We start from the raw sequence: 144,179 nt of genomic DNA on the forward strand, positions 1-144,179 counted from the left end.
CGCGCCGGCACTAAGTGGCAGGCGCCGCTTAGGCTCGATTCACACGGTGGGCAACGTCACGTCAACGTCAACGCGGGTCACGTGACTTCAAAATATTCGTCCAATGCTTTCAAATGGCGAGGTTCACACGGTGGGCAACGCCACGTCAACGTCAGTTTGCCTGCCGGCCGGTATACTTCGAAAGAATAGTTTGACGTTGACGGTGGGGGTCACGTGGTTTGCGAACTGCTTACGATTGGCTGTTACTTCTCTGTCTGTTCTGCGGCTGCTCGCATGGCACGAGTTTGATTGTACTAGCAGTGTTCTCCACATCGAAAATATCTACTGAGTTTTTAATTATAAAATGTTTTTATATAAACATGAACGACGAGAAGTTAATCGAACTTGTTCGCCAAAAGGTGGAGTTGTATGACATGAGCTACAAACACGCTTAGCAGAGGTTAGAGCCTTCCTGCTTTCCAGTTTCACAATTATTTGCGAGTCGTGAAAGTTTATTTCGCCCATGTTTATATGTAATTCTTATCATTGCGAAGCAAATATGAGTATTCTACGCCACGTAGTCATTTTATCTAGTAGTTTACTTATGTATAGTATTTATTTACATAGTTTCTGGTACTGAGTCTCACTCAACATTTCGTATGGATACCGCTTATTTAAGTACAACTGCAGTAAAAAGTCTGATGTTCCACATTCATATACAGTGTGCACTTGGTTCTCTGCAGTGCCAAAGTTTATGCAGGACGACCTGTAGCAGATTTAGATCTACATAACAAGGGGCCATAAATTGTGAATGTTTAGCCTATAGATCAATTTGTTGATAGTGTGCAGTATTACAATAAATATTCTGTTCTATAAAATACGTAAAGGTACAGAAGAGGAACTCTCAAAGGAATTGGTAAAGCTGAAGCATCAGACTCACCTCAAACAAACCATTAGTTTTTCTCGTGGAGAAATTGCACGGCGCATGTTTGTATCTGCTTTCTTGATGCTGCTGCTTATCAAAGACAGCAAGTTAAAAAATTGCTGTCTCGACATTCGTAAATATTTATAAAATGACGTCTCCTCTTCTTCCAGCTCTCTATACAATGTGTGATATTCGCCTTCACATATTCTCTTCAAAATCATTTTCTTCACCCACGTTCGTTTTCATTGCCTTGCCAATTACCGCTCTCTTTCCTCATCATCTAAAGCAGCTAAGCACGTTCATCAAGACTAAATATAATGTCCGCCATCCTCTCTCGTGAACACTTTTGCGAGTTTCCAATAACGCGCCAAAACGTGGTTGAAGTTTTGCCGTCGCTTGACGTTTCGTCCAGTGTGAATGCAAGTGGATTTTTGAAGGTGTGTGACGTCACTGACGTTGACGTGACGTTGCCCACCGTGTGAATCGAGCCTAACTCTGCCGCGGTAGCCGACCGTTGCGTTTGCATGGCTGTGGGCGCCACGGCAAAAAGCGACACGGACGGCGGGCGGAAGGCAACTGAGACTGTGCTCCATCACTACAGTCGGACGCCTGAGCACGGCGAGGGGCATACGAGGCTAGAACAATGGATCAGCAGGTATAATTACCACCAGCATGCAGCAAGCACATCGTTCTATCAGCACCACCTGACGATCGTGGAACTGCTGTTGGCCGAAATATCGTGGACCTTTGACGATTGGATCCGATAGCACACCCGAGAACCTCGGAAGCAAGAAGAAGTTGCTGTCACAATTTCCAGGCTCAAAACTGGAAAGGGATCTGGTCTGGATGGCGTCTACCCTGAGGTCGAGCAGATGTTAGGTGCACTAATAGCGCCATATTTGGCAGCATTACTGAACGCGGTAGGATCCCTGCTAGAACATTAGTGATTAAAAATGGAAAGAATAAAGATTTGGCATCACCGTAAAGCTAAAGATCCATTTGATTATTAAACGACTCGTCCAAAGTTCAGGCGCGTCCGCATTGCGACTGGTTGCAGGCGCACAGGGAGTTTTTGAGTCTACAACAGCCATAGCGCACAACCTGGCTGCTGCCACGGCATACTATCTGAGCGTGAGGAGAAGGAAACTAAGCGCTGCCTTCAAATGGGAATCCAGTAGCATTGCTTACGACTTGGTTTTATGTTTCACATTTTTCCACAACATAGATCACAAACAAAACAAATTTTCACTATTATTTAATTACTTTTGGCGTGCTGAAGACATAACATATTTTCTATGTGACACAAACTGTCAGCATGTATACAGTCGGGGACGATTTCACAGGTTTTCGCACTATAGTTGCCACATAATCGTGAATTACTTAGCTTCACAATCGAGAAAGTTCTTTCACAAGTACATACGTTTATCGAAAAATCTAGTACTTTGGCAACCTCATTAATGAGACGTAGAAACTCTACCTGAAGAAAACAATTTAGAAGTCCTGAAAAATTTAAACGCAAAAGGATATGTCTTTCAAATCGGGATTATATTGCAGATAAATCAGTTTCATCTGCACATCATAGGGCAAACGGTATCGGAAACAGATGTAAGATTGGTATTGTCCTCAAAACGTTTGTAACACTATTCTTGTAATTCTTTTAACCTTGTGGCGGATAGCGTCCACTACAGTGGTCAGCTGTTAATGGTCGCTTCTTTGGCATTTTCAGTCAGTTCTGAGGCTGAAAATGCACACAGTTCACTACAGTGGGCACTCCCTACTTTTGTTGTGCCATGCATGCATTTTCAGCCTCATGACTGATTGAAAACGCCAGAGAATTGACCATTAAAAGTTGTCCACTACAGTGAAATTCATGCACCACAGGGTAGGCCGCTATGAATTCTTCAAACCTCGCGTTTTCTTTAGCGTAAGTGACCTTAGGGAAATTGATTGTTTCTGTCAGAATTTATCCCTTCTACAATACGATTTTCTTTTCAAATACATCCCAATAAGATCAGAAATAAATCGTTTCACACCTTCAAGTATCTTACAATGGGCAGTGCGCTTAAAATCGTGGTCTGCAATCCATTCCGGACGTTCTAATTTTCACTCCTGTACTCCTATTTCCTCCATAAATGCCAAAATGGCAGGTTTTGTATTGAATAATGTTTCCAGGCACGTCCCTTGGCTTAATCAAGGTACTTTGCAATAATGTATAAAGTCTCGACACTCTTCATTTAATTCCATCGAAAAATGTTGCAACTGACAATGGAATAATGCGTCCCACTTCATAAATTTTTCTATTCGTACCACCAAATTCTTCACGTGCTCCATGGCTGCAAATTTAGCACCAAGTGCTTCTTTATGTACAGAGCAATGAATCCTGTCTGTCGATCGTTCTAATTATTTGCTCTTTCGTTGGCAACTAAATCTTTAAATTCTTTCTGTATGGTATTATAACCTTGTTTCATAGCAAATTTGCAGTACCAGCCGATTATGCGACTGCATTAAAAATACTGAGAATTCTCATACCTGTCTTGTCACTATCATCTAGTTTTAAGGGCCTGTGACGATAGATCGTTTGACTTCCTCATTTCGTGCAAACTGAACATGTTAACGTCCCTTACACCACGAACAAATAGCGAGGTGTAAACAACAGACACCATGATTCTTCCGAACTGCAGAGAGTTGTGCTGATCAGAGATGCCATACTGCAATAATAAATCAAATGTCGAGCTGTACCGGGTACTTCCAAGAAGGACCGAGAAAAGCCGAGACAGGCCAAGCTCCAACCCACACGCGGCCCGCTCATGCTCTTATCCAGTTCGGCAAGCCATGGCCGGCCCTGGTAAAGACTTCTGTCAATGTGGATTCAGAAAAGGGAAGTCTATACACGATGCCGGTAACAGTTTCTTCGGATTGTAGAAAATGCGTTGGGATCTCACAACTGGTATGCAGATATGGAATAGAGGAACTCAGGAGGGCCATTCTCACTAGATCCCAACAGTCACAAGCGTCAGAAAATGGGCTCATTTCCAGCAAGGAAAGTATCTAAAACGGACAGTGCGACGATGTCTGGAGAGTGGACGTTCCCAGATTGCATTTTTTGTTGTCATATGGCACAGCACCCGGCGTGATGATATCGGATGCTACTGAGTATACAACACAGTCACCTCTGGTTCGCATAGTTGATGATTTGGGCAGGAACCATTATATTTCTGACGTGTGAAGCCCGGTGTGTATGCCCTATCTTCAAAGTCTCCGTGACATTCCAAAGTACTGCAAGGCCGAATGTCGCACATGCTTCTCAGCCGTAATTTAATACAGGGGGTGTTGCCCTGGCCAGCACGCTCACCAAATCTCCCATCCACTGAAAACTTGCGGTAGTGGCTACAGAGAGACAAGCACGCCATCAATCGCCAGCCACTATGACTGATGAATTCAGAAATAGAGTTGAACCAGCTTGCAATGCCGTACCTATAAATGTCATTCAAACTCAATTCGACTAGCTGTCCAGCCGCGTTAGAGCCATTATTGCAGTAAGAATGGCTCTGAGCACTATGGGACTTAACATCTGCGGACATCAGTCCCCTCGAACTTAGAATTACTTAAACCTAACTAACCTAAGGACATCACACAAATCCATGCCCGAGGCAGGATTCGAACCTGCGACCGCAGCAGGCGCGCGGTTCCGGACTGAACGCCTAGAACCGCTAGACCACCGCGGCCGGCTTGCAGTAAGAGGCGGCAGCTCAGTATACAACATACATTTTGCAACAAATTTAAAGGATAACTCTTTCGAAACCACGTAATTATCTCCCATTCTAACGCATAATTCGAATTTTCGCTCAAAGATGCCTACAACCTTCCTCTGTAATGATGGGAACGGATGGCACTCTGCAACGTCACCCTTGGCTCGGCAATGCTTCAAAGAACAATGATTTGACATATGCGAAAAAAAGGCCGCAGCTCAGAAGTTCATGTGAACTGCAAGGTGGTTTATTGATGTTACATTGGCACCAAATTTTACCACAATTCTGCTCAACGCCACAGTGGACGAGTCACACGGTAGGAAAGTCGTCACACCCCCACACCCCCCTCTTACCCACAAGATTGCTCTAGCGCCTGAGGATTTGGTAACTCCTTTGATAGCCTTAGGTGGAGTTCGCCTATCTTCAGGTGCTAGAGCAACAGCAAGGCGGATGTCGACATTTCTGACAGGTACATTTTTAACATGTTGCACTAAGGTGAATGAGTGTCATCGAGGGTGTTGCCCAACTGGGTGGTTTTAGAGTGACACTTTACTATTTTACCCACGCATGTGTCAATGTTGAACCTTCCTGGGATCACGCCACAGGAGAGCGTGAAAAAGGAGGGATGAAAAAGCATAGAAACATGTTATTGCTTAATTACCTTCAGATTTTGTCGAATTGTTTCAAACGGTCCCTAGTTGTTCCACCATGTATGGCACAGCAAAAGTTGCTCTCATGCTACACTCCGAATGGCCACATTTGCATTCAGTGAGGTTGCAGCCCCGCACTGTCCATAAAGAAGGGTTGAAATGTCTAGTTGGTGGCAGCAGTCGTCAGATTTGTCAAGAATGTCGTCCTGTTGCTCATCGCACTGTGAACTGTCGTTCTCAAGCACTAACTGTGTGCGAATAAACGCGCCAAGGGAAGATGTGGTTAAACTGACGCTGCTTTATGCCAACTCCCGAGTCCTCTTGGTATCCACTCTGAGTGGCGGTGTGTCTGAAATGTTTTCCTCGGACACCCATAAGAAAACCGTATGGGTTTCAAGGTTGGGTCTAACCGCCATAAAAAAAGGGGGGAGGAGGGGGTTAAATGTTGGTAACAGAGCCTCTGACGACCTTCACGTCGTGTGACACATCCACGGTGGTGTTGAGCAGAATTATGGTGAAATTTCGTGCCAATCCTTTTTTACTAATTTTTTTTTATGTGTCGACGCCTTATTCTTGGAAGCGTCTCCCAGCAAAGCCTTCTAGTCCAGGTGGTGTTGCACCGAACCTGATGGTGAAGTCGCAGAACGCCACGCTTTTGCACCGTTACAGAGGAAGGTTTTAGGTACCTTTGAGCCAAATTTCAAACTTACGCGTCGCAGTGGGAGACAGTTACGATGTTTTGAACAAGTGATTCTTTAATTTCGTTGAGCAGTGTAATTTTCACATCCTGTACACCCCCAAATCAGCTACAAATTTACGTTTGTTTGCGTGACCATCTTCCACAGCAGCTGTTAACATCTGTTGCTACAGGTTATCCATCTTGAGCTGCCTGCAACCTAATTAAAAAGAATTACACAAGACGCGTTTCACTTTCATTTACAAAGCATCTTCCGTGGTTATTCTGTAAATTTGATACAAACGTTTCTACATTTTTTTATTGTTTTAGGTTAAAAACAGCATTTTCTTTATAAAGTTGGTCTGCAAGCTACGTACGGTGTTTCTGTACATAATCTGCTTCTTCCCCTTTTGCTAGCAGTGGTTGTTGTCAACAGGCTTCATTTCACATCTGCACTTGGCAGATTTTGGCATTCTGCGGTATTTCCTGCGCTGCACTATTTACAATTGACTTTCTTAACTGTTTTTCATTCTGCATTGCCACAGTGTTTATGCCTATTGTTTTCTTTTCGTTCACGTTGTGAGTGTTGCCAACGAATGAAACGATATTGTTTGTGTGTGTGTGTGTGTGTGTGTGTGAGAGAGAGAGAGAGAGAGAGAGAGAGAGACAGACAGACAGACAGAGAGAGAGAGAGAGTTAGTGAAATCTTGTATGTCGGTAGGGACGTGAGAGGAGTGGGTTTTTTTTGCGAGCAGGGGGGGAAGGGGCGGTCGGGGAGGGAACAAGCGAAGACAAGGATGGGGCTGAACAGTGATTATAGGACAGAATCAGGGAGGAAATGGTGGTGAAAATTGGATCCTTTGGTTATATGTGTACTTTTAATGTTATAGCAAGTGGTCAATCAGTTTAAAGAGTGTGTGGTTTGCCAAATTGTTCTGATCATTTATGAGTTGTTTCTTTTCTGTTATGGATTTTTGGCTGTGGTAGTTTTATTGTAAGGTGAGGAGGTGTTTTTTGTTGTTGTTTATCCTTATGATTTCCGTGTCTGTGTCTCTGGTTATAATTTTATGTTGGTGTTAGTTTAAGCGTTCTGCAAAAGTTGAATGATTTGTCCTTTACTTCCATGCTCTTACATGTTCTTTGCATCTGGAGTCAAATGTCCTGCTGGTATGACCTATGTATCTTCGATCACATGTATTGCATTTCAGCTGGTATATTCCTGATTTCTGATCTAGATAAGTTTTTCCTATTGTTTTTGGGGAGTACTTCTGAATTAAGTTGTTGGTTTGCCGTGTTATTTTTATGCCTTGTTTTTTCAAAATATTGCATATTCTGTCTGTGCATTTTTGGTTGTATGTCACTGTGTACCATATTTTACTTTCTGTTTCTTTCACACTTTGTGTTGTTTCTATTCTTGTACAGTATTTTGTGTATTTGTTTGTGTATGATTTTGTCCTTGTTTTGGTGACAGTTGGGTGTTTGTACTTTTCTGTTTCTTGATTTTCTTGTTCAGCTTCGTTACTAAGTTCCCTTTGTATCCATTGTTTGTGGTTATTTATATTAAAGTATTTATTTCTTCTTTGTAAATGTCTGTCTCTAATGGTACTGTGTTTAGTCCGTGGGGCATTTATCTAAGTGATGCCTGCTTTTGAGAATTGGGGTAATGTGATATCTCATGTATAATTGTGTCTGTTTTTGTCGGTTTTCGGTATACGGAAAATGTGTGTTGGTTGTTTTGAATCTTTATGGTGATGTCCAAGGAATTTAACTGTCTATTTTGTTCTTTCTCTATTGTGAAATGTATCTTATCATGAACAGAATTTATGTATGTGTGTAACTGGTCAATTTTATTGTTTGGTTCATTGACCAGTTACACACAGACCTACATACAAGACAATTTCACTAACTCTCTCTCGCTCTCTCTCTCTCTCTCTCTCTCTCTCTCTCTCTCTCTCTCTCTCTCTCTCTCTCACACACACACACACACACACACACACACACACACACACACACACACATGAAGTCTATGGGAGGTGTAACAAAATAACTGTATTTAATACTTTGCAAACGGGTGGTACAGATTTCATACCACAATTCCCAATGTCTCAATTTACGGAATTCATTGTCTTGTGAAAATGTACACTTTAGCGATTCGGTAATGTTTTGACTGTCTAACAACCAAAGCATGCAATAACGATCCCATATTTTAACGCAAATTGTAGCGAAAATCACAAGGTATCTTACTATGGAAATAAATTTCTAACTCTGAGCGAACTGCGCTAAAACCTACTAACAAAAACATGTGATGAGTGCATTAAATGGTATCAGATAAGTTGAGCGTCAGCTAAATGTGTCCTTCAATGAGGCTGAGAACGTGGGAATACTTCAGTCACATGCAGTAATAGGTAAATTAGCTCACTTGTCTGGCGTCGGAAGCGAGTTTTCTGACTTTCTAAAAAACAAACAACACAACTTTATTATTCATAATAAACCGCCTCGATCTGATAATCGGAAAAACTGCACCACAGTACCGCTCGAAGCGTCTCCCTTGGCACCCAACTCGTACCTCTCACAAGCCCTTATTACCATATTATTCCAGCTCCCGCAAATACACTATGCAGAACAGAGGAATAAAGTGCAGACATACAGAGCAGCGCCAAAACCGAGAAGCAACTCGCAACCAGTAGAAACTAATTTAACTTTCTACGAACTTCGTGGAACACGTGAAGGCATCCATAGCTGCCACAACCGGTTCTGTCCCAATTCATGTGGTAAGCGCCAGTATATTCTGCCAAGTTAATAGCAAACAGACCCGGAATCTTTGATATTTTTATGCATTTTAATCCGCTGGACAGGCTCAAAAATCTGCCAGTCGAATGCGAAATACGCAAAGGCAAACATTGTGTCATTTATGCGATAACTGTATCCAAATAAGTACATGATTGCTGCCATGTGTAGAACTTGGGTGAAGTAAAAGCAATCATAAGTTCCGAGAATATCATGATGGATCGATCTGACGTCAGAGATAGGATGGCATTATAAGTCCAAGATGAGACGCTTAAAACGAAGGGTTCCAGGTAAGGTTGTGGGGGTTGGAAAAGACCTCCAGTGCTTCAATAACGGTGACACAAAGTTGGTACTAAAGCAAAAAGAACAGCATAAATTAAAATGAAGTCAATGACTTGTTGGCAAACTAAATGTGGACTAAGCCAAAACGAGCCTACGGAGAGCAATGCAAGAAGAGCTGAATGAATTCGAAGGCAAAATTTGGTCTACTGATCTGACAGGAAATCATAAGAAGTTCTGGCCATACATAAAGCCTGTAAATAGATAAGACTCGTCTATACGGTCTCTCAGTGGCTGTACTACCGCCGTAACGGATACTGACGCAGAAAGTGCGGAATACTGTATTCTTTCTTCCAAAATTATTTTAGTAAGAAGGGTCCTACTTCGGTTTCAGTCGATGAGCGATTATCGAGAAGATGGATATTGACATAAGTTATGCCGTAACTGAAAATAAATTAAAATCGCACAACAAATGGAAAACACCGACCTTATGCGATACGGGTACTCTTGTATATAAGTGGCATTCAAATGAATCGTGGTGACTAGTGCAAAGTAACGGTAACGATTTTATGAACTCAAAAATATTGTTATACAAGGTACACGTACTCAAAAATAGTCACCAAACTGTTGGCACATTTATCCCATTGCGACACTAGCCGGTCGATTCTTTCCTTGAAGAAGCTAGTAGGCTGCTGTAGGATCCAGGCCTGGACGCAGTCACACACTTCGTCGTACGTTGCGAATCGATGTCCGCAAATAGCTTGTTTTTTATCCCATTGCGACACTAGCCGGTCGATTCTTTCCTTGAAGAAGCTAGTAGGCTGCTGTAGGATCCAGGCCTGGACGCAGTCACACACTTCGTCGTACGTTGCGAATCGATGTCCGCAAATAGCTTGTTTTGGAGGAACAAACACGCAAAAGTCACATGGTGAAAGGTCGGGACTGTACGGTGGTTGTTCCAGCGTTTCCCAGCCAAACTACTGTAATGTCATGTTCATCACATTGCCCGTGTGTGGGCGGGCATTATCATGCAGGAGGATAACGCCATTGGACAACATGCCTCGGCGTTTCGACTTGATGGCTCGTCTAAGGTTCTGTAAAGTGGCTTGATAGCGCTGGGCACTGATGGTGGTTCCCCGTTCCAGGAATTCGACAAGCAGTGGGCTCTTGTCAAAAAAGAAGGACATCATGACCTTACCAGAACTCGTGTGCACGGCCTTTGATTTCTTTGAAGGTGATGAAGTTACATGTTTCCACTGCTTGCTCACACGCTTGCTTTCCGGTTCAAAATGGTGACACCATGTTTCGTCACCTGTGACAATACGCGACAGAATGCCATATTCCTCCTCATAATAAGGTTACAGATGACTCAAAGACAGCGCCATTCGAGTATTGCGCTATTCGGCGGTCAGTTGGGGAACCCACTGCACACAGATTTTTCGAAAGTTCAAGTGTTGATGCATTATGGTATGGGCGGTGCCCACGCTATTAAGCCGGTAACCGATGGATCTCGTCCACGGTAATTCTGCGGTTGTCCAAGACTAAAGCATTCACTTCCACAACCATTTCCGGTGTAATGACACGCTGAGCCTGTCCAGGACGAGCATCGTCTTCCTGTGACTCGCGCCCCTCAAGGAATCGTTTGCGCCATTCCACTACACTTGAACGACTCAGACCGTACTCGCCGTACACAGCCTTCATCCGTCGATACATTTCACGGCCTCCAACTCTCTCTGCCGCCAAAAATCGAATCACTCCTCGTTGTTCCTGCTTACTCGCCTGCGTGTTCGGTAGGGACGATAACTTGTGTGACCACCTTCTCTTCGGCGTGAAACCATACTGGCGCTATGCAACCTCAAACGGTGCGCACGCGTCAGTCGCTCTACCAATAGATGGCGCCACCCCACCCGTAGTTATGTGGTGCCACCATACGTGTAAGGCAAAGGTAGACGCACTGAGCAGGTTTCATTTGAGTGAACCTCATAGATTATGCGAAAAGACTTGCTCTTCTTCTAGCAGAAATTTATTGCAGATCAGTGGAGTAATGAAAGCTTCCAAGCGATTGCTATAAGGTGCAAGTAACTGCTGTTTTCGACAAGGCTCGCCAGAGAGATGTGCTAACTATAAGGGTGTTCGAAAATTCCCATTTCAAACTTCTAAGACCTGTACAGGGGAGAGAGTACTTAATATTTTAATAGGAACCCATGGAAATAATCCTCCAGTACCGTTCTACACAACGTCCGACTTCATAGCATACCCTTTTCGTCATCATTTCACAACGGCTTCGAGAACGGGTACCTTCACCGTCAACAGATGTGGCTGTGGTGTAACAAGAAGACGCATCACACCCAAGCTGGAAGAGGCCGTTGAAGAGAACCAGTCAACGAGCTCATGAGCAATTTCGTTGGCCATTAATGAGTGGAACTATAAAATATGTGATGTACTGGGTCACGCCTAACCAATTACTTGTAAAACTGGTCACGTTACCAACATGTTTTCAAATGGCTATAGGCTGGAAACGGTAAGTTACCGGACATGGTGTAGGGAAGCAGCCTCCTCACGCCATATAATTCCATTGTGTGCCAGCCTAGTCCGCTGTAACTAGCTATGACGTCACGAATGTTGCGCAATACCTTAAAAATAAAGCAAATAATCTAAAAAGTTGATAGCATGTCAGGAATAGTGCTAAAATGATAATGTGTTAAGTTTCAGTTTAGTAACTTCAACTGTTTTCGAAATTTGTACGTTTTACGTAAAAATCATCGGCGCAACAGGAAGGAGCTAGAAACTTCAAAATTTATATTCGGATTCCTTTTTCATTCTAATTTAATGGAAACAGAATGCTGGATCTCACAAAGTAATATTTTGGTTTAAATTCATGATTTTCTGTTTTTTTATCCTTAAAGTTCGGAAGCAAGATACATTAAGTAAGTAATTAGATAAAACTAGGATGTTTAGATTTACGTAGAATGGAGATACGCTATAATAACAAAGATGTGAGAAGTTTCAAAAAGGTAGCTATAAAACTATAGCTGTAGCGTCTCTCCAAAGAGCAAGTTCAGAGTTCATCTATTGAGTGCAGTACAACTAAAATGATTCTCTCGCCAAAAGTATTTAACCTAGCCACATTAGAATTTTATTGTTGTTACTTGCCTGTGTACCGAGCGAGGTGGCGCAGTGGTTAGACACTGGATTCGCATTCGGGAGGCGATGGTTCAATCCCGCGTCCGGCCATCCTGATTTAGGTTTTCCGTGATTTCCCTAAATCATTCCAGGCAAATGCCGGGATGGTTCCTTTCAAAGGGCACGGCCGACTTCCTTCCCCGTCCTTCCATAATCCGATGAGACCGATGACCTCGCTGTCTGGTCTCCTTCCCCAAACAACCCAACCCCAACCCAAGTTACCTGTGTGCCGATTGCACAATGAAATCGAGAGCTTCATTAGCATTCAGCGAATGAAGCAATTAATTATTTAGTAACCTGTAGTGGTGTTCTGCTAGCCCCAGCAGCTAGGCAGTAAGGCAAATGTTGTCGGCTGCACCTTCAGCAGTCCGCACCGCTGCTATGATGATGATGATGATGTTTGGTTTGTGGGGCGCTCAACTGCGTGGTTATCAGCGCCCGTACAATTACCCAATCTTTGCTCAGTCCAATTTCGCCACTTTCCTGGATGATGATGAAATGAGGAGGACAACACATACACCCAGTCATCTCGAGGCAGGTGAAAATCCCTGACCCCGCCGGGAATCGAACCCGGGACCCCGTGCTCGGGAAGCGAGAACGCTACCGCGAGACCACGAGCGGCGGACACCGCTGCTATATAAATAAGAGTGTGCGAGCTAGAGTAAGGCCCCAGTTCTCTTCTAGATTAATATCAGCGCGCTCTTCGTGTCGGAAGCCGCGTCGCGTTTGTGCAGTTGCCAGGAACAGCCTTGGCTGCCGAATTACGTAACTCGATATGCACTTAACAATGAGGTCGCATTGGGGTAAAGAGTCAATAGCGGAACGACTCCAGTGATTTATTCTCATTTTTCGTAGGTCGTATTTTCACGTGTCGCCGCAGGACAGACTTTCTACCATTACTAGCGTGGCGTTTGATGAGTATTAACATCAAATTTTGGCGAGCATTCACTTTGAACATTTACATCGATAACGATTATTGAACAGTTTCATTATCTAGGGATAATAGGATCCGTGCAATAAACTCTGAACAGCTCTGATAGTAGAATAGCTGATATGCGTAATCATTTGTCTGGAATTTTACGCTTTATCGTTTTCAGAATATAGTGAAAATTGTTATAGTAAACTGCATTTTATATGAATCCCAGACATCATCCTAAATCCTCAGAGTAATGAACTTCAATAATCAATAACTTTTTGTTTTCTCCATCAGAGAGGGCACAGTGAACTTTAATTGCAGGCATCACGTTTTGGCTAATCACTTTCTGGTTTCCAACATTGTAGTTAGAGGGCCTGCGTTGAGAACGGCAATACAAAAGAAACATATTTCCACCCTCCACCCCACAGTGGGTTCCCATTCAAAGTATTATCTACTCACTCCCCTCTACAAGTCCTAGAAGTTTGTAATGGAAATTACCAAACACCCTGTAATCTATATCGCTGACATCGATAAGCACTATATAAGTGGTACATGTTTTATGCTAGTGCGTTATGGCATTCTTGGAGACCGAAAATCTTCTTTGGAAAAATTAACATGGATTATCCTAACTGTGATGCAGTGAAAACCAGCTACCTCTATATGTCCTTGGGACCCAGAAGGCACCAAAATTCTTGACTTGACTCATATATTTTGCCTGGTGTCAAACTACAAGATAGGATTAATGACTTTTCAATGAATAGAATTCAACAAGTAATTTCTGAAAAAGGAAAATCGTCAAATGTGAAAGTAACTACAGGCGTACACCAAGGGATTTTTTTATTGAGCGGTTTGTATTCCCGATATATTTTTGAATGATATTATGTATAATGTAGAAAGCTTCGTTAAGTTGTTCACGAATGAATCTATTCTGTACAGGGAAAACACAAGCCAGTATTTTGCAGTAGAATGCAGGCTGAGCAGCAGAGGATTTACCCTCGGTACAAGAACTGACAATTGATTATCAACACAAATATGGTTTAAGCATTGCACCTGAATTCTTTATTAAACGATTTACAGTCAATTACTGAAAACTGTCTCATCAATAAAATCTATAGTTGTACGAATCAGGGGTGGATCGAAGTGGAACGACTGCATAACGAGGTGAGGCAGATTCCACTCTACATCTACATCTACATCTATACTCCGCGAGCCACTTTACGGTGTGTGGCGGAGGGTACTTATTGTACCACTATCTGATCCCCCCTTCCCTGTTCCATTCACGAATTGTGCGTGGGAAGAACGACTGCTTGTAAGTCTCCGTATTTGCTCTAATTTCTCGGATCTTTTCGTTGTGATCATTACGCGAGATATATGTGGGCGGTAGTAATATGTTGCCCATCTCTTCCCGGAATGTGCTCTCTCGTAATTTCGATAATAAACCTCTCCGTATTGCGTAACGCCTTTCTTGAAGTGTCCGCCACTGGAGCTTGTTCAGCATCTCCGTAACGCTCTCGCGCTGACTAAATGTCCCCATGACGAATCGCGCTGCTTTTCGCTGGATCATGTCTATCTCTTCTATTAATCCAACCTGGTAAGGGTCCCATACTGATGAGCAATACTCAAGAATCGGACGAACAAGCGTTTTGTAAGCTACTTCTTTCGTCGATGAGTCACATTTTCTTAGAATTCTTCCTATGAATCTCAACCTGGCGCCTGCTTTTCCCACTATTTGTTTTATGTGATCATTCCACTTCAGATCGCTCCGGATAGTAACTCCTAAGTATTTTACGGTCGTTACCGCTTCCAATGATTTACCACCTATGGCATAATCGTACTGGAATGGATTTCTGCCCCTATGTATGCGCATTATATTACATTTATCTACGTTTAGGGAAAGCTGCCAGCTGTCGCACCATGCATTAATCCTCTGCAGGTCTTCCTGGAGTACGTACGAGTCTTCTGATGTTGCTACTTTCTTGTAGACAACCGTGTCATCTGCAAATAGCCTCACGGAGCTACCGATGTTGTCAACTAAGTCATTTATGTATATTGTAAACAATAAAGGTCCTATCACGCTTCCTTGCGGTACTCCCGAAATTACCTCTACATCTGCAGATTTTGAACCGTTAAGAATGACATGTTGTGTTCTTTCTTCTAGGAAATCCTGAATCCAATCACAAACCTGGTCCGATATTCCGTAAGCTCGTATTTTTTTCACTAAACGTAAGTGCGGAACCGTATCAAATGCCTTCCTGAAGTCCAGGAATACGGCATCAATCTGCTCGCCAGTGTCTACGGCACTGTTAATTTCTTGGGCAAATAGGGCGAGCTGAGTTTCACATGATCTCTGTTTGCGGAATCCATGTTGGTTATGATGAAGGAGATTTGTATTATCTAAGAACGTCATAATACGAGAACACAAAACATGTTCCATTATTCTACAACAGATTGACGTAAGCGAAATAGGCCTACAATTATTCGCATCTGATTTATGACCCTTCTTGAAAATGGGAACGACCTGCGCTTTCTTCCAGTCGCTAGGTACTTTACGTTCTTCCAGCGATCTACGATAAATTGCTGATAGAAAGGGGGCAAGTTCTTTAGCATAATCACTGTAGAATCTTAAGGGTATCTCGTCTGGTCCGGATGCTTTTCCGCTACTAAGTGATAGCAGTTGTTTTTCAATTCCGATATCGTTTATTTCAATATTTTCCATTTTGGCGTCCGTGCGACGGCTGAAGTCAGGGACCGTGTTACGATTTTCCGCAGTGAAACAGTTTCGGAACACTGAATTCAGTATTTCTGCCTTTCTTCGGTCGTCCTCTGTTTCGGTGCCATCGTGGTCAACGAGTGACTGAATAGGGGATTTAGATCCGCTTACCGATTTTACATATGACCAAAACTTTTTAGGGTTCTTGTTTAGATTGTTTGCCAATGTTTTATGTTCGAATTCGTTGAATGCTTCTCTCATTGCTCTCTTTACGCTCTTTTTCGCTTCGTTCAGCTTTTCCTTATCAGCTATGATTCGACTACTCTTAAACCTATGATGAAGCTTTCTTTGTTTCCGTAGTACCTTTCGTACATGATTGTTATACCACGGTGGATCTTTCCCCTCGCTTTGGACCTAGGTCGGTACGAACTTATCTAAGGCGTACTGGACGATGTTTCTGAATTTTTTCCATTTTTGTTCCACATCCTCTTCCTCAGAAATGAACGTTTGATGGTGGTCACTCAGATATTCTGCGATTTGTGCCCTATCACTCTTGTTAAGCAAATATATTTTCCTTCCTTTCTTGGCATTTCTTGTCCCTGGCTCCAGTTCTGATTGTGTGACTATCCCATTCTATACCTGGTAGATTGAAGTCTCCCCCTATTACAATAGTATGATCACGAAACTTCTTCACGACGTTCTGCAGGTTCTCTCTGAGGCGCTCAACTACTACGGTTGCTGATGCAGGTGGTCTATAGAAGCATCCGACTATCATATCTGACCCACCTTTGATACTTAGCTTAACCCAGATTATTTCACATTCGCATTCGCTAATAACTTCACTGGATATTATTGAATTCTTTACTGCTATAAATACTCCTCCACCATTGGCGTTTATCCTATCCTTGCGGTATATATTCCATTCTGTGTCTAGGATTTCGTTACTGTTCACTTCCGGTTTTAACCAACTTTCCGTTCCTAATACTATATGCGCACTATTTTCTTCAATAAGAGATACTAATTCAGGAACCTTGCCCTGGATACTCCTGCAGTTTACCAATATTACGTTAACTTTTCCTGTTTTTGGTCTCTGAGGACGGACGTTCTTTATCAACGATGATAATGTCCTCTCTGGTAAGCCGTCAGGTATTTTATCGTTTCGCCCAAGGAGGGGTCCCTCTAACCTAAAAAACCCCCGTGTGCACGCCACACGTACTCTGCTACCCTAGTAGCTGCTTCCGGTGTGTAGTGCACGCCTGACCTGTCTAGGGGGGCCCTACAGTTCTCCACCCAATAACGGAGGTCGATGAATTTGCAACCATTATAGTCGCAGAGTCGTCTGAGCCTCTGGTTTAGACCCTCCACACGGCTCCAAACCAGAGGACCGCGATCGACTCTGGGCACTATGCTGCAGATATTAAGCTCAGCTTGCACTCCGCGTGCGATGCTGGTTGTCTTCACCAAATCAGCCAGCCGCCGGAAGGAACCAAGGATGGCCTCAGAGCCCAAGCGGCAGGCGTCATTCGTTCCGACATGTGCTACTATCTGCAGCCGGTCACACCCAGTGCGTTCAATAGCTGCCGGAAGGGCCTCCTCCACATTACGGACGAGACCCCCACGGCAAGCACACCGAGTGCACACTGGCATTCTTCCCCGACCTACCCGCTATTTTCCTGAGGGGCTCCATAACCCGCCTAACGTTGGAGCTCCCTATAACTAATAGGCCCGCCCTCTGTGACTGTCGGGACCTTGCCGGAGAATCGGCCACTGGCCCAACAGGCGAGGCATCCTGTGGTGGCTCGGAAACGATGTCATCACCACTAGGAAGCACCCCGTACCTGTTGGAAAGGGGTAAGGCAGCTGCCACGCGGCCAGATCCCACCTTCGCCTTTCGGCCAGGCACGCGCGAGCCCACCACTGTCCGCCATTCACCCTGGAGTGATGGCTGACCGGTAAGATGCTCACTGCCGGAAGACGCAGCGACATCAGGGGTTCCATGTGATTCCAAGGCCACCGAAGTAGGCATAGGTCTCACCACAGTTGCCCCAACGCCACTACGAGCCGACGCCTGCGCCTCGAGCTCGATGAGCCTAACAGTCAAAGCCTCCACCTGCCCCCGAAGAGTGGCCAATTCTCCTTGCGTCCGCTCACAACAACCACAGTCCCTACACATGACTATGTTTACCCTACCCTATACGGTGACAAATTCCCAAGATAATCTTCTGATGAGCTACTCTGATAATCAAGAAACACTCACTGAAATACGAGACGCGAAAACTACGCTAGGTTTTCCCAGAAAAACTATTTAAAAGCTAAGCGCAGCAAATAAGTACAAAAACGCTTTATACAAACAGTACTCGCTGCTGCTGGTGCTCTCGCTCTGGCTGTCACAAGACAACTGCTGATTCAAGTGACTAGTGGCTAACGGCCGCGAAACAAACAAAGACGGTTTTAGGGCGCTTTCTGTTCTAAACGATCAAGAAAACACTAAGAAATCTAACACGAAAACTACGTAAAGTTTTATCGAGAACTGTTAGTTACTATGCAGAGCAGATAAACACAAATAGAATCCCTTCCTTAGTGGAAGGTCGTAAACAAAATGCAAAATAAACGCTTTATACAAACAGTACTCGCTGCTGCTGGTGCTCTCGCTCTGGCTGTCACAAGACAAACAGTGGAAGAATTTCAAAAAAAATTAACTCATCCACAAAATATTTAGGTTACAAAAACCTCATTTGATCTATTCTCGAGCATTGCCAGTCTGTCTAGGACCTTCATTGGATTATTATTATTATTATTATTATTATTACTATTGTTTTCGGATGCAGGAGAGTAAAGTACAGTTACTTACAAATTCAAAACATATCTACAATATATACACAAGACTTATTATATGTAAAATTGACTTTGAAGTCAAGAAATCGGCTGTCTTGATTGCTCAAACATTTGCTGAAACCAGGTCCTCCAGCGTACAAGCTTCAGGCAATTTCGGACAGACCAAGAGGTGTTCAGCATCTCGAAGGTCTCCACATTCGCAGGTTGCGTCTCCAGTAATGTAGCCCCACCGCTTCAACTTTTGATTGCACCACATCACTCCAATTCGCAGTTTGTTCAAAGTCATCCACGTCTGGCAGGGTAAATGGAAACCAGCAGCTGGCTCTTCTTTAGGTTTTGGTTATTACTGCCAGCGAGCAGAAAGTGATGATGTAATTGCTTCAGTTGTTCGAGGAAAACATGGAATCATTTTCCTGTATGTTCTTCTCAACCTTTGCCGCCGGTCTTCATCTAATATCCGGAGGTGCTATGCCTATAAGATATAACTGTTAGAGCACATAGAGAAGATCCAAAGAAGCATGTTTATCCAAGGACTAGTTTGTTAAACGCAAGAGCGTCATGGACATTGTCATCCAACTCTGGTGCACCAAGAGAAAAGAATTTCATCTTGCATCACACATGTGATTATTTTTAAAATTCGAGAAGATAAGCTCGAAGAAGAGTCAAGCAACACATTAGTCCCTCCCACGCGTATCTCGCAAAATGTCGATGACAATATAATCAGAGTGATTCGACAGCATACGGAGGCTTGCAGATTCGGGTACCATTCGCACGTGGAAAAGGGACAAATAGTGGTATCCGAAGTACCCACCTCCACACACCGTAATATGGATTTCTGGGTATAGCTGTAGATGTAGATGTAGATTAAGCAAAAGCAAGTGCATTTTAAAGAAGTAATAGTTGTAAATTTATTCATCCGTAGATCACATTTGTAAGAATATTGGACATGTCGTAGTCTTACAGTTTGAGCAAAAAAACATGCATTATATATACAAAATTTTACATATTTACATACCTAGTTTGTCAAGGATGGGACAAGTAGTCAACAGGTCCTTGTGGTAGAACCCACCACAGCATTTTCCTAAAGTAATTTAGGGAAAAACCTCTATAAACGTAAATAAAAATGGCCTGACGGAGATCAGAACACCCACCCTTCCGAAACAAGGCCAGTGTAATTAAAATGGCCCACCTTCACTCGGATGCTCCCTAATGTCCTCATAGAATGCTTTTTTGTTTATTAATTTTTGTGAAGAAATAACTTAATAATGTAGAAAGCTAGTGCTACATTGTTGTTTCATTTCCCAACACCAGTCACTGCGCATGCTACTCACACACTATCAACTCACATCAGGACCATTAAGATGAAGTTTGGCTTCCAGTTTGTGTACCTCAGATTCCCATGTTCTTACCAATTAAAAGATGAGTGACTTGCTGAACTCATAAAGAGGCTAAATTGTGAGTTGCAGACTTTTACATAAGGTTTATGAGAAACGAATAAGAAAACTTTATAGTTTGTTAAATGTTGTGTGGAAAGGGAGCGATGCTTTATTATTTACTTTATTTAGTGGTACCAGAAATACCCTCCATAACACACCTTTCGGTGGCTTGCGGAGTACTGAAGTAGATTATTATACACGTGTAGGCCACTAGAGGATCGTAATAAGCGTCTTCTTGAGGTGAGATTTTCTCAGGCGCAACACTTCTCTCATCTTATCACTATGCATTATATTCCTTTCATCCAAACAAGTTGTTTCTATCTTGAGTTTCTTGATCTCTTGGCTTACTTTCCATGTGAATACTTTGTGCTTGAATGTTTTTCTGTCATCTCTAGTTGACTGTTATGCCACCTTTCTTCAGGTCTTTCCCAACTTCAGTGATCGACGTCACGTTCTTAACGCTTTCTGTGTACTCGAAGATCTGTTTTATTTTGTGTGATGTCTGGCATCCTATGATGTGTCCATAAAATTTCAATCGACATTTCTTCATGTGGTGTACTGTGTAAGATATCTGGTCGGTCTCTTGTCTACTCCTCAATCTATAGCCTTCTTCTGAATAATTGGGCCACAGGATTTTTCTGATGCTTTGGCTCTCTAATTTCTTGATATTTTCTAGTGCACATTTACAATTCACAACTAACGTTCCTCATGCGGACAAAGTTTCTGGTTTCACGGTAGTGTTGAAATGTCTCGCTTTTACACCGCTTGATATGAGTGATTTACTGCAGACGTTTTCAGTCCCCCAGAATGCTCTACTCATCTTTCCATTTCTCTGTTCGTGAGCTTCTTTCTGTTGTGGACTGGCAAGACAGCCAATCCGCTGGGAGGAAGCCGAAAGGCACGCGTTTAAGCTCACGCAGGCTGGCGTGAGGTCTGGAACAGGACACGGAATGAGACTAGTAAAAAACGTACTTAGCTTCTGGAATACTTAACTTTAATCCATAATTGGTGAACATCGCTCTTGACGGTACATGTTTTACAGCATCAATAGTAACTGATAATGGCGCCTTGCTAGGTCGTAGCAAATGACGTAGCTGAAGGCTATGCTAACTATCGTCTCGGCAAATGAGAGCGTAGTTTGTCAGTGAACCATCGCTAGCAAAGTCGGCTGTACAACTGGGGCGAGTGCTAGGAAGTGTCTCTAGACATGCCGTGTGGCGGCGCTCGGTCTGCAATCACTGATAGTGGCGACACGCGGGTCCGACGTATACTAACGGACCGCGGCCGATTTAAAGGCTACCACCTAGCAAGTGTGGTGTCTGGCGGTGACACCACACTTTCTCTGTTCCATTTGCCTGTATCATGTCCCCAAGATACTTCAATTTGTGATCTCTCTTGGCCTCACCATATTTTGCTGTAATCTTTTTGGTTTGGTATATAATGTTTGCTCGAAGGCTCTGCAGTTCGACCTTTTCAGCCTGCTTCTTCAGGATCTCTTTTTCTGTACTACAGTTTACGTGATATCTGTGAGCATTCCTATATCATCAGCGAATGTCAAACGGCCAATATATAGTACTTTGGTTTTCGTTTCCAGATTAATTGTTTTGTAAGGTCTCTGTATCTTCAGCTCTTTCTTTCATTCCATGACAATTCTGTCTGATCGTATACTGAATAACAGTGGTGAAATACCTTCGCCCTGTATTTCTCCTGTTCTAATATCGAAGGACTCTGATAACTCTCCCATGAATTTCATTTTAGTTTGGTGTTTGTCAGTGCCTGATAATGCTCACTGTCTTCTCGTCAAAGCCTCTCTCTTCGAGTTCTTGGATCAGTGACGGTCTATCTATACACCTTTTTGAAATCTGCAAAGGTGCACATGGTCTCTCTCTTTCTCATCGTTTGTTATCTTAGGACTACCTTTAAATTTTGTATCTGTTCAGTATAGGATCTTCGCGGTCTAAAGCTTGCATTATATTCTCCTGTCTTATTTTCCAATAGGAACTGTGTCTTATCTAGTGGGCACTGTGACATAATTTTGTATGTGTCGGGCGGTAACGACATTCCTCTGCAACTTCCGGTGTTTTGATATAACTTCAGTCTCCCATATATTTTGTACGGAACTTGTTATTCCCTGATGCTATTCGGACAACCTTCCTTTAGAAGTTCAGCTACGACGCTGTCTTGTCCTGCTGTTTCAAGATTTTTCAATTTAATGATTTGTCTCTTGATCTCCAGTTCATCTCGTGATTTTGACTAATCACTCCTCTCGATCTATTGGCTCCTTAAGAGTCTCTCAGCCGGTTTAAGACAATTCAGTAGCCCACTGAAGTACTTCGCCGCCATTGTCTGGCACCTCTCTTTGTTGTTCAGTGCTTTATTATTATTATTATTATTTACTTGGTGTAAGATTGCTCTGTTTTCTATACTCGAGTTCTTTGGCTTGGTATGCACTACACTTCTATTACAATTACTTTGTGTGAGTAGAGCTATAGGGGCCGGGCAGCAACAAATCGCTCCTCTTTCTCAGGCTCCACGTGCTCATTGTGTTGTCTGCTCCACCTGCTCAAGCCTTTCCAGGTAATTCGAACGATCCTGCAAAGTTGTTTTTTCTTGGGGGGGGGGGGGGGGGTAGTCGGGGCTGGCCGCAACAATGGTAGCTGGGTGGGGAGGGGAAGGAGCATCCAATATGCAGCGATTATACGTTACGCTACTATAAAAACATCTTGGTGTAACTAAGACAAAAGTATATCTGCTGCTGAAGTTGGCGTTCGGTCAAGTTTTAGTTCCTGCACAAAAATATTAAGAACAAAATGTCAGATCAACAGCAATCTTCATTATACGATCATAGCTAAACTACTTTCAGTGAAAAATGTGGTCACTGTACCTTTAGTGGATTTTAGGTCATATGTTATAAACACCAAATGCAGCCATCACACCGATATTGTTTTCAAGGATGGAAGGAGTATGGAGTAAATATAAATTACATACTCGCAGTATTTCACTGTGCGCCACGAAACTGTCCCTGTGCACCACACAGATTCATATGATCCTTATGCATTCTATCATATTAGTCGCATCTGCCGTCTAAGTCGCCATTACAGTTAGAGTGTTCTGTAACAAAATTAAATGAATGAAAATCGTTGTTTGAGACATTAGCATTAAATCAAATCACTGGTCTGTTAATGTTGTGAGTTCAAAGACACAGTCAACCTCTTTTTTAAAAAAAAATTACTGTTATTGTTCTTGTAGTAATGCAGTCATAAAATTAATAGCTGTTACTGTACTTAGTACAGTACTTTTATCAATGTAATAAGCTGTTTTGTTATTTTATCTCTCCATCCATGCGTAAATAACTGAGAATTTATACAAAACATTATTACTTAGTTTTAGTTGTTGATCGATGTGTCAGAATGCAATGAAGATTTCCCTCAGCTAAAGACATACAGAATTGTAATCATTGAATCGTTCTGCAGCTCTTGTTCATGCCAGAGGGCTATAAAAATTTATGCAAACCTTCAGTAATAGTTACCATTGGACTGTCATTGTTAAGGCACCTACAGTAACTACATGTTGTAGATGAACTGGCAGAGAATATGGCCATACCATCCTCAGACTGCCATCACGTCATTGCCATTTCTTCTCAATTACATTCATATGGACTCAACTCAAATCTTATGTGGCAAGGAAGAATAAAAAATGTGAAAGGATGACAAAGGATGCTACAAATCAAACTTCGTCGTCAGATTGGCATAACTTTGTAAGGCACACGAAGGAAGTAATAATGAAAGCACTGGAAAATGAATGTGTCGTGGAAAATAACGTAGAACAAATTCTTTTTTCACTAAATTCTATTAGCAGTTCTATTAACTACACAGAAGATAATGAAAGCTATTCAGGTAAAACTGGCGTGCAATCGTTAGTGGTATAATGTGTTTCCAAACATTCAGTTGTGTTCACCTCTTACGATTTTCAATTCGATGTAGAAACAACCGAAGTTACAAGACACACTTTTTCTTTAATTGATGATTAGGTTTCAAATCATGATAACCCAAAACTAATCATCAATGAAATTAAAGGCGAATCTCGTCACTTTGGCTGTTACTGTATCCAACTGCTTCACACAAGTTGCTGTCCTGCAATTAATCCAGTATACTGGAAATTCATCTTACAATTTTCTCCTCGTATTTAGATTATTTGTTACTTTGAGAATGTTTGTGGCTAAATATTCATCTTATATTCTTATTGTTAGTATTCGCCTATAACGCGTGATTACGGCGTCTTAGCGTTTCACTGTACCTAGTGAACAGAGGGCCCCACCACTAACATCCCCAGTGCCAAGAAAGACGTTGGCAACAGTCTGTCAGTAGTCGACTTGTTTCTTTTTTGCTGCGCGCGCAACTATCGATCGTATGAGCACTTGGCATGTTTTGTACGAACCGCCAACTCTGCTCTCCACCACTTCCATCTGTCAATCATAAAGTAATTTTTATCTGAGTATACCTTCCAGTTTTCTTTGCAGTAACGCGCCTTTTCTGGCTTCCGGGGCATTGTGTAGCGCCGAAAATGCTTGCAGTAACGAACGTGCAGAGCCAGTCTTTCTTCTGGATTGGTTAACGTAACATCTGTGAAGACAGATGTAGGGAACGAACACTTCAAGTGACAGTGGGAAGCAATTCTGTCGAGTGGTATACATATATTTGACATACAAATATTAAAGGGAAAGTGTGAATTCGACAGTACTTAATTTAGTGCAGAGTAAAATTTCTGGAATCGACGTCAACTTAAAGGATTGTTGTGAATACCTATTGTTACTATGGACACTGGCAAGCATAATAATTGATAGGCGAGGTTACTATACTTAAAATCATATTTGTATGAACTAATAGGAACAGACTGTGGGTTCTCTGGAAGATATGGACCTCGAGTCGTAAATTACATCAATATGAATGAGGAGGACATAGTTAGGCATGTTTTCTCGTTTTAAGTTTAATGAACTACTAACTGATATTTAGTCATGTCAGGAGTGAACTACATGCTCCTTGGAGCTATATTGTCCGCTGTGACCTTTTTATGTTGAAGAACAAATAGTCTGAAAACACCGTTGATTTTGTGGTAGTTTTCACCAAAATTTTGTACATGTGGCGAAGAGAATTACTGTTGTAAAGTAAGTGGCAACATAATGTTTTATTTATAGATGAATATACACGAAATAATCTTAGTTTTCAGACTGTCATGAAGCCATAGTAGTTGTGCTTCGTTTGTAGGAAACTGACAAAGAGAAAATGGTGATGTTGCCTATAATGTACTGCTGTAAGTTTCCAATAATGCACCGGTACACTTCGAGAAACTTGTCCGTATAGTGAGGTTGAAAAATGCGTTTAGCATTATTAATGCAACATGATGTTTATAAATGATGTGATGAATTTTCTAATTTGTTCTTTATCCGAAGTTATTTGTTAAATAATTATTTTGTATTAAATTCTGACAACAGAAAGGCGCTATGGAAAATGGAGCACAGATGAACAGTTCTTAGCTGTAACAGTAGATCTAAATGGGGCTCATGGATTAAATGAAAATACATACATATGGCACGTGCTTAAGCCAACAATTACGAGGCATCGTGAAAATAAAGACGAAAGTGAAAACTGGGATATAAATCTTTTTTCCTGCAGTGAAGTGTTCTCTAACGAAGTTGAAAACGAATTGGAAGAGTATATTCTTACATTTGAAAAGATGGTGTTCGCTTTAAGCATGTCAGACGTAAGAAAACTTGCATTCGACAGTGCAGAAGTAAACGGATTGCTCCATGATTTCAGCGCAGAAGAAAGAGTGGCAAACATAAAGTGGACCGAAGTCGTGTCAAACAAAAAGTGGACCGAAGGTGTCCATCCAAGATATATCGCAGAATCCGAGGAAATGAAGGAAGCTTGAAACAAAACTTTCACCGCTTAGCCAAGGAGCCTGTGAGCCGAGGAGCAATCATGCAAGAAAAAAAGTTAACCCAAGCAATGCGGAAGAAATCTAGAAGCACAACTCTATCTGCCAAAAAGAAGTGTTTTGTAGACTCTGTGGCGAAGCCAACATAGAAACTCATTGCTCGCATCTCGTGGTCGTGCGGTAGCGTTCTCGCTTGCCACGCCCGGGTTCCCGGGTTCGATTCCCGGCGGGGTCAGGGATTTTCTCTGCCTCGTGATGGCTGGATGTTGTGTGCTGTCCTTAGGTTAGTTCGGTTTAAGTAGTTCTAAGTTCTAGGGGACTGATGACCATAGATATTAAGTCCCATAGTGCTCAGAGCCATTTTTTAGAAACTCATTCTTAAAAAGAGGATGATATAGTGGGTTGTGCGAGAAAGATCGAGTGGAAGAAATGATCAGCTACATGAAATGGAAAATGTGGATTCATATAAAATGTGCAGGATGAGAAAAGGAGGGAAAAAGTTATATTGCAATACTCGCAAATAGTAGCGTAAGAACTGAAGTATGGAAACACTTCCTTAAATTTATGCAGCTACATTCTTTTAGCCTCAGGTACATAGTTTGTGAATGTGGTACAAATTATGCACCCACTGGTACAAATTAGGAAATCACTCCATAATTTGTACCACTTGCAGATGTTTAGAAAATTAAATGCAGTGTGTTTATTTTTCTCAGAATTTCCAGTCTTTAAATCAGACATCAGGAACAACATCCTGCTGTTGAGTACGATATTTTTTACATAATTTTCTAACTTAGTGTTTAGACCATAACAGATAAAAGCTCAAAAGTGGCACAATTTTGACAACTATTCCCTATCAAAATTATGCAAAATAATGTCTTGTTGAATTATTATCCCAGTGTTTAATAAAATCTAGATAGATCAGGACGTTGCTACAGATTGGAAAACGCAAGCTGTATTTCCATTGTTAAAAACAGATAACATTTGAGTTCAGCATCATAATCGACCCAGGTGATACTGAAAAGTCACGAGATCATCTCCCTGTCAGGCCATGGAATATTTCAGTCTGCCTTTACCTTAGCTTCCATCTCTCAATACTTTGAAGATTCTCCAGGAATGACACTTATTTCGGAATCCACGTTAATTTGTAGGTCCCTGTACCTCGGTAGGATTTCAGGGGTAGGTAAGGGACATGCAAGTCACTGAACTACCGTTCACTTGAAAGACTGCACCATAACGTTGAGTCGAGCGGAATTATTACTATTATTATTCACCACACAGGTAAATTTTCTTGCCTACCTGCATAGGGAAAGTGTTAGAGTGTTAGATAAAAGTAAGATTTGAATGGAAGCTAGATAACAATGGCTGTTTATAGAGCTAGTAGTTTAGATTTAGATATGTAAATGTTGTAATGATAATATCGCGGTCAAGAAGAACTCAGCTCCAGGGGAATTCGATGAAGATAGCAACCAGAATATTCAGGTGTACATCATCAGTCCAGAAATTTCCAAGACTGATTTTGTTTCTGGCATATAAGCGACGCCATCACAGTAACTGTGGTGGCATCTAACTAACAACTGTAAACAACAGGTCTGCGTTCGAACAGTAGTTGTGAACACAAGGAGATAAGGACCATTTCACACTTGTCCAGCAGCCATGTACACGGCCATGATATGAATAGCCATAAAGCATCTTTTGCATCTAAATGGCGTGAGACGTCTCAATGGCACTTGGCAGCCAGGGAGCAACCAGTCACAGTTGCCGTGCTGTACTCACGGTGACAGCTGGTGTAGTTGGGCTTAGTAAGCATTGGCACCTTCACATCTGTCAGGTACGGTATAGTTTCATCCTTTACTGTTATTTACTGTTATTCAACTTTCTTTTTGTTTTCGTAACTTCTTCCCACAGTACTGCACACGGGCCGCACGGGATTAGCCGAGCGGTCTCAGGCGCTGCAGTCATGGACTGTGCGGCTGGTCCCGGCGGAGGTTCGAGTCCTCCCTCGGGCATGGGCGTGTGTGCTGTCCTTAGGATAATTTAGGTAAAGTAGTGTGTATGCTTAGGGACTGATGACCTTAGCAGTTAAGTCCCATAAGATTTCACACACATTTGACTTTTTTTACTGAACACAGCTTGGGAAATATATATATATATATATATATATATATATATATATATATATATATATATATATATATATATATATATATATATATATATATATATATATATATATACATATATATATATTATTTTCTTTAGTGTAAGAATGGGCAGTTTTGTGAGCGATTATTTTCTTTAATGGAAGAATGGCCAGTTTTGTGGACCAAAACTCTAGAATATTACGAGAAGAAGAGTCAAACAAAAAATGTGTGGATGGACGTATCCAAGGAACTGAAGTGTGATTTCATGTATCGATACTACCCCACAGGCATCACAGAGTAGGCGACGGAGTTTCCGGTTTCCATTTGACACCAATAGCGGTCATGTGGGATCTGGTGGAGCCAATGGTGTGCACCCACTAAGCCACACCTCCAGCAGATAGGTACCATGAACACCCTCTGCCGCCGCAATATAGGACAGCTGGCAGCAGCCACTCAACTTACTTGCATTTGGAGCCTCATCACTATGACACCATTGTTTGTGCATAGTACAGTGAGCCTCATCCTAGTTGCTACTGTGTGAGCTGAATTCTGTTTCTTGCTGCATTTTTTGCAATGAGTCTTCTTATGCTTGGAGAAAGACAAATTAAGTAAATCTTCTGTTTGTTGTGTTATCTTGTTTGCTAATCATTTCTCCTCCTGTCCAGCTTTCCTATAATGACAGCTACTGGATCACTCAAGCCCACCTCTGCTTACAATTGTGTTGGAAGTCATACACAATAGAGCACATCATTTTAAAATGTGAACACTAAGGAAAAATTTAATACAGTAAGTTTGTAACGTTGTTGGTTTAACTTTCTATGAAAGTGGTGCTGCTGTCTATAAAAGCGGGTTAAAAGCTGTGAGCTGTCTGGGGAACTTAACCTTGCATTACTGCGCAACTGTCTCACCAGGTATCCAGTCTAGCTTACCAAATTCCCAACCAGACTAACATTAATTATAATCTTTTAATAGTCATACAACATCCAGTGATATATATATATATATATAAAAAGAGAATTTAAATAAAAAGAAATAAATCAGTTTATATTTGGAAATTTATTTTAACATTGATCATTGAAATTTCAGCATATTAAACTTGATTCCTAACTAAACTGGTGCCTTATTTGGGATTGTGAAAATGTGAGATTGTAATCTTATGGAACACATCAAATATGCAGCCAAGATTGGGAGACTGCATACAACACTGCATTCATAAAACAACACACAAAGAACGTTGAAACATATGCAAGAGAAAATTAACCACTACCAACCGATTCAATTTTCACCCAAAGAAGTTACGTTCGTAGCACAATCCTGTCCCTCATGTAATTACCACACACTGGTATACTAAATTCATATTAACTCTTTGTGAAATCTTCCCGAAAAGAATACCTGAGGGCTACTTTGATGATTACACCACATGCTTCACGTGGTCAACTTGGTTTACACAAAGAGTGTAACTCCACAATACTTTTGATAATTAAAATACATTAGATCGAAAAGCAATTTACAAAAGAAAAACCTCGAACTGTTTACTATCGTCTTACTATTAACCTGATGGGTCAAAAAACTGTATAAGCACGTGGTACTGGTCTCACAAAGTACACCCCATGTGGGTTGAACATAAAGAAAGTTTGCTATATTGAAAAATATTGTCAAGACGAGACATTATAATCTCACGTAAATTTGCATTTAAGATTGATGATCTTAGTTAGAGTTACTGATCAACACGTGGTTCCACTTTACTCACAAAGTAGTGACAAAGCAACTACCGGAAGATATTTTGAACTTCACACGCGAATTACACTGCGTTGCAATTTCTGATAACATTAGATATTTTAGAGCTAAACCTGAAATAAAGGTGATTAAATTTTCAGTTAGGCTGAACTTAAGAAATCCATTGTCCTACGGACTTAGCAGACATGCGCTTAGCCGGAGATCTTACCACTTCAGATGCTCGCCACGGACAGACTGACCTGGTCCCTTCCTGAGGGTGGCTCCCCACTACAAATGGAAGTGGCCAGAGGGGCAGCTTCCTATACCAACATGACAAAGGACAGACAGGACCATACTAAGGATAGAAACCTCTTTGCTTTTAGAAAGCGTAGCTACCTGTTCCAAAGTTGTTCCTACTGTTCTCTAGCAGACAGGCTTGTATGCTACCCTGAGGCATGCAACTAGAAATACATTTGCTCATTCATCCTCTCACACAGAAGGGAAGGGGGTTGACAGTACCTTATCATATACAGTATATAAAAGAAAGCGGATGTAGGTTTCGTATGAGACTGTGTGACATGAATTACATATAAACTGTGTTTTAAAGTGTAGTAGTGTGACAGATCGTTCTTGTTTATGTGTAAAAGTAACTCGTTCCACTACTCAGTCTCCTCCCAGATAGTCAGAAAGGCCACAGTAAATTTAGAAGAGGAATTTATGCCGTAAATGACAACATATTTAAGAAATTAACATGAAAGGAATCCAACAGAGACCTTTCAAGTTGTTTGAACATTTAAATATCTTTTATTGTACCATTTTCAAAAATGTGTTTACCCTAGATGGGGCAATAAGAAACTCTACAAATCATTCAAAAATTATATGCAAGAAAGCGCCAAATTTACAGACCCTCCTGAAGTCAAAAAGGAATCCATAGCTACTTTTCTCATAGTATTTGCTGAAATTCCTCCAGAAACCTGTCTAGCGGTCTGCACTTGGTCAAGTAAAATTATCAATATGTATCTTCAGTTTCATAGTCATCTCTGTCACACACAAAGCTATGTAAAACGACACAGGGTTTTTCATTGTCTACAGAAAAATTAGGATCCTATTTCAAAGGTGCCTTCGAGCTCTGTCAAGACAGTAGTTGGAAATTGTCTTGGTAACTGTCAACATATTCCCTGCATATGGTCAAAGGAAGTGTCCATGCTGCTCAAAAGCCTCATCTCACATGAAATGGGGAGGTATGTTGGAGGCTGCTGTACCAGGAAGGCACCCATCTTCAGGACTTTCTAGTTCTTTATTTGCTAGTGATTTCCACACCGAACTTGCATTGAGTATAAGTGAGTCACCGTCCTTCCCATAACTTCCAATACAGATATAAATGAACCAGTAATCTGCCATCATCATCAACGCTGTAGACAGATAGCCTCTGTTATTGAAATACACAGAATTCGATGGGTTCACAATCCGAATACCTATATCAGTAATTGCTCCTATGCAGTATGGAAAATTTGCATTCAGTGAGAAATTGTGGGCAATGGTTTCCCATTGTGATTTCGTAGACACAGGAATGCATTCGCAATGTAAGGACCAAACAATTTCACAGACACCTCTGATAATTTTGCTTATAGTACATACTCCCAGTCCGTAACTGTACTGAAGATCTGTAAATGTGCAACCACTAGCAAAAATCTGAAATGATAAAAACACAGTAATGTTAGAAATCACCAACAAACCAGTTTTTGTAACTGAATTATTTTATTTACTTGTCAAATAGGTTTCCGTATATTTATGGAACTTGTGAAGTATATGAACACTTCTTTGTTTCTGTCTCTTTCAGGCAAAAGTGTTAAGAAGAAGTTCGAAATTATTTTATAAAAGGTGAAGGAATTGTAAGTCTTCCTTTAAATCAGAGACTGTAAGACTGGCAACCAAACATGTATTTATTAACGACAATTATAATTTTTTAAGAAAGTTAGGGACAGATACCCTACAGAAGGTAGCATGTCGATCATTAATGAAGTGTGTGTTGACGCTAATTGTGACACTGACTCGAAAAGAGACATATATTTTCATGTTGGTCAGTACTCATGGCCTTAGTCTATCCAAAGCAAAAATTTCAAGTAAGAACGTTCTTTGTGTTGGTCACATTAGACATAGAGACAATAGAGAGGCACAGCAGGTACAAACACAAAGATCGCTGATGTCAGAATCAGCATTCTTGGAGTAGATGACATCAGTATCAGCTTTTTATCACAGAATCGCTGATGCCAGCATCTGGAACTCAAGAAATTACATTATTCCTGAAATGGCCTCCACCCTCCTCCATCCCCTTGTGACTAATTGTGTAATGCATGTTTCCTGTGCAAGCTGAGACTTCCACACTTCACATAGTTTTGACTTTTTAAGGTTTTTTTCACATTATTGGCATTTGGTATGTGCCCCTAGAGCTGTCTCAACACTGGAAATGGGATATTACACTTTATTGTGAGAAATCAGAGCAGATATTAGTTTAAGTTGTAGTATGGTATGATGTTACATAGGCTTAAGAATGGATTCATTCCACCATAAAACAAGTGTTACATCCACTGTATGCTGAAACAAGTAAACCAGACGTAAATGTAACACAGGATACACAGAAACAGTACGCTATAAAAATACTAATGGTAATTTTTATAGTTCAACTAGCTTAGTGCCCATTAGTATATCCAAACAGTTGGTACTGGGTAAATTTTTTAAGAAAATGAGTGAGTGAGTGAAACAAACAAATGAGCTCATTTGCTTGTTTCACTCACTCACTAATTTTCTTTAAAACTTTACCCAGAACCTAATGTTTGGATCTACTACTGTCAAAATTCATATCTTACTCACTTATTTACATTTAACAAAACGTATATTTTATTATAAAATTACACAGAAAATTAAGAGAAATGAAATATTTTTTCTTACCACCTTCACTTTTTATAAAAAATTATCTTTTGTTTGAGAAAGGTGAATATAAAAAAATAATATTTTTTACAAAAACGATGAAAGTAAGAAAAAATTTATAGTTTTCCAAAAATGGTGCACATAAGAAAATAAATAAAAATTATTCTTATATGTTCTATTCCTTATCCTAAATTTGTTTAATTCTTTCATCTTAAGCAGCTGTAAGATTTTTATAAACAACTGTTTGTAAATATTTTTTGAAACAAGGCTTGTTGACAGTTCTACCACATGCAGATGGAACTTCAATTTTTTGGTAATTATTTTTAAATTCTTTACAGACCAAACGATATCCATCCATTCGATATTTACATTTATAAAATTCATTAATATTCTCTACTCAGACAGTCACTACACTGCTTTAGCTATTTCACATTGTCCACATATAGATTACAAAATTTATTAGGGAAAAATAATATTTTTTAAAAATTTTATGGAGTAAAAAACAAATCATGAAATTTTTTATCATTATTTTTAAGATTCTTCATTCCTTTATATCTCAATTTAATATTTTCTTCTACAAAAAATTGAAGATTTCAGTTATTAATTATTTTTAAATATCTGTTACATAAAATAATTTTAAATTCATTGTTGTGTTCCAAACATATTTTTTCTCCATACCTGGTTGGTAAATATTCACAACTGGTAATATTATAGAAAACATTTGCTTCTAGGTCACTTGTCTTTATAAACAACTTAGTATCATTAACATTGTTGAGGTTTTTCATAAACGTTTCCATTTGAATAGGAAAAATTTTATTAGATTCTTTTTTACACTGTGTAATGTCCATATGGTAATGTATCTGTCTTATTTTCCAGAGCCTATCTTTTATTATCATGAGGACTAAATGATTTCTTGTTCACCTTAACTGTGAAGATTTGATATTTCTCACTTTGAATCAAATTCATTGTTCTATACTATTCTCTATTGTTAAACAAACAATCTTTATAATCTTCTAAGCTTATTCTATTTTTAATAACACATCTTAGAACTCCTTTATATTTTTTCTCTTCCTTGTCGCCAATTTCATAAACATACATCTTTGACCTCAAACCACAGAATTCTTCTATTATTTTTCCATTACATTCATCTTTCATTTTTCTTAAAACCTTCTTATCTAGTTGTGGTGTACCATAAATATTATCTGATGAATAGTCACTTGTATCAAGGTACTCAGTCATCGATTTCATGTATTCATAGAAATCTTCAAATTACGTATTGTGTATATAATTGTCTCTATCTTGAGACACAGCTGATTATTTTCTCCATATTTTGGTTTCATTATTCTACACTGAAAATCATACATCAGTTCATTTGATAAATCAAGTATACTCATACCAACGTAGATGGGTTTATTAAATGTGATTTTTGTCTTAATCATATGGATGACTTCCGAATTTTCATTAAATGTAGTTAAAGTTTGATTTAGATACTATTTATCACACTTACCTCCATCTGAAACAAACTTTATACCCACTCTGTTCCTTATATTATCTATCATTTTCCAAATACAAAATTATTCATCAATTGGTAAAACTCTTTTTCAAGATCATTCATCGATTTCATTCTATTTCTGTACTTAAGTCTTTATGTGTGTACATTTTCAATTAGCCAGGCTGCTTACTTTTAAGACTCTTTGTATTTTTGCTATTTTCGTTCCAAGAGACAGATACTGTTTAAGATATCTGTAGTGAACTACATAATCATGTTTCTAGGTCAAAGCAGTCATTAGTTTACTTTCTTTAGTTCCTGTTACAACTTCATTTCCAGAAGTGAATGGTAAATATTTATGCAAATCATGCAGTTCTATTGGATATTCTACGTTTCCATCAAATATATATCCATGTGTAGATTTATCTGACATTTCACTCATTTTTGTATAGTAAAAAAGATCTGGATTACCCCATTCAAATCCACCATATGGTAAATATTGACTAATAGCATAACGATAGAAATTGTTTGCATCTAAATATGCTAGATGATTTGATTTCTCTTTACATCATAATCTTTCATATACTTACTATTTGTTGTTACATATCTTTTGCAGCATTGTGGTATTCCTTCTCTTATTCCTTTTTCAACCACTAAAATCATATCATAATCATGTAATAAATCAAGTGGTTGTTTAGTCATTTTTAACATTGCATCCCATGATAAACCAGGTGCTGTAAAATATCAAGATGGATCTAAATCATAAGCATTTATACAAGTTTTTCTAAAATCAATCAATAACAAAACATCAGTCTTAAGATGTAGATCATTATATGCACTACGAATTTTGGTATTAAATTTTCTCAAATAATCTTTGCATCTCTGTAATCTTCATCAGTTATTTGATAGTCATTCCATTCACAGTAAGATTCATCCTTTGCTGTTAATTGAGTCTCTTTAAATTTCTTCCAAGAATCCATGTGATAATATGGATAAACAGCTTTTCTTATCAGTAGGTGTTTTTCATTTGATCTCTCTCACAATTTGATGAAAGTTTATCAGGTGAAGAAGCGATAAATTTAAATATATCAATATACCTCATCTTAATATTTTCTACCTTCTTACCAAAAGTGATGTATCTATCTTCATTATTAGGTGCTAGGGAACTATATCTTTTATCATAACCAAGTTCTTTAACAAACAGATATGAATCATATCCTGAGAGATAATGTGAATAAATTGGTGCAGTTCTTAGATGTGTCAGTTTAAGATTACAATTACTACATAATAGACTCATAAATTTTCCTGTGGAATGATTATATGACAAACCTTTTTATTTTTCAGTAATGACAGTTACAAAGTGTATAAATTTTTCGATCTTGCTTGTCCTTCAGGAGTTAACGGTTTCAGCTCTTCAGTTCCAGCATAAATTCTTCCATTATCTTCTACTTCTTGTTTTTGACAATCTGTAAACTTTTCATGACTGTTTCTACTTTTAATGGTTTGTTAAATCAAGAGTATCATGTATGATATTCTTATTTTTCTTTATTATTGAAATGGAGTATAGAGTACACAAATCAAAAATAAATTTCACTGTTTCATGTTTATTAATTTAATTAGAAAGAATTCTAGATAAATTTTTTATATAACAACAGTGTGACCTTTTTCCTTCCTTCAAATAAAGAAGATTAACATGTTTCTCCTTCTTACATTTCATAACTTTTATTGGATGCACGTGATAGTTTTCATCAAACGAATAAACATTAATACATACATTACTTTTACTCTCAATTTTTGGAATGTTATCAGCCACTACTGGAAATTCAAACTTTTCAAGTTTCTCATCAAGATCATTTCCCAACATTTTTCTATTTACTCACTCTTTCTGCATTTTTATCTACAGCTTATAACAGAGATTTTTATCTACCACAGAGGACATTTTTGATCATTATTTTTTACATGAATATATGCTTCTTTTATTTTATCTGGTAATTCAATGTAAGATAATACTCTCAGTGGAACATACCTCTCAATTCCTGATAGTAAACTATTTAATAAATGGTGAGGTTCAGTTGAGTTTATATTATTTACAATGTTTATAGTTGGTACATGCAGCATATGCTTTATCAACTAGACAATCATTAACATTTTCCATCTGCATCCTTTGGATTATGCTTACTATACATTTCATTTTTTTGGAATCATCTTTCATTTGAAATTAAATTAACAGGGTTTAAATATCCACTTATAATTCATTGTGATTTACATATCATCTGACATTCATTAAATAGTAAAAATGTTGTGCCAGAATAAGTGTTTACCACACAATGTAATGAAAATTTTTTATGTAATACCATACGAGTTATTGATTTAGTGTATTCAGGGACAATTATAATACCTATAAATTTGACATATACATCATATCATCAACAAATAAAATAATGTCACTATTACCTCTTTGATACAGTCCACATATTATTTGTAGATCTTGTGTGAAGAATGTGAACCAATTAGTATTAATTGTGGATTTGTATAATTAACTATTCACACCCACTCCTTATAAGAAATATATAATTCCATTCACAAGTAATAAATGATGAAATATATTAATTTCACATAATGCTTTGACTACCTCACTCGTTTTAAATGGTGGTAAAACTGGTGTATATTTTGGTATAACTGGTGGTGTTGTTACTTTTTACCATCTAATCTTTGATCATTATCGACATCATCTTGAAATAATTCTTAAAGTGAACCATTATAGTATGGAAATATAATTGATTCATAAACTTCTGAATGATCTAAACCCAATGAGTGATCAATTTCATAACCTAAAACTACAAATAAATTTGTCTGATTTTCTGGTGATTTTTGTCACACTCTAAGTACCACAACTGATCACCATCCATATTTATTTCTTCTGAACCATTATTCATGCTTGTAGTAAATGCATGACCTTACACATTTCGTTTTCCATCTAGATCCTTTGGATAATGCTTGCTATAATTTCATTTTTTATGTAATCATCTTTTATTTGAAATTAATTTATCATGTTTATATTTACCAATATGAAATATAAGTCAGTATATTTCTACATAAATGAAATGCTTTTTCTATTGTTTCTAATATTTTATTAGTGACTCATTTATGGAACCATTTTATATTCTTTTTATTTCATTCATGCATACTAGTTCTATAACTACCAATGATCTTATATGCTGTATCTAGCCTTAGCCACAATTTTAAACTTTCTTCACTTAACTCACCAGCTGCTCCAGGAATGTATATGTATTGAAATAACATTAAAGCTTCTGTGAATACTGCTCCCCTCACTCGAGTAAGTTTTGTATGACAGTGATATTTAGGTATCCATATCATTAAAAAATTTAGAGATTTAATATTTCCAGGAGACACTGACATTACAGACAACAATAGTAGAAAGACTTTCATTTACATATGCTTGAAATATTATAATGTTATTCTAAAGCCAAATAACAATTATATTTATTAATGAACCTGCAGCTGCATCTAGTCTACATATAATTATTGTTAATCAAAATGAAAAATCTAATAAAATAATTTTATAATAAAAGGGGCCCATCATAGATCATGTCAACAAAAAGCTTATATATAATAATAAGCTAGTGTAAATGATTCCATCTAAAGATAACAATTTGTGGTTCAAAGAGAAAGACTTTGCTGAAATATAAGGATACAAAAATTCCAAAAATGTGATTAGAGATCATTTTAGGGAAAAACATCGTAAAATATACGAAAATTTAAAGGGAAATGAATCGTTAACCTTGTCAAATTAATAGTCTTACACTGTATTTACTAATGAATAAGGTTTATATCCATTAATCATCGTATCCAAAATTCATTTTGCAGGAAATTGTCAACACTCAGTTAATGAAGAAATTGTACCATCAGTTCGAAAACATGCAGAATATAAAATGAATGATCAAATAGCACACTCCAAGAAGTTAAATAAAATTAAAGAAAATCACATAGAACATTTAATCGAAACAAATGACAATGATTTAGATATAATACAAGAAAGAAACAGAGAAATAATTACTCTATTACATCAAGATGTACCTCAAACAATTAATGAAGATTTAAGACCAACTTACTTTCTTCTAAAATTGTCTGATAATGAATTTCAATATAATTACATTGTCATTAGAACACAATGAAAAATTTTATGAAGACAATTAAACAGATTCAAAGTCAGACATCCTAATCGTGAAGACATCTCAAGACTTAACTATAATCGTAATTCAATAAATTTATATCAATGAGTGAAAGAAACTTAAAAAAAACTGATTTTTGATATAATTATTTTAATATTTTGGATGACTGTACATAAGGACAATTGAATCACCAAACTTGAGATTATAATATTTCTACACAACAGACAAATAACTTTCTGCTTTAACCATTCATCGACACATTCCTTATGATAATATGATTAAAATTTGTTTTAATGTATTGATGATTTTCAGTAGTTAAGAATAAGAAACATTCAATAAATTCGGAGGAATCTATTTCTTCATAAGTTTAATACATCTTCTATGAAAGATTCTGATCAATTTTGACAATTTAAAACATATTCCCAATTAATATAATTTTTAAATTCACTTCTAAAAAATCTTCAGATAATTACATTCTATCGTAATTTGTCTTGAAATTCTCTCACAATATCTTCAGATAAAGTCTGAAAGATCGATATATTCTCCCAGTTTTATTTATTTTGAAATTCTCTCAGACAATTTTTGCTCTCCTAATATTTCACACCAATCTAATTTATCTTGAAATTCTGTCACAAAATATTTAGATAATTTTTGATCATAAGATACATTATTTCAACTACTTTATTCTGATATTCTCTTATAAATGTTTCAAATAAAATTTTCTCCCTTGAAATAAAAGCCCAATCTAAATTGTCTTGAAATTCCCTTACGACATTGTTAGTTAAGTTTCGATACGATAAAGCACTGCAGTCTGGTTTTTCTTGAAATTCTCTCAGAACATTTTGGGATAGTATTTTACATCTTGATAAAATAATCCCAATCAATTTTATTTTCTACTTCTCCACTAAAATCTTCAGACAAATTTCGTTTTAGTACTAATATAAATTCCTGATCTAATTTGTCTTGAAATTCTCTCATGAAGTCTACAGATTATGCATAATGTCCTGATATATATTCCCATCCTTATTCCCTATATGGATAATTGTTTAGAATACAATCAACAATTTTATTTTTATTTCTTTCAAACATTGTCAAATACAATTCACGTAATCATTTAAATTGTAAGTTTTCAAATTTAAATTTAATCACTTCTGTAAGTTTTCCCTTTCCTAATTTAGAATAACCTTTAATAGCTAGGTATTTTGCTTTTGTTATTAATTCTTTTTTAGTACAATTCGTCACTTCATTATTTTCATTATTGTAGTTGTTCATTTCTTCGTTTATATTGTATTGGTTATTGATAATATCAATAATTTATTGTTTTCTCATTTCAGAATAGTTTGCTTTTATCATATTTAGACTCAAAATTTATTAGAAATAATTTTTATTAGGTATGTATAAATATTAAAGTTTTGAAAACCCAGTTGATTGTATGAAAAAATAAAATTTGAAGACATTTTTAGACACTCTAATTTTTACTTTCTAACTTAAAAATAAAAACAAACAATATTAATGACGTCAAATAAAATCCATTTATTCATGATGTCAATTATCACTTATAGATAATTGTCTTTTGTTTGAACAGAAGAATGTATTGATCACAAATGATATTTTGTGTTTTGAATGGAATTCCTGAGGGAGAACGTTCTGTGTGATAAATTTTCAACCATTTAGAAAGAGATTTTATTAGATCTGTGACAAATTACAGTTAAGAAAACACTAACATAAAATATGACGATACTGTAACCTCAACTCCAAGACAGGTTTAACTTATAATGAAAAGCAGATAATATTTTAAACTTTGTTCATTGTAGAATTTCAGACCCTATGACTGTAGGGGCCGAAAAAATTAAAAAGTGAAATCTAACTTTATTCAATCTTTAAAAAATTACGGTTGTTTACTGGTCAATAATTTGACACATGAAAATTCTAATAGAATATAATGAACTATGGTGTATCTGTTGTTTACACCCTTTGAACATGAAACCACATGCTATTTTATATTAATTAACAAGGATTTTATTCTTTAATACAAAACTAAAAATTATTTTTAAAAATGGCAGTTATTCTAAGTACTTATAATTCAGAAACATCTATAATGAGTATCTTTTAATTCTGTCAAGAAAGAAATTATAATATTGAATTAGGTGATAGGTTTAAAGACATTTTGATTCCACTGTTCGAAGAGAAAACTTTACTTATTACTAAGGGCTATTTTTATAAGGAATTTCAAAGAGTAAAAATTTACGCACTGTAAATCTTAATGAAAATAAAAAATCTAATAAAATGTTTTCTCATAAATGGAATAGTTTCCAAGTACATCCACTTCACCTATCACTACTTCAGAATCTTCTATGATGAATCTATAAGAACATATAGTTATTAGCACTGCTTTATTTGAAGAGACTAAAGTTTTAATAAGTAATAATTTTTTTATTCTTTCTTCATTATGTAGTTAGAGCCAGTCACACTAGACCCTACAAAACTGAATATCATCAAATATAATTTTACTCAATAATTAAAGAGCTATAAGTTAGAAGAGGTGGAAATACAACATGGTAACCCACTAGTTTTAAAACATTAATACAAAATTAATACAAAAAACTTTGATATAAAAGCAAGTTCAGAATTTCAAAAAACTTATAATAAATTTAAGAACTAAAGTAGCTAACAAAGTACATGGTTATAGTGTAACACTTGAAAGTATGCTTTTGATTACTTGAAATATGTGAAAGAATATGAAACTATTCAAGCCAAACAATTAGCTATTGATTTAGAAACTAGATTAAGAATAGAAAAGAACAAAAACCACTAGTTGTTACAGAACTAGAAGACGAAACTCTAAAAGTAACAAGTTCACTCAAGCAAACAGAAAACTGTCAAAAATGGAAAAGAATGACATTATCTATGTAGTAACTACAAAACAACAACATAAAGATAATTTTTATAAAATTTGTAGAAAAACGATCAAGCTAATCAAATCTAGATTATCCGCATATAATTCATGTGAACATCCAAATAATAAATTTGAATGCCACTACATCAGAAAACGTGTAAATTATCGTAACAGTGGAGAACTGCTCAAATCGCATTTAACACATAGAAAGCAGGAAGGTAAAGATTTGTGCACACGAACTTCAGTGATATAAAATATTGCTTAGATATTTTATTGATAAAGTGAGTGATTTGTTGTTGAATGAACTAATTTTAGACGATGATGAAGTTAGAGACAAAGTTTTTAACAAAATAATAATACCTCCTCTAAAAATAGCTCTGTTGAAAATTTCTCAAAAAGTCACAACCAAAGCAAACAAGATGAAAAATAAAATTGTGTTAGATAATTTGACAAGAGAGGAGCTAACTCTAATTTTTCTTAAATCTATGAAGAATATTCTCATAAACTAGAAGCTGTTAGCCAAATTTCAGAAGATCTTCTTCAGTCTAAGGAATATATATGTATAGGATCTATGAGGAGGCGAATATGAAATGACTCATTTACAGTTTTAATAGAAGCTAATCCTGCTTCACAAATAAATAATAAGTACTGATTACCTGATTTTAAATGTATTCATAAATAATACAAATTGGGTCACATAAATGAATCACTTTTCCAATACTTCAGTGATTTATAAATTTAGATAATATATCTTCATTATTATCAGGATACCATAGAGACAGAAAAAAATGAAAGGGCTAATTTTCCCATTCATAGTGTTTTATACATTTATATATTAAATTTTTATTCAATATTCAAAAAATTATTGTTTCTATATTGATCGAATTGTTGTGTGAATTATCAAATCTTAACCATCAAACATATTCATTATTACCACTCTTTTTCTATAATTTCAATACTTTTTCAACAATATATTCATCAGGATATTTTGTTTTCTATAATTCATACACACAAAAATTTCTTGAAATCGGTCCATTCATAATTTTCTTGTAATTAAAATTTTTTCCTCATCTTTTCTTTTAATATCCTGTTAAATCTTTCAACAACAGATTCTTTTAATTCAGGAAACATGGGTGAATGGTTAACATTACATTTTTTCGTCAGTTCTTGAAATTCTTTATTATAATATTCCTTACCATTATCTGCTTGTAAATTTCTTGGTTTTTTCAATTCATATTTTTTTCAAAACAATCACTACATTCCCACACATTTTACCTTTAACTGGAATAGCCTAAGCAAATTTTGAAAATACATCACATACAGAAAGTAAATATTTATATACTTCATTCATTTATGAAATTCCTTTCAAATTACCAGAATCCAGCTGGCTACAAATCATCAATGCAGAGAGAAATTAAATCTCTTGATTTAAAATTTTTTCTCATTGGTTTTCTAATTTCATTATTAATTTCTTCACGAATATTTGAAGCACTGTGTGATTCGTCCATCCCTTTACCTACACTTTTTAACGAATTTATGTGTATTACTTTTACAAATTGATCAATAATCTTCAGTTCTTTGTCTTACATTTTTAGTTTTTACTCTGTGAGTATTATGTGTTTCAGTAAATATTTTACACTTCAAACAGTAGATATAGTTTCTCATTTATACAGATAGAAATTTAATAAGAATTAAGTTATCATTCAATTCTTTCATCATATTTGAATCATAATATGATCACCAGACATGAGCAATTCATCTGTAACAGGTCCACTTTTAACAAACTGATTTCGAGTTATAAATATTTTATGTTTCATTTTCATTTCAAGTTATGGATTAGTGAACTGAATTGGATACGAAGTTCCCCATTCATCAATGTTACATCTTTTAATCTCTGTTTTAATATCAGGCAGTGACAAATTGCCATCTATATTGATTGCAAATAAAATAATTCTCCTGATTATTATATCACATTTAAATGTATATTTCAATATTTCATTACCCCAAACAAAATAAAATTGCTGTTTTTGTTTGTCACAAATTGTTTTCTGAAAATTACTTACTGACTTAGGTACTGTGTAAAATCTGCCATTCAGAAGTAATGTAAAAGAGCTTTCTCTACTATATTTTCTGTAAAGTAATGAGTTAGATTAGTTTTATCAAGTCAAATCATCTTTTCATTAAAATATATTCATATATGATCTAGTGACATAATCACTGAGACATGTTGGAATACTTGTGGATTTAGGTTTTATAACAAGATTGGTTAACAAAATGTCTAAATATTGTTTGGTAACTGCATCATAACGATTTATAGGATTTAAAATCAATATATCCTTTACTTACTTTAAAAATTTTATGTAATTCCCTTTCCCAGTATTTGTACCACCCTTAGACTGATGTAGTTTATTTCTTAAAATTTACTTTCATTACATTTAAAATATAAGTTACAATTATCTGATAAGAGTTTTACGAGGGCTATGCTCAAAGTTTTTAGTAGAATGTGTGAAAAAAATTATTTCAAAAAAGTTTACAACTTTTCAAAATACTCTCCATTAGCATGTATACATTTTTCCATTCTCTGAAACCAGATAGAAAATGTGTCAGTCAAAGCTTCTTTTGGGACGTCACTTAGTGCACTCACGTACACTGCAATGGCCTCTTCATCCGATGAAAACCGCTGCCCTCGAATTTTTTCCTTAGTCTTAGGGAACAAGAAGAAGTCACAGGGGGCGAGGTCAGGTTAATATGGGGGATGGGGTAACATGCGCACTTTTTCCTACTCCAGAAAGTCCATGGTTCTGGCAGCCCTGTGTGCAGATGCATTGTCGTGATGCAGCAGAAGTTCCCACTCTTGGACTCTGGATGCTGTGACTTCCATGTGGCGATGACTTTTGGAAGACAATCGTTCACGTACCATTCAGCATTGACTGTATGACGTTTGTCCAAGGTCACAGAGGTGAGATGCCCGAGCATTCTGAAAAAGGTTGCCACCATCTTTTTTCCAGAGCTCCGACTTCGTCGAACTTTGTGGGTGGTTCCTCCCCTGGAAAGCACCACATAGAAGACTGTCTCTTTGTTTCAGGGTCATAATGGTAGACCCACGTTTCATCACCTGTGACGATATTGTAGGTGTCTTGGGACTTCCCTTCATTGAATTTTTCGAGCATGAAACGACACCTGTCCACTCTCGCCTCCTTTTGGGTTTCTGTCAGGAAATGTGGCACCCAATGGGCACATCTCTTAGTAAGGCCTACATCACTATGAACGATGGTCTGTGTTGCTGTTGATCCAATATTTAGGGTCCTTTCAATGTCGCAGAATTTAAGATGTGCATCTTCTTTGATCATATTCCTCACAACATCAGTGTTTTCAGGAGTCACAGCTGTTGCTGGCCGACCGGGACGAGGTTCATCTTCAATTGACTGCCGCTGGAGGAGCTGGCCACTGTTTGCGAACAGCTGAACGTGTTGATGGCCGCGGTCAGCCGTCTTCAGGCTGCTGCCTCGGAGTGTAGCAGCAGTAGGGAGTCTGGTGCATCGCATGGTACACCCCTGGTGTTACATGCTTCACCCACTGTCCCTGCTGTCGAAACATCTTCGCGGGTACCAGGTGCGGTTGGGCCACCCTCTCCCCAAGGGGACTAGCAGGTTCAGCGGCGTTTGCGGTGCATGAGGTGGAGGGTCAATGTGGAGGCTGGTTGTGTGCCATCACCCGCTCTGCCTGTGAGTGGACATGTGGCCGCCCCTTCGGCAAGGTCCGAGCAGGCACACGGGGGGAGGGGTTAATTAGTGATTGGGAGCTCCAAAGTTATGCGGGTGATGGAGCCCCTTAGGGAAATAGCGGAAAGGTCGGGGAAGAAGGCCAGTGTTCACTTGGTCTGCTTGCCGGGGGGTCTCATCAGAGATGTGGAGGAGGCCCTGCCGGCGGCGAAAGAGAGCACTGGGTGCACCCAACTGCAAATTGTTGCTCATGTCGGCACCAATGACTCCTGCCAATTGGGTTCAGAGGTCATCCTCATTTCATACAGGCGGTTGGCAGAGTTGGTGAAGCGGAAAGCCTCGCTCGCGGGTTGGAATCTATGCTGACTATTTGTAGTATCGTTCCCAGAACAGATCGCGGTCCTCTGGTTTAGAGCCGAGTGGAAGGTTTAAACCAGAGGCTCAGACGATTCTGCAGAGATCTGGGGTGCAAATTTCTCGACCTCCGCTATCGGGTGGAGAAATGTAGGGTCACCCTGAATAGGTCAGGCGTGTACTACTCGCAGGAAGTGGCTACGGTAGCGTAGTACGTGTGGAGTGCACATGTGGGTTTTTTTGGTTAGAGAATTCCCTCCTTAGGCCCAACAATACGCCTCCTGAGACGCGACAAGGTAGCAGTAGGCAAATCGCAACAGGGAATAACAATATTAATGTGCTAATAGTAAACTGCAGGAGCGTCTATAGAAAGGTCCCAGAATTGCTCTCATTAATAAACGGTCACAATGCGTACATAGTACTTGGGACAGAAAGTTGGCTGAAACCAGATGTAAACAGTAATGAAATTCTAAACTCAGATTGGAGTGTATACCGCAGAGACAGGCTGGGCAGTGAAGGGGGAGGCGTGTTTTTAGCGATAAGAAGTGCAATAGTATCGAAGGAAATTGAGGAGATCCGAAATGTGAAATAATTTGGGTGAAGGTCACGGATAAAGCAGGCTCAAACATGGTAATTGGATGTCTCTATAGGCCCCCTGGCTCAGCAGCTGTTGTGGCTGAGCACCTGAAGGATAATTGGGAAAATATTTCAAGTAGATTTCCTCACCATGTTATAGTTCTGAGTGGAGAATTTAATTTGCCGGATATAGACTGGGAGACTCAAACGTTCATAACGGGTGGCAGGGACAAAGAATCCAGTGAAATTTTTTTAAGTGCTTTATCTGAAAACTACCTTGAGCGGTTAAACAGAGAACCGACTCGTGGCGATAACATATTAGACCTTCTGGTGACAAACAGACCCGAACTACTTGAAACAGTTAACGCAGAACAGGGAATCAGAGATCATAAAGCGGTTACTGCATCGATGATTTCAGCCGTAAATAGAAATACTAAAAAGGTAGGAAGATTTTTCTGTTTAGGAAAAGTGACAAAAAGTAGATTTCAGAGTACTTGACAGATCAACACAAAAGTTTTATCCCAAGTACAGATAGTGTTGAGGATCAGAGGCCAAAGTTCAAACCCATCGTACAATATGTATATTAGATGAGTATGTGCCAAACAAGATCGTAAGAGATGGAAAAGATCCACCGTGGTACAACAACCGAGTTAGAAAACTGCTGCGGAATCAAAGGGAACTTCACAGCAAACATAAACATAGCCAAAGCCTTGCAGACAAACAAAAATTACGCGAAGCGAAATGTAGTGTGAAGAGGGCTATGCGAGAGGCGTTCAATGAATTCGAAAGTAAATTTCTATGTACTGACTTGGCAGAAAATCCTAAGAAATTTTGGTCTTATGTCAAAGCGGTAGGTGGATCAAAACAAAATGTCCAGACACTCTGTGACCAAAATGGTATTGAAACAGAGGATGACAGACTGAAGGCCGAAATACTAAATGTCACAGAGGAAGACTGCACTGTAGTTCCTTCTCTAGATTGTCGCACAGATGACAAAAGGGTAGGTATCGAAATAGACGACAGAGGGATAGAGAAACAATTAAAATCGCTCTAAAGAGGAAAGGCCGCTGGACCTGATGGGATACCAGTTCGATTTTACAGAGTACGCGAAGGAACTTGCCCCCCTTCTTGCAGCGGTGTACCGTAGGTCTCTAGAAGAGCGTAGCGTTCCAAAGGATTGGAAAAGGGCCCAGGTCATCCCCGTTTTCAAGAAGGGACGTCGAATAGATGTGCAGAACTATAGACCTATATCTCTAACGTCTATCAGTTGTAGAATTTTGGAACACGTATTATGTTCGAGTATAATGACTTTTTTGGAGACTAGGAATCTACTCTGTAGGAATCGGCATGCGTTTCGAAAAAGACGATCGTGTGAAACCCAGCTCACGCTATTCGTCCACGAGACTCAGGGGGCCATAGACACGGGTTCCCAGGTAGATGCCGTGTTTCTTGACTTCCGCAAGGCGTTCGATACAGTTCCCCACAGTTGTTTAATAAACAAAGTAAGAGCATATGGACTATCAGATCAATTGTGTGATTGGATTGAAGAGTTCCTAGATAACAGAACGCAGCATGTCATTCTGAGTGGAGAGAAGTCTTCCGAAGTATGAGTGATTTCAGGTGTGCCGCAGGGGAGTGTCGTAGGACCGTTGCTATTCACATTATACATAAATGAGCTTTTGGATGACATCGGAAGTTCACTGAGGCTTTTTGCGGATGATGCTGTGGTATATCGAGAGGTTGTAACAATGGAAAATTGTACTGAAATACAGGAGGATCTGCAGCGAATTGACGCATTGTGCAGGGAATCGCAATTCAATCTCAATGCATAAAGGTGTAATGTGCTGCGAATACATAGAAAGAAAGATCCCTTATCATTTAGCTACAATATAGCAAGTCGGCAACTGGAAGCAGTTAATTCAATAAATTATCTGGCAGTACGCATTAGGAGTGATTTAAAATGGAATGATAATATAAAGTTGATCGTCGGTAAAGCAGATGCCAGACTGAGATTCACTGGAAGAATCCTAAGGAAATGCAATCCGAAAAAAAAGGAAGTAGGTGACAGTACACTTGTTCGTCCACTGCTTGAATACTGCTCAGCAGTGTGGGATCCGTACCAGATAGGGTTGATAGAAGAGATAGAGAGGATCCAACGGAGAGCAGCGCGCTTCGTTACAGGATCATTTAGTAATCGCGAAAGGGTTATGGAGATGATAGATAAACTCCAGTGGAAGACTCTGCAGGAGACACGTTCAGTAGCTCGATATTGGCTTTTATTGAAGTTTCGAGAACATACCTTCACCGAGGAGTCAAGCAGTATATTGCTCCCTCCTATGTATATCTCGCGAAGAGGCCATGAGGACAAAATAAGAGAGATTAGAGCCCACACAGAGGCATACTGACAATCCTTCTTTCAAAATGGTTCAAATGGCTCTGAGCACTATGGGACTTCTATTCTGAGGTCATCAGTCCCCTAGAACTTAGAACTACTTAAACCTAACTAACCTAAGGACATCACACACATCCATGCCCGAGGCAGGATTCGAACCTGCGACCGTAACGGACACGCGGTTCCAAACTGAAGCGCTTAGAACCGCACGGCCACACTGGCCGGCAATCCTTCTTTCCACGAACAATACGAGACTGGAATAGAAGGGAGAACCGATAGAGGTACTCAAGGTACCCTCCGCCACACACCGTCAGGTGGCTTGTGGAGTATGGATGTAGATGTAGATGTAGATGCAGACCCCTCGAAAACTCGCGCAATCAATTTCCAACTGTGGCCTTAGAAGGGGAAGCTTAACCAAAGACACGCAGCAAAGAGGAAGGGCATTCTTCGGCACTTAAACCCTTTTTATAATCGTAAAAAGTCATGGCGCGAAAGTCGCGGCGCGACAGCTCCATCCTGCACCGTCTCTAACTCAGCACTGCCTGTGTTTTCTTACCACGCTGTGGGGGGATCACCGCTAGCCAAGGGCTGCACGCGCACGTCCCAAGGTCGAAAAACATCGGCGCGACAGCTCCATCCTGCACCGTCTCTAACTCAGCACTGCCTGTGTTTTCTTACCACGCTGTGGGGGGATCACCGCTAGCCAAGGGCTGCACGCGCACGTCCCAAGGTCGAAAAACATCGCTCTTTCGCGCACGTCCCAAGGTCGGAAAACATCGCTCTTTCGAATGAAAACAACCCCATTTTCCTCCGCCTTACGGATTATGGGGCTGCTAAAAACTCTCAGCATAGCCTCATAAAACAAAAAAACAAATAAGACCAAAAATTACTTCATTAAAAATTTGTTTCGAGTGTCCAGTATATTATCACTCACTTAAACCAAGATATTTAACAAATTCTTCAGGAATATTTCCACCAAACGAATCACATAGAATTTGTATGTTTAATTTTTATAATAACAAACCCTGCGAGTACCAACATGATCAGATTTATCTAAATTAAGTGTTTCACGTTCAGTAATTTTTGAATTAGTGGGTAATTCGTCAGTCATGAATACGTCATGAAAGTATTCGATTTTTAATCCTTTAACAAGTTTCTTTATATCAAAATTACTCATGGATCTTTTTTTTTTACTTTTTCGCCGCAGTGTCAGCTTTCTTCTGCATCGCCAAGTATATCGCTTTTATCTTCTAATTCTTCATCAGCAATCTTTTAATTTATTGCTTAACTTGTAATGACTGCAGAATCACTGGTTAGTGAACCAATACCTGCTAGATGTGATAATGTGGCCAGTACTAATGTTAAAAATCCACCTACATGTTTTGTTAGTGTAGAACTTTCTTTCTTTTTTCTCAGAAATTCATTAGTTTTTTTCACTCAGTACCTGGTATACTGATTATATTACCACCTGTTTTGTCATTTTGTCTCCCTTTCTTTTTTGTGCATCAGTTAAAAAATTATCTATAGTGTTTAACTGTTTGTTATTTAATTTAACTGAATTTGTTTTAGACTTGCCACTAGGTAGCAAATTGCAATCAATGCTGAAATTACTGGTATATATAGATAAGTAATTATTAATATTTTTACAAACCCCATCTATTTTCATTGATATCTAAACATATATAAATTTCCTATAACTGCAGTTGCTGCTAATTTTTCACCACATGAAGCATCTTCAGAAGGCATTGTTTCTTTTGCAATTAACTGAAGTTCTTTATCTGCTTTGTGTCTTTTTTCCAAATCTTTATTATCTCTATAGGCATTATCATGTTTTTTACAAGCTTCATCTAATGGATTAATACCTTAATCACCTCCAGATAATCTTTCTTCTAATGTTGTTCCAGGACCACAGTAATCATAACCAGGAAGATGCATTGCGAATCCTAATTTGTTAACCAAAGTATTTACTAATACTTGCCCATATTTTTCACTTTTACAAAGTGTGTAATTAAGATCATTGAAAAATCCAAGCAAGTATGGATTTGGTTTTGGATCGTTGATGATGAAATCACTAAATTTAGCAGTTAACATCTGTGTTATTCCAACTTTTCATTGTGATAATCTTTATTTCCATATAATTCTTCATCTGAATTACTGATAACCTATCGATTAACTGACAGACAACATCCATCCATACATATTCGATTGGTCCTCCTGAGTATTTTTTATTAGACCTTGACCTGTTTTTGATCTGATCTTGAATCTGTATCAACTATATTTTGTCTTCTTAAGTTAGCAAAATAGTCATCAACAATTTGTTTTATTAAATCTTTATATTTTTTATCTCTGCTCAATCTTGCTTTATGAACCAATACCTGCTAGATGTGATAATGCGACCAGTATTAATGTTAAAAATCCACCTACATGTTTTGTTAGTGTAGAACTTTCTTCTTTTTTCTTAGAAATTCAATAATTTTTTTCACTCAATACCTGGTGCTCCCTGCCGCCGTTGGATAAGCAGCTGCCAGCAGCAAGTCGTATACTCCTAGCTTACTTATTTGTTACATAGTTTAATTCTTAATTTCTTTGCGTGTATTTGGGTACTTGCATTGTTTAATTCATAAATTTCAGGCGTATGATAGTATTTGAGAGTTGTAGCATCGCGCTTTAGTACCTGAATAGTGTAAATTCGCGTAGTGTGGCCTGAGCTCCCAGTTGGTGCACATCGACAGCGCAAGATACGTATATAGCTTCTTTTCTGTGTTTGCTTCGTAGATTCTTACTTAAATTGCGCGTGAGTTTCGTATAGGAGGTGTAATTTCGAGTTTTAGTTACTGTAATCGTAAATTCAGGCAGATTGTAGCGCAGTCGTTAGGCATTTGTACAGGTTAGTTCATACATTCTTTGTGTGTTTCCCTTGCGTTATCTAGGCATGGACTCATGTTTCAGTAACTGTTGTTCAACATCGATTAGAATGGACAGGGACTGTGATTGCTATGTTCGGATGAGGGCTGAGTTGGCATCCCTTCGCTCACAGCTGCAGGCGGCGCTGACTTAAGTCGTGCAGCTTGATGCTGTTGCCAATGGGCACCACTGTGGGGAGCCGGACTTGGGTATCACGGGGATGTCAACCTCGTTCCGTCTGTCCCGAGATCGGTCTGCCACTGTGGTTGCCCCGGTTGCTGCCCGCAGTGGGGCTGAGCCCTCGCCTGTGGTTGATTGGAAGGTCGTTCCAAGGCGTGGCAGGCAGCGAAAGACGTCCCCGGAGGCTGATCAGAAAGCCTCCCCAGTGCGTCTGACAAACAGGTTTCAGGTACTGTCTCTGGCTGAACCAGATGCAGCTGCCTGCCCTGTTTCAGAGGATGATTCTCAGCCTTCAAGGTCTGGGTAATCGCAAAGGGTGGGCTTATTGGTAGTTGGGAGCTCCAATGTTAGGCGCGTAATGGGGCCCCTTAGGGATATGGTGGTTAAGGAGGGGAAGAAATCCAGTGTGCACTCCGAGTGCATTCCGGATGGAGTCATTCCTGATGTGGAAAGGGTCCTTCCGGATGCCATGAAGAGCACAGGGTGTAGTCAGCTGCAGGTGGTGGCACATGTCGGCACTAATGACGTTTGTCGCTTTGGATCTGAGGAAATTCTCTCTGGATTCCTACGGCTATCTGATTTGGTGAAGGCTGCCGGTCTTGCTTACGAGATGAAGGCAGAGCTCACCATCTGCAGCATCATTGACAGAACCGGCTGCGGACCTTTGGTGCAGAGCCAGGTGGAGGGTCTGAATCAGAGCTCAGACGGTTTTGCGACTGTGTTGGCTGCAGATTCCTTGACTTGTTGACTTGCGCCATAAGTTGGTGGGGTTTCGGGTTCCGCTGAATAGGTCAGGAGTTCACTACACTCAGCTGGCGGCTACCTGGGTAGCGGAGGCTGTGTGGCGTGGACTGAGCGTTTTTTTTTTTTTTTTTTTTAGGTTAGAAGGCCTCGGGAAAGTACGGCGTGCGCTGCAATCTCAAAGGGTGCATGGCAAAACAGGACGTACTTGGATCAAGGAACAGTCAGAATTGTAGTTGTAAATTGTTGTAGTTGTGCTGGGAAAGTCCCTGAGCTTCAAGCGGTAATAGAAAGCACAGAAGCTGAAATCGTTTAGGTACAGAAAGCTGGCTAAAGCTCGAAATAAGTTCTGCAGAAATTTTTACGAAGTCTCAGACGGTGTTCAGGAAAGGTAGATTAGGTAGAATTGGCTCTGAGTACTATGGGACTTAACTTCTGAGGTCATCAGTCCCCTAGAACTTCGAACTACTTAAACCTAAGTAACCTAAGGACATCACACACATCCATGCCCGAGGCAGGATTCGAACCTGCGACCGTAGAGGTCGCGCGGTTCCAGACTGTAGCGCCTAGAACCGCTCGGCCACACCGGCCGTCATTAGGTAGAATTGGTGGTGGAGTGTTTGTGTCTGTCAGTAGTGGTTTATCTTGTAGTGAAGTCGAAGTAGATACTCCGTGCGAATTGGTATTGGTGGAGGTTATACTTAACACCCGAACTAAGTTAATAATTGACTCCTTCTACCGACCCCCAGACTCCAATGATATAGTTGCTGAACAGTTCAGAGAAAGTTTGAGTCTCGTAACAAATAAATACCCCACTCATACGGTTATAGTTGGTGGGGACTTCAACCTTCCCTCGATTTGTTGGCAAAAATACTTGTTCCAAACCGGTGGTAGGCAGAAAACATCTTCCGAGATTGTCCTAAATGCTTTCTCCGAAAATTATTTCGAGCAGTTAGTCCACGAATCCACTCGAATTGTAAATGGTTGCGAAAACACACTTGACCTCTTAGCCACAAACAATCCAGAGCTAATAGAGAGCATCATGACTGATACAGGGATTAGTGATCACAAGGTCGTTGTTACTAGGCTCAATATCGTTTCTTCCAAATCCACCAGAAACAAACGCAAAATAATTTTATTTAAAAAAGCGGATAAAGTGTCACTAGAAGCCTTCCTAAGAGATAATCTCCATTCCTTCCGAACTGACTATGCAAATGTGGACGAGATGTGGCTCAAATTCAAAGATATAGTAGCAACAGCAATTGAGAGATTCATACCTCATAAATTGGTAAGAGATGGAACTGATCCCCCGTGGTACACAAAACAGGTCCGAACTCTGTTGCAGAGGCAACGGAAAAAGCATGCGAAGTTCAGAAGAACGCGAAATCCCGAAGATTGGCTAAAATTTACAGACGCGCGAAATTTGGCACGGACTTCAATGCGAGATGCCTTTAATAGGTTCCACAACGAAACATTGTCTCGATATTTGGTAGAAAATCCGAAGAAATTCTGGTCGTATGTAAAGTACAGAAGCGGCAAGACACAGTCAATACCTTCGCTGCGCAAAGCCGATGGTACTGTTACCGGCGACTGTGCCGCTAAAGCGGAGTTATTGAAAGCAGTTTTCCAAAATTCCTTCACCAGGGAAGACGAATGCAATATTACAGAATTTGAAACACGAACAGCTGCTAGCATGAGTTTCTTAGAAGTAGATACCTTAGGGGTTGCGAAGCAACTCAAATCGCTTGATACGGGCAAGTCTTCAGGTCCAGATTGTATACCGATTAGGTTCCTTTCAGATTACGCTGATACAATAGCTCCCTACTTAGCAATCATATACAACCGCTCGCTCATCGATAGATCTGTACCTACAGATTGGAAAATTTCGCAGGTCGCACCAGTGTTTCAGAAGGGTAGTAGGAGTAATCCATCGAACTACAGACCTAAATCATTGACGTCGGTTTGCAGTAGGGTTTTGCCGCATATACGGTATTCAAACATTATGAATCACCTCGAAGGGAACGACCTATTGATACGCAATCAGCATGGTTTCAGAAAACATCGTTCTTGTGCAACGCAGCTAGCTCTTTATTCGTACGAAGTAATGGCCGCTATCGACAAGGGATCTCAAGTTGATTCCGTATTTCTAGATTTACGGAATGCTTTTGACACCGTTCCTCACAAGCGACTTCTAATCAATCTGCGGGCCTATGGGGTATCGTCTCAGTTGTGCGACTGGATTCGTGATTTCCTGTCAGGAAGGTCGCAGTTCGTAGTAATACACGGCAAATCATCGAGTAAAACTGAAGTGATGTCAGGTGTTCCCAAGGGAAGCGTCCTGGGACCTCTGCTGTTCCTGATCTATATAAATGACCTACGTGACAATCTGAGCAGTTCTCTTAGGTTGTTCGCAGATGATGCTGTAATTTACCGTCTAGTAATGTCATCCGAAGACCAGTCTCAGTTGCAAAGCAATTTAGAAAAGATTGCTTTATGGTGTGGCAGGTGGCAGTTGACGCTAAATAACGAAAAGCGTGAGGTGATCCACATGAGTTCCAAAAGAAATCCGTTGGAATTCGATTACTCGATAAATACTACAATTCTCAAGGCTATCAATTCAACTAAGTACCTGGGTGTAAAAATTACGAACAACTTCATGTGGGAAGACCACATAGATAATATTGTGGGGAAGGCGAGCCAAAGGTTGCGTTTCATGAAGATGAAGATGCAACAAGTCCACTAAAGAGACAGCTTACACTACAGTCGTTCGTCCTCTGTTAGAATATTGCTGCTCAGTGTGGGATCCTTACCAGGTGGGGTTGACGGAGGACATCGAAAGGGTGCAAAAAAGGGCAGCTCGTTTTGTATTATCACGTAAGAGGAGAGAGTGTGGCAGATATGATACGCGAGTTGGGATGGAAGTCATCAAAGCATATCATTAAAGCGACATCTATTTACGAAATTTCAGTCACCAACTTTCTCTTCCGAATGCGAAAATATTTTGTTGAGCCCAGCCTACATAGGTAGGAATGATCATCAAAATAAAATAAGAGAAATGAGAGCTCGAACAGAAAGGTTTAGGTGTTCGTTTTTCCCGCACGCTCTTCGGGAGTGGAATGGTAGGGAGATAGTATGATTGTGGTTCGATGAACCCTCTGCCAAGCACTTAAATGTGAATTGCAGAGTAATCATGTAGTGTAGATGTAGATGTGGATTATTATCAGCATATAATGCCCTTGATGTGTATAAATTATCTGCACAGATAGACAAATCAACACTGTCAAATATTTCATCTATATCATCTACAGTAATATGCTTTGAGTTAAAAGATTCATTAATACACCTGTAGCTTCATATTGTTTATGACCAATAGTTATTTTATCATAACTGAATTTAACTGGTATACTACATATTTAAATTGACAAACAGATGTTAACCCAAAAGTTGTATCTTCACAATTGTTGATATACCTTAACATTCTTTCACTTATATTTCTTCTTTTAACATGATCATCCTTTACTTTTTTAACATCAGTATCTGTCATTTTTTAACTTCACCATGAGTCTGAGCATATTTTTCTTTCTTCTTCATATTTATTCAATGCATCTTGTATTTCTGATTCTCTTAATATTTGGTCATAGTTACCAATATTGTCTTTGAACCAATACCATAGTTGTCTAATTTTGTGATAAATCTCCAAAATCTTCTGTGTGATGATGTTAGGGAATCATTTATTTTTCAACCTCTCTTTTTCTTCAATAGCTTTCAGACCATTATCACATAAACTTTCGATTTCTTGTTTTACTTGTTTGATTGCATCGATAACAGGTTGGTCTTCTTTTCATATTTTTCATATCCTGTTATTGGTTGTTTTTCCCTTTTTGAAACTCTTCTTTTAATTATTCTTTTACTCTTCTATTCTGTCTAGCTTTTTTAACAACTTCTTTGTCATACTTTGTAAACATTTATTAAAAATGAAAAAAAATATTGATCAATTACATTTTAGTTCTTTTTTACATTCAATGATTATGTTTAACATCCTTGTTTAACATTTATGTCATTAGAGAATCAAGAGTAACGATTCGTTACCCCTGCATTGTTACGAAATTCTGTGTTTTATTTCTGAACTTGCCTTCATTTAGTTTCCTAATCAAGTTTATTGTAAAAATTCAAAGTGATGATTCCAGCATTTACTACACATTCCCTTAATACCATAAAATTACTTTAAACCTCCACCAACAAACTTATGATAAATATGGTTTGAATTTGTTTCATCCTGTCTGAAAATATTTAAAATATTAAGATCCTTGTTGATATAAGACAAAAAAACTGTGACCAAAGGCTCATTTATTTCAATTTTAATTTATAAACAGTCACTCACCCAAGCTGCCATGTTCAACACTTTGCAATATTAAGATCATTTCTAACTAATTGTTTTGGTGTACTGAACAAGTTTGAGCTAAGTAAAAACAATCTATTCCTTTCTTTACTCCTAGTCAAATATTCTTTTAACTATGTGTTGATTCACAAATGATTTGAAGAGAGATTTTTATAAATTGATTAATAATTCTGTGTGGAAAAACTATGAAAAATATAAGAAAACAGGTTAGATATAAACTAGTTTCAGATAAATGAATATGTATACCAAACTTTAAACAAAAAACCTTATTTAACGAAAATCTTTTTGCTATTCTTATGAATAAAGCTGAAATTACATTTAACAAATCCATCTATGCTTGAATAAGTATAGCTGATTTACCTAAAGAATGATCTATGACTATCACTATAGACTAATGAAACCGACATATGGAATAAATATTGAGCTGTGAAGCATGATAGTTATATATACAATATACAAAGAAGATATATATGAAGATATGAAATCGATGACTGATTACTTTGACACAAGTGACTATTCGTCAGATAATATTTATGGTGTTCTACAAGTAAACAAGGTAGTTTTAGGAAAAATGAAAGATGAATGTACTGGAAAAATAATGGAAGAATTCCGTGTTTTGAGATCAAAAATATATGTTTATGAAGTTGGTGACAAGGAAGAGGAAAGAGTTCAAGGAAGAGAAAAGAGTTCAGAAATCTGTTGTTAAAATAGAATAAGCTTAGAAGATTACAAAGTCTGTTTGTTTAATAATATAGAACAGTATAGTACAATGAATTTATTTCGAATTGAAAAACATGAAATCTTCACAGTTGAGGTGAACAATAAATCATTGAGTCCTCATGATACATTACCATGTGGGCATTGCACATGATAAAACAATCTAACAAAAATTTTTCTTTATAACGGTAATTATTTTTGAAAAAGCTCAACATCCCTAACAATACCAAGTTCTTTAAAAAGATTACTAAGTTAGAAATAAATGCTTTATGTAATATTACCAGTTGTGAATATTTACCAACCAGTGTGGTCACTGTTGACTGTTGTCTGATGCACTGCGTCGTTCTGCTTGTAGCTCACTCGATGTCGTGGAGCGCTGTCTGTGTTGTGGAGGAGTCAGCTCCCCCCCCCCCCTCCCCCACATCACCTCTTCAGTTGTCGTTGAGAAGAAACGTCGGACGGTGTGATGTCTGGCGTCGTTACGTCCAGTTAAGTCCTGTAAACAAACAATGTGTAGTTGTTGCTCACAACTAGCACTTCGTCCTTGCAACGATCCGGCTAACTTCGTCTTCTCGTTGAGTCGTCGACTGGCGTCGTTAGGCCTTGCGTTGTCTCCCAGATGAGACGACAGCTGGCGTCTTCGAGCCACGCGTTGTAGGCGCCAAAATGGTGTGTGTGGCGCGTGCCCCCGGACTCCAACCGCGTGCTGATGTAGTCGTCGCCGTAGAGCTGCTACTGCCACAGCTCTCGCGGCAGAGTAGAGACACGATGCGACATAACGTCAGTCCCCGTAGATTAACGGGAGAAAAAAACCTGAAAAACTTCCGAAAAGGCGTTCCTCGCGTAGTCGTATCTCAATTACAAAAAAAATGGCTCTGAGCACTATGGGACTTAACTGCTGAGGTCATTAGTGCCCTAGAACTTAGAACTAGTTAAACCTAACTAACCTAAGGACATCACAAACATCCATGCCCGAGGCAGGATTCGAACCTGCGACCGTAGTGGTCTTGCGGTTCCAGACTGCAGCGCCTTTAACCGCACGGCCACTTCGGCCGGCTCTCAATTACAAGTCCGCAGCGTTTCCACTTATGCGAACTCGTGTAATTGATGCTTTTCATTATTAATATTGTATTGTTAATTGCCCGAATTTGCAGTAGTTATTAATTCTTCTCTCGTTCGCATAGCACACACCACTGATTGCGAGGAAATATTTTAGTTAACAGTTTTTTCTTACGCTGTTGTCTCATTGCTATGGAATTGTTGTGCTGGTATGCAGCGAGATCCAGAGATACTCTTTGATTCAGTCTTTGTAAGATTGCGTCCTAATACGAAAATATTTTAAAGCTCACTTCTCAACTAATGGCGTGAATATTTGCACTTCAATGAAATAGTCTTTCATGAGTAGTCGTTGATTTAGTCATTTATCAAACTATTTAATGATGTAGTCCACACCAGGTATTTAACTGGTAACGAACAGTTTATTGTTATTTTGTCACTAAATACTTATAACTCCCGCACCACACGCACACGGAATAGTTTAGTTAAGTCACTCCGATTGAGTTATAGTTTCTTGGCAATTACCACAACTTTTGAGATATTAATTTCACATTTGTCATATGGATATTTGTCCATTGCTGAAATACGATGTTTCTTCTTTCTCTTTCGCTAACAAATATGCTCAGTGGTGTACAATGTAGTTGTTGACAAAACGCTTTCGTGTTAGCTCATCGGCAAAGTTGTCGTAACTGCCAAGATAACCTTCCATACTTCATGTTCTTTCTTAATTGACTTTAAGGTGGTCTTTGGGGCGTTACAGTAGACAGCTGGAATACTGTTCAACAAATAATGACAAAGCAACAAAATGGTAAGAAGATGCACTACATGTCTGGGTCCATCAACACAACGCGTCACGGACTCTGAAATTGTATACTCTTTTTAAAATGCACATCCAGTCTCCCATCACGCAAGTAGGATTGCCAACTCTGTCTTTCAAAAATCCGGGAGCTGAAACACGAAATCAATGACAATCAAATATTTTATTTTAAATTATATTTTTTTACACTGTGTGAAGCATGTAGTGGCTTTTTATCAGCAACAATAAAATCATAAAATTCTTTACAGGTGAATTTTAAACTAGTGCACACCTGTGCTTCGGATATGACACAGGCTTAATTTAGCCGATTGGAACTTTTTGACATAGTTCGTTAACAATGCTAAAAACACGCTCCGCGGCAAGTTTTTTATTTCTTTTCCAGAGTTATCTTTATATTTTTGAAAAAAAGTTACCCTCTGTTTTTTACTTGCCACAACTTCACGGACATCTTGAAGTATACAGTAATCATCGTACAATTTATCCTCATTTACTGGCACGTTCAATGAAGCACTCACGTTCCCATAACTGTTTCCATTCAGTTCCTTCGTCCATTATGAAAATGTACATTATTTTGTACATTTTTGTACAACTGATTCAAATAAGTCAAACAACGCTCCAAATATTTTTCTGCATCTTGTTTAAAAGTATTTTCATCACTAACCACCAACTTCCTCAGACACTGCATCGCTGTCTGTTGTTCCTATTTTTTTCTGTTAATTCTTTTGGTTCATAATTTTGTAGTAATCGTATGTAGTTCAGAGCATATAATATAGTTCATTTCAAGTCCATTAACAGAGGTTTCAAAAATTTCCGTTATGTTGTAAACGAAATAGCAGTAGCATAATGGAAAACAGTTCTCATCTTTAAAGTCTTTAAAGATCTTCCAAATTATTGCTGCACATTCATCTTCGCCTTCGTTAAGAAAATATTCTCTCAAAACCGGCCAGTTCACAAGGAGTCTGTGTATAGCTGGAAGCAAAGAGAGAATATATTTGTACTGTAGATGAGTAAAATCGAAGAAATCCTTATGCTTCGCAGTTCGCTTCATAAATGCAGAAAATTTGCTATAAACATTCAATACTAACGATTCCACCTCAAACTGTAATGCTTTCAATGCATTTTTGTTATAGTTATGTAAAAGTGTAGCGCTTGCAATTTGCCTTCAATATGTTTGGGTTTTTTATTTCAAGCTTTTGAAAAACTGATTTGTGAAACCCATAGTTGATTGAAGCATTATCTGCAGAAAGTGAAGATACTAATGTCCAGTATAAGCGGGTTCCTCGCCAAAGTTTACAGAACTGTTTTCATATCTTCACTAGATTCAGCAGGATCTTGATAAAAGTCAAGTAAACCACCTCTTAGTGAAAAATATTGCACTGTAACTGGAAACATTTTTAAATTTTTTGTTAGAAGAATCTGTGCCAAATGTGGAATATGTCGAATTATGCAATTCGGATAGCAACAGCACTTCCCCTAACTGCATTGTACATGTCGGCGTTACACCGACGTAATATTTCACGTATACACCACAATTACTCCTCGTTTACACCGTACATACCTCATGATGTGGACTCATTGCTCGCTACTTTACCTCTGAGACACAGAGCAGTTGCCAGGTGCGTGACAGCCATGCGATGGTTCCTGCTTACAAACGGATATAGTTTTACTTTGACATCGTGCTGTTTGCTACGCAACTTCTAAACTAGGAAATAACGGTGGAAACAACTTATTGTTAGAGTGTTGACATGAGTAGCTATGATGATGTTTAATTCCAAGATATAAAGGTATGATTTCGGCGGCAGTAATTAATTCTACTTCTCATGAAGGTTTTTCACAACAACAAATAAATAAATAAACAAATAAATAAAATGAAATCTGGTGGCATTGCAGTCTTGTTTCTAAGGCATAACACATTTTTTACCTTCCCAATGCGTACAGCTCCAACCAGCCCTGGTCACAAACTAATTACACAGTCAAGGTCAAGGGAGAATGCTGAAGCACGTCCTATTCAGAACAGCTAACCAACAAACACGTGCGCGCGCTTCTTACCAAACAGCGGCAATGGTACAAATTTCACACGGAATGGACGTTAGCAGCAATGTGTAGCAGACGGCAAGCAGTGCTCCGGTTGATTTCGACTTGCCCCGAGGGAGCTTCGGAACCAGCCGTCGAGATAAAGTGTGTAAACTATAGATGTTTTCTCGTTTGGGTGCGGCGGACGGTTATGCAATGAAAAAAATTGGGAAATCTTAGCTGTCTTCCTGGAATTTGAAGCTTTTAAAAAATAATTACCTTTTTCCGGGAGAATTCCGGAAATCCGGGAGGATTGGCACCAGTAGCTGTGAGCTGTGAGCTGTGTTGGAAATACCTATCACTAAGTATTTCATCCATCTTTGCTTTACCTTCAATAGTATCAACACACACACGCTTCACCTAACTGGCTCTAAGCACTATGTGACTTAACATCTGAGGTCATCAGTGCCCTAGACCTAGAACTACTTAAATCTAACTAATCTAAAGACATCATAAACATCCATTCCCGAGGAAGGATTCGAACCTGCGGCCACAGCAGCAGCGCGGTTCCGGACTGAAGTGCCTAGAACCGCTCGGTCACAGTGGCCGGCACTTCCCCTAACTGCAGCGTACATGTCGGGGTTACACCGACGTAATATTTTACGTATACACCACAATTACTCCTCGTTTACACCATACATACCTCATGATGTGGACTCATTGCTCGCTACTTTATCTCTGAGACACAGAGCAGTTGCCAGGTGCGTGACAGCCATGCGATGGTTCCTGCTTAGTCACGAACTTCTCGTCCGCAGCTCATGGTCTAGTGGCTAGCGTTGCTACCTCTAAATCACGGTTTCCCGGTTCGATTCCCGGCCGGGTAGGTGATTTTCTGTTCCCGGGGACTGGGTGTTTGTGTGGTCCTCATCATTACATGATCATTCATGGAAGTGGCTAGACTGGACTGTACAGATTGGAAATGTGTGCGGGCACTGATGACAGCGGAGTTGAGCGTCCCACAAACAATACAACATCATCATCATCACGAAGTCCTCCACACCTGTGCGTTCTGCCAGGGAGCATCATGGACTACAATTTCTCATAGATGGGTAGAGGGGGGAGGAAATTATTCCGGAAAGAAAACTAATGCCGATGTCATCAATTCCAAGAATTCTGATGCTGACAGCAGCGACCTATGTGCTCGTAACCGTAGTTTCGCTACTAGAAACATTTATAAATATACTACTGTTTTTGGTATGTGTCATTTTTCATTTGTTACTAGAAAGCAATTAAATAGAATGTTCCAAATATTTATTGTCCATCCATCACAAAGTTGCATTTTACAATAATTTATTTTCCTCTTCTAGCTTCATATACGGAATGTACATTCCGCTTAATTGTAAGGCGTAGACCAGAATAATTGCTTACCTTTTGTGATGTAATGTGTGGTCAATTGTAAAACATAGACGACTGTCCAGTGTAATCGGTTGTCAACGAGGCAAAAATTCTGATATATTTGACGTTTTCTGAGGGTCCCATAGTTGGCCTGCATTGATAGCTCGATTAGACGACTGTCCAGTGTAATCGGTTGTCAACGAGGCAAAAATTCTGATATATTTGACGTTTTCTGAGGGTCCCATAGTTGGCCTGCATTGATAGCTCGATTTTTTTTTAAATATATCCTGCAGTATTTGATACTACACTAAACCAGTACGAACTCCGTCGGCTTGCAATCACGGCACTGACTCAACACAGTAACTAGAATTCACTTATGAAAGAAGTCAGTGCGTGTCATTATCAAAAAGCTCTTTTGTACTTAAAGCTGTGTTTCACTCGTAGCAAAGTATGGTCTAAAATTTAGCAAACGGTTAGACACATTATCTCACTTTTCCAATACAAGACTTGTAAATCAGGTGCACTTACCTGACAAATAGCATAACTTTTTAATTACTTGCAATGAATTACTCAAAATCCATTGAGAAACGTTACGGAACTAAAATATCACGCAATATGAAAAGTAGGCGTATTGTTTTATCGCAAGGAAAGTGAAGACTTTAACGAAAAATTTAGTTCACAAAACGAAGTAACGTAGTCTCTTATACCACTAAAAGTTTTTACAGCGTGAAAATCGGAGGAAATGGATTTTCCCTCGTTCTGTGACGTCCGCAACTACAGCCGGATAAATGTAAAATCGCCGCGGCGACATGCCATGACAAGGCACCGCTTCACGGCTAAGTCAGTTGTTTAAGACAGTCACTGGAACGTTTTGCAGAAGAGAAAATTGAGTGCAAATTGTGTCCTGCACACCTTAACTCTCGAGCCAAACCACCGACATCTGGATACTTGCCGTGGAATGCTAAACACGGACAATTCCTTTCTGGAAAAAGTTGTCATGGGTGACGAGACTTTATTTTATCAATACGGACCTACCACAAAACGACACAGTGCAGAAATTCACATGAACGGCCAACACCTTGATGACAACCGATATTCAAGCCAATGCGACGCTTGAGTTGAACAACACCCCAAAGAAGGGCTTTTCTAACAGTTTCACATGGATATATGAAGGTTCTGTACTCTTTACTCAAGTGTGTGTAGGGGAGGGGGGGTGGGCTATTTTATTAATCCCTTCTCAAAACTTTTAACTGATGGCGTGCATCAGAATCTTATAACAGCATATAAAATATGTATTATTCAACGAATTACGCCAGTTAGGCATCTCATTCATTTGCGGACTGGCATTGCTTCTACGTACTAGGGTACTATATGCCTGGACAGGGAATTCATAAACTGGACTACATACCTTAGCTCACTATGGTACGCACTTTGTACTTTCGATGTGTCAGGTTAATACATAAGTTCGCAGTGTTTTTCCACAAGGTTAATAAAACGACAGATTCACATAAAAGAGACTTTAGTCATTAATAATACATTTTTCTTCTCTGTGTACAATAGTCTACCAACGCTTGAGTTGCTTTTCGATTCCGTGGCCTTTGTCGCAGATAACAACGGCGACGCGTCTTGGCATGGGAGCAATGGGGCCTTGGTATGTCGCTGCAGGGAGTTGGCACCACATCTACAAACACCAGTCACCTAATTCCCGGCAGTTCCGGGGAGGGGGCGATGAGCTCTGACTCCACGTTCAATCACATTCAAGATGTGTTCGATCGGGTTCAGATCTGGTGAGATGGGGGGCCAGCACATCAATTGGAACTCGCCACTGTGTTCCTCGAACCACGCTATCGTATTCCTGGCCTTCTGGAGTGGCTAATTATCTCGCTGAAAAACGCCGGCTGCCGTCGGGAAACATGATCGTCATGAAAGGTACATGGCCGACATGGTGCTCTGCACGAGTTCCACTGGACCCATGAATATCCACATGAATGATCCTCAGAGCATAATGGAGCCGCCGCCATCCCGCAGTACACGTGTCAGGGAGCTGTTCCCCTAGAAAACGACGGACCTGCGCCCTCCCATCGGCATGATGAAGAAGGTATTAGGATTAATGAGACCATGCAGCGTTCTGCATTGGGCCAACGTCCAGTGCCGATGCTCACATGCCCATTTCAGTCGTAGTTGTCGATGTCGTGGCGTTAACATTGGCACATGCATGGGTCGTCGACAGCGGACTCCCATCGTTAGGAACGTTCGCTGCACTGTGTGTTCAGACACACTTGTAATGAGCCCTGTCTGGCGTTAGTTCCGCCACAGTTCGCCGCCTCTCCTGTTTTACCAGTTTGCCCAGACTATGACTCCGACATCTGTTATAAGGGGTGATCGCCCAATCTCACGACGTCTGGACGTGGTTTCACCTTGGTTCCGTCACATGTTGAAGACATTGACCACAGCGCTCCTCGAACACTCGACAAGTCGTGCAGTTTCCGAAAAGCTCGAGCCTAGCCTCCGGGCCATCACAATCTGCCCTCTGTCAAACTCAAATGATCGCGCCCCTTTCTCATTCTACATACAGACATCACGCCCACTGATACTACATGCACCGTGCGTGTGTTTGACTAGCAGTCGTTCCTCGGCAGATGACGCTGCTATCGCCTGGACGGGTTTATATCGGTAGTAGGGCGGTGGTCATGATGTTCTGGCTGGAATACTGCTATGTAAGTCGACTGCGTGACAATAACTTCGTTTTGAGAAGGCAGAGAAATACCATCAAAGTCTCTCAACCGTTTCTTGGGCATGATTCTGGGCTGCATTTTCAACTTAATATTGAACGCTGAAGCTGTAATTGTTTGGTTACCAAGTACAGAGCGTCACAATCTGTCTCACTGAGGTTTGATGGGCTAGCCGATTCCTCAATATTGTTAATTCTCCACAAACGTCTACCTAGATCGAGGTTGCATTACACCTACTTTTATACGGTTATACTGACAGCAGACTAGGCTACTTACGGGTGTATGAAACTCTAGAATTTATTTAATTTATGAAAAAACGGATGAGCTGCTATATTTTAAATTTCATGTTTAGAAAAAACACAAATAACACACATTTTGTAGTTAATTACCTCAATTTTTACCAGAGTTTTTAATAGATTTTGAAAATTCAAGAGTTTCATACACCTTTAAGTATGGTATGTATGCTGTGCAAAATTCATCGAAGAATCTCCCTTACTTATGAAGAAAAGTGTACCTTTAGCAACAAATGCAGCCATTAGTAAGTGAAAAAAATGATGAAATTTCACATGTAAAAAAAAATTCTTCGTTATGTTTTTGAACATCCACTGCTATGAGTGTGAATTCTGAATCCTTCCTGGTCATGCTGACAAAGTTTTATGAATTTATTTGTAAAAGCATAGACCGTGGAAATTAAATTGTCCTGTGGTGCCTCTCCTGCTCCAAGTTGGCCCGTTTGACGTTCTACCCCCCTTAAAGTAACACCATTTGACGCACACACTTCACCAAACTTCTCTCGTATGAAAATTAGTTGTCATGTTTAAGAATTTTTTAAAAAAATAACCTGTTAGCTATAACAGTAGCCACTTGTAAGAGGAATGAAGGAAACTGTGTCTTCCTTTCATAAGGTATCTGGTTGTAGCTTCAAAGGTTTCTTCACAGCATTAGTTTTTTGATTTCAGTTGTCGAATATTGTCAACACCTAATTGGACAGTACGTAACGCGCCAAGAGAGGTGTAGAGCGGAAGCAACGAAATTCATGATCTCGGATATCGATTGATATGTTAAATATATTGATAATATATTTTCAACATGATGATTAATTGTAAGTTAATATGTCGTGTTTCTGTAATCTAATTAATCACGGAGAAACAAACACTATCTCTACTTCAACAAATACAATTATTATGTTTGATTTTGATTCCCAATCTGTAATTCTTGGTGAGAGAAATTAGGTGGCATAGTAACTTTGCATGCCTCGCAACAAAATTTCTAATACCTGCACGTGCTTAAAAGTGAGGCCTCTGAATTCTTTTTATATTAAACTTTTTATTTTAAACAAAACAAATGTTATTAACATTATACATCTTTATTATTCATGTCTACATATTTGCAGCCCTGTGCCACTGTGTCACGTAACGATGTGTGTGAGAAACAACGTGCTGTGACCGAATTTCTAATTCGAAGAGTTCCATACCTGTTGAACGTGGTTGGTCAGTACAGGGACGGCTAATGCTTGTTGTAGATGAAGCTGGAATTGTCGTCCTCAGATATGTGGTCGATTGCAGACAAATCTGGTGATCCAACACGCCAAGCCAACATGCTCTGTAGAGCATGTTGGGTGACAACAGCGCCATGTAGGCGAGCGTTATCCTTTTGGGAAGCACCCCCTGGAATGCTGTTCATGAATGGCAGCACAACAGGTCGAATCACCAGACTGACATACAAATTTGCAGACCGGGCGTGTGGGATAACCACGAGAGTGCTCCTGATGTCGTACGAAATCGAACACCAGACCATATCTGGCTCGGAGCTGTTCTCGAAGCAGCCGATTTGTAACAGTTCGTTGTGTCACTGTGGTGCAAACTGCTGCTGCAGACGCAGTACGATGTGTCAGAGTCACACACTGAACACGATGGTCTTCCCTTTCGGTAGTGCCAACTGGCCGTCCAGAGCCCGGTCTTCTTGATACCGTACATTCTGATGATCACCGCTGCCAGAAATCATGTGCAGTGGCTACATTCTTTCAAAGTCTTTCTGCGATATCGCAGAACAAGCTTCCAGTTTCTCGTAGCCCTATTACACGACTTCGTTCAAACTCAATGAAGTGTTGATAATGACGGCTTCGTCGCCTTAAAGGCATTCTTGACTAACATCAGCTCACCACGCCCAATCTGAAAGGTATCTAACGCTCAAGACCGTTATAATATGTATTTAAAGCAAATCTGATTTGCATCCTCATTGTGGCACTAGTAGCGCCTCTCTTATGCGAATGGCACGAAATCTGAATAAACATCGTCTTCCAGATGTAGAAACACGCCTACCAACTTTCGTTTATGTCGCACATCTCTTTGGTGTTGCGATTTCTTTTTCGTCAATGTGTTTTCTCAGCTGAGCTTACTAACTTAAGGTGTGCTTACACCTGCGCGCCTCGCGGCTAGTCGTAGTGCGGCTGTAGCGTGCACCGCACAGAAATAGAGGCACCCAGTGTGAACACAGGTGTAAATGGAATCACTCGCTTGCATATATTAAGGAAGAAGCATCCTACAAGCGTGCCTCTGCTTGCGTATAGAGCAGGCACAGTCGCAAGGCGAATAGGCGCAAGGCGCTTGGATGAACACACACCTTGATGGAGCATGCACCAAAATGCATTAAGAAAAATACACGTGAATGCGGGATGATGTAAGGCAGACCTGGTTCATGTCCTTCCATATTTATGAATACTGACAAAAGGCTTCATGAGACTGGAATTATCGCCCTAGAAAACATATTCTGATTTACAAATGTTTCGAACAAAGCTGCAGAAACAGACTTCTTGCAACTACGACTCTATGTGGGCCGAGGGAATATTTCTTTCTCCTTCTCAGTGTACAGTATACCCTTAGTCACCTTCAATTCTTTCAGGAAGACAGTGCATTCCATACCATGCGCTGGGCGTCATCCATACAGTTGACTCCGATATCAGCGGCAGTACATGTAGTTCCTTCACCATGAGCAGCCATTCTCCATTTCCAGACGTTACTAATCTCTTGCCTGACATAATGCTTCAATTTTTTATTATTCGAAACAATTACTTTACTTTAATTTAGATGTGCGAAGACCTTATCGAGCTTACGACTGCCCTACAAGCCTCTTACATGTTTGTTTGTCGAGTGCAGTGTTTGTTGATTTGATATTCATGTTAATCCTAGCTGTGTCCTTTCAAATGTTATCTCGCTATCACATTCTGGGTCTTCCTCTCATTCCATCTATATTGCCCTGCAAAACACTATTCTAGATCGTCTATTCTCCATTATTCCTGCTGTATGACGACCAGCCCTGTTTGTAATTTGACGCGTAAACTGGACAAATCGTAGGCTGATGAAAATATTTTAGAACTTTATTTAAGTGTTGATCTGTTTGGAGGAGGTTTCGGTCCATGGTGGTGGCTGGAAGTGGTGGTGGTAAGTTCCTATGGTACCAATCTGCTGAGGTCATCTGATTCTAGGCTTACACACTACTTAATCTAACTAAACTAACTTACGCTAAGGACAACACACACACCCATGCCCAAGGGAGGACTCGAACCTGCAACGGGGGGAGCTGCGCAAACCGTGACAAGGGGCGTAGACCGTGCGGCGGTGGCTGGAAGTTCCGCTGGTAAGACCGAGCAAGCAGCGACCAAGGGGGGATTAAAGCAGCTACTCAGAGGGTTTTATCCTAATAGCCGTGGAAGGAGTGCCGCCAACTCGTCTGTTCTAACTGAGTGCCCAACTGCCAATAATTTAAGACTTACAAGAGACGGACATTCTTAAACTTTAAATTTAAATTTAAATAAAATTCTTATATACGTTTACGATCTGCAGTTATTCGTGAAAAGTTGTAGAGCACTTCCAAGCATATCAAAATAATCACCGCAATGCGATCCATCTAACAAAATGACAGCCACAATTTAATCAGGAAGTGCAGTTTGCACGAAAATTCTATGAGACGAAGCGGCCATTTAGATGTACATTAATAGCCTTTCTGACGTCTTGATATCACTTTTTGTTACTTCCAAAATCACCGTACGCGTTTCGACATTCTGTCATTTTCAAAGGTTTCAAAATACGACTCACAAATATGTTGCATTTCACCATTGGTCACAGACATAGTATAAAGAGTAGAATATGGCTTTCTAGCATACCAGTGTTATGTCAATCATATAAAATTGCTCATTAGGTACGTTGTATTTCGTCAACATTCTCATCATGAGACAAGTGCAAACTGCTACTAAGGGACTAATTGGAAGCGACGTGGATAAAACCGCTAGGCGGCACTAGATACGTGATCACTCTGCTTTTGTTTCTTCACAACTGCGTTTTCATAGTTACATCGTACAAAACAATTTAGACACTAAAAAACTAATGGAAAATACTTAATAAAGTTTTACAAAAGATATTCCTTCACAAAACAATCTATACAGATCTTTTGAGTGGTCGAAAATAATATATTGGAAGGGTACGCTGAGTGGGGCTAGGGTACATAAACCCAACTTATCTACTAACAAACAATTTTTATATATACAAGTTACAGCATAGAAATTACTAGTATCAACAAAAGTTTATAAAAATCATTTAATAAGAATTTACAAATTATATAAATGCCAGTTATGGCATGTAGCACTCACTAACTACGAACAGAGGGCGCCCATACATTGCTGTTTCCGCCAATGGGAGCAAATGCATGTATACAAGAAATCCGACTATTTGAGAAAGTGCAATCTTGGAACCCCATACATCATTTCCGCCGACAGCATATGACAACCATCCCAGATTGCCTTATCGACAATCATTGACCCCCAAACATCAGTTTCATTAAAGCAACATCCAAAATATCATCATGTAAAACCAGTGCAATGTTATTGCTAATGGTACATTGGCAATTGTGCTATGTTACATAGCTTGTTCTCTTTTCTTTATGTTACATGCCACAGTTTCTTCGCCGGCCGGGATGGCCGAGCAGTTCTAGGCGCTACAGTCTGGAACCGCGCGACCGTTACGGTCGCAGGTTCGAATCCTGCCTCGGGCATGGATGTCTGTGATGTCCTTACGTTAGTTAGGTTTAAGTAGTTCTGAAGTTCTAGGGGACTGATGACCACAGCAGTTAAGTCCCATAGTGCTCAGAGCCATTTGAACCATTTGAACAGTTTCTTCTCCAGAAATCAAATAGAACCCTTACAGAAATAGGTATTGCGGTATAACAAACCATAGCTGTTACTGTACGTATGGCAGTTAAAACAATGAATAAAAATTATAGAGATTAGTAGAGGGTGAAAAAGGAATAGGTTTAGAAATGGCTTCTATGGCCATAAAAATGTTTTCTGTGAGTAATAATCATTGTAAAATGTGATGACGCAATAGATGTTAGAAACTACAGCAAAACTTACAACATTTCTACAAACTTTTCAATTATTACATATTGAATGTTGTAGTCAATCACGATCAACCTGTTGTTAGATAATAGCATAGCATAGCTATTATCGCAACAAGCAAAATTACAATATATTCATTACATTGACCAGCCAGAACATTATAACCACCCACCTATTATCGATGTAAATCCGTCCAGACGATTGCAGCGTCACCTGGCGAGGAATAACTGCTAGTCAGACACACGCACGGTGCATGTAGTATCAGTGAGCGTGCTGTCTGTGTGTAAAATGGGGAAGGCGCGCGATCTATCTGAGTTTGACCGATGGCAGATTGTGATGGCCCTGAGGCTAGGCATGAGCTTTTCGGAAACTGCACGACTTGTCGGATATTCGAGGAGCGCTGCGGCGAATGTATTTATCACGTAGCGAAACTAAGGTGAAACCATATCCAGACGTCGTGGGGTTGGACGGCTACCCCTCATTGCAGATGTCGGACGTCGTAGGCTGAGCAGACGGGTAAAACAGGACAGGTGGCGGACTGTCGCGGACTAACATCAGATTTTAATGCTGGGCAGAGTACACGTTTATCGAGCACACAGTGCACCAAACACTCGTAACGAAGAGCTTCCGCAGCCGACGACCCACGCGTGTGCCAATGTTAATACTACGACATCGGCAACTAGGAGTGAAATGGGCATGTAAACATCGCCACTGGACGTAGGCGCAGTGGTAGAGCGTTTCATGGTCTGATGAATCCTGGTACCTCCTTCATCATGCCTCTGGATCACGGAGTCTGGGTTCGATTTCCGGCCGTGTTGGGGATTTTCTCTGCCCGGGGACTAGGTTTTTGTGTTGTCATCATCATTTCATCATCATCATCATCATCATCATTCGTGACAGTAGGTAGATCGAACTTTGTAAGAATTGGACTGTGTAAGGATTGGGACTTTGTACAGGCGCTGATGACCGCGCAGTTGAGCGCCCCACAAACCGAACATCATCATCATCATCATCATCTTCACCATGCTGATGGGAGGGCGCGAATCAGTCACCTTCCAGGGGAACAGCACCTTGACAAGTTACTTCGGGACGGAGACAACCTGGCGGCAACTCCGTTATGCTCTGGGAAACATTTACGTGGGCATCCACGAGTCCAGTGAGCTGTGTGCTGTCCACATGCCACTCCATAGCAGTATCCAGTGGCGCCTATGATCTGAGGATGACACGGCGGCCGGTCGCTACCGTTCGGCCTTCATGGCCTGTTCTGACGGAGTTTAGTATTTTTTTTAATCGATGAGTCCAGTGGAGCTCGTGTAAGGCACAATGACGGCCAACGAGTATTGTACACTAGTTGCAGACCACGTACACCCTTTCATGACGATCATGTTTCCCGACATCAGTGGCATTCTTCAGGGAGATAATGCGCCGTGTTACAGGGCCAGGAGTAAGATGGAGTGGTTCGAGGAACACAGTGATGTGCTGGCCTTCCATCTCGCCAGATCTGAACACGATCGAACACATCTGGGATATGAGTGAACGTGGAGTCAGAACTCATCGCCTCCTCCCCGGAACTATCGGGAATTAGGTGACTTGTGTGTGCAGATGTGGTGACAACTCCTTCCAATGAAGTACCAAGCTCTCATTGCTTCTATGCCAACGACGCGTCGCCGCGGTTATCCGTGCCAAAGGTAAACACACTGGGTCGTAATGTTCTGGTTGCTCAGTATAGTTCTTGCATATTGAGTAGTTTTAAGTATTCTATTATGTAATGTGTCAAACCAGATGAGTCATCCACATTAGCACTACAAAATGAAGCGGTGCGGAGCTTTTCTGTTGAGTATTTTGTTTGTTGTTGTTGTTGTGGTCTTTAGTCCTGAGACTGGTTTGATGAAGCTCTCCATGCTACTCTATCCTGTGCAAGCTTCTTCATCTCCCAGTACTTACTGCAACCTATATCCTTCTGAATCTGTTTAGTGTATTCATCTCTTGGTCTCCCTCTACGATTTTTACCCTCCACGCTGCCCTCCAATACTAAATTGGTGATCCCTTGAGGCCTCAGAACATGTCCTACCAACCAGTCCCGTCTTCGTGTCAAGTTGTGCCACAAACTCCTCTTCTACTCAATCCTATTCAATACTTCCTCATTAGTTACGTTTCTTCTGTAGCGCCACATTTCAAAGGCTTCTATTCTCTTCTTGTCCAAACTATTTATCGTCCATGTTTCACTTCCATATATGGCTACACTCCATACAAATACTTTCAGAAACGACTTCCTGACATTTAAATCTATACTCGATGTTAACAAATTCCTCCTCTGCAGAAACGCTTTCCTTGCCATTGACCGTCTACATTTTATATCCTCTCTACTTCGACCATCATCAGTTACTTTGCTCCCCAAATAGCAAAACTCCTTTACTACTTTAAGTGTCTCATTTCCTAATCTAATTCCCTCAGCGTCGCCAGACTTAATTCGACTACATTCCATTATCTTCGTTTTGCTTTTGTTGATGCTCATCTTATATCCTCCCTTCAAGACACTGTCCATTCCGTTCAACTGCTCTTCCAAGACCTTTGCTGTCTCTGACAGAATTACAATGTCATCGGCGAACCTCAAAGTTTTTATTTCTTCTCCATGGATTTTAATACCTACTCCGAATTTTTCTTTTGTTTCCTGTACTGCTTGCTCAATATACAGATTGAATAACATCAGGGAGAGGCTACAACCCTGTCTCACTCCCTTCCCAACCACTGCTTCCCTTTCATGTCCCTCGACTCTTATAACTGCCATCTGGTTTCTATACAAATTGTAAATGGCCTTTCGCTCCCTGTAGTTTGCCCCTGCCACCTTCAGAATTTGAAAGAGTTTATTCCAGTCAACATTGTCAAAAGCTTTCTCCACGTCTAGAAATGCCAGAAACGTACGTTTGCCTTTTCTTAATCTAGCTTCTAAGATAAATCGTAGGGTCAGTATTGCCTCATGTGTTCCCATATTTCTACGGAATCCAAACTGATCTTCCCCGAGGTCGGCTTCTACCAGTTTTTCCATTCGTCTGTACAGAATTCGCGTTAGTATTTTGCAGCCGTGGCTTATTAAACTGATAGTTCGGTAATTTTCACATCTGTCAACGCCTGATTTCTTTGGGATTGGAATTATTATATTCTTTTTGAAGTCTGAGGGTATTTCGCCTGTCTCATACATTTTTCTCACCAGGTGGTAGAGTTTTGTCAGGACTGGCTCTCCCAAGGCCGTCAGTAGTTCTAATGGAATGTTGTCTTCTCCCGGGGCCTTGTTTCTACTTAGATCTTTCAGTGCTCTATCAAATTCTTCACGCAGTATCATATCTCCCATTTCATCTTCATCTACATCCTCTTCCATTTCCATAATATTGTCCTCAAGTACATCGCCCTTGTATAAACCCTCTATATACTCCTTCCACCTTCTGCTTTCCCTTCTTTGCTTAGAACTGGGTTGCCATCTGAGCTCTTGATATTCATACAAGTGGTTCTCTTCTCTCCAAAGGTCTCTTTAATTTTCCTGTAGGCAGTATCCATCTTACCCCTAGTGAGGTAAGCCTCTACATCCTTACATTTGTCCTCTAGCCATCCCTGCTTAGCCAGTTTGCACTTCCTGTCCATCTCATTTTGAGACGTTTGTATTCCTTTTTGCCTGCTTCATTTACTGCATTTTTATATTTTCTCCTTTCATCAATTAAATTCAGTATTTCTTCTGTTACCCAAGGATTTCTACTAGCCCTCGTCTTTTTACCTACTTGATCCTCTGCTGCCTTCACCACTTCATCCCTCAAAGCTATCCATTCTACTTCTACTCTATTTCTTTCCCCCATTCGTGTCAATTGTTCCTTTATGCTCTTCCTGAAACTCTCTACAACCTCTGGTTCTTTAAGTTTATCCAGGTCCCATCTCCTCAAATTCCCACCTTTTTGCAGTTTCTTCAGTTTTAATCTACAGTTCATAACCAATAGATTGTGGTCAGAGTCCACATCTGACCCTGGAAATGTGTTACAATTTAAAACTTGGTACCTAAATCTCTGTCTTACCATTATATAATCTATCTGAAACCTGTCAGTATCTCCAGGCTTCTTCCATGTATACAACCTCCTTTTATGATTCTTGAACCAAGTGTAAGCTATGATTAAGTTGTGCTCTGTGCAAAATTCTACCCGGCGGCTTCCTGTTTCATTTCTTCTCTTCCTTTTCCTACTATCGAATTCCAGTCACCCATGACTATTAAATTTTCGTCTCCCTTCACTATCTGAATAATTTCTTTTATCTCATCATACATTTCTCCAATTTCTTCGTCATCCGCAGAGCTAGTTGTCATATAGACTTGTACTACTGTTGTAGGCGTGGGCTTCGTGTCTATCTTGGCCACAAATCACAATAATGCGTTCACTACGTTGTTTGTAGTAGCTTACCCGCACTCCTATTTTTTTATTCATTATTAAACCTACTCCTGCATTACCCCTATTTGATTTTGTATTTATAACCCTGTATTCACCTGATCATAAGTCTTGTTCCTCCTGCCACCGAACTTCACTAATTCCCACTATATCTAACTTTAACCTATTCATTTCCCTTTTTAAATTTTCTAACCTACCTGCCCGATTAAAGGATCTGACATTCCACGCTCCGATCCGTAGAACGCCAGTTTTCTTTCTCCTGATAACAACGTCCTTCTGAGTAGTCCCCGCCCGGAGATCCGAATGGGGGACTATTTTACCTCCGGAATATTTTACCCAAGAGGACGCCATCATCATTTATCCATACAGTAAAGCTGCATGCCCTCGGGAAAAATTACGGCCGTTGTTTCTCCTTGCTTTCAGCCGTTCGCAGTACCAGCACAGCAAGGCCGTTTTGGTTAATGTTACAAGGCCAGATCAGTCAATCATCCAGACTGTTGCCCCTGCAACTACTGAAAAGGCTGCTGCCCCTCTTCAGGAACCACACGTTTGTCTGGTCTCTCAACAGATACCCCTCCGTTGTGGAGGCACCTACGGTACGGCTATCTGTATCGCTGAGGCACGCAAGCCTCCCCACCAAAGGCAAGATCTATGGTTCATGGGGGGGGGGGGGGGGGGTGATTTTGTTTATTATAACATAATAGTTGTCGTTTTATTATAAGTGCATGTGCGCCAGTTTTATATGTATTTATTCAAGTCGAAGCGTTTATTTTATGAATATTATGTTTAGTGTTGTTGGAAACATTACCATGTAAGTTTTTACTTCAAATATGTGTCTAGTTCGTAGGATTTGCAACATAAAAAATGGTGGTGCATTTCGTGCACTTTATGACATTGTAAGAAAGCCGTGCCTTACGTGGGATTATCTCCTCACGGATGGAAGCGTTAGGCCATTGGAGCATGCTGAGAGTGAAAGGGCTCCTGTGCGCAAGGGATAAACGAGAAGAACATACCTGTGTGGTCCACCAAATGATATGGTAGCAAAGTTTTACTGTGATGTCGAACTGTAGGAAGACATAGGATTGGGTAATTTCTTCATCTGATACAACATATTTGAAAGGGCTTCTGTATGGGCCATTGGAGGAGCCGTTAGCAAAGTTTATTTTGATGTCGTGTTATAGGAGGACGAAGGACTTGGTAGTTTACTCATGGTATAGCAATGTTTTGTGAGTTTCCTGTTCTGTGACATCGGAGATGCACTCATATACTTGGTAAAATTCAGCTACAAGTGGCACATCTAGCTTTCAAACTGCCAATGAATATTTAAATTATTGGGGACTCTACTACCATTCATACTAATTTAAAGAAATATCAACTACTGTTTAATATTTATTATTTTATAACCTTGTTGAAGTATATTTCGTAGGAGCAAAATTTATGAATCACATGGCCTTATTTTGTGAATAGGTCAAATTGTGTAACTTTAAAATCTTGGTACTGCCTACATTAATTTGCAAATGCTTCCCAGTTTTACCATTTATGATCACTGTTCATAACTGAAATTTATTTTTATTAATTAATTCACATAATTCGCCTGTACTTCATTTATTAGACCATAAAATCACAATTCACTGGAGGTTATTTATCTACCTTAGCTATTGCACTTAAAGCAGATGTGTTCGGCTCGACCCTACGACATCAGCGAGCCACTTACAAAGAGCCGTACGTAGCCCAATACCGATTCTTATTGCTAACTCACACCAGTGAGTGTGTAGGAAGAGTAAGTCATAAAAGGGGTTTTCCTCGTCCTGGATATGGCTTTATGTTCAATACCTTTTCGTATTTGGTAAAAATGTAAATGTCGTGTGACTAGGGCGTAACGTCGTGTAGACCGTTCGCCGGGTGCTAGTCTTTCGATTTGACGCCACTTCGGCGACTGGTGCGTCGATGGGGATGAAAATGATGATGATTAGGACAACACAACACCCAGTCCCTGAGCGGAGAAAATCTCCGACCCAGCCGGGAATCGAACTCGAGTCCTTAGGTTTGACATTCCATCGTGCTGACCAGTCAGCTACCGGAGGCGTATTTGGTGATGTAGGTTATGAAAGCAATGTAGGCATTTTTTTATGTGGGCTCCGAGCTCAGAAGCTGCAGCAGTTGCAGGCGTACGAATGTTGGGGAAAGAAACCTTGGAAGAATCTGAATAAGGAATAAGAATGCAAGGCATGGGCGTGTTGTGCCCGAGACTTCGGCAGCTTCGGGAACGCAGCGGAGCAGACTACGACAGCTGCTAGTGCATCGTGGGGCCACGGTGCAACTCGGAGAACTTCATTTCGGTACCTGCAACGGCTTCAACGGTGGCAAAACCTCCCCCATTGGTGTCAGCAGCACAGTAGAGGCAGGAATTATGGCAGGAAGCAGTCTGAACATGTGTGAATTTCGCGGTCAGCCGTCAAAGATGAAAGCTAATGAGATTAAACAGTCGCATAGCGTATGTCAATCGTAGAACATTAGTCTGAAGAAATAAATTTTCCAAAATCAGAGGGGATTATTGTTGGGTGCTACTGCAAACGTTAAATCAGAAGTCGGAAAAGTTAAAAACGGTTTTGAGAGGATACTTGAGGAAAAGTTAGAAGATAATATTAGGAAAGAGGAGGAAAAAATTTTTAAACGAGTGGGTCTTATGGAATCGAAAATGGAAAAGATGCAGGACAAGTTAAGTGCTGTTGTATGCAGAAGCAATTTACCCTTGAGAAAGAGACCAATCAAGCGGTTAACTGGCTGGCTCTGAGCACTATGGGACTTAACATCTATGGTCACCAGTCCCCTAGAACTTAGAACTACTTAAACCTAACTAACCTAAGGACATCACACACATCCATGCCCGAGGCAGGATTCGAACCTGCGACCGTAGCAGTCGCGCGGCTCCGGACTGAGCGCCTAGAACCGCTAGACCACCGCGGCCGGGTTAACTGGTTGTCGGGAAAAGTAGCAGAGTGTATGAAAGAGGTTGGAAGTACTAAACTGAGTGTAGAAGGGATAATACATAACGCAGTTATCTAGCGTGAGCAGTAGATTAAAGAAGTACGAACAGAGTTAAAGATGTCAGCAATGAGACAGGTAGCTACAATAATTGACGTACCATGGGTGAATCTAGTAATGCTAAATGTTTTGAGAATGATGGTAAATACCATCCCGCAAATTTTCTAGCAGCTTGCAGAGACTGTTTCTGGTGGAGAATGTCAAACGAGACAAAATTAAGATTGCTAAAAGACAGTTAGAAAGTGGCGCCCAATCTGGAGCAAACGTGATGAGCGATTCGTTCACGAGCTACGAAATGTTTGAAAAGTGCTTTTTGAGTATATTCTGGGATAAGACAAAACTAGCGCGTTTCCAGAACAGTTTATAAATGGGCTTAATTTCAAGAACGGCAGTGTTTCCATATGGGAAACCTGTGAACGCGAGATGACTAAATTAATGCATAGCAACCAAATGCTGAGGGCCCAACAGAAATCATGGCTAGCGAAGGACGGCTTCCGGAATTTTTACACTGGGACAGTTCGCATGATTCTATTGACTGATTTTTAGAGATCATCGAAAAACAAGAGCAAGCATTAAAATTTGAGCCCCACAATTCTAATATTCTACAGGAAAGTGGTAACAAAAATGTGGATCAAAGTAACTGTCAAGATCACATCTAAAATAATAATTTTAACATAAATAATACGAGTAACAATTATCAGAGGGGATAAATCGAAATAGGAATTTTCAGAATCGAGGTGGGGGTGGACGACGTGAAGGACTGGCGACTCACGGACCGCAAAACCGAGACAGGAGGTCGGGAAACTAGGATTAGCCGCATCTCGGGTCCAGAGGTAGCAAAACAAACCAGCTGAGAAATGGGCACTATATATACCAAATTAAAGAGTATTAGGGAAATCGGTAACAGGGTGCACATAATGGAAATGGAGATGGTACGATAAGAAAATAAAGTGTGGAGATATGAGATGCAGTGTGACGGAAACGAAAAAATGGTTCGAATGGCTCTGAGCACTATGGACTTAACTTCTGAGGTCATCAGTCCCCTAGAACTTAGAACTACTTAAACCTAACTAACCTAAGGACATCACACACATCCAAGCCCGAGGCAGGAGTTGAACCTGCGACCGTAGTGGTCACGCGGTTCCCGACTGTAGTGCCTAGAACCGCTCGGCCACCCCGGCCGGCGACGGAAACGAGAAAGTGATAAAAGGTAATACATATTGGATAACGATGAGATGGGGCTGGAAATATTATTCTATTTAGGGGAAGAAGTTGTTAATGATGGCAAAAATTTGGGGGGAAAAACTGGAATCGAAGCCTAAAGCAAATTCAAACTTGGGGGAGATCGAGTGTAGAGTGAAATCAACTGATGTGCGATTCAGCATCGGCGATTCTCGTAATGTTAATTTAAATTATGAATGTTATAATACACAGGCGGATGTTCGTAAAGAAGTTTATGATAGATCATATAATGTATCTCACGGATGTAGACAATGTTTTTGGAGCAGTTAATAGCGTGTCGGCGGAACTGAGCAATTCTTTACTAAAAGTGTGGTGTCACCGACAGACACCACACTTGCTAGGTGGTAGCCTTTAAATCGGCCGCGGTCCGTTAGTATACGTCGGACTTGCGTGTCGCCACTATCAGTGATTGCAGACCGAGCGCCGCCACACGGCAGGTCTAGAGAGACTTCCTAGCACTCGCCCCAGGTGGACAACCGACTTTTCTAGCGATGGTTCACTGACAAAATACGCTCTCATTTGCCGAGACGATAGTTAGCATAGCCTTCAGCTACGTCAATTGCTACGACCTAGCAAGGCGCCGTTACCAGTTACTATTGATACTGAATCACGTACAGTCAAGAGCGACGCTCATCATTAGTGGATTAAAGTTAAGTATTCCACCAGCTACGTCCTTTTTTCTAAAGTCTAATTTCCTTGTCCTGTTCCAGACCTCACGCCAGCCTGCGTGAGCTAAAACGCGTGTCTTTTCGGCTTCCTCTAGTACCCGGTGTTGGCTCTCCTGCCAACCCACAACAAAAAGTATGTGATTATGATATTGTGGGTGGTAAAGTTCAGTGCCAGAATAGTGTTGCTGCTGGATTGGGTACTTCAGAAGATGGAAACAATGCATTCATTTCTGTAGAGTGCGTCGATGGAATCAATGCATTCATTTCTGTAGAGTGCGTCGAGCTGAGAGATTTCTATGAGGAGAAAAACTCGATTGATGTGCTAGAGACAGGTCAGGGAAATATAGTGAGAGTATGGAAAAACTATCGACTTAGGTTCAGATGTTCATACTGAATGGTATGTGAAGGCGTAACTTGAATATGGTATTAATGAAAGGATATCATATGGAAGATATTAAAAACGTTCTGACATCAGTAGTGGATAAAACGGAAAGTTAAAGTGGCAAGAGAACTTGAAGGAATAAATGAAGAAATGGCTACAACGGAAGCATATGATGATTTATTTGACAGAGATAACGAGACTGAAAGTGTATGTACTGTATATTTGATGTATGTGATGTAAACGTGAAATAAAAGAAGGATGGTGTGGAGGTGATTCATTTGGAAAGTCCGTGCGTTAGAAAGAGAGGCTGCGGTAATTCAGAACCTGATGGAAATTGAGGCTACAGAGAATTCCGAGGGTGTCCTTTGCAATAGCGAGAATGATGCTGATGTCGGAAAAGAAATGTTATTAAGTGATGTCTGTAAAGGTAGCGTAGCTGTAGTCTCGTCAGCTTGAGCTAATATTGCGGTCATGTCGGCGGAAGCAAGCGAATTGTTGATCGACAGAGACGGAGATATTAATTTAAATAATGAAGTTATATGTGTGGAGGTTGAAGCTACTGGAATTTGTGTGACGAGGCAGGTATCTGCGCTTTTATTTCTGTTGAGGGTGGTGATCCGCAGGCTCTCGACGAAGACTTAGAGTTAGACTGGAGGTCAAAAGTTCTGGATGAATACACTGTATATGACTGGAGGTCGCGCAGCCTAACTTATACAGTGTCCAGTCAAATTAATTAGGCCACCTGTCAAAAGCCGCAATAACCACCTTTCGCAGTGTGGACCACTGTGTGACGTGCAGAAGAAAGTCGTTGAGGTTCTGGAGGTACCGACAGGGATATGGAGCCATGCCGACTCAAGTGCCGTGGCTAGCTGCGCTAGGTTTCTCAGTGGGAGATCCATGACGCGAAAGGCCTGATCGAGGTGGTCCCACAGATTCTCGGCTGGGTTTAAATCCGGGAGTCTGGTGGCCAGAGAACTACGGTGAACCCATCGTCGTGCTCTTCAAACCACGCACATACACTGTGAGCGGTGTGACACGTTGCATTGCACTACTAGGGGAGACCATCGTCCCGAGGAACAGAAACACTGCTTCCATGGGGTGGACATGGTCCCCAAAGATAGACGCATACTTGTGTTTATCCATTGTTTTTCCACAATGACGAGATTACCCAGGGAATGCTCTATGGCCTGAACCCTTCCGACGATTGTTGCATGGTGTTTACTTTCAGACTTTTCATGCCGTAACTGCCAACGTCCATCTGTTCTATGGAGCATTAAACGTGATTCATCTGAATTTCCACCTGTCACCACTAGGTGGACGTCCATTTTGCTATATTGGCGTGCAAATTCCAGCCTTCATCGCCGATGAACAGCAGTCAGCACGGGTGCATGAACCAAGTACCCGCAGCGGAGGCCCATATACAGCAACATTCACAGAACGATCGTTGAGGAGACACTGTTGGTAGCTCCATGGCTCATCTGAGCAGCCAGTTGCTCAGCAACTGCACGTCTATTAGCAGGTACACATCTCCGCAGCCATCATTCACCCCTATGATATGTGGTCCATGGTACACCAAAGTTGCCTCGGCGTCAGTTTTCAATAGCGCCATTTTGCCATGCACGGTATATTTTAACCATGGCAGCACACAAACAGTTCACAACCTTAGCCGTTTCGGAAATTCTTTCATCCTTGGCTAAAAATTCTACGATCATGCCCATTTGGACATCAGATAAATCGTTTCATTTCCGCATTACGACAATGGCCGCGCTGTTTTCCTCGTCGCCTCGGCGCGTTTTGTATACCTTCCATTTCTAGTGCTGCCACCTGTCGTCAGTGAGTGGCTATTGCACTTTGATGTCAAACATTGACGGTAGTCACGTAAATGTGACGGGACTGTGCAACTGTTATACATCTACGTACAAGTATGAAACGTGTGAGATAGCTATGGAGCTTGAGAAGAGGTGAAGTGTAGAGGAGGGTGATAGAAATATTTAACCAACTGTTTGAGGAAAAATATGATATGATAAATTCATCAGTAGTTAACATTTGTGCTATGGAAATGGGAGAGAACGGAACGAAATCTGAAAACGATTTATTAAGGGAGTGCTGCATGAAAGGGAACGAAATTAATATTGTGCAGCGTACAGATGTAAAGAGAGATATTTATGAATAAAGAAAGTGTGCGTTACTCGAGCCTAAATGTGGTCAAAAATTTTGTGTGTAAAATTGTGAGTCCGTTGGTGAACGAAGAAAGAGACCTGGAATTTGAGCAGATAGGAAAGCGCACAAAGGTGAGATTCAGAAGCTACTCTCACTGGAGAGAAAAATGTTATGAGAGGCAATGGTGGCAGAATTGCACCTTGCGAAAGAAGAACGTGGAATGTGTATTGATATAAGTATAAATATAAGTGTGCAATTTAGTAAAATTTTGGTAGGATATTTATGTAGTGCATTACTGAATTGTACCATAAGGTACGCCAAATGAATAAGGAAGAACGCATATAGGTTCGTGGGGGTCGGTAAATTACACACATCAAAAAAGTTTTGCATCACCCCGGTTCCCAAAAAATCCTGAAGGCAGACATTGAGACGTTGTGGACATTGTCTCACAGACACACTCTCTTTGACTGTTGGGAGATGTCACTAAACCCACCCAAAGATGTTAACAACAATGCATGAGCAGCGCCTATTAGAAGGAGGGAGTCCAACAACCGATCAGTTCCAGTCATTCCTCCAGGAAGGAGGTACACGGTCTGTAATTCAACTATGCCTAGACGGTCAATACCGCGGTTCGATCGCGTCCGCATTGTTGCTTTGTGCCAGGAATGGCTCTCAACAAGGGAAATGTCCAGGCGTCTCGGAGTGAACCAAAGCGATTTTGTTCGGACGTGGAGGAGATACAGAGAGTTAGGAACTGTCGATGACATGCCTCGATCAGGCCGCCCAAGGGCTAATGCTGCAGTGGATGACCGCTACCTACGGATTATGACCCGGAGGAATCCTGACAGCAACGCCACCATGTTGAATAATGCTTTTCGTGCAGCCACAGGACGTCATGATATGACTCAAACTGTGCGCAATAGGCTGCATGATGTGCAACTTCACTCCCGACGTCTATAGCGAGGTCCATCTTTGCAACCACGATACCATGCAGTGCGGTACAGATGGGCCTAATAGCATGCCGAATGGACAGCTCAGGATTGGCATCACGTTCTCTTCACCGATGAGTATGGCATAGGCCGTCAACCAGACAATCGTCGGAGACGTGTTTGAGGCAGCCCGGTCAGGCTGAACGCGTTAGACACACTGTCCAGCGAGTGCAGCAAGGTGGAGGTTCCCTGCTGTTTTGGCGTGGCATTATGTGGGGCCGACGTACGCCGCTGGTGGTCATGGAAGGCGCCGTAACGGCTGTACGATACGTGAATGCCATCCTCCGACCGATGGTGCAACCATATCGGCGGCATATTGGCGAGGCATTCGTCTTCATGGACGACAATTCGCGCTCCCGTCGTGCACATCTTCTGAATGACTTCCTTCAGGATAACGAAATCGCTCTACTAGAGTGACCAGACATGAACCATATCGAAGACGCCTGGAATATATTGAAAAGGGCGGTTTATGGAGGACGTGACCCACCAATCATTCTGAGGGATCCACGCCGAATCGCCGTTGAGGAATGGGGCAATCTGGACCAGCAGTGCCTTGATGAACTTGTGGGCAATATGCCACCACGAGTACAGGCATCCATCAGTGCTACTGGGCATTAGAGGTACCGATGTGTACAGCAATCTGAACCACCACCTCTGAAGAACTCGCTGTATGGTGATACAACATGCACTTTGTAGTTTTCATGAGCAATAAAAAGGGCGGCAACGATGTTTATGTTAACCTCTGTTCCAATTTTCTGTGCAGGTTTCGGAACTCTCGGAACCGAGGTGATGCAAAACCTTTTTGATGTGTGTATAATGAACAAAATCTGATTTAAGACGATCGACTGATCTATGGGTTTTCTGTTGGGAAAAAAGGTAAATTTCAATACCGTGTGGAGGTAAATCATTCGTGGATAGTTTTGTTAGGGTAACGTTATTCAGACATGTACTATTTTGGAAGGGTTTTAATGAGTTAATGTGTACAAATGGATCATTAACGACAGTTTTATTTAGCGGGGAAAATATTGATTTAACTGTATAACTAAGAACTATGTACTATTTATATAACGTAGGCTATATGCTTACATTGTCTGGCGGGAGAAATTCTGGTCAGATATACTTCAGTTGGTTTCGGATTTACGCAGGTGCTATGACTGATGTAGATAAATTTGTTGGTAACTGTATTTAACGAATCTTTTAACACGAAAGTCATGCTTTCTTATGAAAACATGGAAGATGTGTCAGAGGAACTTTCGCACTAAATCAAGGGTATTTTGCCTAAGATTTTAGTTCCTTATTATTGGTATTTTGTCTCAGCATGTGTCGAAGCCACTGGGGAGGACGTTCAGAGCCTGATCTATAGTGGTACGTTACAGTGTAATTTGACTGGAAGCTATACCTTGGTCGTATTTCGACAGATTTTACTTCTTCAGTGCTAGCGATGGCTGCAAAGTAACACGTGTATTGAAGCAATGCATCGCAATTGAAGCTATGTAGATCCACAGTAGATTTTGGAGCATGGACGAGAATGGAAAACGACGCCAGAACTTCGATAAAGTGGTGTGCACACGTATGAAAGTATGGACTGACGTGGTATTAAAAGAGTTAAGCAAGAAAATATGCTGACTAGCTCAAGACAAGAAGTTGAATGAGTTAAACATTCTTCCAAATATTATTACAGACAACAAGTTGGTTTTTATTCTCTAAGCAAACATTTATTTTAAATAAGTGCAGTTGCGCAAACGACTCTGATTTTATAGAAACGTTTCGAGAAATGACTTTTAATTAATATATCAATTTTATTAATTCTCCATTTCATTTTCTTAAACTATGTTACTTAAGTCAGGTGAAGTTGTTCTGTACCACTGGTGCCGCTCCAGTTTCAAATACGACAATATTAACTGCTACTGAAGGTGTCTCTTTACCTAACTAAGTGCCACTTAAGTGCAGGTGTATAACTTCAGGTGTATAATGGATAAATCCTGGCTGATGAAAATGTATCAGACTAGTATTTAAGAGCTGGACAGGTTTGAGGACCTTTGGGTCCACGGTGGCAGCCGGGAGCTCCGCTGGCAAGACCGAGCGACCAGTGCCAAAGGGAGGATTAACGCAGGTACTCAGCAGGTTTTACCCCAATAACCACGGACGCGGTACCGGCAGCTCGCCTGTTCCAAATGAGTTAATCTAGATCAGGGGCGGGCAAACGTTGCACGCGGCTCGTGAGCGCACAGCGCTGCACGTGTGCTGCTCGCGTGCAATCGTCGAATGGGGCAGTGGCGACAGGCGTCAGGTTGCGGCAGTGTAGTACAAGGCTAAGCCGCGGACGTTGATGCGAAGCGACCACTACGTAGTGAACGTTGTATTTCAAGAACCGGAAAATGCAGAGTGAATCAAGGAAACGGAGACTGGAGATTTGCTGTCTTTTAAAAAGTAATGGGAGAATCATTTTTTCTTTGGGCAAAGACGTGAAAATTCGAAATGTTTAATATGTGGCAGTATTCTCGCTGGTCAGCGGAAGTTTAGTATTGAAGGCCATTATAATAAATTTCACAAGGACGAGTACAATTTATTGTCGGATTCTGAGCGGATGGGGAAATTGACTGAGCTTAAGAAGAGCGACCTGACGATATTAGATGCATCTGTCCTAGTTGCCGTTGTCACGAGAGATCTGCGACTTTCTCTCGTCATGTCTCTCATCTAACTGATTTAACATTTTATGGAGCACTGTTTTCAATTTTTCAGGACGACAACAATAATCGCCCAGCGGTACGTGCAAGCTATAAAATTGCGCTTAATATAGTGAGAGCTGGAAAACCATTTGCTGAATTAATAAGCCTCGGTTAAGAGCAAACATAAGTGATGAAAATTTACGTAACTGTTTGCGTTTGTCTGTATGCAGAAATTTTGTTCCAGATATTAAGCGTATTGTAAACTCCACCTGTGATAATTGAATAAAACGTATCGTAGTTAATAGGTACTTTTTCAAACCATGATTTATTTCAAGCACTCCTGCTAACCTTATTCCATCATTCAATAAAGGAAGCTAGAAAAACAAAACGCATTACAGAGGAAGGAGTGGACAGAAAGTATGGTGGGGAGGGGAGGTAAGCGGGTGGCCAGCTTGCCCCTGTGTGCACGCAGAACACCTGTTAACTGCACGCGTGCAAGTGCACCGCACACGTGCAGGATTCCTGCCCGCCCCTGATCTAGATACTGGCAAGAATTTAAAACTTACGAAAGACAGACATCCTTAAATAAGTTTACGAGGTGTAATTATTCAAGAAAAAATGACAGAGCAAAGCCAAGCATATCAAAATAATCGCCGCATCCGATAAAATGTCAACAACAGTTTTATCAATAAAAACATTAGAAGATGGCGACCAGTTGAATCGTCGAAATATCGAGTCAAGTTGATTTTAGGATCCGGCAGCAAACCCAAAGAGACTTTCATGACTTATTACGCCGGGAAAGCCTACGTAATCACATCAAGTACCACTTGTTCTGACATAATTGTAACTGTTATATTATAAGTGGTGTGTGCTAGATTCATATGTATTTATTCAAGTCAAATCGTTGATTTGGAGAATATTGTATTTAGTATAGCTGGAAATGTTAGCAACCAAGCTTTTGCATGAAATACCGGGTGGTTATAATTAAACTTTCCCTATTAAACACGTTATAACACGGGAACTAATTGCCGTACGAGCACCAAACTTAGTAGCATTAATGTCAAGGACATGGGGAAGAGAAATAATGCAGAATAAACTCAACTGAAACACTTTTAATGTGCTGCTACGGTACATCATACCATTACATACCGGTATCATTACTGCTACAAAAGCGGCTCAGTATGGCGCCCATTAGTGTCCAGAAGAGTCTGAAAACGCATGATTGCATTCTGCACAGCAGAACGAAGCAAGTCCGTAGGTATGCCGGCTACCTCTCTTGATATGCTGCACTTTAGATCAGCACATGTTCTCTGCCTCGTGATGACTGGGTGTTGTGTGATGTCCTTAGGTTAGTTAGGTTTAAGTAGTTTTAAGTTCTAGGGGACTGATGACCATAGATGTTAAGTCCCATAGTGCTCAGAGCCATTTGAACCAAGATCAGCACATGTGTTAATGTTCCCCTGTCAAACCCTGTCCTTCAGTCGGCCAAGCATTTGGAAACGATCGGCTGATAATTCGATCGTTTCCAAACGTGTTCAGGAGAAGCAGGTGAACTTAACGAGTGATGTGCGGTAGAGACCCATCTTGCATGAAAGCTGTTGAGTTCAATGCGTCTCTCTCCCGTAGGGCGGGTATGACATGCTGACGAGGCACATCGCAGTAACGCTGGTCAGTCACACTGCACGTATTTTGGTCCTTGCGTGCATCCCTGTTCAAAAAAGAATGGGCCAATGATGAACGTATCCGAGAAGCCACACCATACGGTAACATGTTCACCACACAAAGGAACTTCATGCACATTGACTGGAGGTGAAGATCCCCACACTCGCAATTCTGTGTGTTCATCTCAACCGTCAGAGAAAAATGAGCTTCGCCTGTCCATAGGATGGTCCAGGATCAGCCCTGGTCATTTCAATCATTGCGAGAAAGTAGAGAGCGAAATCAACAAGCCGTTGTGCGTCCTGCGGTGCAAGCTGCTGTACTACACTCCTGGAAATGGAAAAAAGAACACATTGACACCGGTGTGTCAGACCCACCATACTTGCTCCGGACACTGCGAGAGGGCTGTACAAGCAATGATCACACGCACGGCACAGCGGACACACCAGGAACCGCGGTGTTGGCCGTCGAATGGCGCTAGCTGCGCAGCATTTGTGCACCGCCGCCGTCAGTGTCAGCCAGTTTGCCGTGGCATACGGAGCTCCATCGCAGTCTTTAACACTGGTAGCATGCCGCGACAGCGTGGACGTGAACCGTATGTGCAGTTGACGGACTTTGAGCAAGGGCGTATAGTGGGCATGCGGGAGGCCGGGTGGACGTACCGCCGAATTGCTCAACACGTGGGGCGTGAGGTCTCCACAGTACATCGATGTTGTCGCCAGTGGTCGGCGGAAGGTGCACGTGCCCGTCGACCTGGGACCGGACCGCAGCGACGCACGGATGCACGCCAAGACCGTAGGATCCTACGCAGTGCCGTAGGGGACCGCACCGCCACTTCCCAGCAAATTAGGGACACTGTTGCTCCTGGGGTATCGGCGAGGACCATTCGCAACCGTCTACATGAAGCTGGGCTACGGTCCCGCACACCGTTAGGCCGTCTTCCGCTCGCGCCCCAACATCGTGCAGCCCGCCTCCAGTGGTGTCGCGACAGGCGTGAATGGAGGGACGAATGGAGACGTGTCGTCTTCAGCGAGTAGAGTCGCTTCTGCCTTGGTGCCAATGATGGTCGTATGCGTGTTTGCCGCCGTGCAGGTGAGCGCCACAATCAGGACTGCATACGACCGAGGCACACAGGGCCAACACCCGGCATCATGGTGTGGGGAGCGATCTCCTACACTGGCCGTACACCACTGGTGATCGTCGAGGGGACACTGAATAGTGCACGGTACATCCAAACCGTCATCGAACCCATCGTTCTACTATTCCTAGACCGGCAAGGGAACTTGCTGTTCCAACAGGACAATGCACGTCCGCATGTATCCCGTGCCACCCAACGTGCTCTAGAAGGTGTAATTCAACTACCCTGGCCAGCAAGATCTCCGGATCTGTCCCCCATTGAGCATGTTTGGGACTGGCTGAAGCGTCGTCTCACGCGGTCTGCACGTCCAGCACGAACGCTGGTCCAACTGAGGCGCCAGGTGGAAATGGCATGGCAAGCCGTTCCACAGGACTACATCCAGCATCTCTACGATCGTCTCCATGGGAGAATAGCAGCCTGCATTGCTGCGAAAGGTGGATATACGCTGTACTAGTGCCGACATTGTGCATGCTCTGTTGCCTGTGTCTATGTGCCTGTGGTTCTGTCAGTGTGATCATGTGATGTATCTGACCCCAGGAATGTGTCAATAAAGTTTCCCCTTCCTGGGACAATGAATTCACGGTGTTCTTATTTCAATTTCCAGGAGTGTATATGGTCCTTTTACGGATACCATTTGAGAATGGTTCGAAGCACCTTCCGTACAGTGGACCGCGGGATCTTCAACTGCCGTGACATAGCACGCACTCTGCCTGACGATTTGGAATTGCGCGCAGCGTTGTCTGCCATAGCAACAACGATTTCATCAACCACCTGTGATGCAACCGGTCATCGGCCTCTTCCCGGAACGACACCCAGTTCTCCAGTCGCTACGAACTCCTTCGTCATGCTCCGCACAGCAGGTGGAGAAACAGGACCCTTCAGTAATCTTTCCAGTCAGCGATATTCTCGAAGTGCAGCTACAGCATTACTGTTGTTTTGATAATATGGCTTCACTAATAATGTCCTCCTCCTTTTGTCCAAGCTCATGTTGACACGTCAACAAGTGCACTGCGACTGGTCAGGTGTCTGAGACTATGAATCACAATGACTGATCACGGCACGTGGTGGCCATAGTTGGTACTGGACGGAGGCGTTGTGACGCATGGAAATCATGCACCCCATACTCTGGACATTGGTGCTACGAACTTTCGACTCGTATGGTAATTAGTTTCCGTGTTATAACGTGTTGAATAGGGAAAGTTTAATTATAACCATCTGGTATACTGCTAGTTTGCAGGATATATAGTATTAAAATGATTGTGTGTTTTTTGCGTTTTATGACGTTGTAAGAAAATCGTGCTTTTGGTGCGGGTATCTCCTTATCTTAGAAGAAAGATTAAGGAAAGGCAAACCTACGTTTCTAGCATTTGTAGACTTAGAGAAAGCTTTTGACAATGTTGACTGGAATACTCTCTTTCAAATTCTAAAGGTGGCAGGGGTAAAATACAGGGAGCGAAAGGCTATTTACAATTTGTACAGAAACCAGATGGCAGTTATAAGAGTCGAGGGACATGAAAGGGAAGCAGCGGTGGGGAAGGGAGTAAGACAGGGTTGTAACCTCTCCCCGATGTTATTCAATCTGTATATTGAGCAAGCAGTAAAGGAAACAAAAGAAAAATTCGGGGTAGGTATTAAAATCCATGGAGAAGAAATAAAAACTTTGAGGTTTGCCGTTGACATTGTAATTCTGTCAGAGACAGCAAAGGTCTTGGAAGAGCAGTTGAACGGAATGGACAGTGTCTTGAAGGGAGGATATAAGATGAGCATCAACAAAAGCAAAACGAAGATAATGGAATGTAGTCGAATTAAGTCGGGTGATGCTGAGGGAATTAGATTAGGAAATGAGACACTTAAAGTAATAAAGGAGTTTTGCTATTTGGGGAGCAAAATAACTGATGATGGTCGAAGTAGAGAGGATATAAAATGTAGACTGGCAATGGCAAGGAAAGCGTTTCTGAAGAAGAGAAATTTGTTAACATCGAGAATAGATTTAAGTGTCAGGAAGTCGTTTCTGAAAGTATTTGTATGGAGTGTAGCCATGTATGGAAGTGAAACATGGACGATAAATAGTTTGGACAAGAAGAGAATAGAAGCTTTCGAAATGTGGTGCTACAGAAGAATGCTGAAGATTAGATGGGTAGATCACATAACTAATGAGGAAGTATTGAATAGGATTGGGGAGAAGAGAAGTTTGTGGCACAACTTGACCAGAAGAAGGGATCGGTTGGTAGGACATGTTCTGAGGCATCAAGGGATCACCAATTTAGTATTGGAGGGCAGCGTGGAGGGTAAAAATCGTAGGGGGAGACCAAGAGATGAATACACTAAGCAGATTCTGAAGGATGTAGGTTGCAGTAGGTACTGGGAGACGAAGAAGCTTGCACAGGATAGAGTAGCATGGAGAGCTGCATCAAACCAGTCTCAGGGCTGAAGACCACAACAACAACAACAACAACATCTCCTCATTGATGGCAGGGGTCGCTGGAGAATGCTGGAAGTAAAACAGCTCTTGGACGTAAGGGAGAAACGGGAAGGGCACTCCTGTGTGGACTATCAGAAGACACGTTAGCAAAGTTATACTATGATTTCGAGCAATAAGAGGACATAAGACGTTGTAATTTACCTCATGTGTTAGGAAAGTTTTGAAGGGACTGCTGTATGGGCCGTCGGAGGAGATAGTAGCAAAGTTTTACTTTGATGTCATGTTATGGCAGGACAAACGACTTGGTAATTTATTTATGCTGCAGCAAAGTTTCATAAGACTTTTTAATTGCTGGTAACTGCTTATTACTACAGTATGTTTTTAGTAACTAATTCGCATAACATGCCTGTGCTTAATTTATTAGATCACAATTTACTACATATTATACAGATGTTCAAATGGTTCAAATGGCTCTGAGCACTATGGGACTCAACATCTTAGGTCATAAGTCCCCTAGAACTTAGAACTACTTAAACCTAACTAACCTAAGGACATCACACACACCCATGCCCGAGGCAGGATTCGAACCTGCGACCGTAGCAGTCCCGCGGTTCCGGATTGCAGCGCCAGAACCGCACGGCCACCGCGGCCGGCTATTATGCAGATGTCTCAGCTATTGGGTGTACAGCAGATGTGTACGGCTCAGTCCTACGACATTAGCCAGTCACATTTTCAATTAGAGATGTACAAAGACCAGCACCGTTTCTTATTGCTAACTCACACTACTGAGTGTGTAGAATGAGTAATAAACCTTTGTAAGTCGCCAAGTTGATGCTTCTGTTCTATAGAACTTCGACGATGTTACAGAGTTTATACATAGTTCTTTATTCTTTTTTATCCTGAACTCCATGATATTTTCATCACGTGTAGGCCCAAAGATTTTCCTTAGAATTTTCCTTTCGAATATTAATAGCTTTCCTTCATCTTTCTTTCAGAATATTAAAGCTTCACATCAGAATAATGCAACTGGTATAACAATTCATACAATTATAGTCGGTGGTGACTTCAATCTACCCTCGATATGCTGGAAAAATTATACGTTTAAAGCCGGCGGCAGGCGTAAAACGTCATCCGAAATGGTACTGAGTGCTTTCTCGGAAAATTATTTTGAACAATTAGTTCACGAGCCCACTCGAAGCGTAAATGGGTGCGAAAGCATACTTGACCTTTTAGCAACAAATAATCCTGGACAATTAGTGAGTATTGTGACGAATACAGGGATTAGCGACCACAAGGTAGTTGCTGCTAGGCTGACTACCGTAACACCTACAACCATCAAAACGAAACGCAAAGCATATATATTTAAAAAATCTGACAAAAATGCTCTTAACGCCTTTTTAAGAGACAGTCTTCACTCCTTCCGATCTGATCATGTAAGTGTAGAAAAGTTGTGGAATGTTTTCAAAGAGATAGTATCGACAGCAATTGAGAGAAATATACCACATAAATTAATAAGTGATAGTACTCATTCCCTATCGCACACAAAACGGATCAGTTCGTTTTTGCAGAAGCAACGAAAAAAGCATGCCAAATTTAAAAGAACGCAAAATCCCCAAGATTGGCAAAGTTTTACAGAAGTTCGAAATATGGCGCGTACTTCAATGCGATATGCTTTTAATAATTTCCACAACGAAATTCTGTCTCGAAATCTGGCAGAAAACCCAAAGGGGTTCTGGTTATACATAAAGCACACCAGTGGAAAGACGCAATCAATACCTTCACTGCGCGATAACAAGGGTGAAGTCACTGATGACAGTGCCACTATAGCAGAGTTATTAAACACGGTTTTCCGAAACTCCTTCACCATAGAAGACGAAGTAAATTTCCTGAATTCCAATCAAGAACAACTACCAAGATAAGAAACACAGAAGTAGATATCCTCGGTGTAACTAAGCAGCTTAAATCACTCAATAAAGGCAGGGCTTCCAGTCTCCTTTCCCCTTTTTTATCATACACCCCTGACCTAATATGAAAAATCTTAAATCATTTCTTACTTAATATACCATTTCGTATTACTCATATATCTTCTTGCTGCATATTACCTTATATTAGTTGTGATGTTGCATTTGCTTTGCTAATTTACATATGCCCCAGCCTGCTTGGTCAAATTTCATTTATGTCGTTGTTGTTTGTGTTGATTTTTTTGTGCTGCTGCTTTGCCTCGATCTCTAGTTTATGTATCTGAGCTCAGTAGATTTAATTTAGCTTAAGAGGGCTATACTATATAAGAAAATGAGTTATGATGAGTTGAGGAAGAAATACATTGAGAAGCTGTAAGGAAAAGGTCTGGCCAAAGAGTTTTGCATAATGAGGCTTCTGGCTGCTGGCCATCTCTACAAGGACTACACTGGGTCTGCATCTTAGGTGGCAGACTACTATCATAATCTCTACTAAGACTGCAATGGGTATACACTGTCATGACCCACCAATTCTATCAATATTCTTCAAGACTTCGACTGACACTGCTGTGGGTCTGCTCTGTTGTGGCCCATTAACAATCTTACGATACCAACTGAAATCTTCATGTCAAGAGTCAGTACTGTCTTTCTGTGGGGAAGACATCACAACTTCTTCAACACTGCATGGTTGTCCACTACTTACTTGTGTATTTTTATATATTGCTCAGCCTTTGTGCATAAAACTGGCGTAGACTTCTCTTCTGAAGAATTATTAGGACTGGCTTTAGGGACCGTGAGGAGAATTTTTACTTTATTGATCAACAGCATATTACTTAACCTTTGAGCGCATCTGATCTATTTGATATTGTTAGTATAAAAATTTTAATAAGTTAGTCTTGGCCACTGCCCAAAACACTGCGTAAAATTTTTTGAGGGGAGCAGTGGGGGAGGGGGGGGGGTATATGTAATAGCCTGTTTGTATGCTGGCAGCACTACAGACTATGTTAATATCGGTGACAGCGCTCTGCGCCCTCAGCAATAGATTACGTATTTGGACGGACTAGCAGTCAGTTAGCGAGTGGATAGAGAAAGGTATGGACATGTTTTTCTTAGTGGAGACTCTGTGTTGGTAGGACATGCATTGTAAAGTGAGAAGCAAGGATACGTAGGATGATGAATGTTTGATTGGTAATGTTTGGGTAGTGGAATTATTGACAACTACATAATTTTTAGAACTGGATGTCGCATGAATAAGGAAAAATTTTATAAATATATTGTTTGCTGTTCAACAAAATCTTCCTTTTGCTAACCATAAGCTTCCTAGTAGTTAGAGTCTATAGTAGTTAGTATATTTTTATTTATCTGGCTGTAGTTGCTGTTTGCTGTAATTGCTGTAGTTTGTGTTACGAAGATTTTCTGTGAGGTAAGTGATTTATGAGAAAGTTTGGATTATTGTTAGGATTTCTTGCAACACAGGGCCATTCTTTTGCGTTAATTATTGGAAGCCATGCTGTCACTGTATAGCAGTCATATTGCGTTGGGCTTGTATACTGTGGGTAATAAATGAATAGGTTAAGTTTGAGTTGTCTTTGCCAGGGAAAATTCTGTAGGTCAGAGTTTAAATGATAAAAATATTTAAAGACTAAGTTTCACCTGTGGACCCTTAGCTGAGGATACTTTACTGGAATCTTCTGATTTTCTTGTAGTTTGAATAATTAGTGCATGACTAGAAACTAGTTTTTGTTTATTGCTAGTGAATAACTGTATGTATCGAATTTTCTTTGTAGTTGTTGTAGTTGTGGCATGCATGTGGATTTGCACTAAGTATCTCGCAGTCCCTTTTACAACTAATTACATATTTATTATTTTCAGTCCTATTTTAGTGTTTCTTCTTATTTTTGCTTTCCAATTTTTTTTGTGTTATTGTGCAAAATAGTGTGATAATCAAGGCGAGTGAAAAGCGTAACACTAGACTGCAAAGCAAATTGAGAAATGACAGTGACGACAAGCGTAGCTTGTTAGCACCACCTAGTAACGAACTGACAAATGTTCAAGACAATAATTTAGTTATAGTGCATAGGGACATGGAACAGACAGTAAATAACGGAGTAGAAATTGAAACAATCAGTGAACAGGGAACTATTGTCGATCGATCGGTCGGTAACAGTTCGCCTCAAGAATGCCAAATATCAGAACGAAATCTTGCAAATACCGTAGATTCAGGTTTTGCATCAATACACTTTTCTCAATTAAGTCAAGAAACTCTTTCTGCTTTTCAAAATACGAATATTGCCGGTGCATACGCACTGACGAAAAACGCAAAGGAACATGTTTCAGTCACTAATGTAATGTTATTGCAATTAATTCAAAAATTTGATCAAACAGGAAACAATCTCAGCAATAACTTCAGAAGTTAGAGACAGTTGACGAAATTAAAAAAAAACACTTGAACAAACAAGTGAAGATTTAATCTCTGAGATACGCAAAATCGAATCGAAATATCAAAACATTTTTGAGAACTTAAAAACGCAAATTTGTGAGCATTTTCAGCCTATTTTTTCGCGCCATGAAGACACATTACAGAACCATGAAATAGCAATAAAAGAAGTGTAGATCATTGTACACGAAAATCACGACACCTTGCATGCTAAAACTGACTCTGTTGCATCTACCGATACGGTCGCGCAACTTGTAAAAGATAGGAAAACTTAAAGGACACTGTAGATACGATACGACACAAATGGACACTCTAACACTTGGCTCGGAAAAACACACGGAGGAAATCAGTACATTATTCGAGAAAGTAACCGAACTTTCGGATCATTTAACAAATTTATCTACGAAGGTAGATGATGATTTGAATGATAAAAGACCGACAGCCTTCACTGACGCAGAGGAGTCCGAGGAAATTAGAAAATTTAAACAGAGTCAGAAACAAATTAATACGCAACACAAAAGAGAAATACGGGAAGTACAAGATTAGTTGACACAGGTGATACAATAATTACATATTTCTGAGGATACTAGCACTCCGACTCGGGAAGAGGGATTCAGAAATTCTGAAAAGTCATAATATATGGTATTTCCGAGATTTTGAAAGAGGTCGCCAGGGTACACCGAGCCTTGACATGTAACTGCCGACACGACGTAACAATGACCGACTTGTGACTCGGCGACACGATGACTTCGAGTATAAGCTCTTCATCACAACGCGTAAATTTAAAACATTCAAGTATTCTAGTAATGATATAATCCACAAGGTTGGCTTCATCAATTTTCTCATTGTTTTCCTCCTAATTAGTCATAGAGCATAGATTAGAATTTACGTGTGGCTATTTAGAAAATGAATCAGCTGTAAGAATGCGATCGGTTATTCGCGACCATCAGAGTGAAAGAGATTATTATCATGCCTTCCTTACTGCATATTAGTCTCAGGCGACACAAGATCGAGTAAAACACACTATTATAATGATGAAGCATTTCGAACAGTTTGAATTTTCCAGCCCTGTAAAATATTTTGTAGATATGTTACACAAGAATCAGTATTTGTCAAACCTGTACAGCCCCTTGGAACTTATTCGCTTTGCTTAGTTAAATTGCCTGAACACTCAAGGCATATTATTTTGGCTGGACGTTGTAAAGATGAAATCGAAGCTATTCGGGGACTTTTGCAGGAACTGGAAATCGACATGGACAATCATATGATGTGAAAATAGGAAAACAACAATTATAGGTCACATCCATTACAATTTCGTGACGACAGGAACAATAACCGTACACGACAATTCTACCGTTATAACTCAAATCGTGACCAAAACAGACTCCACCTGTATGACAACTATTGGCTGCATAACCATAATTACAGAGTAAGATCACATTTCCGTGGTAATGACTATGACAGAGTCAACCGTAGAAACAGACAATGTGGGAACTAGAATAATTATTATCAAGGGAGACAAAATGACTTCAGACGCAACAGTCCACCTCGTAACTACGATTTCGGGAGAAATTCTCCACAACTTAATCGACAGGAGAGAAATTACAGAAATTACCGACAAGACGACAGACGCTATAGTTATGACAACAGACCTGAATTTAATCAGAACTGGCGTGATTCAAATAGGGCAGGGTCCCGACGACAAGTTGAAGCTGTAGAAATTAGACCTCCAAATCCCAGTAACGACGCGGGACAACAAAGAGATAATAGACTCGCACCGCCGGCAGCCACAAAACGTACTTATGAAGCTGACGACGTAGCTGCCATGACTATCAATTATGTGAAAATGGAAGACATAAGGGATATTTTACTCCAGGAACATGCCGGCGCGGGGTAGCCGTGCGGTCTAGGCGTCCTGTCACGGTTCGCGCGGCTTCCCCTGTCGGAGGTTCGAGTCCTCCCTCGGGCATGGGTGTGTGTGTTGTCCTTAGCGTAAGTTAGTTTAAGTTAGATTAAGTAGTGCGTAAGCCTAGGGACCGATGACCTCAGCAGTTTGGTCCCATAGTCCTTACCACAAAGTTTCAATTTTTTCCAGGAACATGACATGAAACAGAATAATACTGCCTATCCTGTAAGAGGGGGAATGTGGTATAGGAAAATGAGTTGTGATTAGTTGGGAAGAAATGCATTGAGAAGCTATAAGGAAAAGGTCTGGCCAAAGAGGACTGTATAATGAGGAACAATTTTTTGAAAGAGGAAATGAACAGATATAAGTACAGTATAGTGGCAACAGATTTAGGTAGGATCTTCTTGGAAACGAATGATGAGGTAAAAGAAATATGGAAACATAAGCACTGGTTGAAAATATAAATACAGGTAGCATGCTTAGCTCGGATTTTTTGTGGAAACAAATGTTGAAGTAAGAGAGGTCTGCGGGAATTAAATGAAGTTTTGGTTGTAAATGAAGTAGTTTTGGTTGAAAGTAAAGGAGATATGTGCATGAAACATATTCTTGAAACAAGAAAAATGAAACATATGTATAAAATGCACATCACAAGTACTGCAGTATCAGATGTTACACATACACTTATACCTTGACACATTTACAGTTGAAAACAGATCCTATCCTTTCCATTTGTGTTATTCCGCTATGTTTACCTGTAACCTTGTGTTTCTGTGTTCTTCCTATCTCTTTGTGCTTACCTGATAACATAAATTTGGTAGAATTTTTTTCCTTCTAATAATAAGCTGCATTCACTATGATGAGGAATACTGAGGAATACTGTTATCCTCAAACCTAATCTCTGTTTCTGTACCGTGTTCTTTTTACTTTAGGACGATGTTCAGACATTATTTATTCTGTCATGTTTTCTTTTAATATTCACGTACCAAGTTAATATTCTCATTTTTCATTTATTTACTTATGTCATAATTCCTGTAATGTTCATATATATGCTTGCTTATTTCTATTCTTTTTGTAAAGCCTGTATTACTACAAATGTTATTTGTATTAAGACGATCTTTACTATAATGACGTTTTCTTTACATTTGTAATTGTATTCTTATGCTGTAAGATTGTAATTGAATAGACACCAGCTCTTCAAGTGAAGTAAATAGTAGGGCTTCTTTTTATTGCACATCTTTGTCTGTTGGTCATACTATATGTATCAAATCACATAGACTACATGACTGTGTTAGTGCTTGCAGGTGTGTTGATAATTCAGCAAGGGACTGTTTAACAACATTGAAGGTTGTATGGATACTGCAAAAAAAAAAAAAAAAAATGAAATGTGTTTGCACAAGAGGTGGTTTAGGGACTTTTAATATGCGTCAATACTGACTACACAGTAGTGGCACATGGACTTGCTATATTATTCTCAAGACTCTTCAATTGGGATTGTGCACCCGCACGGTCGCAGCGGATGGCTGCTGGCCATCTGTACAAGGACTACACTGGGTCTGCATCTTTGGTGGCAGACTACTATCACAATCTCTACTAAGACTGCAATGGATCTGCTCTGTCGCGACCCACCAATTCTATCAATATTCTTCAAGACTTCGACTGAAACTGCTGTGGGTCTGCTCTATTGTGGCCCATTGACAACCTTACGATACCAACTTCATGTCAAGAGTCAGCACTGTCTTTCCGTGGGGAAGACAACACAACTTCTTCAACACTGCATGGTTGTCCACTACTTACTTGTGCATTTTCATATGTTGCTCATCCTTTGTGCGTAAAACTGGCGTAGACAACTTAGTCTTGGCCACTGCCCAAAACACTTCGTAAAATATTTTGAGGGGAGCCTGTTTGTATGCTGGCAGGCACTACAGACTATGTTAATATCGCTGACAGCGCTCTGCGCCCTCAGCAAGAGATTATGTGTTTGGACGGACTAGCAGTCAGTCAGCGAGTGGATAGAGAAAGGTATGGACATGTTTTTCTTAGTGGAGACACTGTATTGGTAGGACATGCATTGTAAAGTGAGACGCAAGGAAATGTAGGATGATGAATGTTTGATTGGTAACGTTTGGGCAGTGGAATTATTGACAACTACATAATTTTTAGAACTGGATGTCGCATGAATAAGGTAAATACATTGTTTGCTCTTCAACAAAATCTTTCTTTTGCTATCCATAAGCCGCCTAGTAGTTAGAGTCTATAGTAGTTAGAATATTTTTATTTATCTGGCTGTAGTTGCTGTTTGCTGTAATTGCTATAGTTTGTGTTACGAAGATTTTCTGTGAGGTAAGTGATTTATGAAAAAGTATGGGTTATTGTTAGGTTTTCTTGCAACACAGGGCCATATTATTTTGTGTTCATTGTAGATTAAAACTGAAGAAACTGCAAAAAGGTGGGAATTTAAGGAGATGGGACCTGGATAAACTGAAAGAACCAGAGGTTGTACAGAGTTTCAGGGAGAGCATAAGGGAACAATTGACAGGAATGGGGGAAAGAAATACAGTAGAAGAAGAATGGGTAGCTTTGAGGGATGAAGTAGTGAAGGCAGCAGAGGATCAAGTAGGTAAAAAGATGAGGGCTAGTAGAAATCCTTGGGTAACAGAAGAAATAATGAATTTAATTGATGAAAGGAGAAAATATAAAAATGCAGTAAATGAAGCAGGCAAAAAAGAATACAAACTACTCAAAAATGAGATCGACAGGAAGTGCAAAATGGCTAAGCAGGGATGGCTAGAGGACAAATGTAAGGATGTAGAGGCTTATCTCACTAGGGGTAAGATAAGTACTGCCTACAGGAAAATTAAAGAGACCTTTGGAGATAAGAGAACCACTTGTATGAACATCAAGAGCTCAGATGGAAACCCAGTTCTAAACAAAGAAGGGAAAGCAGAAAGGTGGAAGGAGTATATAGAGGGTCTATACAAGGGCGATGCACTTGAGAACAATATTATGGAAATGGAAGAGGATGTAGATGAAGATGAAATGGGAGATACGATACTGCGTGAAGAGTTTGACAGAGCACTGAAAGACCTGAGTCGAAATAAGGCCCCCGGCGTAGACAACATTCCATTGGAACTACTGACGGCCTTGGGAGAGCCAGTCCTGACAAAACTCTACCATCTGGTGAGCAAAATGTATGAAACAGGAGAAATACCCTCAGACTTCAAGAAGAATATAATAATTCCAATCCCAAAGAAAGCAGGTGTTGACAGATGTGAAAATTAACGAACAATCAGCTTAATAAGCCACAGCTGCAAAGTACTAATACGAATTCTTTACAGACGAATGGAAAAACTAGTAGAAGCCGACCTCGGGGAAGATCAGTTTGGATTCCGTAGATATACTGGAACACGTGAGGCAATACTGACCTTACGACTTATCTTAGAAGAAAGATTAAGGAAAGGCAAACTTACGTTTCTAGCATTTGTAGACTTAGAGAAAGCTTTTGACAAAGTTGACTGGAATATTCTCTTTCAAATTCTAAAGGTGGCAGGTGTAAAATACAGGGAGCGCAAGGCTATATACAATTTGTACAGAAACCAGATGGCAGTTATAAGAGTCGAGGGACATGAAAGGGAAGCAGTGGTTGGGAAGGGAGTAAGACAGGGTTGTAGCCTCTCCCCGATGTTATTCAATCTGTATATTGAGCAAGCAGTAAAGGAAACAGAAGAAAAATTTGGAGTAGGTATTAAAATCCATGGAGAAGAAATAAAAACCTTGAGGTTCACCGATGACATTGTAATTCTGTCAGAGACAGCAAAGGACTTGGAAGAGCAGTTGAACGGAATGGATGGTCTCTTGAAGGGAGGATATAAGATGAACATCAACAAAAGCAAAACAAGGATAATGGAATGTAGTCGAATTAAGTCGGGTGATGCTGAGGGAATTAGATTAGGAAATGAGACACTTGAAGTAGTAAAGGAGTTTTGCTATTTGGGGAGCAAAATAACTGATGATGGTCGAAGTAGAGAGGATATAAAATGTAGACTGGCAATGGCAAGGAAAGCGTTTCTGAAGAAGAGAAATTTGTTAACATCGAGTATAGATTTAAGTGTCAGGAAGTCATTTCTGAAAGTATTTGTATGGAGTGTAGCCATGTATGGAAGTGAAACATGGACGGTAAATAGTTTGGACAAGAAGAGAATAGAAGCTTTCGAAATGTGGTGCTACAGAAGAATGCTGAAGATTAGATGGGTAGATCACATAACTAATGAGGAAGTATTGAATAGGATTGGGGAGAAGAGAAGTTTGTGGCACAACTTGACCAGAAGAAGGGATCGGTTGGTAGGACATGTTCTGAGGCATCAAGGGATCACCAATTTAGTATTGGAGGGCAGTGTGGAGGGTAAAAATCGTAGGGGGAGACCAAGAGATGAATATACTAAGCAGATTCAGAAGGATGTAGGTTGCAGTAGGTACTGGGAGATGAAGAAGCTTGCACAGGATAGAGTAGCATGGAGAGCTGCATAAAACCAGTCTCAGGACTAAAGACCACAACAACAACAACAACAAAGCAACTCCTCTGTAGTTATCGCACACAAGGAGCTAATTCTTCTTAATAATGTGACATATAATGGCGGTCATCCAGTCTGTAGGTATGGTTTCCGTCTTGTAAATGGTTTCTATTATAGTGTGCTGTCCTAATTCCTATTGTGGTCTTTTATCTTTTAATAACTCAGCGTATAACAGGTCTTAACCACAAAAAGGAAACGATTAAATAATTGGGACTTATGCTTTCAGAGATTTGTGGCTGACTGAATAATAAACAATAGCAGTGAAAAACCAATAGAAACATTTGGACATTTAAAGAAATGTTTGCACAGTTCAAGTGATGAAGCAGACGCACAGACGGTTAAGAAAGAAAACGATGTTCAGGAAGTAATGAGAAATGAGGTATATACAGTCATTCGGGGTATGAGGGAAGTAAATGCGCCAGGAGGTGACAGTGTATCATTAGAAAAAATTAAAGCTGAAGAAAAAGTAATACGATAGAGACCTGCAAATTATTTCCAGAATGTTTACAAAGAAGATAATCCGCCAACCCTCGAACAATACTGTAAATGCCAGCTTTCACTGGAAAATAAGACAAATGTGACACAGAAAAACTACAGACTTATCGTCTTTCTCTCCATATTGCACGATATATTCACAGACATTACCACTGGGGAGGAAAAAAGAATCCTTGAGTTTGATCAAGCAGGAGAGCAAGCTTGCTTTAGTAGCGGTAGTAGCACAGTCGACCATGTGAATGTAGTGGATGAAATTACAGAACGGTATACTTAGTATCAATCAGCCCACTTGATATATCTTTTCACTAATCCACCCAACAGAAATGGAAGTGCTTAATAATGTCCATGTTGATGTAAACGGAGGAATATGTCGCGTAGAAATGTGAACGGAGAAATATTGGTCTCTATGTATTTGGATAATTGAAGGACAAAGGAGGTAACGCTACCTGGTGGAACAGTGTCAGCGCGCAAAATGTAGATGTAGCTGTACCATTTCACCTGTGATTCATACATTTCGAGCCAGCCGAAGTGGCCGTGCGGTTATAGGCGCTGCAGTCTGGAACCGCGAGGCCGCTACGGTCGCAGGTTCGAATCCTGCCTCGGGCATGGATGTGTGTGATGTCCTTAGGTTAGTTAGGTTTAATTAGTTCTAAGTTCTAGGGGACTAATGACCTCAGAAGTTGAGTCCCATAGTGCTCAGAGCCATTTGAACCATCATACATTTCGAGCACGCGTTGACTCAGTTTCAATTAAATCTGTACTGTCTGACCTTACGCCAATATACTGAAGAATTTATACGTTAATTCTTCAACTTTCACTAGACTTCATCAGGATAGAGAGAAATTCAAAACTGAAAAAGATATCAGACTTGGAGATACTATATCACAAAAACCTTTCTCAGCAACTCTAAAGGATTTTTTCAAGCCTCTACACAAGGAGAAAGTAAAAATACTTGTTAACCGAATACACACAGAACTGCATACATACAGTTCACACAAGCAACAACGAAATGAATGAGTAACAAAGCAAGTGGCAGTAGGCCTGAAAGTCAATTGTAACAAAAATAAATCAATTTATAAACAAGATAGCGAGAAGAAAACTGTAGCTACTAACACTGAAGTTAGACGGGGTGAATCACTAACTATTGCCACCAAGAATAGCTCCAAAAGTATGACAGGAGCTGAAAAATTTGTGGGACAAATGTTGCATGGGACAACGGGGGCCATAATATGACAGTTGTTTGTTTCTAGATATGGTTGCTTCAGAGATATGAAGGTCAACTTTGTTTTTTCTTTTTTTTCCTAAATGGGATGCTATAGTATGTTACTTATTTTCTAATAGCGGCTATTGAGGCAAATACAATGCTGTGTAACAGTAAGGTCTTTGAAGGTCAACGAAGGTCACAAAAGTTGCATGAACGTCCATTTACAGAAGGTGTTCGAAGTGATGACCATTAGTATCAATGAAATCCTCTTATCGTGGACTGAGTGGTATTCCTTACAATATAGGCACTTATCAAAGCACATGCTCTGACAATTCGCTCCCGCATATCTTCAGGTGTAGTTGGAACGTCTTTATAAACAATGTCTTGTATGAAGCCCCACAAGAAAAAATTAAGAGGCGTTAAGTCCGGCGAACAAGCCGGTCACGACATATTTCCTCCGCGTGCAATGCAATGATTTTGGAATTGTCTTCGCATCTCATTTCTAACCATCAGCGAAAAATGTACAGGGCACCCATCGTGTTGATACCGCATTCTGTGCCTTGTTCCTAAAAGTATTTCTCCCAATAACAGACCTAATGTATCTTGCAGGAATGTGGTGTACTTCCTACCATTAAGATTTTCTTCGATGAAATAGGGGCCTATGACTCTGTCCTGCAGAATCCCACACCATACATTCACCGACCATGGATTTTAGTGTGCAACTTGTAGCAGCCAACATGGATTAACAGTTGCCCAATAATGCACGTTATGTAAATTAACATTTCCATGGTTCGTGAATGTAGCTTTGTCAGTAAATAGAATCAAATTAATAAATGCATCATCCCCTTGAATGTAAAGTTGAGCCCACCGGCAGAATTCAGTGCGTCGCATACAATCCGTACCACTTAATTCTTGGTAGACACTGATATCGTAAGGATGATATTTATGGCGATGTAGAATACGAGCAACACTATTCTGGCTCATGCCAGATTCACTTGCGATTTGACGCGAACTAATACAAGAATCTCGAACCGCCGTGACAAGAGTACCAGTTTCCGTTTCCTCTTTAGTAACTTTCCTTTGCCGGATTTGTTTCCGATCTGTTAAAGATCCAGTTGTTCTCAATTTATCATACACATGAAACTTACTGGCAGATTAAAACTGTGTGCCGGACCGAGACTCGAACTCGGGACCGAGTTCGAGTCTCGGTCCGGCACACAGTTTTAATCTGTCAGGAAGTTTCATATCTGCGCACACTCCGCTGTAGAGTGAAAATTTCATTCTAGAAACTTATCATATAAATATTTAAATGTACGACGTGTAGGGTGAGTACGTTGAGAATATGTTTCAGCGTATAAGTCTCACTGAATTTTGTTGGTATTCTCCGTAAATGAGAAGCATATCGACTTGTTCTTCGAAGGAATACATCATTCACATTCACGTGATTCGACTATACTAGTTTTACCGTTTCTATTAGTGGTGTATTGCGAAACCGTGGAAGGGAGTTTACATGTCAATGGTACGTTGGATGTACATGCCGTATTCGGCGAATATTTACTATTTGCGCGATATACGAGCGAGAATTGTCAGAGCATGTGCTTCGATAAGTGACGAAGTGATAAGGAATACCACTCAGTCCATGATAAGAAGACTGCAGCACTGCATTGATACCAATGGTTATCACTTCGAACACCTTCTGTAAATGGACGTTCATGCCACCTTTATGACCCCCGTTGAGTTTCAAAGACCTTACTGTTACACATCACTGGATTAGTCTCGATAGACGCTATCAGAAAATAAGTACCACATTATAGCATCTGACATTAGGCAAGCACTTACAATGGGACAAGCTTCAGATATTATAAGTAACAACGCAAGAAAATGGAGAGATAATGTCCATCTGAGGACAAATCACGGAATTATGAAATGGATCCCGTAGTGCAGCTCCAAATGAAATCTGCATGCAGGGAGTCCAATGAAAAGTTAATGTGATAAACTCTGAAAGGAGACAGACTAATTAATCTAATTCTTCAAGGGATGACAACGTGAGAGTAATTCACACAACAGAATGTGTGAAATAAGGATGCAGTATTGTGAAGAAATCCTCACACTGAGTCAATAATAAAGAAAGAGTTTTCTATCGTCTCACGTGAAGCAACTTGATTAGTTCTTAAAAAAATGTGCGGTATCATTAAAAATAACCTTTAGACGGTTTCCTGAGATGCAGAGATAATTGCTTAAAATGTTCGCAGACGACGTTCTCGGCTCAATCCAACAGTGTTTCCGTGTCAACTGTGATGGTTTCAATTTTTAACGAATATTTTGCCTGTAACAAAAATTTTTCCTCGCGATGTGATCAACACCTCAAGAAGTTTGATGCAGAAACTTTGAAACACCTGGTACATGATGCTGTAGATCGATTTGTAAACAGTTGTTAAGTAAGAGTAAAAATGCCTGTTTGACATCAAGAAATTTGCACGAGTTATAGAGAAACTGGGGAAGCGGATAGAACACTTCGCACATGACAACGGTAGTGGGAAGTGGACTGAATTATTGGAGTGGTTACGAAATTAATTACTCATCTCTGCGTCCGCTAGCAGTGAAACTGTTACGTGAAATTGCGTGCGTCCTATCTTGATAAAGCTTGCCGGCTGGTGTGGCCGAGCGGTTCTGGGCGCTTCTGTTTGGAACCGCGCGACCGCTACGGCCGCAGGTTCGAATCCTGCCTCGGGCATGGATGTGTGTGATGTCCTTAGGCTAGTTAGGTTTAAGTAATTCTAAGTTCTAGGGGACTGATGACCTCAGATGTTAAGTCCCATAGTGCTCAGAGCCATTTTTGATAAAGCTTGTCGCCTGTCGGTAGACATGAATATTCCGAGTGACTGGAGTAATACCAGGAGACCGGATATATGCCACACTGTGGAAAGTGAACTGACCCGAAGTGCCAACTAACAATGCGCAGAACCTGAAACGATGTTACTGTGTTTATGGAAGCCATTAAAGGTAATGCATCAACTGTATTGTCTCTCATTTGTTTTACTTTCTCATTACGTTAGCGTTCACATCAACATTAGCGGGTATCTAGGTGATCAAGTACAATTAAATGCCAGATAATCTGGCAATTGACAAACAAGAGAAACGAATAACAAATAGCAAAAATGCTATAACACATAATCAGCTGCCAATGAAATTTGCAGAATTGTTTTCACGATTTCTGTATTTGAAAACGATACACGATAATTCAAATAACTCCCTATCACTATAAAAAAAATAAAGATGTATAAAGAAAGCCCTCAGTCATTCGTAGGTAGCATACAAGATTTTCAATAAAAATTGTTGAGGCTTTCATGGCCACTTGTTGACAAACTGCCTATTGGCTTCTGTCTCGGGTTCTTCGGCCGACGTTCATCTAATGATTTTTCTGACGTTTCGCCAGCACGAGTGGCTGGCATTGTCAAAGCTTCACCCTCCATTGCCGGTGGTGAACTGGAGCCGAGCTCGCGGGCGCAGACTATATGTACCTGGCGCGCCAACGTCCGAGGGCTTCTCCGCGGTCATTTCCGGTGCGGTTCTCTTCTTGCTAACTGCGACGGTCGTTCGCTGCATTACGGGAAGCCAGGATCCGTTTACCTTAAGGCTTTCCTCTTTCTTGTTGAAACTGTTCGCGTGTTTTTGGATTTCTACAGCTTCTCTGAACAAGCGCGTGTGATAGTGGTTCTCTACAGCCAGAACTTCCGTGTCGGCGAATTTTATTACGTGGTCGGTCTCATTCAGTGCGTGCTCTGCCACGGCCGATTTCTCCACCTGCCCAACCTGCAATGTCGCTTATGCTCTTTGATCCTGGTGTTAATGGATCGTCCAGTCATTCCGACATAAACTTTTCCGCATGTGCATGGTATGTGGTATATTCCCGACATTGCAAGTGGGTCTCTTTTCTGCTTCGCCGATCTAAGACACTCTTTGATCTTCCTTGTCGGTTTGAAAATCGTCTTTACGCCATGTTTGCGCAATATACGGCCGATTCTGTCCGTCACTCTGGGAATGTAAGGCAGAAAGGCCGTACCCGACATTTCTTTTTCTGGTTCCTTACTTCGCCGAGTGTTTGGCTCTGTTACACTTCTAGTATAATTTGTGGAGTACGAATTGCTCCTCAGGACAGTTTCCAGGTGTTGCATTTCTCGTTTGAGGTGTTGCGTACTAATCATGCCTCTTTTCTGGCTCGGGTGGTGGTTTGACAGTTTGTGCAGGTATCGGTCCGTGTGAGTCGGTTTTCGGTACACGCTGTGTGCCAGGATTTCGCCGTCCCTTGTGACCAGCACATCTAGAAATAGCAGTTTCGTGTCCTTTTCTACTTCCATGGTAAATGTTATGTTGGCATGGAGGCTGTTCAAGTGTCTTAGGAAGTCACCGAGCTGTTCTTCACCATGGCTCCACACCACGAAAGTATCATCGACGTACCTGTACCACACCTTAGGTTTGCAAGTCGCCGAGTCCAGTTCCTGTGCTTCGAATTGTTCCATGAAGAAGTTGGCCACCACGGGACTGAGAGGACTACCCATGGCGACGCCTTCCAGCTGTTCGTAGAAATCGCCATTCCACGTGAAATAGCTCGTGGTGAGACATGCATGGAAGAGCTTTCTGATGTCTAGCGGGAAAATGGAACCGATGTGCTCCAGGGCGTCACTGAGTGGCACTTTCGTAAATAACGAAACAACATCAAAGCTGACCAGGATGTCGTTTGGTGCAAGTTTCAGTTTCTTCAGCTTCTCAATGAAATGTCCTGAGTCCTTAATGTATGTGTCGGTATTCCCCACGTGTGGCTGGAGCATAGAGGCCAAGTGGTTTGCCAGTTTATATGTCGGTGATCCAGGAGCGCTAACGATCGGTCTCAGTGGAACGTTGTTCTTATGGATCTTGGGTAATCCATACAGCCGAGGTGGTAGGGCTTCTGTGTCGCGCAGGTTTCTCTGTATGTCCGCCGGCAGAGAAGACGCCTTGATTAATCGATTCGTATTCCGTGTGATACGTTGCGTCGGATCTGCTCTTAGTTTTCGGTACGACGTCGGATCTAATAGGTCTCGGATCTTTTTCTCATAATATTCGGTCTTCATTACGACGGTCGCGTTCCCCTTATCGGCAGGCAGTACCAATATACTCTTGTCGGCGTTGAGATTCTTAATGGCTTGTACCTCTTCTTTTTTCAGGTTGCAAGCTGGTGGTTTTGCTCGGCGCAGTATCCTGGCTGTTTCCGTGCGTATTTCCTCTGTCCTTTCACAAGGAAGGGTACGAATTGCTGCTTCGGTGTTGGCAATGATGTCCTCCATAGGTATAGTTCTCGGGATGATAGCGAAATTCCCTCCTTTTTGAAGAACAGACACTTCCTCTTCGGTCAATTGTCGTTCAGTGAGGTTGACCACTGTGTGTGACATGTCGGGAGTCGCCTTGTCGGTCTGCTTCCGGCATCTTTCAAACTTTTTCTTCTGTCTCTCGGTGCAGCGCTCGAGTTCGTTCTGCATGCTCCTGTGAGTGATGCCGTCGATCTTGTCCCAGTCGTCTCGATGCATTCTGCTACTTAGTTGATAGGAAATCTCCAGAAGTGCCTGATCCGTTCTTGCCAATTTTCAATGAAACTTTCAACAACCGTCTCAGAAGAAACAAACAAGAATATCATTGACTGACAGAGAAGGGGAACGAATTGGTTTCTGAAGTGGGTACTGCACGTTGAACAATGTGTAAGCTGTATGAAATGGGCGCGCAAAGACGCTGTAAATGTGAGTCTGGGAGATTTAGACAAGTATTTTGTCATTACTTCAGCAAAATCTTTGTTTCAATAAGAGGGCAAAATTTTAAATTGTAAAAATGGTTGTGTCAATCGACTCCTTGTTGCAATTATCTTTATTCTCGGAGCATCGTCATCAACTTACAAAACTGGGATAAAGGTCGAAGTTTTCAATTTATGACCAAGATTGTTTTGCTTGCTTCGACTGTAAAAATGCACAACAATATACTCGAAGAACATACTGATGAACTATGAGGATAATTCAACACCACTGTAACAAAGAAAATTAAAATAGTAATACGTTATCGAAGTAGCGAGTTCGCGTACTTGTAACAACGACGAGTATTTGTGAGACACGAACCGAATACGGACAGGGTGTAAAGAAATTGAAAACTGGTTCTCGGTCAATGAGCTGAAATTTTTAGATAACAACGAGAATGAAAGAAAGATAAATACACAATGTGATCAAAAGTATCCGGAGACCCCCAAAAACATATGTTTTTCGTATTAGGTGCATTGTGCTGCCACCTACTGCTAGATACTCCATATCAGCGACATCAGTAGTCATTAGACATCGTGAGAGAGCAGAATGGGGCGCCCTGAGAAACTCAATGACTTCGAACGTGGTCAGGTGATTGGGTGTCACTTGTGTCATACGTCCGTACGCGAGATTTTCACATTCATAAATATTCCTAGGTCCACTGTTTCCGATGTGATAATGAATTGGAAACGTGAAGGGACACGTACAGCACAAAATCGTACGGGCTAACCTCGTCTGTTGACTGACAGAGACTGCCGACAGTTGAAGAGTGTCGTAATGTGAAATAGGCAGACATCTATCCAGACCATCACACAGGAAGTCCAAACTGCATCAGGATCCACTGCAAGTACTATAACAGTTAGGTGGGACGTAAGAAAACTTGTATTTCATGGTCGAGCAGCTGCTCATAAGCCACACATCACGCCGGTAAATGGCAAACGACGCTTCGCTTGGCGTAAGGAGCGTAAACAATGGACGATTGAACAGTGGAAAAAAGTTTGTGTGGAGTGAAGAATCTCGGTACACAATGTGGCAACCCGATGGCAGAGTGTGAGTATGGCGAATGCCCGGTGAACGTCATCTGTTAGCGCGTGTAGTGCCAACAGTAAAATTTGGAGGCGGTGGTGTTATGGTGTGGTCGTGTTTTTCATGGAAGGGGCCTCGTTGTTTTGCGTGGCACCTTCTTGCTTCCCACTGTTAAAGAGCAATTCCAGGATGGCGATTGCATCTTTCAACACGATCGAGCACCTGTTCGTAATGCACGGTCTCTGGCGGAGTGGTTATACAACAATAACATCTGCCTGCACAGAGTCCTGGCCTGAATCCTATAGAACACCTTTGGGACGTTTTGAAACGCCGACTTCGTGCCAGGCCTCCCGGACCGACATCGATACCTCTTCTCAGTGCAGGACTCCTGAAGAATGGGCTGCCATTCCCCAAGAAATCTTTCAGCACCTGATTGAACGTATGGCTGTGAGAGTGGTAGCTGCCATTAGGGCTAAGGGTAGGCCAACACCATATTCAATTCAAGCATTACCGATGGAGGACGCCACGAACTTGTGAGTCATTTTCAGCCAGGTGTCCGGATACTTTTGATCACATAGTGTACTATGGGATGAGAAGTGACTCGTGTGAATCGTCAAGCAACAGTCCTTACAGAACTACATGGACAGGTGGAACAGGCGTGGCATAACGTATCCCAGTACAGTCCCCATCTGTGCTATCGACTGGATACCACAGTCACCACCTGCATTACCGCCCGTGGAGGCTACACCACGTGTTTCAGCAGGGGTCGCTATCTGATACCTCAGAACCGGTTGTGCAACTGATCTGTAAGTGTAATCATTTTACGGTCGCAGGTTCGAATCCTGCCTCGGGCATGGATGTTTGTGATGTCCTTAGGTTAGTTAGGTTTAACTAGTTCTAAGTTCTAGGGGACTAATGACCTCAGCAGTTGAGTCCCATAGTGCTCAGAGCCATTTGAACTATTTTTTTGTAATCATTTCTTGCACTCCATGTGCACTGCTGCAACAATGAATCTTGAGTGAATTGGAAACCTCTAAAAAGGTGTACACTGGCATGAAAATAGAGCTGATGACTGATATTTGTAAGAAAGGTCCTAAGCCATGCTCTATTCTCTACCTTTTCGAAATGTAACTTCCAACGTTTGTGAGCAGGTGAAAAATCGTAAAAGTACTATGAACAGTATATTTCCAGTGCCGTTTCTCATCAACCTGTAGTGCAGTACCATCGGTATCAAAGCAGTGATACATGTATTGTAGATAACCATATAAACGGAGCACAGCATTTGCAGTTTCTGCAGAATCTGCTGCCACAGTAGATGAACCTATGGGAACAAAGGCTGTAATAATCTGGATGGACTGTCTGTGCATGAAACATGGCCAGCAGTACTGCTCACATTTATCAGCCATTTTGAATGACAGGCCATTAACGGCGGTGCTTTTGCATATCCAACAAAATCATACAAATTTTCTTCGTTTGATTATTGTTTGTCAGATCTATAAGCAAAAAGCGCTAAAAAGCAAGGATTTACTTGCTGGGCATTTTAAACGTTTTTGCCGAAATTAAAGACGAATGTAGCTCCGATTAGCAACACAAACTGCCTACGTGAGCTGCAAAATTCATTTATGTTGGCATTTATGAAGGTCAACCACAAATGGTAATTGTCAAGAAAAAGCAGCAGGCAATAATTAGTTAACTTACAACCACCTTCCCTGTTTCTCTTCCTGAATTATTTCTGTACCTACACCTTGGAAATCACTGAGAAGAGTACATACGTTCATATGATCTTTTCCTTTGAGAAGGCTCCGTCTTATTGCTTCTTAACGAATGTCTGATTATTACCAAAATATGTTGCATAAACGACTTTTAGGACAATAAAGAGCCATTAGGAAGGGAAACTATAGAGACCAAAGAGCCGTGGTGATTTATGTTAGTCATTCAACGTAGAAGGCTATGTCTGCATCGATTTCACTAAATGTTGGAATAGCAATGTGTGTGGTCCTCGTTCTTTCGCACCAGTTAGATTAATTATTCACGAGAATATAACACTATCAGCTATCTTACTCATTTTCACGCTGTAAGTTACATGATTAGGAAAGAAATTCCGATCCTAAATTAGAGAGCAAATTGTTCCCATAATTGCATGATCGTGTAGAATGTCTTTGCTGAAATAAACAATTTAATGGCTAAATCTGTGCAGTTGTTTTCACCGCTGTACCATGATGTCAGTCACTTCATTATTTGATAGTGACACTTTTCTGCCATTACTTTCACTCCATTTTACATTAGTTACTTGTGTGTGGTTATATAAGGGGCAGTCAAATGAAAACGAGACAAACGAAAAAGTGAGTAAACTGTTTAATATTTCAAAAGTAATCGCCATAACTGTTTATACATTTATACCACTGTCTCGCGTCTGTTTTCTCTGGCAGTGTCAGTTATACGTTAACAGTAAAACACAGCAGAATGAACGAGTTTACAGATGAAGAGTTAGCCGGTATGCTCCTCGTGTTTGGATTCACTGAATACGATGTATGAGTGGCAGAGCGATGCTATTCTAAACTTTGCCCGTTGTGACAGCATTCAAATCAGAATACGTTTACAGCTGTACACAGGTGCTTGTGTTTTGCGTTATGTGTTATGCTGATTGCTTTTTACTGGTACGTGGATAAAATGTACGTCTAGCGGAAAGAGGCAATGCGAATTATCTCTGAAACATTCAGGGCCACATCATGTGCCTTGTTCCCAGTCCTAGTAAACATAAAGTCTCCTAACATTAGGCGATCATAGTTAGCGACAAGAGAATACAGAAAAATCTTAGACAGTCCTGAACTTCCTATACACCAAAACCTAGCACCTACAAACAGACTTAAATCTGGGTCACCTTTATGAAAAATCGCCGAACAACTGCAAGGCTTCAACTCAAAGCCAGCTTGTAAATAACTATGGACCGTAGGTGAAAATAAGAACCGAAATTTAGTAGACGACCCCAACAAGAAGTCGAAGAATTCAACTTCCCGAGGATACTGTGGACACCTGTCAACCGTATCAGAACAAGTAATGATAGATGTAAGCAACTAATGAACAAATGGGGACACTCTGACAGTCCTGAATTTGTGGTTAAATCCATTCAATGCACCATATCCTAGCGTGTGAAGTTCATGGCTATGAGGGTGAAATGAAGAATCTATAGAGACACTCTAACTCAGATTATTTGTAATATAGTCCAAGATGCTACTCCAGGCGGGTGTAAAATGAATGTGCGCAACAGAAAATAAGAAACGCTAAAATGAAGATTTGGCCTTGTCTGACTATCCCCTGAAGCAGATCTTAGGATCTCTTAATTCCATAAATTACAGTCTAAACAAAAATGAATGATGAAGGGAACTAATACTACTAAATGATAAACGTTGTTTCTTATTATACGTTTATTGCAGATTAAAAAGAAAAACACCCTTTCTGACAAATGTCTATATTTCCTAAGTAAAATTATTAATCAATTGCCCAACTCTGCCCCTTTTTATGGCCACGCGATTTAACATAAATAACGCGAAATGACTGACATTGTCTACGTACCAGACACTAGATGACACTACTTTCAAAGATGATCTACGGTGGTGTGGAACCTTAGTGGAAATAAACTAACGTGACCATAGCTGTTTAGCTTTTATAGCCCTAATAAACCGAAGCAATTTGCGATATCACCGTATGTACTGCGTCCGGTGAGTCGAAGTGATGGTTCTCGTACACGTCTGCAACGATGGAAGAACTCCAACCACAAATAGACTCTTCCAAACTCTCAGACGGCAGAAGGCGGTCCTCTGACTAATTTACTCTAATATTGTCTTCTCCTCTCTGTGTTCTACAGACGAGAAACGCGAACTCCCAACCACAAGGACGGAGTTCAGATAACGTCTCAACGTAAGTACAGGCAGAGAAAGTGCTCTCAATTACTGAATGCTGCGTACTCAACGACGACTTCCATCACAGAGGTGAAGTCCAGAATCGTATAGGTTCAGTTCCTAACTGTTCTAACTATAAACTCTACTGAGAGCAAAGACAGCAAGTCCGTCTGTACCAACAAAAGCTGATAACGGGCGACCGTCAGACACGGGCGCTCACAACAGAAGACCGCGTCTCTCCAGCGCTGCCTTCCCAGCAAGGCTTGGCTCCCCACCATCGCAATTCCGAAAACGAATCATATTCCCGAAACCACGGAGTATTCTCCTTCTCTACAGATTCTTCCGAACGCGGACCAACCATATTTTAGTCTTTTGTCGTCCAGTGCGGAAAGTTTGCGAGGAAAAACCTATACTCGTACAATGGTACGCTTCCGAGTAAAAACCCTTGGAAATAATCCAGCTTGCGTGGTTTCCGAGGAGCCGCTTCTTCGTTCCTTTGACCTGCGTCCAAGATTTTCAGCGTTTCCGAAGTATAATCCTTCTGGTTTGGCTACAAAACCGACCGGTCGCGACTCTATTGTGCTCCAGCGCTTAGGTGCTACGACGTCCGTCATGCTATTTCCTGTGTTTAAGCAGGACCAACACACTTGTGTGGGCCTTCCACCCAGGGCTTAAGTTCTACCAGTCGTTTCATTTCCACTCGCGTTACAACCTGTACTAGTATAGGTAATCATTCATTACGCCGTTTTATGGTAAAGACACTCCGTCACCTTTCATGCAATAAGCGTTAACAATTATTTACAAGACGTACGTGACAATGTCATTCTCCTTTATATTTTCATATACACGATGTGCAACCTATCCCATGATCCCTAACTGTGTATGTAGATCACGGCGAAGTATGTGGATGGGTGCTTGTAAGGTGCGAAATTATAGCCACCTTACAATAGTACAGAATTATATGAATATTTTTAAAGCATATTGTAATTCAGTGCAGAGCTCTAGGAATACTGTAGATCATTTTGTAAATGCCGAACGAGTAGATAATAAGTAATAGGCTTTTTCAATGTTTCGAAGGTCGTAGTGACCCAAAATGGAGTGACCACGTAAAACTAATTGTAGAATATTTACTTAAAAAGAAAATTTATTAAAATTCCACTTTCTAAAACTAACTAAAAAGCATAAAACAATTTCTCGTACCCCATACAGATTCCCATACAAATAAAACAATCCTTAAAATCAGCGCTTGTGAATTTTTAATAGCTATGACAATAGTTGTAAAATTTAAAACTAGAAACGCTGGAGCATGATATAGGTAACTGATGCATGTTCAAAATGTTCAAATGTGTGTGAAATCTTATGGGATTGAACTGCTAAGGTCATCCGTCCCTAAGCTTACACACTACTTAACCTAAATTATCCTAAGGAAAAACACACACACCCATGGCCGAGGGAGGACTCGAACCTCCGCCAGGACCATAACTGATGCATGAATAGTTCACCTGAGTCACTAACAATTTTATTGAACTAAAAACGATAGAAATATTGTATTGTTTTTCTCAACGACAGCTACTCTCTACACTCATTACTATCCGTTGGATGTGGCCCATGTTTTCCGTTGTAAATTCTGTGTGTATTGTCATAGCTATTTAAAATTCACAATCACAAATTCTCAGGGCTATGTATTACACTTTTTTACCTGTCACATCTACATCTACATACGTACTACGCAAGCCACTTTACGGTGTGTGGCGGAGGGACCCTGTACCACAACTAGTCGTTTCTTTTCCCATTCTCCACTCGCTGATAAAGCGAGGGAAAAACGACAGTCTATATGTCTCCGTACGAGCCCTAATTTCTCGTATCTTATCTTCGAGGCCCTTTCTCGAAATGTATGTTGGCGGCAGTAGGATCGTTCTACAGTCAGCTTCAAACGCCGCTTCTCTAAACTTTCTCAATAGCGTTCTTCGAAATAAATGTCTTCTTCCCCCCAGGGATTCCTACTTGAGCTCCCGAAGCAGCTTCGTAAAACATGCACGCTGATCGAACCTACCCCACAACTCTATCAGCTAACCTCTGAATTGCTTGTTTGTTTTTTTTAATATTATATTAACAAGTTTTGTAGTTATACTATTATTTTCTGCTTTTTAGTCTTGTGTGTGTAAAATTTTTCAATTGGTTTCAAATATTTTGACAAGACTGCAACAGAGACATCTGGTAAATTTCTGGTATATTTCAGTTTTTCTTCACTTGACACGACCAACATATTGCTTCCTCCAACGTATACCTCGCGAAAAGACTGTGATGAAAAGATTTAGAGGGAATCGAGCTCACACGGAGGCTAACCAGCAATCGTTCTTACCGCGAAACATTCGTGCCTAGAGGAGAGAAAGTATCCTCCGTTACACACCTGACAAGACAACGAGTTAATATTGCATTGCCAGCCACTTCTGAGCAACGCTGAAAGTTTCAAGTATCTAGCTCATAGTAAAGTGAGTTTAAAATCAATAGCAAAACTTGTACAAAATAGACAAGAAAGTGACCTAATAAAAACGTGTTAAAAAGCAGATGCCAGGCAGATATTCGGTGGAAGAATCTTAAGGAAACGCAAATTGTCCACGAAAAAAGTGGCTTACAGACCAATTCTTCCACCGATTTGTGAGTATTGTTTATCAGTCTGGGACCCTTATCAAGTACGATTAACAGAATGGAGAGAGAATATACAACGAAGAGCGGTACGGTTGGACGGGAAATTGCTTAGTTAACGCGAGAACGTTACGTGGCAATCGCTAAAAAAGACGTGTTGCGTATCACCAAGAACGCTAACTAGCGTAGAGAGATGGAAAACATAATATTAAAAGTCTCTCGAAGTGAGAAAACGGAGAAACCAGAGAAATTAGAGCTCATCGCTACTTTATAGACAGTCGTTCCTCCCACGCACCATTCACGCATGGAACAAAGAAAAGGAAAAGTGATAGCTCTACCAGGGTACCTTCTGCCACACACTGTAATTTGGTTTGCGGAGTTTAGACGCAGATTTAGATTTAGGAGTAATATATATCTATATGTAGATACCATGCGCCTCTCATACCAAAATACTCTAATAACACGGATCTAGAGAAAATCGTTCTTGTGAAACACAACTAGCTCTTTACTCACAGGAAGTGTTGAGTGCTACTGACGAGTGATCGCAAATTGATTCCGTATTTCTAGATTTCCAGAGGGCTTTTGATACTGTACCGCACAAGCGGCTTGTAATCAAATTGTGTGTTTATGAAATATCGTCTCGATTATATGACTATTGACGGAAAGCTATCGAGGAAAACAGAAGTGATTTCTGGAGTTCCGCAGGGTCGTGTTATAGGCCCTCTGCTGCTCCTTATCTATACAAGCGATTTAGGAGACAATCTGAGCTGCCGTCTTAGGTTGTTTGTTGTTTGCAGATGATGCTGTCGTTTGTCGTCTAGTTAAGTCATCACAAGGGTGTGAAAATTGGCAATTGACCCTAAATAATTAGAAGTGTGAGGTCATCCACATGAGTGCTAAAAGGAATCCAGTAAATTTCGGTTACACGATAAATCAGTCAAACCTAAAGGCCGTAAATTTAACTAAATACATAAAAATTACAATTACGAACAACTTAAATTGGAAAGAACATGTTGTGGGGAAAGCAAACCAAAGGCAGTGTTTTATCGGCAGAAGGCTTAGAAAATGTAACAGATCTACTAAAAACACTGCCTACACCGCGCTTGTCCGTCCTCTTTTTAGAGTACTGCTGCGAGGTTTGGCATTCCTACCGGATAGGATTAGCGGAGTACATCGAGGGAGTTCAAAGAAGAGCAGCACGTATTGTATTTTCGCGAAATAGTGGAGAGAGAGTCACTGACATGATAGAGGATTTGCGGTGCACATATTAAAACAAAGGCGTTTTTTGTTGCGGCGGAATCTTCTCACGAAATTTCAATCACCAACTTTCTCCTTCGAATGCAAAAATATTTTGTTGACGCCGGCCTACATAGGGAGAAATTATAATCACAATAAAATAAGGGAAATCAGAGCTCACACGGAAAGATATAGGAGTTCCTTTTTTCCGCACGCCGTTCGAGATTGGAATAACAGAGAATATTGTGAAGGTGGGTCGACGAACCCTCTGTCCCGTACAGCCTTAGAAGTATTGTCAGTGGGTCTCGGGTTCACCATATAGAGAAAAGGAGCGTTTCCGGAATGGAGATGCTGTACAAAAAACAGCAGGTCAGTATTACGAACGCTCGGCTGGCTGGACGGCAGTTAAGGCGTGACTTGTGAAACAGCGAGCAATTGCTGGAGTCAAGTACCGCTAGGAGACCGAGATCACACGGCCACATTCCTCCGCAGCGACGCAGCGCGCCTAAAAACGGCGGCACAAGGCAGTTCACAAGTAATCGTCGCTGAGGCAAGGCATCCCACCTACACTTTGAAGATACGCGAGTAAGGTAAATAGAGATGAAATTTTGTTGATGGTTTACTAGTGATAGGTACACCATAATGTACGTCAAATGACTACTTGCTTGCGGCGCCGGTCGGAGTGGCCGAGCGGTTCTAGGCGCTACAGTCTGGAACCGCGCGACCGCTACGGTAGCAGGTTCGAATCCTGCCTCGTTCATGGATGTTTGTGATGTCCTTAGGTTAGTTAGGTTCAAGTACTTCTAAGTTCTAGGGGACTGATGACCTCAGATGTTAAGTCCCATAGTGCTCAGAGCCATTTGAGCCATTCGACGGCTTTTCTAAATGGTCGGATTGTGTGCGTTTCAACTAAACAGACATTTTTGCAATACCGTCCAGTGGCAATAACCATGTTTTAATTGGCTTACTGTCAACAGGAGTTCATTCAAAATTGGCAAAGATTTGTAAGAGACCAACGCCTAAATTTTCAGCAATTAAGAAACGAGCGGCCGATTTCAGTTGTGGTCGTACATATCTTGAAAATGAAACTTTTGAATGGCAGCTGAAAGCCCAGCCATAGATGTTAATGTCGAATGCACAGTTTGGTATGAGATAATTAACGACTAAAGGTGTATAACATAGGCATTTCAGAGAAGAGAGTCCAAGAATTTTCTTAAAGGAAGACACCACCATTTGACTTTTTTAGTGTTTATTTAAGTACAACCCAGGTTTCGGCCTTTTATGCCATTTTCAAGTATTTGCTAAAAGAAAAACCTGCATACAGTAAGACCACGTAAAATTTCAAAAGATGTAAAATGCCTTAAATAATGAATGTAAATTGGTGTATCACTACGAAATATGAAGTTACATTTTATATCTTGAACATATATTGTAGGACACTTATCAGGTTGTCAAGCTCAAATTTGTCCATAAAATAAGGAAAATATTGCCTCCGCAAGAAATTCCAGATGTAAAATCGCTTTCATGTAACAGATCAGTAAGTGATCGCTGGACCACGTTATATTGCATGTAGCGCTGTTGTATTTGACCACGAACAGCACCTGTGCTATGTCCTCAATACGCTGGAAATGATAGTCTGGGTCAGAACAGTGGTCTGTGCATTGTGAGTGCTTTATGTCTGAGTTATGTGAATTTGAACGTGGCCAAACTGTTACTGCTCCTATGGTGTGTACTTCGGTAACGAAGGTAGGCAAAGCGTTTGGTGCTTCAAGACGCACTATATCGATGGTTTACACCGCATACAGGGGAAGCGGAAAAACAACATCCTCTAAGCCGCAACGCGGGAGAAGGTGCGTGTTGACTAATCGTGATAGATGCTCATTGAAAAAGATTGTGACGAAAAATAAGAGGACTACAGCTGAAAAATTAACTGCGGAACTAAATGTCGCATTCATGAACCTTGTCAGCATCAAAAACCACGAAGGAAACTCCATGAGCAGGGAATTACAGGGCTAGCACGAATTCCAAAAACGATCATCATCGTTACCAGAACTTCCCACTATTTGGCAGGATGAATGGTATAACATCCTTTTAAAAACCAGACAGGACTTGTATTTATACATTCCGAGACGACTGGAAGCTGTTTTGAATGCCAACGGGTTTCCTACACCGTATTAGATTGGTAATGTGTAGTATTTTTCGTGTTTCCATATTTTTGTCCACCCGCTGTAAGTGTCATGTGTATTGGATGCTGAGCAAAAGCTAATGAGCAATTTCTAAGCAACATTTATACCATTTATATTTAATTTCATTCACAGAGAGCCTTGGTTCAACCTGTTCAACCAGTGTGCTTCATTATCAATGCCCGAATACTTACAGCTCTTACATTCTGCATGCAAGATTCCCCCCACTTACAGTTCGTTTTTCAAGTTTTTTGCCGGTGTTTTGTGTCTCTTGTCTTATATTTTACCACTAAATTTATCTGGGTTGTTTTTAATGTCGGCGATATGAAGTGGAAATGGAAATGAGCGTTTGGCGTCATTGGCCGGGAGGCCCCTTACGGGACAGGTCCGGCTGCTTTGGTGCAGGTCTTATTACATTCGACGCCAGATTGGGCGACCTGTGCGCCGGATGGGGATGAAATGACCCAGCCGGGAATCGAACCCGGGCCCCTTAGGACGGCAGTCCATCACGCTGACAACTTTTTTTGATTATTTTTATTTTTTTAAATCTCATTTTTGTTCTTTTTTCGTTCGTTGTATCTGCTCGGGGCGGTCGTCGCAAGACACCCGTTTCAGTTCGTTGTTGGTCGATTAACTCAGTTTTTTTATTACAGAGGGCAGCTAACCCTCTGACCGAACACGCTGAACTACCGTGCCGGCACCATTCAGCTATCGGGGCTGACGGCGATGTGAAGCACAGATATGTGAATTCATGGAATGGACAACAGCGTGAGACTCTCTCTCGTTGGTGTCTCCGTTTCCAGCTCTCTTCTACAGGTTACAAAGCCAAAATGAGTGTTTCTTCGAGTAAATCGGATTGCAAGCAAAGAAAAACTGAAAGCATTCTCTTGGCCGGCAACACGCTCCGGTTATGGACATTTAAGTATGTCATGTATGCATGCATGAGATACAAATTTAAAGAGAAAGAGAGAGAGGGAGAGGGGGAGGGAAGAGGGAGAGAGACAGGAGAGGGAGAGAGAGAGAGAGAGAGAGAGAGAGAGAGAGAGAGAGAGAGAGAGGAGGGAGGGAGTGACAGAAAGAAGGAGAGGGAGAGACAGACGGACAGAGAGAGAGAGGGAGAGAGAGAGAGAGAGAGACAGAGAGGGAGGGAGGGAGGAAGTGCAGAGAAAGAGGGGTAAGAGAGGGACTGAATGAGGGAGGGAGGTGGTGAGGGAAGAAGAGAAGGATGGAGAGGAGAGGGGGATGTCAAGATGATGCAGCGTGTGACAACATATGTCCGCAACCATAGATAGCATGCTAACAATATTTAGTTTCGTTTTATATTATCTTTTTGACTATAGGTTATGGTGACATTCTGACCTGTTGCATATCCCGAGGTCTAGGTTAGGGTTATACGTGACCGTCTGATTGTGAGTTGACAAAAGCAACAAATTTAATGTCGTAAAAGTAAGTGCAGTTCGTGTTATAGAGCGTATTTTATGCGCACTGGATCTCGATGATTGGTTTATGTCGTACGGTTTGTTAACGTCAAGTGTGAAATATGGCGGGTGGTATTGTAAGCCTAAATATTTTACATGTCGTAGTCCTCAAATATATAGTCACGTTGAATTTCAGATGAGACACTTTGTTAGTTCTTGTATTTGACCCTTCCTTGCTGTAACATGTGAAAAAACTAAACCTGTGTTAATAGTGCTTGAGTTGCTCAGACATTTTAAATATTTATGGGATCTTCGTAACGTATTTACGTTCTTCCCATTCGTTAGGGAAGCTGTCAAATTGTTATATCTTTCACACTGCTTTGAAAATTTCTTTTTGGTTACTTAGTTCCTTTCGTGATATTACGTTGCGCACAAACGTTTATTGATTGTTCCGCAGTCATTTGCAAAAGCCTTAGAGCCACCGAAAATAAATTTAATATTGAACTTACTTATATGGAAAAATCATTAAATATAACACACAATAAGCAACGGCAAACTCTTGTTCTTACCTTAGCTCTTTATGTATACTTTTCATACATTTTTATAACTGTCGCTGAAACAAAACATTAGTTTTGCAGATTCCTTGGTTTAATTTTGGCGCTTCGCTTTGTTTTCTAACTAATCATTTTGAATGTGTTTAGCGATTGGTTTAGGCATTTGCGTTTCTTTTCATATTTTGAATCGCTGTGTATTAGACTAAGTGTGACTTTTATCCTCAGTTTTGTTAAAAATGTTGTACTGGGTGTCTATTTGATATTGCTAGATTATCTGTTCTTGTACATCCAGTACATTGACTGAAAAAATTCTGTTTCGATTTGCAGTATTGTCTGTACTATATTCATTTACATTTTCACACAGAGACAGGATGGAAATAAACAAATATTGTGTTTATGCATTGTGTAAGAACGGATCCCAAGTCGAGAGTGCTTTATTTACAAAAGTGGCGGCCGAAGGAACTTCCAGCCAACATCTGAGTGATACTTTTCGAAACGGTTGAACAAGATCATAAGAACTTAATCTTCCTAATTTTTATTAACTCTTAACCCACCTCAAGTGTTTACTTCCGCAGTTCTGACGACGAGAAGTAAGAGAAGGGACAGGCCTGCTCTCATGTTGCAAAGTCTATTTTTGTGTGAAACATTAAGTGTATCTGAGCTCAGATAACACACATTTTCGTAAATGTCCCTTAGTTGGTGTCATAGAACTACTCATCGTAAATGGTTCATCACATTTTCTCCGAGGTTTACGGTGACGGACGGACTCCAGCAGTGAGCTGGTTACGGTATCCACAATACATGCGCTGTGAGATCTTTTTGTGGGTATTTCTTGCTGGTTTGTTCGGTGCTCGTTAAGAAAAAAAAATGAGTAAAAGAGACGCCGAGGATTCAAAGACTGCTTCATACACCACCGTGAGTAAATAATAAACAATATCTTACAAAATTATTCAAGGAAATGTAATAAAAATCAGCATACACTGAGCTGACGAAAGACATGGGATAGCGATATCCACATATACTGATAGCGGTAGGCTCGCGTACACAAGGTATAAAAGGCCGTTGCATTAGGGGAGCTGTCATTTGTACTCAGGTGGCACATGTGAAAAGTTTTTCGACGTGATTACGGTCGCACGATAGGAATTAACAGACTTTGAATGCGCAATAGTAGTAAGAGCCAGACGCATCAGGTATTCAGTTTCGGAAATCGTTAGGAAATTCAATATTCCGAGATCCACAACGTCAAGAGAGTGCGGCGAATATCAAATTTCACGCATTACCTCTCACCACGGACAACGCAGAGGCCGACGGCCTTCGTTCAATGACCGAGAGCAGCGACATTTGCGTATAGTTGTTAGTGCTAATAGACAAGCAACACTGCGTGAAATGACGTCAGATATCAATGTGGGACGTACGGCGAACATATCCGTTAGGACAGTGCAGCGAAATTTGGCGTTAATGGGCTATGGCAGCAGACGACCGACGCGAGTGCTTTTGCTACAGCACGACATCGCCTGCAGCGCCTCTGGTGAGCTCGTGATCATATAGGTTGGACCGTAGACGACTGGAAAACCGTAGCTTTGGTCAGATGAGTCCTGCTTTCAGTTGGAAAAGCTGATGGCAGGGTTCGAGTGTGGCGCAGACACCACGAAGCAAGTCGTAAACAAGGCAATGTGCAAGCTGGTGGTGGCTCCATAATGGTGTGAACCGATAATTGACTGGAAATGGTTATGTTCGGCTACTTGGAGACTATTCATAGCCATTCATGCATTTAATGTTCCCAGTCAAGATGGAATTTTTGTGGATGACAATGCGCCATGTGGCCGGGCCGCAGTTATTCTCGAATGGTTTGAAGAGCATTCTGGACAATTTAAGCGAATGTTTTGGGCACTTACAAGGGGAGGCCACGACGTTTGGAACGCGGATTTACTGTAAACTTCGTACACTCGTAGTACTCCATGAGCACAACAAAATGTGTAAGTAGCAGCGCGTACTTTTCAAGTGTTACTGAGAAAATCGCAAAATAATTTCAGTCGTCGAATATATATCTGTACGTGGCCATTTCAACCATGAAGCGACTGCAGGCCATTGGCGACGGCACGGTAGCTCAGCGTGTTAGCCGGCACGGTAGCTAGCGTGCTCGGTCAGAGGGTTAGCCGCCCTCTGTAATAAAAAAAAAAAAAAAACTGAGTTCATAGATCAACAAAGAACTTAAAACTGTGTCTTACGACGTCCGCCCCGATCAGATGCAACGAACGAAAACGAACAAAATGAAATTAAAAAAAAAGCGTGTTCGGTCAGAGCGTTAGCTTCCCTTTCTAATAACAAAACTGAGCGAACGGATGAACGATCAAACTGAACGGGTGTCATCGGACGTCCGCCCTGAACAAATCCAGCGAACAATATAGAACAAAACGTATTTAAAAAAAAAAAAAAGTGGCTGGCGTTCAAGCCGCTGGATCGCTGGATCGAGTTCCGTTCGTCAGTTTTTTTTTTTTATTTTCAACACAGTCATTTTCTTTACTATTTATATTACAATTGATATAATGGGAAAAATACGTGTAATCGGATGAACTTTTATTAAATTCACAATGCTATTTGGCAGTCTACTAATTTTTATTATCGCAAATAATATAATATTCGTAACTATCGACTAGTAAACGGCCTACCACATAAAGTGATGCCGAAAATGTATGCTTGTCCGTGTCTTCAAGACCGTTCGTATCTAATCGAAAGAGAACGAGAAATTGCTTCTCGGAAGACGCTATTAAAATATACTCGATACTGCATAACCAATTGTCAGCGCCGAATTTTAAGGAAATACTGCGTTATGCATGGTTTGCTTCCAAACTATCGTCTGAAGGAGAGGTTTTTGAAAATGTTAACAAGGTTCGTTTTTCCACAGAAAACGTCAAAAGACCTTGCGTATGCGGAAACATAGCATTTATTCAATGGAGCTGGTGCATTTTAACTTTATGTTTTCCATGTTTTTACGAAAAATACCATCCTGCATCTTGTACTCGTAATGTCTAAAGCGACGATTAATTGTACATCTTTCGAAAGCCGTCTGTGGCGGTCAAAACTTGGAGGTAACAAGTCGTTTCGGGCTCCTCCCAGGTATAAGGGATTTCTCAAATCACGGACAAGCATACATTTTCAGTATGACTTTATGCATTTGGTCGTTTACTAGTCGATAGTTATGAATATTACATTATTTGTGATAGTAAAAATTAGTGGACTGCCAAATAACATTGTAAATTTAATAAAATTTCATCCGATTACACGTATTTTGCCCATTATATCAATTGTAATATAAATAATAAAATCACTGTGTTGAAAAAAAAAAAGCGACGAACGGAACTCGATCCAGCGATCCAGCGGCTTGACGCCAAACACTTTTTTCTAAAAAAAAAAAAATAAATTGTTCTATATTGTTCGTTGAGTTTGTTCAGGGCGGACGTCCGACGACACCCGTTCGGTTGGTTCGGTGATCCGTTCGCTCAGTTCTTTTATTATAAAAGGTAGATAACGCTCTGACCGAACACGCTTTTTTTTTAACTCATTTTGTTCGATTTTGTTCGTTGCATCTGCTCGGGGCGGACGTCGTAATACATCTATTTAAGTTCGTTGTTGATCTATTAACTCAGTTTTTTTTACTACACAGGGAGCTAACCCTCTGACCGAACACGCTGAGCTACCGTGCCGGCTTTCTGGTCGTTTACTAGTCGATAGTTATGAATATTACATTATTTGTGATAATAAAAATTAGTAGACTGCCAAATAACATTGTAAATTTAATAAAATTTCATCCGATTACACGTATTTTGCCCATTATATCAATTTTAATATAAATAATAAAATGACTGTGTTGAAAAAAAAGCGACGAACGGAATTCGATCCAGCGATGCAGCGGCTTGAACGCCACACTTTTTTTAAAGAAAAAAAAAGAACACTTCGTTCTATGTTGTTCGTTGAGTTCGTTCAGGGCGGACGTCCGATGACACCCATTCCGTTTGTTCGGTGATCCGTTTTTTTTTCATTTATTTTAAACTCATTTTGTTCGTTGTTGTTCATTACATTTGTTCGGGGCGGACGTCTTCTCACATTCGTTGAAGTTCATCGTTGATCCATCCACTCAGTTTTTTTATTACAGAGGGAAGTTGCCACTCTGACCGAACACGCTGAGCTACCGTGCCGGCTACCGTCCGCTCAGCTCTTTTAGTATAAAGGGTAGCTAACGCTCTGACCGAACACGCTGAGCCACCGCGCCGGCACCATTCGGCTGCGGCCGCTTCATGGTTAAAACGGCCACGCACAGATATACACTCCTGGAAATGGAAAACAGAACACATTGACACCGGTGTGTCAGACCCACCATACTTGCTCCGGACACTGCGAGAGGGCTGTACAAGCAATGATCACACGCACGCCACAGCGGACACACCAGGAACCGCGGTGTGGCCGTCGAATGGCGCTAGCTGCGCAGCATTTGTGCACCGCCGCCGTCAGTGTCAGCCAGTTTGCCGTGGCATACGGAGCTCCATCGCAGTCTTTAACACTGGTAGCATGCCGCGACAGCGTGGACGTGAACCGTATGTGCAGTTGACGGACTTTGAGCGAGGGCGTATAGTGGGCATGCGGGAGGCCGGGTGGACGTACCGCCGAATTGCTCAACACGTGGGGCGTGAGGTCTCCACAGTACATCGATGTTGTCGCCAGTGGTCGGCGGAAGGTGCACGTGCCCGTCGACCTGGGACCGGACCGCAGCGACGCACGGATGCACGCCAAGACCGTAGAATCCTACGCAGTGCCATACGGGACCGCACCGCCACTTCCCAGCAAATTAGGGACACTGTTGCTCCTGGGGTATCGGCGAGGACCATTCGCAACCGTCTCCATGGAGCTGGGCTACGGTCCCGCACACCGTTAGGCCGTCGTCCGCTCACGCCCCAACATCGTGCAGCCCGCCTCCAGTGGTGTCGCGACAGGCGTGAATGGAGGGACGAATGGAGACGTGTCGTCTTCAGCGATGAGAGTCGCTTCTGCCTTGGTGCCAATGATGGTCGTATGCGTGTTTGGCGCCGTGCAGGTGAGCGCCACAATCAGGACTGCATACGACCGAGGCACACAGGGCCAACACCCGGCATCATGGTGTGGGGAGCGATCTCCTACACTGGCCGTACACCACTGGTGATCGTCGAGGGGACACTGAACAGTGCACGGTACATCCAAACCGTCATCGAACCCATCGTTCTACCATTCCTAGACCGGCAAGGGAACTTGCTGTTCCAACAGGACAATGCACGTCCGCATGTATCCCGTGCCACCCAACGTGCTCTAGAAGGTGTAAGTCAACTACCCTGGCCAGCAAGATCTCCGGATCTGTCCCCCACTGAGCATGTTTGAGACTGGATGAAGCGTCGTCTCACGCGGTCTGCACGTTCAGCACGAACGCTGGTCCAACTGAGGCGCCAGGTGGAAATGGCATGGCAAGCCGTTCCACAGGACTACATCCAGCATCTCTACGATCGTCTCCATGGGAGAATAGCAGCCTGCATTGCTGCGAAAGGTGGATATACACTGTACTAGTGCCGACATTGTGCATGCTCTGTTGCCTGTGTCTATGTGCCTGTGGTTCTGTCAGTGTGATCATGTGATGTATCTGACCCCAGGAATGTGTCAATAAAGTTTCCCCTTCCTGGGACAATGAATTCACGGTGTTCTTATTTCAATTTCCAGGAGTGTATATTCGACGACCGAAATTATCTTGCGATTTTCTCAGTAACGCTTGAGAAGTACGCGCTATTGCTTTCACAAGTTGTTGTCCTCATGGAGAACTACGATTGTACGAAGTTTGCAGTAAATCTGCGTTCCAAACGTCGTGGCCTCCCCTTGTTAGATTGCCCCAGATGAATCACATAGAACATTTATGGGACACAATCGGGACGTCAGTTCGTGCACAAAACCCTTCACCGGCAACGCTTTCGCAGCTATGGACGGCAATAGAGGCAGCATGGCTCAATACTTCTGCAGAGGACTTCCAACGAGCTGCTGAGTCCATGCCATGTCGAGTTGCTGCACAGCGCCGGCGAAAGGAGGTGCGACACGATATTGGGAGGTGTCCCATGACTTTTGTCACCTCAGTGCAAATATACTAGTAACCAGCAAAATAATTAGCTGCAACGACGCTGCTTATTTGTGGGGATAATGAGTTGAGAAGGAAATGATAACAACATGGTATCTCCCAGAATAGCTACTCTAAACCCTGATCCGTACGAATTAAAAAAATTAAAATTAATTTCTTGGCTTCTTTTCAGTTCTGTGGCTCATACTGTCTAGCGTCCTCCTCTGGGTGAATCTCCGTTGTCATGGGTGCATTTCGGTTCTGGCGGAATACTGCTCTACGAGAAAATTCAGTAGGTTGGCGTTTGTTTTCGCAACAGCAAGGTAAGCTATTTCGATACATTTATTTATATCGTTTAATTGAACGACGATAGTAATGTTTTCTTATCAAAAGATGCTATAACCACAACTGACACCTTTCTTTCTATTTCTTTTCAAATTATGCTGTCTGTTGTCGAACAAGTAACAACCATCACTATCGTGTGGGTTAGTATTTTGTTCAAATTTTACCATTCACCCCCACAATCATACAGGTATTAATTCTGAACTAGTCCGCAGCTCGTGGTCGTGCGGTAGCGTTCTCGCTTCCCGCGCCCGGGTTCCCGGGTTCGATTCCCGGCGGGGTCAGGGATTTTCTCTGCCTCGTGATGACTGGATGTTGTGTAATGTCCTTAGGTTAGTTAGGTTTAAGTAGTTCTAAGTTCTAGGGGACTGATGACCATAGATGTTAAGTCCCATAGTGCTCAGAGCCATTTGAACTATTTGAATTCTGAGCTAAAAATGTTAATCAAAATTCAGTTTCAATTTAAAACTGGAAATGATCGTATGGCATTGTTGGCCGGGAGGCCTCACGCGGGGGGGTTCGGTCGCCGTATTGCAAGTCCTCTTTAGTTGACGCCACGACGGCGACTTGCGGGTCAATGATGATGAAAATGATGGATACACAACACCCAGTCCCCTACCGGGAATCGAACCCGTGCCCCATGCATGGTAGGCGGAAACGCTACCGCTACGCTACGGAGGAGGACAATTTGAAAGTATTTATTAGAAATGGAATTTTATTGCTTTTGCTTCTTAGATGCCAACTTGTAAACGTATTTTGTCCGAAAGTGAAATAATCGGTATCTTGAACGAAACGTCATACATAAGTGACCTGCCTGAACACAACAACGCAAATTTTGATTGCCCATTACCACTGCAGGCGAGTGATGTAAAAATGAACATTTTCAGAAAAAATCAGCGGTGAAGACAGTAATCTTCGACCATGTTCAGAACTGTGTGTGATACCAAATGAGTCGGATGAAGAGAATCATCGTCCTTTTAAACGGATGACACAGTGGTGGTGGTTAGGGAATAAGAAGGATTTTGTTGAGAAGAGTTTTCTTCCTGCAAGTGCTTCATTACAGCGGTGAAGGTCTTGTAAGTTTATTCTACGTATCTTCTAATATTTTCTTGTACATCACATATTTGAAATATGTTTTTCTTTCAGGACCTAGTGGTACTGAAAAGTTCCTTACACTGTTGGTCTCAGGGTTTCTCTAAAGATTTCGATACTTGCGCATCAGAATTCAGAAATACGTATTCATTAGCAAAAAGTGATAAATCATTGCTTAGGAATCATGTTGAGCTTAAGCATTTTTTGGTTTAAATTTAATAATAGATGTGATCCCATATTCTAGAATTTCAGTGTATTAGCAGAAAGGATTTAATTACTAATCCCGTTTTATCGATGAACAGATATTTTCTTTTGCAGAAGTGCTACTTACAAATACGTGTCAAAAAAACCTATGCCTGTACATTTGAAAAAAATTGTGATTACATCAACTTTAGGTCTTGTAATGAACTCTGAAATATACCGAGGTGCTTCAACAAATCTGGATGGTATAGATCTGGGAGTTCATCCTTCCGTGGTTCTTCGGCTATCACAGAATATTTCTCCTGGAAGCTTCCCGTATTTTGACAGACATTTTGCTAGAGTTGTCATGTAGAAGAAATTAGTTGATATGGTAAATCATGAAACAGGAACAATTACGACAGACAAGGTAAGAGGGGTAATCTTTCGTGATACTTCACAACTGAAAAGACTAGAACGAATACAGGCTCTTCGAAGTGATAACACAATAGTTTTAGTACAATGGTAAGATAGCAGTCGGGTTGTGATGGCATCTACATGTTCTGGAATTCACTCAGATCACCAGGTGGAACGCTGGTGATAAAAGGAAAAAAATATATGTATTGAGTTTCCATGTTCCTCTGTTGCATGTACACTTCCAGTCAGTGGGTGTGGTGTACATTTGTGATCGTGAAATGGTGTATTTTCACACTTGGTTTGGGACGAGAAAATAGACTTCGAAGGTTTTCTCCATATCCTCGACTTAACTACAGTGAACAGTTGGACGTAATATAGAATAGCCGCAAAACTAAATAAAATCCGCCAGAACGATATTAAGGACTTGATGAAACTTCGATTAGAAATTGACGAAGCTTTACTGGTAACTCCCGTGAAGGAAATATCTGACGTGAACAAACCTGGGGATGAAACAGACTGAGACACGTAAGGGATCCTATTATTACTATCCTCCTATCGCTGTTACTTGCGATGATAAGCGATAACGTGGTTATGATCATTTTCCTGTTATTGATAATCTGAATTCTCGACGAATGTGTCGGTTAACTTCATATAATAGCAGAACCAAAACCCGTTGCGAAAAATGCAATGCATGTTTATGTCTTTTGAGGCTTAAAAATCGTTTCAAGCAGTGTCACACACAGAAGTAATATGCTCTTGGTCTGCTACATTATTCATAGTGATTTTTAATGGTTGTTTTCCAATGATTTTATTTATTTAAATTTGTATTCTAGTTTCGTCGTGAATGAACAAAAATACTTCAAGCAATTTCAAGTACAGAAGGAATATTATCTTAGAGTGTTACATAATTACTAACGATTTTTAATGAATGTTAACCTACCATTTTAATTAATTATTTCAATTTATATTCCTGTATGCACATAGATGAATAATAAAGTATTTCATTACATTTGGACGAGAAAAATACGCACTTCATCTGTAGATCACAGTCCTATGTATTTGTGAAACAATCTGCACAACTTTTATGTATATATCCTAATCTACTGGGATTGTTTCAGTTCTTTTCTCGTAAACTCAAAGAAAAAAGAATTTTTAGCAGTTTTCATGACTTATTTGTAGACTACAAATCAAATTGATACCAGGATTTCGTGAAAGTAAAAAAGAAAAATTATCATGGATGAAAGCGCTATTCGCGTTGCATTAAAACTCACTCTCACAACGTTACACCGTCCATTCCGTTTCCATAGTATTCATTTTTTTGTAACTCAGCGTGGCAACAACAGATATTATGAGAGGCAGTCATAACACTTTAATTATCAACTCGAAAAAATAGAGTTACGTAATTAATTTTCTGTTTGCGGGTACATGTCTGCAATGATGGTACACAATGGAATCCCTGCGCTATACTACTATAGCAAGCTGCTACAGGAACCAGAACAAAATTGCGCACAGCATTGTTAAAATGGAGTATCGTCCTGTAATTCAGTTTCTCCATTTAAAGGGGAATAATGGTTCAGCAATCCATTCTGAGTTGATGGATGTGTACAGCAGCAATGCACCAACATATGACGTAGTGTTTACGTGGCGCAGACGTATAAAGTATGGTTAATCAAGAGTGAATGATGGACAACTAAATGGCAGCACATACCTCTGTGAATAACCAGGAACCTTAAGAGATGTGCAACACCTGGTGCTCCAAGACCGGCGTATTACAACCGAGGTAATAGTGGAAAAGTGAAAATCAATCGTCGATCAGTTTGTCACATCTTGCGCGACTTTTTGAATGCGGCAAATATTGCCGCCCTCTGTGTTGCGTGACAGGTTACACCCATTCAATAAATCCACCGAGCCGACGCAGCAGCAGAAATGTTGCAGCTGTGTCAGACCAATCAAGACGACTCCTTTAAGAGACGGGGTGCTTTTGAATGATATAAAAATCGAAAATTTTTATTATTTTATTAAATTCTATCGTCTTTCCTGATTATATTTATATGCACTTTATTGGGTTAAAATGAAATATTACCGGTATACACTAAATTTTAAATTCATGGTCGTGTACTCTGCCACTCCCCCATTATTTGCATTATAATAAACCATTGATATTTCGCAAAACAACTGAAAAATTTTTGCTTCCAGCGATACTTTTGCGACATATTGTATAACTTGGTATCACTGCTAGTTTCCAGCATCTGTAGGCGAACGTTATTGCTCCTGTTTATTTTAGATTTGTTGGAGCGTTTTGTTTACGTCATACTGAAACTTTGTTATGTAAGTGCTACGGATATTTGTGATTAGAAATGTTCACTAGCGTGCAATAAATACTAACAATGTCACACATCAAGAAATTCGACAAAAGCAAATTCTGGGGCAACTAGTTTACAAACAAAGCAAATCCATACTATTGAGAAAACCTATATATCAGTTCTTCAGGGATTATTTAAATCTTTGATTTAATAGTGATGGTGTTTATAGTAGATCCTAAACCCTTCCTAGTAGTTTCTTGTTCATTTACTTTCAGGTAATTTTCACCATCGCGTTGTTCACATTTCCTCACTTCCTTTATCAAAGAAGATGCATCAGTAATCAATAACTGATTATGAAACTATATCACAAGACCAGAATTTTGCCTATTATGATGAAGTAAATGTGGAATTCTACTGCTAGGCAGATGTAGTTTCTTTTAAGCGTTTACGTATTAATTTATGTAAAATATGCTTATCTCCCTAGTAACCTCACGCAACAAAAAGAATTTAAGAGTTATTTTTGCTGAAATGTGTAGACATAAATATAATCAATATTCATTCACAAATGAAATAGGAAGTGCTAAGAAGAATGCCAAGAGTAGCACTGAAGATGAAATGCTGCAGGATGAAGACTATACTTCAGTAATGTACTGAGAAACATTTTAATATGACACAAATCTTAATTCGCAATTTCTCACAAGCTTTACTTTTCAGAATTTAGGTACACACATCTGCTAAAATTTATCTAATTTTTTCTCTGTAATTTGCAGTTTCCCATACTTATCTAGCAGACCTAAATTTTGTTGTAGGTTCAACTCAAATACAGAGAAATAACATTTTTAATTATGTAAAACATTATAAAAATTAAAGTATGAGATATAATTTTTATGTCGACTGATGTACTTAATGTGCGAAATTAAATAGGTCTAGTATCTCAACCAGTACGGCATAGATATGTGGTAAAAATTTGGTCTCCTCTATATGTGTGTTACTGGATTAGGTACCTGAATTTGAAGAAGCATTTTAGATAGCCAATTTTTAAGCAGTGTTCTTTATACACATCAATAGGTTCTGAATTGTTCAAAATACTTACAAATTGTTCAGAATGTATTCTGCACAAACTGTGATAAACTGCAAAACTGTAAAACATATTAGAGAAATAGTGCATGAAAGAAACAGGTGCTTATTTTCACAAAATATGTAGCCGAAATGTACCCTGTGTCCTTAAACGCCTAATCGTTGGGGGCGAGTCTTGGATGCCTCTATACAACTAACAGACAGAGGAGTAAAGCAAACAAGGGTAATATAGGATTTGCAACCATCGAAAAATGTTAGTGCCAGAGATGAAAGAAGCGATAAGTTGCATAATGTGGATTTCTAGTTTTCGTCATTTAGCCACTATGCCATTCATCTTTGTGATTAATGGCACTGAACTGAATGACTGTTTATACTAAATTATGGCGACGAAATGGACCTGGCCCTAGAAGTAGGAGGTTCGCATGGCGTTGATGGAACTGAGTTGGTCGCTTTCGAAAGGTAAGTGCCTACAACTCCTTTTCACAAGATTCTCTGTAAGAGTTCTCGGTTGATTTCCAAATCTGTATCAGTACCTTACGAGGTGTGACTTTAGATGTGTGCTGCGCGTCGTTCTTCCGGCGGATGGAAACTCTATTAGACGCGCTTATCGAGGAAGGAAAGATGTATGTCAACGCTGGTTTTAGCTTCTCTTTTCCTTTCGTCACAGTACTCAAATAACACTGCTACAGCTCTACGATCAATTTGCTCTTATCAAATTTACCTGCTGCAACTGAAAATCGTGAGGAACCCGTCTACAAGCCACGTTCAGATCCAGCGATGAGTTACACTTACGGATTTCAAATTATTTTTCAAAATCCAATAGAAATATTCTGCAGTCTTCAACATGGCTGTTAACAGCAACTGACAGTACCTTCAGCTGATAAAATAAACAGCCAACCAGTTGCCAGAAGTTTTTTATTTAAACTTTACCTAGGTCTCGATACTACTTTGAGTATCGTCCATATAAACATGCAGTTACATTGGTTACATTAGAACATGTTACATGAATCATGAGCTATCCAGCTCAAGTCACATGCAGCAACTGTAATTGAAATGTTCATTGAAACTGTAGAAGAGAGATAGGTATGGCTATTGAACAGAGACAGACGTCGATAGGTCGACGTTGCCTCGTGACGAAATAGTTTTGACATTTCACGACAAAAGGTCCATAATGCACATACTACTATACTCTGTTCATCATAAGAATAAACCTGATGTAAACATTAGGCCATATATTCTTGCGCGTTTGCTTGAATCTCATTGGATTTCATTTCACGTGGAGCCGAAGCCAAGCTGTGACCAGTACAGTCAAGTACGATCATAAGGATACGTTTTATGCTGTGCTACACGCACACAGACTAGAGATAATGCGGGACAACAGCTTCACCGGTGCATTAAACTTGGACAACACTGGCCAGCCAGCGGTCCAACTAGCCTACAACGACGTGAGCAGTTGCAGTTCAGACGTAAAAAGAGACGAGCGAAGAAACAATATAGTTCCGAATGACATTTAATTTTTAAAGAAAATTAATAACATTCGGAGAAACTCCAGCACTACCACGCGCTTCTTAGGTGACCAGACGAAAATCATAAAATACACTGCTTCTCACGTGACAAAGTATTCTAATTACAAACAAGAGTGATGAAACTTTCTAACTTAAACATAGGTTAATTTTTCTGAGCGATCTGTGTGTAATGCAAAATCATACTACAGGGATTTCACCGCACTGTTGAGTACTGATGCCACTGAATGTATTAATGACAGTCAGTCGTCTGGTAATGTCTTATCTCCTTCATTATCCGAATCCGAGAAATACATTTCAGTTCTGGAAGTGTCACCTACTACGTTGATAACGAGCCTATCAACAACAGAACCCACGAAGCCAGCCAGGCGCCGTATTTTCACTTCTTTTATGACGAGCCGTTCTGTATCCCACCAAAGTTCGGCAGTGACATGTGGAAAAGCTGCATGCGTTAGTTCCAGTACGTCTGGCAGCTTAACAATTTTGTTACTTCTCGGGCCAAATCCTGCAACTTGGCTCCAGATCAGTTCTGTTGGGTTCATATTGTAATGGTACAGTAGCAAATGTAAAAATGCAGTATTTGTATGACGTGCTCGATGCTGTGAAAATAGTTGTTTTTCATGTTTGTACGATGCTTATCTACCTCTGTAGTATAAAACGATTAACATAGTCCAAATAAAGAGGATTTGGTTATTCATTTTTGACTTAAAAATTAAATTGTTATGTTTTCTTAATTTTAGCAACTTTTATCAACAGTTTTTCATAAAATATCGGTACCTAAGAAAATGTACTGGAAATGAAAACAGGAATTTCGCGTCCAATATGTAATTAGAAACAAGCCGACGTGCATTATTAATAAAAAATGATGATGAGTTTTATTATTACGAGATGTAGAAAGCTGGGAGAATGAACCAACAAACCATAAATTCCAGGGAGTGGCATTCCATTACGCTACCAGCTGCGCTGCACGTGTTACATACAGTGACTGGGAAAACTTCAAAGCCGATTATCTCCGTAAATTTATGAAAAAATTAAGAACAGCCTATTTCTCGTCGCTTTTAAACCGTATTCCACACGCGTGTTTCACTACGGAACAGAAAGCAGCCTCAGCCATTTTCGTATGCGCATGTACAGTCTGTGACCATACACGATTTTTTAAATAAAAACTACGTGGCTAAAGCGTGATTAAGGAAAACGTTGATGGTTGTTAATACATTTGAATATCTTAAATTTAAATTTAACGTAACTTAGTATTAATGTATCTAATATGTAAGAAGGACCTACTTCCAAGAGCGAAACAACACTAGTATACGTGTGGTACGGTTTCTGACCACTCATCGCGTTGTGTTTGCTTACATCAGGTTATCCCTATGGTGAACGGATTAGAGTAAACATCCATTGCATGTACTGCCTTTCATCAAACTGGTACCCAATCTATACCGCTTTGTGGCGGGATAGGATAAGACTTCGTTTTGTGAAGATGGTTCATTTCGCGTGGGAGTGCAGCTGTCCCTCGCTTACCATATTTACAATATAAACAATCCACCTGTTATGTAAGATACAATGTTGACCCAAAACATTAATACCACAAGCTTCATAGCATGCTGGTCCGCCGACCGGTGTGGCCGAGAGGTTCTAGGCGATTCAGTCTAGAACCGCGCGACCGCTACGGTCGCAGGTTCGAATCCTACCTCGGGCATGGATGTGTGTGGTTTAAGTAGTTCTAAGTTCTAGGGGACTGATGACCTTAGATGTTAAGTCCCATAGTGCTCAGAACCATTTGAACCATGCTGGTCCACCTCCGGAACGCAATACAGCAACGATTCTGTGCGGCATTCATTCGACAAGTTATTGGTGGCTTTTCGAAGGTATGTGGTACCAGAAGTCTACGCACAGGGCACCAAATTGCGCAAAATACGAATAGATGATTTGTGGGGGCGCAGTTGACATCCAATAGCGTACCAAATGTGTTCCATCGTGTTCAGATCAGGCCATTATTGTGGCCAAGATATCAAACTGAGTTCACTGCCAATGCCCTCTAACCACTGTAGCACTATTCTGGCCTTGCGACACGGACAGTTATCCTGCTGGAAGATGACATCGTCATCCGGGGAAGATAGCAAGCAAAACGTTACGCTTCTGAACACCTGTCCCTGTAACTGTGTTGTACTCGGTCGTCAAATCTGCCACGGATTGCACTCTCTCCTGCTTTACAGAATGGGCAAGCCTCCGACCACCACGTACTGTAAGGAGGAGTGGACGTCCAACACCTCATTGCTTATGCACGGTTTTACCATCCTTCAACCACTTACCCTAGATACTCATATCACTAACACGCTAACCGACCACTTTGTCATTTCCGAGATGCTCGTTCCTAGACTCTGGGCCATAAAAATCTGCCCTTTGTCACAGTCGCTTATTTCACCATTTGCGGCCTGCATCGTAGACAGAATTATTCCCGAGTTCGAGTCTCAGTCGGGCACACAGTTTTAATCTGCCAGGAAGTTTCATATCAGCGCACACTCCTCTGCAGAGTGAAAATCTCATTCTGGAAACATTCCCCAGGCTGTGGCTAAGCCATGTCTCCGCAATATCCATTCTTTCAGGAGTGCTAATTCTGCAAGGTTCGCAGGAGAACTTCTGTAAAGTTTGGAAGGTAGGAGACGAGGTACTGGCGGAAGTAAAGCTGTGAGGACGGGGCGTGAGTCGTGCTTGGGTAGCTCAGTTGGAAGAGCACTTGCCCGCAAAAGGCAAAGGTCCCGAGTTCGAGTCTCGGTCGGGCACACAGTTTTAATCTGCCAGGAAGTTTCATATCAGCGCACACACCGCTGCAGAGTGAAAATCTCATTCTAGAATTATTCCCCATTCGTCTCTGCTTCGCTAGTGTACTTTCCTTGCCACATGTTCCCGCAACGCTGCCAGGTGGTATTTAATCCTGCGATGGCAATGACCATAATATTAAGGCTGATCAGCGTATCATGTGGTTGGCAACACTAGTCCCATGACTTCTAGCAAAAAGACTCAATGTAAAGGGAACTAGGGAAGTTTTTGGATATGAAGATACAATTGGACAACTCACATAATGAATGTTTAGACAAGTCACTATGAGAATGAAATTTTCACTCTGCAGCGGAATGTGCGCTGATATGAAACTTCCTTGCAGATTAAAACTGTGTGCCGGAGCGAGACTCGAACTCGGGACCTTTGGCTTTCGCGGGCAAGCGCTCTACCATCATTAATTTTTCTTTTTTGTTTCTGTTTGTTAAATCTCATTTTGTTCGGTTTTGTTCGTCACATTTGCTCGGGGCGGACGTCTCACGACACCCATTCAAGTTCATCGACGATCCATTTACTCAGTTTTTCTATTGCAGAGGGCTGCTAACCCTCCGACCGAAAATGCTGAGCTACCGTGCCGGCTCCATCTGAGCTACCCAAGCACGACTCACGACGCGTCCTCACAGCTTTAGTTCCACCAGTACCTCGTCTCCTACCTTCCAAACTTCACAGAATTTCTCTTGCGAACATGTAAGACTAGCACTTCTGAAACGAAGGGTATTGCGGAGACATGGCCTATCCACAACCTATGGGATATTTCCAGAATGAGATTTCGAGTCATAGTCCGGCACGCAGTTTCAATCCACCAGGAAGTTTCATATCAGCGCACACTCCGCTACAGAGTGACAATTTCATTCTGGAAACATCCCCCAGGCTGTGGCTAAGCCACGTCCCCACTGTATCCTTTCTTCCAGAGGTGCTCGTCTTGTAGGCTCGCAGGAGAGCTTCTCTGAAGTTTGGAAGGTAGGAGACGAGGTACTGGCGGAACTAAAGATGTGAGGACGGATCGTGAGTTGTGCTTGGGTAGCTCAGATGGTAGAGCAGTTGCCGCGAGAAGGAAAGGTCACGAGTTGAAGTCGCGATCCGGCATACAGTTTTAATCTGCCAGGAAGTGTAAGGCCACTATGAGCTTACTGTACCTAACAGATCATCTCCTTGTATCATCCTTGCTGTATGTGTTTATCGGCAATAATGAAGGCATTCTGAACTAGAAAGAAACACTTGTGAAAAGTACGTAGTGTTGCAGTTATTCTGTGGGATTAGAAGTCGATCAGTGCTTCTGCACTTGTGCACAAAACTTAAGGACGAAATTAAATTTCACATGATGAGTCATTATGTAAGTAACATAACTCGATGAAACTTCGACAATATTTACAAAAAACTGCTGCATTATAGGACACCAGGTAAATAAAATAAATACGCAGTGAGACAAATAGAAATGATACTTTTATGCAAAGACAATAATTACACTGGAGTCACAACGATACAAGATGGTGCCCTGGACATCAAAAAAGGTGAGACATGGTTCTTAATAGCGCGTGTGATCAAATGGTTCAAATGGCTCTGAGCACTATGGGACTCAACATCTTAGGTCATAAGTCCCCTAGAACTTAGAACTACTTAAACCTAACTACCCTAAGGACATCACACACTCCCATGCCCGAGGCAGGATATGAACCTGCGACCGTAGCAGTCCCGCGATTCCGGACTGCAGCGCCAGAACCGCACGGCCACCGCGGCCGGCTCGTGCGATCACCACGGACGGCAGTGAATGCACTGCAATATGTTGTCATGCTGCCACAAAGATGGTAAGGATTTCCTCGGGTAGGGAGTTCCACTCCTCCCCCACCGGGGTTGGCAGCTGCTGGATGGTCGTCGGTGCAGGTGGACATGCTCCAATAAGTCTCCCCAAAGCATCCCACACGTATCGATGTGATTCAAGTCGGGGGAACAGAGAGGCCCGTCCATTCGCCGGATACCATCTCATCCCTAGTAGCTCTTCCACCTGCGCAGTTCGGTGCGGTCGCGCACTGTCATCCGCAAAAATGAAGCCAGGACCGAATGCACCGCTAAAAAGATGCGTATTGGGAAGGAATACAGTGTCGCAATAACACTGACTGCCGAGTGTACCGTGTTCAAATATTGGAGGTCGGTACGCGAATGGAACATTATGCCTCCCCACACCACGAGATCTGGAACACCAAAACGATCATGTTCGACATTGTTCCTGGGTGCATTACGTGTTCCCACCTCTCGCCATGTGAGAGTACGTCCAGTGTTATAGGACATCACCATTAACATAGCTTTATCGTATGAAGTTGATTCAGAGAGCTCTAGAGGAATATCTTCTGCATCGAGGAAGCTCCTCATTGATATTGCCTTTCTGCATTGGTCACTAAACAGGTTTATATTCGCATATGACAATGGAGCAAGCTCGATGTATATCATATACTAGTAATAAAAAGTCAAATATAATAAAAAAAGGGGAAATGAGTACAGGTTGGGTAACAAACGTTTGCAATTGAGTGACAAGCTGTACCCACAAACCAGATTTGTTTTGTCTATACAGGTAAGTGGTATTCTCTGTGGTGAATATGCACGTAATTCGTAGATAAGGTAAAGAAGTGCGTTAGACCCATAATACGTACGATGTTCGTACATTCGTTATGGGAACAGTGTAGCACCTCAGTGGAGAGAACTTAGGATGCCACTTGGCTCTCGTTTTGGAGGGTAGAATCCTCACATTTGAAGCAGGCCACATACCGCAGAATCAGCAGCATTCAGTACATCAGAAAGTGTCATTTCATTTCACTGCTCTTGGAGAGTATTGCGAGACGTAGGAAATGGTCGATGAAGAACAGTATAAGATCGACAAAGAATCCATATTTCACAAAAAGAGCTTCACGACGACACCAAACATTGCCTGCAGCTATTGTATAAGGAATTTACGGCTGACTTTTCAGTTGGCGTTTGCTTATGAACTATCAATCAGAATTCCAGAGCAGTAGGTCTGTATTCTAGACGAACATCATTGCTCACCCTCCATCACAGCAAATATTGATGAACATCTCATGAGCCGCAAAGCCACTAGCGATCCGAGCGAAACAGTTGGTAGTACAGAACAACGCAGAAGATATCGAGGTTTTCTCGCAGCGTTGGAGCAAGCAGCCACCTTAGCTGACAAAAAAATTGAAGATAAATTTTAAAAAATGTGCATTGAAGTTAAACACGACACATTTTATGTATCAGCAACCATGACTTAATATTTTAAACGAGCACTGTAATGATGCAGTGGTTTACTCAGACGGCTCCAAGCAAGAGGACATAGTTGATTTTTCCATTGTTTTCCCAGATAGAGTCCTCGATTCAGCGTTTTCGATAGTGACAAGTGGAGGTCACGATGTTTGGATCACAAATTTACCTCAGACTTTTTACAGCTTTAGTAGGCCATTAAAACAACATAATGTGCAAACAGTAAGGTGCACTACTTTGGAAATTTTGAGAAAATCTCACTAGAAGTTTTACAGGTGTATTATTTGATTGATGTATCTGTGCGCACGCTAGACTTCATGGCAGTCAAGTGGTTTTCCTGCTGTTCTCGGTGGTATCATTATTAATCTTAAAAAAAGAAAAATAAATTAGTGAACCATTTATGTTCATTGTAGCTCTTCTCCACGTTCCCTACGCTTTACTTGGGTCCTGGAATGTGGGAACGAGATAGGGTGGCCAGGCCTCGGCTTCCGACCGCTGCCTGTTTTGTCCCTACCCCTCCCTTTGGGCGCCAGGAAGGTTCCTAAAAATAAAAAAATTAAAAAAGAGTTTGGTTGAGCGCCACCATTGACCAGAGGTTTTCAATTTCTAACATTCTGCGTGGTTTCTGTTGTTCTATATCGTGTCTCCCTACCACTTTCGCGCAACGACGCTCTGAGCGTGTTTTTTAGGGAATTGACTAGTTTGAACCTGGGACCTGTTGCTGGTAAGGAGACGCCAGACCACTCATGACATGTAGAGTTCAGAAGAGTTCAGTGAGACTAGCGATGATATAACCAAATAATGATTTCAGCGTCAGCTCCACTGCACTCCCTGTAAAAGAATCTTAATACTAACTAAAGTTAGTGGAAGGGGTTCAAGGCTTTCCTGTTTTTAGTTAGCTGGTAAAATAACGTCGAAAAAGCAGTTAAGTTTACCATTGGAAATTTTATTCTACTAACAAAACATTGTTTATAAATTGCACTATTGAGAAAAGGAAATGTTTTAATACAGGATGATAAAAACCAACTGCGTTCAACAAAAATGTGAACGAATATTCCCTGAATGGGTTTCCAAGTTCTACAATGGATCGAAGGATGACCTATGCCATATCACATCTATAATTTAGGTTTAAATTAAGTTTCACAAAAGAGTAAACTATCAAAATGGTCTACAGTGACCCTCAATTATCTTTAATTACTTATCTAACTTGTCGTAAATTACAGTGGCTGATGTGGCTTCTCAATAACTATATAACAGAAAAACCATCGTGTTTCAGATTTTTACTTCAAGTGGCAAATGTGAACACCATGAGCTTTAATTGACGATCGACACTAGTATTACGCAAAAAGGGGGTGTAACAGATGAGACTTCTGCAGTTGTGAGTGAAGCTTTATGCGCTGTTATGCGGCACTGCGTGCGTTCATTTCCTTGTCGGTGTTCGTCAGGGGGCGGCATGCAGCACAGCTCCTCACCTCGCCGTCTCGGAAGCAACTCTCTCCTAACTTCTCCTTACTACAATTTACCGAAGTTGGTTTAAAAAAACTATCTGGCTGTGTTTTCATCTGACCATATACTTTTCGTGGTGGGGCAATGTTTTTAAAGTTTGCAACGTAACAGATGTGAAAAAGTCTCATGCTAAAACTTGCAGCTGGTGTGGTCCTTTTTGTGTTATCGTAAGATCTATACTGTTCTTCTGGAGGGCTCTAGCTTTTAACATGGGCTGGGGGGTGGTCCTGACGTAACAGAGACGTGAAAAAGTCTCACGCTAAGGCTCTAGCTTTTAACATGGGCTGGGGGTGGTCCTAACGGTTAGCTGGAGACGTGGGTGTCCGTCCCTTATCGTAGGGCCTTCTAACTTAACACGGTTCTGCTCTCGGCTTCTGTTCTCGTTTCTCCCCTCGGAACTATGTCTGTCTCACGGTGGGAAGGTATGACATGCAAGTAGGCATTCTTGTGTTAGTCTATGGTATTCCATTTGCTCACTTGTTGCTCGTATTACTTTGGTTAATTTAATGTCACGATTTATTCGGAGCTATGTGACATACTACTGGATTTGCTTATCATGTCAGGGTTTTCATGGA

This window comes from Schistocerca cancellata, chromosome 4, assembly GCF_023864275.1.
Source record: "Schistocerca cancellata isolate TAMUIC-IGC-003103 chromosome 4, iqSchCanc2.1, whole genome shotgun sequence".
Classification (NCBI taxonomy): domain Eukaryota; kingdom Metazoa; phylum Arthropoda; class Insecta; order Orthoptera; family Acrididae; genus Schistocerca; species Schistocerca cancellata.